Below are 144,179 nucleotides of genomic sequence, written 5' to 3' on the forward strand. Positions count from 1 at the left end.
CGAAATCTCTGAGGCGCTTGTAGAGCAGACGCTCATACAGCTTGCCTAGAGACATGAGGAGGCTAATCGGGCGGTAGCTCGTCGGATGATTTTTTGGTTTACCGGGTTTATGTATGCCGATAACGTCCGCTTCTTTCCACACCGCGGGAAAGATACAGTTCGCCATAGCGGCATTGAAAATAGATGCCAACATCACGATGAGTTGGATGGGTAGAAGTTTAATAACGCGGTTAGATATACCGTCGGAACCGGGAGCCTTGCGAGGACGTAGGTCTTTGATCAAGTCTTTAACTTCCATCGGGGTGACGGGTGGTAACGCATCCGAGGGTGGCAAGGAGGCTCTGCGTTCTACCTCACTGTCTACTAATTCTACATGAACAGGGTCCACGGATTGAGTGCTGGGCGTGCACTGGGTTTGCAATGTATCGGCCAGCAGCTCTGCTTTTTCGTCATCATCAAAGGCCGCGAGTCGGCCTGAGGGGCCTACGAGAGGGGGCATAGTTACTACCGTATCCGATTTGAGAGTACGAGCTAAGCGGTAGTAAGACCTTTGGGAGGGCGCGAGTCCTTCTAAGAAATCAGACCATCTGGCATCTCGGACTTCGGCGATGCGAGACTTTACGTCGCGTTGTAGGGCACGCATTCGAGTACGATTATCCGCGGTAGGATACCTGTCGTAGGCCCGTATCGAGGCGTTCTTAGCTCTAAGGAGTTCCCTAATATCGTCGGACAATTTGAAGCGGTGAAGGAAGTCCTCCGCTACAACTTGTTTCGATGACCTATCTAATGTCGAGGTGATGTGTGATGTTAAGATGTCTATGGCTTCAGCGGTATCCTGAGGAGACGGGGTAGAGTCCGGGTTAAACGGGAGCGATGGTGGATCAGATTCAGCCAGGCTGATGCCCAGCGTGTGCCAATCCACCACAGTCCTCGTGACGGGAACGGAATCGGGAGCGCGACCGAGCTTCATAACGACGGGACGGTGGTCTGAATCTAACTCTGAAACTACTTCGATCGAGTGTAAGCGCAGAGTTACGTTTTTTAATAACGCTATGTCGAGTATATCCGGGCGATGCGCGATATTTAGCGGGTAGTGAGTCGGGGTTAACGGAGCGACGATATCGAAGGCGAGATCATCGACTAACGCGTCAAGCCGCCTGCCATTCGGGGTTGTGGTGTGTGAGTTCCACCTGATGTGTTTACAATTTAGGTCGCCCGCCAGAATGACAGAGCTCCCCATACCGAGCAGCGCCTCGATATCACTGCTTAGAACGATCTTATCCGGTGGAAGATAAACGGACGCGATAACGATCGGCGCGTGTCCCGTCAGTGAGATTCGGCACACTGATGCTTCGATATTAGCGAGCGCGGGAGGATCGAGCGGGACGCAATGCAGGGCTCTTCTATAGTAAATGACGGTACCACCACCACGGGCAGAGAGCCTGTCGTTCCTGACCATGTTGTAGTTCGCGATTTTAGGGTCACGACGCGCGGGCTTAAGTAGGGTCTCCTGCACTAAAAAGATATCAATTTGATGGTCACGCAAAAAGTCAGAAACCTGATCACGTTGATTTGCGAGACCGTAAGCGTTAAAAAATCCTATCGTTACGGATAGGGGCTTAATTCTACTTATATACGCCATTGATTACCGGCGGAGTGAGGGGAGCACGTACGTATTTAATGACGCGTATACGTCGGCGTATTCTTGCACAACGGCGATAAAGTGTTGTGCAGTGGAGGCAGCGCGAATGGCGTCGCCCAAAGCGTTAACGCGCTCAAAGTTGATCGACTGAAAGAAGTCGATCGCTAAAGCGAGATTGTCGGACGCGGTCGGAGGACAAGTCGCGGGAGAGGGACGAGTTGCGGGGGCGGGACGAATCGCGGAGGAGGGAGTTGTAACCGTGTTCGTGTACGGCAGCGGTTTCGCCCAAGCCGAGACACTGGGCACCGGCGCCGGAACGAACGCTGGCTTAGCCTGCGACACAGAGGGTGCCGAGGCTTTGATGTCTGGGCCGGAAGCTCGGAGGCGGTTTTGGCGGGCGACGCGGCGATTTATTTTCGGGGCTCGGGGGCATCCGCGGTAATTTGCAGGGTGACCCTGTGTACGACACAGGACGCAGCTAGGCGGTTCCGTCGCGGTTTTTTGATCGCGAGTGCAGAGGGCCGTGGCGTGATCTCCTAAACACTTGACGCATCGGGGGCGCGCGTGACAGTTACGGGAAGAATGCCCGTATAATTGGCAGTTATGGCACTGGCTAGGTGTGCCTTTCTTGTGTGGGGTTTCGACGGCGATTCCGGAAAGGCTACAGACCGTTCGGATGTTGAATATTTGCTTACCCTCGGGGGTAGGCTGGAGGGCGACGAGAACCATGTTATATGGCTCCCTTCCGCGACCTGTGTGCATGCGGTGTACGGAGTTAACCGGTAGGCCTTGTTCGAGAAGGTCGGCCTTGACTAGCTCGGCATCCAACTCTTTAGGGATGCCACGTATGACGGCACGGAGTTCGCGCTCCTCCTGGAGCGTATACGTGTGGAAACTTATACGCTCCTTACGGAGGTAAGAAGAGAGGGCCCTATGGTCGTCGGGTGTTCGAACCTTAATTTGAATGCCGTTCGCGAGGTTACGGGCATTCGTGAAATTGATATTTTTGGCCTTAAGGGCCAGGGAAACTCGATCCCAAGCTGCCTTCTCTCGGAGGATTACCGGGGGAGGGGTCGGGGTTTTATTTTGTGCTACCGGACGCGGCGACGGAGTGGCACGGGATGGAGGCGCAACGGGAGTCTGAGGGCGGGGGCGCGACGCGTTCGCGGCTTTGCTAATTTTAGCGGCCGCGGGAGCTCGAGACTCCGCGGCACGCTTCTTACCCTTTTGTACCAGGGTGAATCCATCCGTCGATGAGACGGGAGCGAGGTCGACCTCCATCTCCGAGTCAGAGTCGGAGGACGAGGAGGCGGGCGCAGGTGACCTACGAGCAGGTGTTTTGGAGGGCACGACGGAGGCTGCGGATGATCGCGCTGCTGGAACGGTGGCCACGGCGGACGACGCAGCAGTTTTACTCGCCAGTATAGGCGACGCGGGAACTGCAGGCACGACGGAGGCTGCGTTGCTCGATGCAGAAGCTTTGCACGCAGGTACAGGCGACGCAGGAGCAGCGAGCTCGGCGGAGTCCACGAGAGGGCTCGCGGTGTGATCGGCCTTGAAGGCCAGAAACTCTGAGGCGAGCTGTGGGTGGCGAAGTCGGAGGAATTCCGCGAATACAGCGTCCATGATCGCTGAGTGCCCAGGTGGGGCGGCCCCGGGTCTTGAAAACACTCGCCTTGCGGCGAGGCCCCAACTTCTCGGACCTGAGCGGTTCTATTGAACACAGGTGGCGATGCGGCACGATTACTACAGGACAAAGAAAAAACACAACAAAACGGAAATAACAAAAAGAAACAGAACAATTAAACACTTCCAGGAAAACAGTTTGTCGGCAGATGTACCACGAACACAGAAACAACAAAAGGAAACAAAACAAATAAAAACTTCCAGAAAGAGCACTTAGTCGGCAGATGTACCACAAACACAGGCCGCGCGAACAATGGCCGGGCTAACAAAAGCCAGGCGAACAAAGACCGGGCGATCGAGTGGTCGATGAGCACGTCCGCACGTGACGGGTGCCTCTATCGGAATGGTGTGTTCATTTCAAGGCACGTTCCGCCTTTTTATACTAGCCGGCGCAGCTGGCTTATGAGTCACTTCTGTTGCAGCTGTTGTTTACGAGTGGAACGACACGGCCGGCGCACCTGGCTTGTGTGAGTCACTCCTATTGCACGTGCTATATAACATAAATATCGTTAACGCCGTCACGGCCATACTGACGTGCGCTCGTCCTCGTGCGCGCATTCTTATGGTATGTCTGTGAACAACAAACGTGTTCGTTCATCCTGACATTAACGGATGCAACTTAAAACGTGGTCTATGATATTAACAATCTAGTACGGTTCGGTTCGCATAATTCTTCAGAAAATCCTATACTGGCTATAAATAACCTTCAGACTGCTTACATACCTGGGCCAGTTCATTTAAAACTCTTCAGGTATGTAAGTATGTCCCTTTTAACTTAGACCGGAATTGTTATCCCTTCAGTTTTTCGAACTGGACCGGATAATGCTAGACCGAATCGCAATCCCTGTAGCTAATTGTTGTGGCTAATCTGGATGAAAATCCCTATAGCCAAGCCATTGGACCGGACAGACCCTTCAATGACTTCACACTTTCTTTTTTTTTTTTTTTTTTTTTTTTTTTTTTTTGCTAGTCCGGATTAACATCTCTCTAGCCACATACAATTCTCTTTTTTTCTTTTTTTTTTTTTTTAATCTGCGTGTACGGTAGCGTTTGTTAAAACATTTCTTAAACCAGAACATTTATACGGAATTTCTTCAGAAATAGTGCGAGACCGACCATCGTTTTCTACATTTCCAACACCTGCACCTGAGGTGCCTGAGCTTACAGACATTGTATCACTACCCACAGACTATGTTTGCTGTATCGCTATTTGCGGACAAAAATGTCGCTTCTATTGTCAGTGATAGAGTCGTCATCATTAAGATCAGTTTCATGAACAAGATTAATTAACCCATCTGTGTACGCCGTCACGTCATCGTCACTATAATTTTCAGAAATTTCTAGAAGGCCTGACGGGCCTCGAGGTATTTCACGTAAGTTTTCATGGGGAAATTTGTACACTCTATTAGAACTATTTACATGTCTCAATTTTTACCTATCGTTTTCCAAAACTGCAGTAATGTTGAAGGGACCTTTACATTTTCGGTCAATTTACGAAAACAAAATCCCCAGCGGAAAAGAGGTTGACTTTAGCTTTGCCTCGACTAAACCAAGCTTCTGTTTGTGCCCTTTTTTTTATGTTTTCGCCGGTCTTCGACCGTGCTAAATCAAGATCTAATCTAGAGGGATTATCACTCTGTTGAAACTTTAAGATATTTCAAGTGAACTACCCTGAACGGCAAACGTCTATTCTATTGGAGTAAACTCGACAACGTGCACTATTAAGGGCGAATTGAATATCCCCTAAGTGCTCTTACCATCATGATTGGTCTAAGTTACTTTCAGATCAAAGAGTGACTTGTTCATGAAACCGCTTACCATTGAATAAATTACTATGACTTTGTTTTATAAGACTACATTCTGACCCTGAATGGAACATAAAGGGGAAGCCAAAACCACTTATCTGTAACACACTGAAGCTCTGGAACACACGTTGACGTCTCTGGTTGCACCTGCCACAGCACCTGGAGCAGTGTCGTTTTTCTTCTTGTAGCGCATGGAACACCCAGAAGCTACATGACTCGCATCACCGCACATGTAACAGCTGACTTGCAGGCGAGAGCCGGGTGCCCACTGATGAGGAGGTTGTTCAGGTTTTGCTGGAATATCGAAAAAAAGTTTGAGAGCAGTATCTGTCGCAACACCCTTCGGCACGATGCCCAGGTTTTCCGCAGAAATGGCAGCTTCCACGGAAAAAAACTTCGAGAGCGTTTTAGTTCTTTATCAGGATCTTCGTTTTTTCTTTTTTCTTTTGAGGGTAAAGCCACGTAATGTGTGAAATCAGAGTTCAATTCCCGACGGATTCTTTCATCACACTGCGACAGTATTGATATAACAAATCCGGTGGCTATTTGTTCTGGCACATTAGCGTCGGGAATCTTCTTTATAAGTTGCCATAGCCGGATACCGGCTTCAGCTGGTCCCTTTTTGCTTTCCATTTCAAATTTAATAACCAGGTCGAAGTGGTCTTGCATCATTAGATAATTTTGTCAGCATCTCTTTAATAGTAGGCCAGGATATCTTACCAGGCTGTATTTTTGCGAGGCAAGTAGCAGCTCGAGCCTTAAGCGAATGTGTGAGAGTCAAAATTAAATCGACACCATCCAATACTTCAACTACTTTAAACGGCCCTTTAAACTTCGTATCTAATTTCGTTTGATTATGCTCTTCGTATTAATGTGTGGACGACCTCATAGCCCACCTTGTGTTAAGTGGTTACTGGAACCTATAGACATCCACAGCGTAAACGCACCACACACCTTGAGATAGAAGTTCTAAGGTCTCAGTATAGTTACAACCGCTGCCCCACCCTTCAAACCGAAATACACCACTGCTTCACGACAGAAATAGGCAGGGTGATGGTACCCGTGCGGTCGATGGCACTATACGGAGCACCCGTCTGGTGCCACGTCCTTACCCACGAGAACGTCGCCGCGCTGCGACGCCGGCAGCGCGCGATCGCAGTCAGAGTTATGGCCACGACCGCGGAAGTTTCACCTCCGGCTGCCTGTGCAGACTCACAAGACATTTTACCACCATGCAAACTTCTTATCGCAACAAATCTTACCAGCCACCACGCAAACTACAATTTTACGGGTTCCACCTCTCTTACACGATGTTACTCCCACACTGAGGAAGCCAACCGCGAACACATGTCAAGCACGCACAAGCACGCACTTCACCGGAAAAACCTGCATCCGCCAGCGGAACCCGAACACCGCCGCATCGCCAGACACGAACGCACCGGACGTCTTATCTTACAGGTCACGACGACTTCAGATGTGTCAATTTTTCTTCCCCACGGAAACTTGCTTGCTTTCTTGTTTGCTTGCTTGCTGGAGCCCGAAGTCATCGAACGTGTAGTGTTATTGGTATTGAATCGAGTAGATTCTAAAATTTCAGCGACAATTCACAGTCTCATGTCCTGGTTTACTGTACTAGTGCCATGTAACTCTAGCAGTAGTCATTGGCTTAAAAACGATTCGTGTCGGAACTACCCACTCGTCATGACAGATCCATTATTGCGATCGAAGTTTCACTTGAGATTTGCACTTGCCTTAATTTCTTGCAATAGCTTGTTACGTGTTGTATTTCCGTTAGTAAATGCCATGTGATGAAGTCGACAGTCAAACTGGGCAACATGAGCCAGAACGTAAGATGTGACGATTTCTTCGTGGCTCAGATCTTCCATCGAGGTAACAGAGACGTTATTACACGACTTACGTATGCTGCATTCACGCTCTTGTGGCGTACCAATACTAGTATTCTGATCTGCATCATGTTTTTTTTTGCTGTACTTCGAACATGTTCAAACACGTCACGCCAGTGAGAGTAGAGTCCTGATCTCACTTCTGATGTAAGCTTGAGGGTAGATATTATCTTGTTGAACACCAAGTAAAACGATGTCACTTTTTGGTTCCTGATTTAATCAACAATATGTTATCTTAACAATTCACTTTAACACTTGTCCAACTTTAACCAGTACGTACAACAGTCACTGAATCACACAACGTAACAAGGATATAGTAAGTGCACCAGGCAAACGCAGTCCAACGAATGTTCATTTCATTTTTCTCCTACCTAAGCTGAGAGCCTTGAGAGGCTATGTCAGCGTAACCCTAACTTTTGTAGGTGAGCTCACGGGGCTCAAACCTGACGATGTTGCTAACACGAACCCTAGCAAGAGTCGTGCTTCGCAGAATCTACCACCGGATCGGAAACGCGACCCACTGAGAAGATCCGGCGAGAAACTCAGTGGGCTGTGTCTGAGAGTTAATTTACTCGTCGAGCCCTTCGTCGCAAGCGACGGGTTCGACGAGAACGGTGACCGGTGCTTGAATTACCTAAAAGCACCGTTAGTGGATCGGGTGGATCCGAGATGACGTGTTTTGGGCGACGTCGACTGCTTTCCATTCTGTCCGCAGGATCGGGAATGTAGTTACCGGCGGCCACGATGAGAGGGTTCTCGTGTCGTGCCGCTTTATCGAAGTGGCGCATGGACGCCGACTGCAGATACTTACTGATGGACTCTAAGTCCAGGTCGTCATGGAGGTCGACATTCCTGACGAACCACGGGGCTCCGACGGCTATCCTGCAAAAACGGGATTGAATGATTTGAAAGGATTTTAAGTGTATGCGAGCCGCGTGAGCGAACACTACACTTGCATAGGTCATGACGGGGCGTATGCAAGTTTTGTAGAGTGTCACCTTATTTCTAAGGGACATTTTACTTCGCCTACATATCATCGGGTAGAGTTCATTTCAAGGCACGTTCCGCCTTTTTATACTAGCCGGCGCAGCTGGCTTATGAGTCACTTCTGTTGCAGCTGTTGTTTACGAGTGGAACGACACGGCCGGCGCACCTGGCTTGTGTGAGTCACTCCTATTGCACGTGCTATATAACATAAATATCGTTAACGCCGTCATATATATATATATAGATTTTATAGAAAATTAAAGGAAATCTAAACTAAATAATGTAGTCAGAATTAAGTTAGATTTCTTTTAACTCTCGTGTGGCCCTGATTCAAGGGGCAGTCACACGAAAATATTCTAAAGGATGCAAATGAGGTAACCCTACGTAAAGCTAATTTGTTTTAGATTCCATAAAGAGCTTAATTGGAAAACAATAGAAGACGTAGGATTTTATATGCGGAGTTCCGTTGCCACAAACTAGCTTAAAAAATTGAAAGCTGAAATGGCACTTGGTCATAAAATAAGAATATAACCAACTCGAGTTTCTCGCCAAACCTTCTCAGTAGGTCGTGTTTCCGACCCGGTGGTAGATTCAGCGAAGTATTGCTCTTGCTAGGACCAGTGATAGCAATTCTCTCAGGTTGAGCCCGTGAGTTCACCTACCGGTCCGTGAGTACTTGGAATAGCCTCTTAACGATTAATTCAGGAAAGAAAAGAATTACACATTCCTATTGATTTAAGTAGGTACTCAGGGTGGAATGGCATAAACCATAAAAAAATAAAAGAGAAATAACAGAATGCTACCATTTATAAATATAGCTTTACTAGCTACCATGCTATTTATGTTGCCAATAGTCATTATGACAAAAGCGTTTGATTGCTCGGAAACACACGTCAGTGGAATCTATTTAGTAAATATCAAACTCGTTCTGACCTAAAGGACACCACGGCTGGTGAATCCTGCAGGCAGGTACCAATTTTTCTAATTAAATATTATGCATATTTCACAAATGTTCACGATTGACTTCCACGATGAAGGTTTAACATCGTGTATAGAAAATCAAAGGCACACAAATATTTGTTACGTAATTAATTATTACTGGTGGTAGGGCGTCTAGTGAGTCCACACCACCCTGCCAATTTCAGACAACTTTTTTTTATTAGTTTGATGGATGGTCGAGCTCACAGCCCACCTGGTGTTAAGTGGTTACTGGAGCCCATAAACATCTACAACGTAAATGCGCCACCCACCTTGAGATATAAGTTCTAAGGTCTCAAGTATAGTTGCAACGGCTGCCCCATCCTTCAATCCGAAACGCATTACTGATTCACGGCAGAAATAGGCAGGGTGGTGGTACTTACCCGTGCGGACTCACAAGAGGTCCTAGCACCAGTAAAAATAATTTGATTAATGTTTCCGATCGTGTTTGTAATTCTGAAGTTAATTCATCAAGCTGTTCTATTGAATGAGTTTCAGCTGACAGTTTGGGTTAATTTATAATTAAAACTGCCTTTATCGTTTAGTTTCACATTTATTATTTTTTATTTTCTAGATATTTAGGTTTTTAAACGGTTTTATTTAGCTCGACCCGTACGGAATTTATTTGTTTATTTATTTGGGTCAAAATTAGAAATTGAAATTTAAGCACCTTCCCGTTGTCAGATTGATCTGAAATTTGGTACACACATTTAATTTAGATGACAATACAATATAATAAAATCAATAACATTATAAATCTAAGATGGCCGCCGATACAAAATGGCGGATTACATATTTTTCCTTAACCCCCTCAATATGGGTATCAAATAAAAGGGCTACACTAGTAAAACACGATGATTATGTCAAAATGTAAAATTCAAGATGGACGCCGTTCCAATATGGCGGACTAGGTACATATTTTTCCACAACCACCACAATATGGGTATCAAATAATAGGACTACACTAGCAGAATACTGTCATTATGTCAAAATTTCAAACTCAAGATCGACGCTGTTACAAAATGGCGTATTAGGTGGGGGCATGATTAGTCGTGTCGAGAACAGTTGCGTCCAAGATTGTGTGACATAAGAGGGGCAGATAAAAAAATAGGTAATTAGATACCTCGTTAGTAAGCGGTAGCTATACCACCCAAGTTAAGGTAATAGGTTAAAACGTGCCGAGGACTGTATGGCATTGGGGTGGGTAAAAATGTAATGTCGTCAGCACTTCCCCCTCAAGATTGGGCGCATCTTGTTGTATATTAAGCCTTGCCCCTTTACTGGACCTCTGGGGGGGGGTCAACCGTCAAAATGCCCCTTAATCGTGGGAACAACATGGTAACAATAAATAAAAAAGCAAACAAAAATAAAAACGAAACTGCTACACAACGAAAAAGTAGGCTCGAAAAGGCAAAAGAAAAGTATAGAACGAAACGTGCAAAGGAAAGTGAAAATGAAACCCATAGTCGACTACAGAAACGAAGAGAACGGTTAGCAACAGAAACACCTGAACAACATGATACCAGGTTAATAGCACAACGTGAGAGACAAAGGCAGCTGGTAGAGTCAGAAACACCTGAGCGTCATGAGTGCAGGCTAGCATCACAACGTGACAGACGTAGAGAGCTAATAGCGTCAGAAACACTTGAGCGTCATGAGTCCAGGCTAGCATCACAACGTGACAGACAAAGAGAGTTGTTAGCATCAGAAACACTTGAGCAACATGCGCCAGGTTAACAGGACGGCGTGAGAGACGAAAGGAGTTAGAAGCTTCAGAAACACCTGAGCAATGCCACGACAGGTTAAATAACCAACGTGAGCGTGCACAGCAACGCAGATCTGAAAATCATGTACAAGCGTTTGAAAATGCTATTAACACATCGTGTATACACGTTTGTGACATTTGCACGAAGCATTGTTAACCTAACCAAATTCATACTGTACGTTACAACACAGCTGCATTAGGATATCTACCTGCAGAACTGTCTTCAAAAACAACATTACTTTTATGTTCGCGCTGCCAAACACATGTAACCAGTAATAAAACAATAGCACCATCAAAGGCGTACTGGAATAATCTGGATCCAGGTTCAATACCAGATGAGATTCAAGCGCTGACGCAAGCAGAGCAGCGATTGCTGTGTAGAATCATCCCGCTTGTTAAAATTGTAAAATTTACTGGGCTATACCGGCAGTACGGCTTCCGCGGACAAGCAGTGTTGTTTGCCCAAGATATCTTTGAGGTCAGTGAAAGATTACCTAATATGCTTCCAAGATCTTCCAGCCAGGTGGGTATTGTTGTAGTTACAGAACGTTTGGAGAATTTGAACATCACAAGAAAATTCACAATATCTCGCGAAAAAGTCTACAGCGATTTAAGATGGTTAACTAGAAATAAACCGCTTTATAGAGATGTACGCATTGACGAAAATGTCTAGATTAGTGAACAAGACTTAATACGACTTAGTGTGCCAGATATACCTGAAAACGGTGAACCTGAAAGAATTGAAATTCTAAATGTATTCATTAGTATTAATGACGTTGCTAGAATTATTCGGGCTTCATGGCATCAAGGTAACCACAGCGTTTTCACTTCGGGATTTGCCGGCGTGCAATGTAACGGCATGCATGTTATTTACCCTAAAGCCATACAGTTTCCAGCAAAATTCAATTATGGTACGGCTGAAAGAAGGATGTTGCCTTAGTTTTGTCATGGGCATCCACCGTCCATAAAATGCAGGGCAGCACCGTCGACCATGCAGTAGTATATTTGGGCTCAAAATTGTTTGAGGAAGGACAAACATACGTGGCTCTAAGTCGAGTCAAGTCTCTGGAAGGGCTATGTATTGAGGAATTAGATTGTACTAAATTATCAGGCAAGAAACCATGTAATAATGACGCACTTCTTCTTTTTCTCCACCTTATCCCACTAGGTGGGGTCGGCACAGCTAATTTTTCTCTTCCATTCTCTTCTATCAGCCGTCATCTCAACACTCACTCCTCTCTCTCTCATATCGTCATTCACACACTCCATCCATGTCTTCTTCGGTCGACCTCTTCCCCCTCTACCTTGCACTACCATTTCCATGCATCTCCTAGTCACATGCATCTTCTCTCTACGCATCACATGTCCATACCACGCTAACCGTCCGCTCCTTAATTTGTTGTTTACCGGGGCCACTTTCACATTTCCTCTGATATACTCATTCTTTATCTTATGCATTCTTGTCACTCCACACATCCATCTCAACATTCGCATCTCTGCCGCATGCACTCCTCTTTCATGCTTAACTTTCGTCGCTCAACACTCAGATCCATACAGCACGACAGGTCTAATGATCGTTCGCCTTCTACGATCGCATGCTGTTGCAGAGACCTGTCGCCATTTCATCCAACCAGCGTTTATTCGATTTGTGACGTCCCGGTCTATGTTGCCGTCGTTCTGGAGTATAGATCCGAGGTACTTGAAGTCGGAGCAGACTGGCAGGGATACACCATCTAAGGCGATTGGCGTGAAGTCTGAACAATATTCGGTAGACAATTTCACTAAATACTAAAAACAAGAAAATAAAAATCGGTAAAAAAACTTTTAAGTTAAACGGTTTTATTTGATGTGCACTGAAAACTACAAAATAAATAAATAGTTACTTACCTATCAACCTACGTAGGTGATCTCGGTCATTAATATCTCTGATGGTAGTGGTTGTCATAACATGAACCATGTCAGCGGCCGAAACGCAGTTCATGAAAGAACACTAACACCAGGGTTTGCTTGGTAGGTAAACTAGGCAGCCCACACTATAACACGTAGGTATTTTGACCTTCTAGTTCAGAAATATTTTAGTACTAGGCAGAATAGCTTTTAGGCATATTAGACTAAAATAAAAACGTGGGGCCCCTCTGAAATCATACCTATGGCAGAGCATATCTTATACTTTGGTAGATCATGAGCTCGGCGTTCGCTGGTGAAGCCGCCACGGCTGGTTATTGATGGTCAAAACCTCCAGTTACGATTATAGTAAGTCGATTCAGCGGACACTGGACTCCGGAGCTATGAGGTTTCGGATGCGACCGGGATAAACCGCTAGGATGATGATGATGACGATTATAATAAGTCGATGCAATCCACACTTAGTATAGTAGAAAGTAATACAGAAATAATAATGGGCCCCACGTTTTTAGTTTAGTCTAATATGCCTAAAAGCTATTCTGCCTAGTACTAAAATATTTCTGAACTAGAAGGTCAAAATACCTACTTGTTATAGTGTGGGCTGCTTAGTTTACCTACCAAGCAAACCCTGGTGTTAGTGTTCTTTCATGAACTGCGTTTCGGCCGCTGACATGGTTCATGTTATGACAACCACTACCATCAGAGATATTAATGACCGAGATCACCTATGTAGGTTGATAGGTAAGTAACTATTTATTTATTTTGTAGTTTTCAGTGCACATCAAATAAAACCGTTTTACTTAAAAGTTTTTTTACCGATTTTTATTTTCTCTAGATTTTTTGATTAATAAGACGGTCATTACGCACAATATCCAAACGTCAACGAGTAATATTATTCTTACCACCTAGAAAACCGTAAAGTATTTTAATCTGCAAATAAAAGCGAGATTAAAACGTAAAGATCAATCAAATCTACAACTCGTGAAATTGAAGAAAATACTCAATTTAAGTTATATTCACATTATCTGAGTGTATTACCTCCACTAATTCCCACTTGAAAAACTATATAGTGTTACCATACAAAAACTCCACTGTAGTGTCACTAGTGTCATGAAATTTAAATTTGTTGCAAGCTAAAAAATAGCCGGTTGAAGTTTGAGGAGGCGGCGTACATTATTGGATTCAGTTACGGATGAAAGTATCACAAAGCGGCTTACTGGGTCGCAAGCCTCGTGTGTAAACTTTGCCTCTCAAAAGAATAAATATTATGGCGTGGTGAACAAACTTTTTCATTGAAACTTTTCAACGCAGGTTAATACCAGTCTTGCTACTCAAAAGCAAATGAAGCTGTATCTGTTAAATTTTAGGAACAATTTTGTTATATATGGAACTAGTTATATGCCTATTACAATTTGGAGCTCAGGGGTCTTGCATTACGTGCTAGTGTAAAAGGATTGCTTTGGAAGAGTGTGAAGGAAGGAGGGTATTATCAGAAAGACTGGATGGCCCGACCCTGGGTAGCTTTATCAAGTTGCATGTTCTAATATGCTGCTTGATGAGGCTGCCAGGGACGCAGTTGATAGGTTTATTTAAATACTAACATAGTTCTTAAGTTATTTGTAATACTAACACAATATGAAACTATAATGTCTTGAAATAAAAGATTTTTATTTTATTTTGTTTTTATTTTATTATTATTTACTGTTTGAATGATCGAAATAATTCTACTTTCTTCCCAATTCTATTATTTTTAAAGAGATACGTTTTTCCCCTTCGGTACTAAATAGATTCAAGTGTCGATGTGTCCATTCTTTTTAATAAAATATAATGCTGAAGATCACGTTCATGTTTGCACGTATAAAATTATGACCACGCGCTCCTCTCTAAATAATCCTTAATTTAAATGTATCTTAATCTTGAAATTACGAAACAAACTTCTCAAACTTCGGTTTCTAACAAATGCCACGAACAAGCAGAAAGTTTCTAACTCAGCAGATGTGGATGAGACGCGATTAATCACTTTGTTAAGTATTGTGAATACAAACGCTGAATCCAGACAAAAGCTTCCGTAACAAACGATGAGATTAAGCTCACAGTGTGAAATAAAAATAAATAAATATCGATACAAATTAATGAATATAGAGGTAAAGATCTCATACAATATTTCTAGTAGTTAAAGCTATTTGAGGTGCATTAATCGAAGAATCAAGATTGGGTCGATTTTTTTTAGAAAATTATAACCATACATAATTTAATAATATTAAGTAATATTTTCTATTTTTTATCTGATCAATCAGAAACTATACGGACGCTACACGTCTACAGTTCATTTACGCAGTGACGGTGACTGCATTACATCAGGTGGGCCACATGTTACTCTGCTTACGGTGCCAACAAAAAAAAGTCAACGCAGGAACAAACGACGAATAAATAATTAAAAAAAAAAAAACCGAAAATCAAAAAAGGGGTCCAAATTCACTGAGCCAGTGGGGACGGACCATGGAGTTATAAGTATAGTAACTCTATGGGACGGACTAAATATATTAATTAAGTGTATAATCTATGGACGGACTTTTTGGCGGGAACGCGAGGAGTGAAGTTGTGTGATTTGTTTTATTTTGTCTATTTAGTGTTTTTTCAGGTTTAAATGTGTAATAACGGTGGTTTATTAACTGTTTAATATCTGTAAAAGTGCACAAATGTGGGAAATGAAACAAAGCCGCTGGACGTCACTTCTCGGGATCCTCCAAAAAGTCCAATGAAAAAGTCTCAGTAGATGACCACCATTTTACTGAGATTATATTTCATCCCATATCATCTCATCTCATTTCATTTGATTTCATCCCAGTTGATTAATGTCTCAAATCAATCATCTTCATTTCATTTCATAATTTTTCATAAAAATAAGAAAATAAATTAAAATAAGACATGACTTAAAGGTCTTAGTTACCAGGTCAGAAAATCCCTTAAAAAAAATTACTGCAGTGCAGTAGATGTTCTCGAATATATTAGGTGTATAATCTATGGTAGATGTGATGAATAGTGATAATGGGACTTTTTGGCGGGAACGCGAGGAGTGAAGTTGTGTGATTTGTTTTATTTTGTCTATTTAGTGTTTCTTCAGGTTTAAATGTGTAATAATGGTGGTTTATTAACTGTTTAATATCTGTGAAAGTGCACAAATGTGGGAAAATGAAACAAAGCTGCTGGACGTAACTTCTCGGGTTCCTCCAAAAAGTCCACTGATAAAATCTCAGTAAATGACCACCATTTTACTGCGATTATATTTCATCCCATATCATCTCATTTCATTAAATTTCATCCCAGTTGATTAATGTCTCAAATTAATCATCTTCATTTCATTTCACTCCATAGTATCATTTTTCATAAAATTAAGAAAATAAAGTAAAATAAGACATGACTTAAAGATGTTAGTTACCTGGTCATAAAATCTCTTAAAAAAAAAAAAAGTGATAAATGTGATAATGGCTTTGGATAATAGAAATTGAAATTATTTGACAAACTGAGTTGGATTTATAGTTACACAATTGTATTGATAATACGATGACTCTATAACTAAACAGGACAGGAAAAGTAGTATGTTAAAAAAACCGTATCCGCTAAATTATGTTATGGTCATGGGTAAATATTCTACATTTCAATTATTTTAATGCTCTCAAATTTAATACAAATACAAAATTTTTCAATCAATATAGGGTGCCAATTCACACGGACAGCTCGGCCTAAGTTATGTTAATGAACAAGTCGAGAAGCCGACTAAAATAAACATTGACTTTCATGGCAATAAAGTTAAGCAAATAGCATGTGGAGGTGGACATACATTGCTTTTAGACACGGAAGGTAAACTTTACTCTTGCGGGTGGAACAATAACCTACAAACTGCAACAGAAAAAGAATTAAACAGCTTTGAAAGAACATGGAGATTGAGTGGTATAGTCTTTACAAATATTGCCTGTGGATGGGACTTCAGTTGTGGTGTCACAGATGATCATTTTTTATTTGTCTGGGGTTCCAACTACTATGGACAACTAGGGCTGCCTCGAAATGAATTTCCTGATAGCATAAAGCCAATAAGACTGCAAGTAAATGCTTGTGAAGTGTCTATGGGTTTGAGGCATACGGCAATTGTTAATTCTAAGGGTGAGGTCTGGATAACTGGCTGTGGGAAGCACGGACAACTTGGCCTTGGCAGTGATAAGCTATCTTCTGATAGGTTTGTGAAAGTAGTTATAACAGGAAAAATAACTCATGTTGCATGTGGTCAAAGACACACAGTATCATGGAGCTCTGATGAAAAGGCTTTGTATGTATGGGGTGACAATAAACATGGTCAGTTACTTTTACACAAAGATAAATATCCCAAAATTTTCTCACCTCAAAAAATTGATATTGATGTTAGACAAAATGTTAAGAAACTGTTAAGTGGTTGGTCAAATATATTATTATGGTTGGAAGATGGTACACTCCTTGCTTGGGGACGAAACAATTATGGACAATTGGCAACTGACCAAACAGTGGTTGCAGGGCAGAGAATAAACATCAAATTACCAGGTATGTTATGAATAAATATTGACTTACATTATGAACATAAATGTCACAATACATTGAAATACTTTTTTCAATACAATACACAGAATTTTTGTTTACAGAAGGAAGACACATAAAAGATGTAGCAATAGGATCAGAACATGCTCTGTGTTTAGCAACAGATAATACCATTTGGGCTTGGGGTTGGAATGAACATGCAAACACAGGGATTAATGCCACTCAACTGCATATAAGCAAACCAACTTTAGTGCCTTTTAATATAGAATCTAATTTTACTATAACTCAGCTATATTGTGGTAGTGCTCACAATTTCATTGTAACTGAAGAAGATTCATAAAAAAAACACATATGAAGAATTCTGAACACAAATTAGAAAGTTCAATGTTTAAATAATAAGAAAGTGTGATATTTCCTTATAATTTTTCAAAATTTCTATGAATAAACATGCAATATTTTATATTTTTTTATTAGAATACACATATATTAATATTTAAAATATTGACTATAAAAAAATAATATAACATTACGTTGTCTTCTAGAAAAGTTGGAGGGTTCACTGCTGAGACAAATTAAGTCTGTAAACCAAGCCACTTAATTAATTATGAAATATATCAGTTTCTTAAAATCATTTTAGTAGAAACTTTTTAATATTGCTGTTAGTGTTTTCACTTAAGAACAAACATGTCCTTAAATTCAAACTGAATCACATAAAGGACACACTAATGTGTGTAACAATAATAAACCAGTAAACAATATTCATTTTTAAATTAGTATAATTTACATATTAAAGATTATAACATAGGATTATATAAAATTTCAAGACATTCATTATCAATCAAAAAATAATCAAGTTCAATCACTTGATCACTGACACAAGAAGACTATCAATTAACATTTTATTAATGACACTAATAATTTAGACATATTTGTAGACATTTTGTAATTATCTGGACAATGGCTACATTTTTCTGCAATTCTAAATAGTCATGCAAAGAATAGCTAAGCAGCCCTTAAAGTAGTACCTTAATATTTAAATAATGTCCTGACGCTAAATAACAGTCAATCTTCAATTTATCAATTTAACTATCAAATCAAAACAAAACTAATAAAAATAATTACAATTGAAATTCCAATTCCAAAATTTGATTAATACTTGTGGAAAAAAACTATCATCAATTTATTATCAGGATATTACGTTGCACGGTTCATCCATAATAAAAAAATGTTTTCGGTTCATTCTTAACATATATTTTGCTACCTCTTCCTTTCCCCTTTCTGTGTTTTACGCTTTTCTTTCTTTTCTTCTTTCAACTGTTTTTGTTTTTCCCTGAAAGATGTCATAAGCTATTACAATTTTGTGATTAGAAAACAAAGTTTACCCATCAAAAATACTTTTATGGTTTTATTATTTATAATGTGTCAAAAACTTTACACGATCATGAATGATTTCCGTCCATGAAATTGAACTGTAAAAGTGCTTTTAATTATGTATGACTCGTGAAAACTAAAATTATACTATATTTTACTTAGACTAATAATGGAAATATTGCAGTGATATGATTAGTAGTTATTAAAACTAACCTATCTTCTTTGTCCTTTTCTTTCTTCTTCTGAGCATCTAAACGTGCTTGTTCCCTCCGCTCCCTCGCAGCAGCAGCCACATCTAATGCATTTGTGTTTTTGACTAGATCTGGACTCTCATTTTGTTCTTCCTGCGCCTGATCCTCCTAATGATCAAATGTGCGTTATATAAATTAGAACAGACAAAACTTTTATAAGATAATGCGCATAATAATACACAACAGTATATACCATGCTAGTTCATTTTATATTCAAACTACCTCATTGTCAGAGAGTTGACTGTACTGAGACAAGATCGCTTCTCGTATTTTCTTTTCCTCGTCTGTGTATTCTCGTCGAGTTGTAGTGGCCAGTGTCTGGGATTCGAGAAGTTTGGCAAGTTTGCTATCGACATCTGTTGTAGGTTGTGCAGCCTCTTTTTTCGGTTGACATTCCTCCCACTTCTCAAGTATTTCTTGTACGTGTATCGAGATGTCTTTTTTCTGAGAAATTTAACGGTAACAAATTTTAGTAAGGATTCTAGCGAAGAACGGGTGTTTTCCATCGAGTTTTTACTCACAACTATCTCAGACAGAATATCTTCTAGAGCGTCTCTCTTTTCATCGACGGTGTCTTCGCCTTCCAAAATACCAGATATATAAGACCCGAACACGCTTTCATCTGTTTTTAGTGATCTCAATTTATCAATTAACCACAAATCAAACTTGCTCGCCGCCATCGTCTTAGTATCAAATGTCAATGGTCAATATCTGTCAAATACTTCTTTTTTGTTGATTCGTCCATTACATAAGCAAAAGAAACATAATTCAAAAATTTTTTTTGAAGAAAGCCATCTCTTGCAAGAAAAGTGAAATGGAACCAAATTAAACGTAAATAATATATTTCGGTCCGGTGGTTGATTCAACGAAGCAGTGCTCTTGCGAGGGCAGATGTTGGCAGTCTCCAAGTCTGAGCCACGTGAGCTCGTTCGGTGAAACCAGCATAATCCCTCGAGGTAATTAGTAATAGGCGGGCATAAAAAAATTAAGTATCAATTTACCTAAAATATAAAGCTCTATGTAAATACTTTTAAAGTCATTAAAGGAGAAACCCCATTTTGGGCCTAAGCGTTACACGAATGGGATATGTACCAAAAAATTCGTCTATTTTGCTTGATTAACCTATTGAAATCTTAGCTTCATTGACAATGGCCAAGTGTAGAAAATAAGTTATATTCAATTTTTTGTTTTAAACAATCTTTGTAAACATCTACAATACTTATTTCAATATACGTAACTAGCTCCACAAACGCGCGGATTAGAATTAGAGCATCCATAAAATATGATCGATTTAGTGGAAATCGGGTGTAAAAAATAATTAATACTCTTTTGCTTTAGGATAAATGACTGTTTTTATAGGTATTTTAATCAATGTAAATAGAGTATGGCCATCGAATCGTGACACAACTACTTACAATGGCGGCAATTCAAAATATCTACAACTGACAACATCAAATATAGCATGAAAGGGTAGTTTTGCATTTTTATATTAATGTGACTATGCCATAGAAAAACACAAATGTATCAAATCGTGTTATGTTATCTTTAATGTTGCCAACTGAAGATATTTTGAATTGCCGCTATTTAGTTGTGCCATGATTCGCTGGCCAGACTATAAACTTAATCTCATTGAATAACGTAACGTAAAGCACCAAAATCTACTAACAAAAATAATTAAAAGAAATAAATAACTGTGCCATTTAGTTATGACACGAAATCATGTCGGCAACTGCGGCAATTCAAAATATTTTCAACTGGCAATCTTAAATATAACATGAAAAGGTCGATTTGGTACTTTGAGTTTTTCTATGGTGTAGTTATATTAATAATTTTACTGGTGGTAGGATCTCTTGTGAGTCCGCGCCTCCCACCCGCCTATTTTTGCCGTAAAGCAGTAATGCGTTTCAGTTTGAAGGGCGGGGCAGCCGTTGTAACTATACTGAGACCTTAGAACTTATATCTCAAGGTAGGTGGCGCATTAACGTCGTAGATGTCTATGAGCTCCAGTAACCACTTAACATCAGGTGGGCTTTGAGCTCGTCGAAGGGTATCTAAGCAATAAAAAATTAAAATAAAAAAGGCATGAAATAAAATGAAATGAAATGTGATGAGATAATATGGGAGCACGTAATGATTTATATTTTATATAAAAAAGTTATCATATAAATATAGTTTTTCATATAAAAAAGTTTTCATTAAAATTAAAATAAGACTGACCTAAAGGTCTTAGTTACCAGGTCATAAAATCCCTTAAAAAAATCATTTCGTGCGCAGCGCGTTTCGCAATACGTTGTTTTTAATTTTTGGCTTTCGTTCGTTTTCGTAAACAACCTAACGCGCGATTTCTCGTAACAGGTTCCATTTTTATTTTAAAGCAACCTATTGCTGCAACAGGTTTCGTAAAAAATTACTTATCTTTAGTAGGAAATAGCCTCAAAAATATCGTTTTTATTAAAATATCTCGAACAATAAACATAACCTAAAATGTAAACATTGTCTGATTTTACCAATTTGGCCATTGCTGGGAGACCTGAAAATTGGGCTCATGAAACCTTCTTAGGTATTGTAACTTATGCCCAAATTCTAGCACTGTAACGCCAGGCCCAAGTTTGTATGGATTTCGGGTTTGTCCTTTTTATTTATTGCTTTGATGGGTGGACGAGCTCACAGCCCACCTGGTGAAAAGTGCTTACTGGAGCCCATAGACATTTACAACGTAAATGCGCCACCCATCTTGAGATAAAAGTTCTAAAGTCTCAGTATAGTTACAACTCCTGCCCCATCCTTCAAGCCGAAACGCATTACTGCTTCACGGCAGAAATAGGCCGGGTGGTGGTACCTACCCGTGCAAAATCACAAGAGGTCCTATCACCAGTAAATGTCTGTGCTTCTTGAGTCTGGTGTGGGCCAGTTGCTTAAAAGTCTTCCTTTACCTTGGCTTCCTCATAAATGACCGCAAAGGACAAACCCGAAATCCATACAAACTTGGGCCTGGCGTTACAGTGCTAGAATTTGGGCATAAGTTACAATACCTAAGAAGGTTTCATGAGCCCAATTTTCAGGTCTCCCAGCAATGGCCAAATTGGTAAAATCAGACAATGTTTACATTTTAGGTTATGTTTATTGTTCGAGATATTTTAATAAAAACGATATTTTTGAGGCTATTTCCTACTAAAGATAAGTAATTTTTTACGAAACCTGTTGCAGCAATAGGTTGCTTTAAAATAAAAATGGAACCTGTTACGAGAAATCGCGCGTTAGGTTGTTTACGAAAACGAACGAAAGCCAAAAATTAAAAACAACGTATTGCGAAACGCGCTGCGCACGAAATGATTTTTTTAAGGGATTTTATGACCTGGTAACTAAGACCTTTAGGTCAGTCTTATTTTAATTTTAATGAAAACTTTTTTATATGAAAAACTATATTTATATGATAACTTTTTTATATAAAATATAAATCATTACGTGCTCCCATATTATCTCATCACATTTCATTTCATTTTATTTCATGCCTTTTTTATTTTAATTTTTTATTGCTTAGATACCCTTCGACGAGCTCAAAGCCCACCTGATGTTAAGTGGTTACTGGAGCTCATAGACATCTACGACGTTAATGCGCCACCCACCTTGAGATATAAGTTCTAAGGTCTCAGTATAGTTACAACGGCTGCCCCGCCCTTCAAACTGAAACGCATTACTGCTTTACGGCAAAAATAGGCGGGTGGGAGGCGCGGACTCACAAGAGATCCTACCACCAGTAAAATTATTAATATAACTACACCATAGAAAAACTCAAAGTACCAAATCGACCTTTTCATGTTATATTTAAGATTGCCAGTTGAAAATATTTTGAATTGCCGCAGTTGCCGACATGATTTCGTGTCATAACTAAATGGCACAGTTATTTATTTCTTTTAATTATTTTTGTTAGTAGATTTTGGTGCTTTACGTTACGTTATTCAATGAGATTAAGTTTATAGTCTGGCCAGCGAATCATGGCACAACTAAATAGCGGCAATCCAAAATATCTTCAGTTGGCAACATTAAAGATAACATAACACGATTTGATACATTTGTGTTTTTCTATGGCATAGTCACATTAATATAAAAATGCAAAACTACCCTTTCATGCTATATTTGATGTTGTCAGTTGTAGATATTTTGAATTGCCGCCATTGTAAGTAGTTGTGTCACGATTCGATGGCCATACTCTATTTACATTGATTAAAATACCTATAAAAACAGTCATTTATCCTAAAGCAAAAGAGTATTAATTATTTTTTACACCCGATTTCCACTAAATCGATCATATTTTATGGATGCTCTAATTCTAATCCGCGCGTTTGTGGAGCTAGTTACGTATATTGAAATAAGTATTGTAGATGTTTACAAAGATTGTTTAAAACAAAAAATTGAATATAACTTATTTTCTACACTTGGCCATTGTCAATGAAGCTAAGATTTCAATAGGTTAATCAAGCAAAATAGACGAATTTTTTGGTACATATCCCATTCGTGTAACGCTTAGGCCCAAAATGGGGTTTCTCCTTTTATTTCGTATTCAGTTCTTCGGTATAGTTCAAAATATTGAATATTTTGCGTTATGGTTTATGTCAGACTAAATAGACAAGACGATCATGTTCATGTGGATTAAGCGCTACTATATGTACAACATTATTAAAGATAAAACCTGGCCAGAATATGCGGAGTATCGACCTCAAGCACTTAATTATAAACACTTACAGTTGGTTCGTGAGTGCCTTGGTCACTCTCCAGGTTTATGGTTAATAAAGACCTCTGGACTAATAGTGACCAAATCGCCATCGCGCAAGACATTACTCATCGGAAATGGGACTGGGACACACTCTACGGCGCAGCGGAGTTTGAGTGGAAACCGCGTGACAGGAGAAGACCTGGTCACCCTGTCCACACTTGGCGACACACCGTAGAGAGCGAGAGAACTTTTTTTATAGCTTAGATGGATGGACGAGCTCATAGCCCACCTGTGTTAAGTGGTTACTGGAGCCCATAGACATCTACAACGTAAATGCACCATCCACCTTGAGATATAAGTTCTAAGGTATACAGTTCTCAAGTACAGTTACAACGGCTGCCTCATCCTTCAAACCGAAACGCATTACTGCTTCACGGCAGATACAGGCAGGGTGGTGGTAACTACCCGCGCGGACTCAAAAGAGGTCCTATCACCAGTAAAAAGCCGGCTGCTGGCATGACCATGACCACTTGGAGTGATGTCAAGGAGCAAGCACAAGACAGGGTTAAGTGGAGACAACTTGTGAAGGTCCTATTCAGCGGGGCACCCTAGGACTACAACATCTGCACAACTAAATACTATTTTCTTGACAAGTTAACGTCTTAATTTTACAAAATACGAGAATTACATATCCACTGGAGGCGATACACTTTGACGAAGTTTGTTAGTTAATTATTACTATTACACCGGTCACTCACATGCGCACGAATACGCAAACCCGCAAGTGTAGGACGACATTTGCGAATGATTATGCAAAGTTTTCGCTGCATTCGTGGTTTTCCAAGCTGTGTCGGTTTTTTAACAGACATCAAAGCGCGCGAACCTCGAACCTTCGCGTAGTCTCCCACACATTCGCTTGCCCAGATGCGCCGACGATTGCGAAGGTAACGGACGTATCGCCATTTTCATAGTTCGTGACGTCTACTGTGTAGCGTATCTTCATCAAAAGAAATCCCATAAAAACAGCATGGCTGTTAATGATGTCTGGGAAAGAATTCAAAACTCTTTTTCTTTTCAATGTTCTATTGACGAATTAAAAAGGAGGAGAAATTCGTGAGACATTCGTAAACAAGTGTAGGAGGAAGCGCAAACGGGTTCGCAAATTGAGTATGCGAACCCATTTGCACAGCCGCTAGGTTTGCGAATGAATGTTTGACGGCCCTTCACATGCGCGCAAACATTCGTACAATGTACGAATATTAGCGCGCATGTCAGTGGCCGGCATTAAGGCTTACTCTTTATTAATTTGATGTTTATACGCTTATTTCCACTGAAGTAGGAAACCTATTATTTCATGTACATTCTCTGTGCTGTCAATGCTGTCATGTAAATCATAAAATCATTCATATATAATCTGTGAACGAAAGCCGAGTTTGAAGTTTGTTTCCAATTCATTGTACCTATTACTTCTTACTGCTTAAATTATTAACAGTTTTTAACCATGTCTGCCCGATATGATAGAGCCATCACAGTATTTTCTCCTGATGGACATTTATTACAAGTAGAATATGCTCAGGAAGCTGTCAGAAAGGGGTCAACAGCAGTAAGTACAATTAATTTGGTTATGTTTATTGACGATGAGTAAGGGATTTTCAAATTCTGAATCTATCTCGATTCTCAGGTTGGAGTTAGAGGAGTCGATGTGGTAGTCTTAGGTGTTGAGAAAAAATCGGTTGCTAAATTGCAAGAAGAACGAACTGTGAGGAAAATATGTCTTTTGGATGATCACGTCGTAATGGCATTTGCCGGATTGACAGCAGACGCTCGTATATTAATAAACCGTGCACAAATCGAATGTCAATCACACAAGTTAACAGTCGAGGATCCAGTAACATTGGAGTATATTACAAGATACATAGCAGGTCTCAAACAGAAATATACTCAGAGCAATGGTCGTCGACCATTTGGTATTTCGTGTTTGATAGGAGGATTCGACTATGATGGTTCACCACACTTGTTCCAAACTGAACCTTCTGGTATATATTATGAATGGAAAGCTAATGCAACTGGTAGATCTGCAAAGACAGTACGAGAGTTTCTAGAGAAAAATTACACTGCTGATGAAGTTGCTACAGAGAATGGAGCTGTCAAGGTAATTTTCTTTAGAAAGTAAAAAATACAATTGAATATTAACTTAAATTTGAAATTGAACATATCATCATCACACAACTATTTTTGAATATATTTAAAGTTTTTGTCTAAAAAAGGATGCTCAGTCTAATTCATCACTGCCATTAAGCTTCATGTGAAAGAAATGCAATGAGACTTAAACAATAAAATATTAAAATATGAATACTTATTAATCTAAATTACTAATTTAGATGCTGTTACTTTATTTTCTGTTTCATACATAACACCCACAATTAAATAATTATATTATTAATGTGATCCTCTAATTTTTAAATTACAGTTGGCTATCAGAGCACTCTTGGAAGTAGTACAGTCTGGCCAAAAGAACCTAGAAATTGCTGTAATGAGAAGAGGTCAACCAATGCAGATGCTTGACTTAGACACTATAAACTCCTATGTATCTGTCATTGAAAAAGAGAAAGAAGAGGAAGCAGAGAAGAAAAAACAGAAGAAGTAATTTAAAAATTGTAACTTTTTTATTAAAATAAATGGCATAAGGAATTCTTAATATTTGAATTTTCCTTAAGAATTCAATAAGTCTATTGTTTTTGAAATCTGACAATAAATATCTTTTAGTTCTGAACTGCATTCTTGACTGGAGCCTTTGTTAACTATAAAATCATTTAGCATCTGGTCCCATTCTCCATTGTAATGACTCTGTTGATTACTCTGAAAATGAAAAAATATTTTTTATGATTATTGATTACATAATAAGCATGTTACAGTCATAAAGGTTGATTTATTTTTATAATTTAAAATGTGTGTCCATTCCTCATATAATACATCATCATAATGCATACATTTGTGATATGAAGGGGTAAATCAGTTTTACTTGAAATCTTGTAACTATATGACAGAAATAACTAACAGCTATTATCTATTGTTCTCACAGCAGAAACATCACATTATCAATTCAGCCTACAAATTACAGGTGTTTTACCATTAGTACTTTTCTGGTTCAGTAATATATTGGATATTGACTGCTGTAGTGAGATTTTCCTTCTAATTTCTTTCTAATACTGTGGAGCCTTGCTAGATACTGGTTTGAAGTTCTAACAGAATACTAACAGTAACTAGTGTGACTGATATGCAATTTTCATATGATTCAGTAAGAAAAGCTGTTCATACGTACCTCATTAATGATAATATCATCATTTTGATCATTGCTAACTGAGGGCAGAACACAATTTAGTGAATTTTGTTCACTATCCATTCTATTCAAGCTTTTAACAGTAATTTCTTTCTTATTGTTTTCAAAATAAAACTCTGGAGATATTTTTGCCCTAGACCTTTCTTGAAGTGGTTCTGGATCAAGTTCTGGCATGCTCAAGAACTGACCACAGAAATTATCATTTGCATTCTGAGAAGAGTCTTCATTGAAATTCATAAAACTTTCATTTGATGACGTACTTCTGAAATTTTAGTTCTAAACTATTAATAATATAATGCAATTAGTGTTGTACAAATAATTAAAAACAATCATACTTTTGTTCCTTCTATTCTGAAGTATTATAATCATTGTATTAATAATAATAATAAAATATTGCATTAAACATACCTTATATTTGCAAAGTCGTGTGACATATTCTCTTGTATTTGCTTTTGCATATGTTCTGAAGAAAGGAAATAGGTAAGGATAAATGTGGAAAACAGTCAGGAGTAAGATAAGGGAAATAGATATGAAACCTGTTTTAGGAAGGATTTCTGACTCCTCTTTTGGAGTAGGGATATCAGGCCATTCTATTTCAACAGACTCTTCTTCTTCACAGAGATCTTCTGGAGAATCTAAAAAGTAACCCAATATTCAATTCTTCCTAAACTGAAATGTTTTAAAGTAACTGCTGCCGATTGAAACTCACCATCACAATCAAACTTGAAACTACATGATGGATATGATGGATTGTGCAAAATTATATCTTCTGCAGCCTTATTCAGAGCCAAACGTAAGGCACGACGTGCTTTCTGTAGAGGAGTCAAACTACTGTATTGTAAAATATGATCCATGCATCCATTAGTTTCCTATTGTAACAAATAAACTTTAAAACTGATGCATTTGGAATCATCTTAGTTAATTATAGATTATCATTAACACCTTAGCTTTAAAAGTCTTTTTCATAGTTAATGCTTTTCTAGATATTTTATGCAGCAACTCTGGTCTACCAAATTGGAAGAAGTCATGGATGTATTCATGCATGTAGGGATTGCTCGAGTTACACAAAGGATCCTGGAGATGAGATGTGACCTTACGAAATCCGTACAGATTTAGTTGTCTCACAAAACTGGAAATATTTGTAGTTTTAAAAACGGAATTGTCACATTGCAGATAATTGTGTAGGATACGGTAATTTAGCAAGATAGTTTTTCCTGTACCACCCCAGAGAACTGCGTCAGTACTTAGATTAAGTAAATACCAAAGCTTTTGTGGAAAACGCATTTGGTAAACTGCATTTTTGTCGTCTTGCATTTTTTATCTTTACTCAAAAATGGCGCGCTTTCATTATAATTTTTTTATCGCGGCGTTGGCAGCAAAGTCAAGCCAAAAAGGGTACAGTTGACATTGTGGTATATTTCTGTTTTATTTAATTTAATTGGTAGTATAGAAATATTACCGTAATTTAAAATAAATATTAAATAAAATTAAATGGAATATTAAGTAAACCAATAGTAATTGAAATTATCACCAATTGCTTTTTTTAGGAGGGAAAGATTAATGGTGTCCCAGAGGCCACCAATTGTAGATGTCGTTTATAAACGTTGAATCGTCATAGTATTAAAATACTTAGTGACTAGCTACTTCTTTTTTTAAAAATGTTTGTCAGTGGTGTGAGGAAGTAATTAATCCATGCTTTGTGAATTGTTGGAATTTTGACTGGAACACGAGGTCACAAAGTGTGAACTGATTTGGTTCGTTTCTTTAGGTTTACACGTATAACAATGCTGGTTTGTTGCCCGTTTAGTATCTATCAAAAAGCACAAATATGGGAAAATGAAACAAAATCGCGGCTTCTCCAGTGGTTCCAAAATGTGCATTGAGCTCTTAGTGAACTCTACAACTTTGTTGAGAGGTTGTTTAATTTCATATCGCTAAACATCTACTGCACTATTTTATCACTTCTCATTTAATTCGACTTCAATTCAAACCATTCCTTTCCATTTAACTTTTCATACAACAGCTATGGCTTCGATTATTATTATAAAATATTTCGTTTTAAAGGCTTTATTCCCTTTGCCTGTCTAATGTATGAATCAAACAAGAAACTATCTATTGCTGCTATATTTACACATTTATTTCTAACAAGGACTTTTGGCGGGAACGCGAAGTTGTGCGATTTGTTTTATTTTGTCTATTTAGTCTTCAGGTTTAAATGTGTAATAACGGTGGTTTACTAACTGCTTAGAATCTGTGAAAGTGCACAAATGTGGGAAAATGAAATAAAGCCGTTGGACGTAACTTTTCGGGATCCTCCAAAAAGTCCACTGAAAAAATCTCAGTAAACGACCACCTATTTACTGAGATTATATTTCATCCCATATCATCTCATCTTATTTCATTTAATTTCATCCCAGTTGATTAATGTCTGAAATTCTTCATTTCATTTCACTCCATATTATCATTTTTCATAAAAATTGTTGGAGTTTGTATATAAATGTAATGGCAGGCAACACTCGACACATGATTACAGATTTCGAATATTAGAATTATTTTAAATGTTTAAAAAACAGATGATTGTTTTCTCCTAAGAAAAAGTCAATACTTCTACTCCCATACAAAGGAAAAGAACATTCAACTAGCGTCATCTTTAGGAACCGGCGAGGTCATTTTTGAAACGTTTTGGCCTTAATGAACTAATAAACTCACTAGATGGCAGATACGAGTTCTGACTCAATAAAAATGTTAGCGTACTTTGAAGCAGTGCTTCCACTTTTAGGGAATTCTCCCTTTTTTAGGGAAAAATAGCTGATATTTTGGATGATAAAGACAATTTTAAAAATACCAGGATTTAGGATATTTCGGGGTAAAAAGCAAAGCCTATACTAGTAACTGTTGTGAATTTTAAAATAAACGATAATTAAAGTAAAACAATGAACATTTTATTTTATGGAGAGAATGACATTAAGTCGAGTTGACAAGTAAAAGAATAAAACAGAGTTGTGTATAAAAACTATAAAGAAGGTTTGATTCAACAGTAACCCTCTAGTAAAGTAAATCATAGATTAAGCCACTGCTTTTTTCTTAGGGATTCCCCAGAATCCCAATAAGTATAATCCGCCAAATTTTTATTTACCTATTTTCGTTGATGTCACCAGAACTTACTTGTATTGTAATATACAGGTACTTCATGTACCATGAAAGATTATCATGGTAATTTCATTTACGAAAACCTTGTAATTGTCATTTCGCTTTTGCTAGCAGTTCCTTCTTCAAAGACTGAGGTAGAAAGATTATTCAGTGTTCTCAAATGTAAAAACTGACAAAAGAAACAGGCTTTCTAACGAAACCCTGAACGACTTGCTTCATAGAAAGTTGGGAATGCCAGCAAACAATTGCTTAATTTTAGAACCGAACAGTGTTAGGTTGCGTGCAGCAAAAGAATATAAAAGCAATGCGTCGACTTCCTTGAAAATTCTAATCCTATAGATCTATGATCTTCTGGGGGCGTTTAGATTATATATACCTACATTAAATAATATGCTGTGGTTTATTTTCTGTATTTTATTTATGCTTTCTATATAAAGGATTTATGAAAGTTGTTTAGGAAATTTTAGGGATAAATTCAAAAGGAACTAGGGTAAAATGTGGTAAAAAAAACGTAAGTGGAAACACTGCTTTGAAGTTTTCAAAACTCCACGGCCAATAAAACAACCTCAAAAAAAAAAAAGTTTTCAAAATGTCGTACATAACGCTTTAATTTTTTAAATCGTTTTTTTTTTGTTTTGTTTTGAGTTATTTTACGTTGTAGTATTAATTTAGAGCAACTTTTAGCTTTGTGAGAATATTAGACGATTAGACATTGAGAAACTCTGTTTTGAATTCTCTTTAGACATAACTTGGCTCCAATACTTTTTTCTTCGTTAGCGTTTCGTAAGCCAGTGTAACTATTTTCATTTCAGAAAGTTTATTATTAAAAATCAGCATGCCTCAAGATCGAAAATGAAATGCTATTTCGGATGCCTTGATAACGGTGAGTTTACACTATTTTTCCGGTATATTATTTGCTAACAGAATTATTATTCATAATATAATTAAATGAATTAGCACCAACTAATGGTCCTTCCTATTTCTGCTGCCTAGCTATCATATATGTTAAGTTTTGATCAAAACAGTCGGTATTAAGTCTCGTACTATCACACACACACCTCAGATAATAAAATTGTCCCGAGTGGGTGGCAGTATTTATGTTTTGCAACTCAGCGTATTATATGCTTATTGTCAAGTGGGCCCGAACTAGTTTTTTGGAATGATCAATCAGTCATGATTTCCTGTTTAAATAAAATACAGCACAATTGATCTCACATCCAAAGTTAGATGATGGCATTCACGTTTTGTTTCCTGGTGTTTGATAACCAAGTTACACCAAGTGGCCTGTGACCACTATCATCCTTCTACCCAATATAAAATAATGTTTTTATTTTTGTAGACAAAGGTTTGATAATGACAAAATTTTATGGAAAAATTATAAGGAGCACTAAAATGTCTGAAACATGAAAAGATTGATGCACTATATTTGAACCAGAACGTGTTATGTAATATATTAATTTGTAAGTATGATTACATTAACACAAAATTTTTCCTGGTCGTATTTTTTCAATATTTGTTACATACTTAAGATACTTTGTTTCTCCGTTTCAGAAGAGAAACTGATTCAGCAAGGAACGTGAACTCACAAGGGATCTTAATTTTTTTTAAATATGTTTATAATTTATAAATTAATAATTGAAATAGTTCATAAGAACTAAATTGATGCCAATTTTGTTTTAAAATAGGTTGTTTAGTTCTTATAGTTATAGTATTATGTTTGAATAGCTGTAATTAGTAAGTTAGTAATATATGAAAATACTGATATAAATTTTTGTAAATAACCTTTTGTAAATTCTACAGGAAGATGATTTTAATTAATGATCAAAAGTCAATGGTCTTCAAAAGCATTATTTGCAATTATTTAGATTAACTGTGGAATATATTTGCTAAGTTGTGTTTTCTGTATGAGCAGATATAAATGAAAATGCCCAAACATGATTATGTTTCTTACATTTTCATTATGTGAAATCAATATGCTTGTGACTTGAGTATATTAATAATTTATTAAAATTTAATTTATAGACAGCAACCCCTATGGCACTGCTGAAGTTTATAAGCACTGGTGACCACTTATCATGAGCCGGGTTGCATGCTGGTCTGCTGTTGAGTGCAATAAAAATTTTCGAAACCCTTTCTATTATTTAGATGTAATATTAATGTACATTTAATTTGGATTAAAAGATAAATTTACATTTTATGTTTGCATGTGTATGTTTATAATTCATTTGCATGTAATGAACATCAGTTTCTTTTGTAACAAAATGCAAACTAATGGTTTGTAATGAATGTAATTAACTTTAAGATGATTTTCTTTCAATCTGCTGTTTGTTTCATCTAGTATTACCAAAGCTAAAGCATCAGAAACGTCAGAATAGAAATAATTTAGATAGGGAATAAAAGTATAACTATTGTAATCATGTCTAAGATTACTATAAGCGTCATTAAGTACAAACTATCAATATTTAAGAGTACTTTAAATCATCTTTACATTTTTTAAACATTTTTTGTTTTTTTTTTGTTTTTCAAATCATGTAACAAAACGTTTGTGCAGAACAAAATGTCACATGTTATGAACATGATTGTGGGTTAATCGTTTCTTAAATTTCTAAATGTTTATAAGAATGCTAAGAATAATTTAGTATTCACTTTAGTGTGTGTATTATCTCTACAATGCTAGTTTAAATGACAATTATTGTATGACGAAGCATAGGTAGTGTTTATAGATGTAATATTTTCATACAAGGTCATGATCTGTCACGATCAACTTTAAGCAAGAACTGCTATCGTTAAGAAACAAATTTATTAAATTTAATTCAAATTGTCTACTATGTTTGTAATGGAAAGCTGACATGTTTATATTTCGCACAAATGACTTAATTGACATTGAATGATTTGATTATCTAGACTTAATTAACTTTTAGATAACTTTCGATTTAATGTTAATAAGTACGCTAGTAGGATTAATCTAGAGGAGTTATTGTTATTCGAAATTTTATACAATTGTACGTTCATACAATCTTTTAACAGAAAATTGTTTGTAATATAGGGAAATTAAATAGCTTACAGAGAATTACAGCTTTTTATTTTAAAAAACTGTTTTCTCTCTGTATGAAAAGATCTTATCGATTAGAATGCTGAACACAATCAAACATTCCTTAATAACTCATAAGTACTACCGGGAATTTCAGCGATTCTAAACGATAAGATTTTTTCATAGAGTTATTAAAAATATTAAAATTACTAAAAAAGCCACCTGGTGGGGGGTAGGGAGACTAATAATCGACCGTAGCGACGCCTGCTGGACCGGGCTTTAACTAAAGCAAAAATAAAAATGAGAGTTGCGCATCTATCTCTAATATATTAAGTGTTCTCTAATATATTAAGTGTATAATCTATGCTTCTCATCTAGACACGGCAAGAGAAACATGTAATAGTTTTATAAAAAATATAAAGATAATAATTTTAAAATGGTGTAACAGTGTTCAAACTATCTGCAATATAATTATAATGAAGCAGTGTGTTTTTAAATAACCCCTCATCACCTACAGAACCCAATCCCCTCAAATGTAACCATCCAACAAAAATATCCCATATCATATCATATCATCTCATTTCAATTCATTTCATTTCATACCATGCCATGTTTTATATTAATCAGCTTCATTTTATTTCATAACCTCATATTTCATAAAAATATATATATATATAAAAAATTTAGGCTGTATGTGATACCTTTGTATGACACCTTTGCCTTTCCATTTGGAAAAATAAAACTACTACTACTACAACAATTTTATTAAAACAACAAACAAAACAAAGAAACCAATGAATTTCAGAGTGAATTCACAAGCCACCTGAGAGAATATTTTAAACTTGAAAAGCCAGGACCTAAAACGTTGATAAATATATAATCCTGCCGATACATTACAAAACAAACCTTTGTTTTGATTTATATTTATCATAATTACTCAAACGTAGTATTACTGTCGCCATATTTACATAGTTTAAAAGATACTACTGTAAATAACCAAAAGAAACTCGAGAGTGAACAATGGATAAATCGAGGTAAGCTATTCTACAAAGACCATTAGTGGTTTTGAAGAACACACTTAATATTATTTTTACCCCCTTTTCAGATTTTCAATGCTTCTTTTGGAGCCCGGAGAAATATACTTCGAAGACTATTCATGCATTATAACTCAACAGAATTCACTGAAGAGTGACTATTTCAGAGAAGGTCGCTTAAAGTTGTGTTCAAAGTCTCTTTTATTTGAACCAAGAGATTGGACATATCCCCTCATTAAACTACAATTTAGAGATTGTGTTGAACTTTGTCTTGTTGATTCAACTGAACGGAATAATGTTATTGTAGTAAAGATGAAGCAATATGCTGAAATGTTAGAAGAAAATATTCTAGCACCATATAAATTTTTCTATGAAAAAAAAGATTTTTATATATTTTTCGATTTTGCATCAGCAGAGGAATGCTTAGGACAAATGCAGCAGTTGCTCAGAGCATCAACACTGCATGCTCCGGAACACAACAGTATGGTGGCTACAATATTACATTCAAGGTATATGAGGATGAAGTTTGATCCGGTTATGATGGATGATTTCACTGAAGAAATAGTTTGTGAACTACAAGCTGAAAAAATATCTCCATTAGTGAGACATCAAGGAAAATTAGCATTGACGCCCACAACTATTTATTTTCAGCCATTCAGTAATATCGAGAGTGTGAGTCATAAAGACTAATTTGTCAAATGTATTTACTTTTAAAAATAAATGAAAAATTTATCTGTTGCTTAGTGACACTAATAACTGAACCACAATCTTGCTGTATAAAATTTCATAGTGTCATATTTTATTTAATATGACACATTGATTTGAATGTATTCAAAATTTTCTATTTCAGATCCCCATACTGAAAATAAAATTTAAAAACCTTATGAGAATATACAAGAGACGTTTTTTACTAAGGCAAGTTGTATGTATCCATTTTGTGTGTTATTTATTAATGACTAGCTTTTTACTTGCAATTGTATGAAAAATGAAATTTGATATTTCAAACTATTTGAAAATATGCTTGTGATTTTTATTATCTACAAATTGTTATTAGACCTAATATAAAACAACTACATAGTATTTTTAAACGATCACGGGGTGGCTCTTAAATGATGGATGACACTTTAAAGCTATGCTTGTAGATTATGTGTTTGCTTTTTGCACAACATTAAACTGCATTTAAAACATTTTATTGGTTTCTAGTATTGGTATTTTAAAATTTTCACTGTATAGAAGAGTTCAATTGCTTTATGCTAATTTGTCACAATATATCCAAAAGAACTGTTTTTAAAATTTTTCAGGGGCTTGAAATATACAGTACAGAAGAAAGTTCAGTTCCTCACATATACCTCACTTTCGAAAATGAATATGAGCGGAATAGGATATACCAGATACTTGAGGAATCACCTCATGTCAGCTTGGAGAAAGTGCATGTTGAAGAGATGACATTGCAGTGGCAAAATGGAGTTGTGTCTAACTATGATTATTTGACTTATCTGAATTGGTAAGATGCGCCATAATCATTATACATTTTATGTTTTTAATCAACACTAGTGAAAAAGAACCGGAAGTAGTAAAACATGTAAGATATTAATTTTTTTTTTTATTTTTATTTTATTAAAAACACTGTTTCGATAAAGTGGAATGACATGAGAACCCTCTCATCGTGGCCGCCGGTAACTACATTGCCGATCCTGCGGACCAAATAGTAAACAGTTGACGTCGCCCAAAACACGCACCCCACACGATACCCCAATCACCGGTCATCGTTCTCGTCGAACCCATCGCTTTCGACAAAGGGCTCGGCTGGTAAATTAACCCACAGACACAGCCCACTGAGTTTCTCGCCGGATCTTCTCAGTGGGTCGCGTTTCCGATCCGGGTTCGTGTTAGCAACATCGCCAGGCTTGAGCCCCGTGATCTTACCTACTAGGCCGATGACGCAAACATAGTCTCTCTAGACCATAAGTTTAAGTAGCAAGTAAGCAAAAAAAAATTATTAAAATCATTAATAAATTGCTAAATAACATGCTACTGTAAATACTTGAGAAAATGCTTCATTGTACACATACATAAAGTTGTGCTTAAACTCAAATATATGGCTTTAAATGTTAATGATAAAATTACTTATAAATTGTTGACAGTATGGCTGATAGAAGTAAAAATGATTTAACACAGTACCCTGTGTTTCCGTGGATCATAGCTGACTACACATCAGAAACAATAGATTTTACTAAGCCTGAAACATTTCGGGATTTATCAAAACCAATGGGTGCACTAAATCCTGATCGTTTGGAGAAACTGAAAGAAAGATTTCATGAGATGACAGACCCAAAATTTTTATATGGTTCACATTATTCAGCCCCTGGACTTGTTTTGTTTTATTTGGTAAGTTCTGAACGCATTGTAGTGTAAGCAATGAATTTCAGAGGAAATTCTATAGATCTGCTGACTGTTTCAATGTATAGCATTAATTGTAAATAGTCTAGAAGACATCATAATATGATAAATTGTTACCAAACTTAGGGAGGGTTTGATTATTATCTATTTAATACCTCATTACTGTTTTAGGTTCGTAAGTACCCGCAGTACATGTTATGTCTCCAAAACGGCCGTTTCGATCATCCCGACAGAATGTTTAATTCAATGAAAGATGTGTTCAACAACTGTTTGAAAAATATGTCTGATTTTAAGGTAAATATGTAAAATATGTACGACCACCACGTGTAGCATAATGCTTGATACTCCTCATTACACACTTCACGATACACCTCATTTCTAAGGATGTAATTTATATAAGGTATAAACGGTATAAGGTATATAATAATATATCTCTAATATTTTGTTATTGTTGATCGAATATAACAAAAATAATCTGATGACAAATTTTCCATTGAAATATTTAAGATGATTGTTAACAGGAATTAGTTCCAGAATTTTATGATGTCGAAGCGAAAGGGGATTTTCTGGTAAACAAATTCGAAATAGACTTTGGTTCCCGACATGATGGTACCAAAGTGAATGACGTGGCGCTACCGCCATGGGCGAAATCTCCCGAAGACTTCGTATGTAAGCTGAGAGACGCTTTAGAGTCTAATTATGTGTCCAAACACATACATTTATGGATCGATTTGATTTTTGGTTATAAACAAAGAGGCGAAGAAGCTATTAAGGCTGAGAACGGTTTGTATTTCTAAAGTTTATTATAACGTTGCACTTAAGCTTTAGTCCTTAGTCTTAGTATTTCTAACGAAAACTGTGACGTGTTCATATTAAAATAAACATTAAAGTCGTAAAAATATTTCATATAAAATTGCATAAGCTAAACGAAATAATAAAATTGAATATAACTTCACAGATTATTAATCAATTTGAAATAAATCTGCAATTTGTTAAATATTAATACATTTCGTGTTCGTGCTTAGATACTTTGTTGCTTTCCACGCTGCGTGCTTATGGTTTAGGCTATAAAGCATTCCAAAAGTGAATGAATGTAGGGTATTTAAATATAGGTTACACAGTAGTAAAAGTAAATATATTACTATTATGACTGATTCAGTGGTTCAATAGTTCGCCTTACTCACTGGTGGGCCGAGGGTTGTGGGCTAGATTCCACATCTATCGTTGCCGCGGCTGGTTAGTCCCAGAGTCCTAATTGCGCAGGAGCCAGTCATCGTCGACGCCTTAGACGCCTATCCTAGTCCTTACGGATCCATCAGATCCAATAAACCTTTGCATTAGACGCCTTCAACTCTAACACCAGGAGCAGGCTTAGGGACCCCGGTAACCGCACTCGCCGAACTCGGCAAAGAGTTCGACGTGCAAGCTAATCCGTTCATCAGACTGCTGAGTTTCTCGCCGGATCTTCTCAGCGGGTCCCGATTCCGATGTGGTAGTAGATTCATTCGCGAAGCAGTTGCTCTTGAGGTCTCCTTCGGAGGCGCTCGGGCAGCTGCTTGCAAATCCCACCCCTCCTGGCTGAGTCTTTGTTCGCCCACCTGTCGTGGTGAAACTGGAAAGGCTTTCAGGCCACCAGTAATCCTCTAATCAATAGTGTGGTCTTAGTTACGGGTTAGAGGATCGTATGTGACTAGTCATCTCCGGTTATTGTTAATACTAATTTGATAATTTTCCTCACGCAGTATTCCACCATGTATGCTACGAAGGTTCGGTCGATTTGGAATGCATTTACGATATGAACGACAGACACGCTCTGGAAGTGCAGATTATGGAGTTTGGTCAAGTTCCGAAACAACTGTTCACGAAGCCGCACGTCCGAAGAATCTCGCCTCAGATCGCCAAGCCGATGTGCTGCGAAATGAACCGGAGCTATCGAATCGAGTGCATTGACGTTATAAGGTTGCACAAAGAGTCGGTCACGTGTGTTGTTCGTCAATCGGAAAGGATTATTTCTGTTGGAAGGGACGGGACTTTGAAGGTTTATGATGCAGAGAAGAAGAAGCAGATTAGAAGCGTGGCTCTGTCGCCCACGCCGTTGAGTTGTTGCGTGATGGTTGATAATAACGTTGTTGCCGTTGGAGCGTGGGACAATGAAATGTAAGGTTTCAATATGTAATATTGAAAAATTAGAAAAAGTTAATACAGGTATATAAATATTGGTATAACTGCTATACTAAGTTTATATGGTATTGCAAAAGTTTATACAAAATAAATAAAAAATCCTGGTTCCGTTATTAATCCTGAAATAAATAAACAAGGGCTCCGATTATGTCAGAGGAGAATTCGCGGGGCGGGACAAAAGCGGCCGGAAAAAAAATATGTAATATTGCCCAGCTCGGTGAACGAGCATACTTCCCTTCTGTGGCTGCGTGGTTATAGCAACTCATAGACACTACAACGTGAATGCCAGAACTCACTTTGAGACATGACGAAGTTTTAATTGAAATGTATAATGGCTATTTTCCTTTTAATCAGAACGCATGAGACCTTTACAGTAGAACTAAGTAGGGTTTGGCTAATTGTAATCTTTTCATTCGTTTAAGCGTCATCAATAACAATACGATGTCATATTATTATATAGCTAATTTTTGCATATTAATATGTCTATGTATCTCCTATGATTTTTTTCTCTTAAATAGACTTAATATCTCTTTAAAATAGGCCTTAACTCATAAGAGGTTGAAAGTTGGAAAATTAGTCATGAAAATGTTTATTTAATTTTTTCAGATACCTATATGATGTGGAGTACGGTCGAGTTGTGGAAAGCTTTCGAGCTCACGATGATTCTGTCAGCTGCCTGACGTGGCTGCATAAAGGTATGAAGTAATATATAGAATTTAATAAGGCTGACCGTACCAACAAAAAATCAAAACCGAAATCTAAATGTAAAATATGTTGCTAAAAGAGTTAGTTATACATGAGTCATCTATTATCAAAGGTGGCAATCTGTGCATTTGGATAAAAAAATGTTATTGATATGTCAATACAGATTGACTTGAATATAATCGTCTCCTTCAAAGAATACGGTTCAAAACCTGCATTAAATAAAGGTTAATACTTAACCTGTTATTTATCCAAGATGTCGTTCAGAAGAGTTTTGTGAATGCCAATGGAATACAAAGTCAATAATTCGTTTTTCTGATTTACCAATAATTGTCCAAAAGTCACATTGCCGGCTTTGATAATAGTCGACTCACATACGACACAATAGCGTGTTTGTTTTACTTATTGCCCATCGCGGAGGTCGATCATGTGTACGACAAATGAAATAATTTGCGTAGTTACTGGTGGTAGGACCTCTTGTGAGTCCGCACGGGTAGGGCACCACCACCCCGCCTATTCTTGCCATGAAGCAGTAATGCGTTTCGGTTTGAAGGGTGGGGCAGCCGTTGTAACAATACTGAGACCTTAGAACTTATATCTCAAGGTGGGTGGCGCATTTACGTTGTAGATGTCTATGGGCTCCAGTAACCAATTAACACCAGGTAGGCTGTGAGCTCGTACACCCATCTAAGCAATAAAAAAAAAGCTGCAACGAAAATATTATTTGTCAAAATTAAAATGTATTGGTTAAACTATTGACGGTTGATTATTTTAATCGGTAGGACATCGTAAGACGCGTCTAATCTATCTATCCACTACAATGCTACATAAAGATCACGACCATGTCATTTTAACATTTCCATTGTCAAGACGGAAAATGAATATTAATTCATTTTGGTTTGTTAAAATCAAATATTACACATAATATACTTACTATCCGTCTTGAATTTAATGGCAAATAATCAATAAACAAAGTGATACTTTTGAAATCGTATTTTTATAAAAGAAGTTTTATCGTAACTAAAAAAAAAACTGTTCATAAATTTAATTGCGTATATTGACTCCTATTGGGCAGATGTTAGGAAACTTAGATAAATCTGCACTAGATTAAACACCTGGCTTAGGCTACATTGTTGATCTGTTTGTCAATTAAGGTAATGTCTTTTACTGGTGGTAGGACCTCATGTGAGTCCACCGCCCTGCCTAATTCTGCCGTGAATGCGTTTCGGCTTGAAGGGTGGGGCAGCCGTTGTAACTAATATATACTGAGACCTTAAAACTTATATCTCAAGGTGGGTGGCGCATTTACGTTGTAAGTGTCTATGGGCTCCAGTAACCACTTAACACCAAGTGGGCTGTGAGCTCGTCCACCCATCTAAGCAATAAAAAAAAAGGTTAATCACAAGTTACCTGTTAATCACAAGTATTTAATGATTTCAGAACGTCTTCTAATATCCGGCGGCTGCGACGGCGTTGTCCGTGTGTGGGGTAACATTGGAAAGACCGGACAAGCACTCCGAGGTCTCAAAATGGAATTCGATCACGACGGAAAGATAACCTGTTTGACTCACAGGTAACTTATGAACATATGCAAAATGTTACCATTGCTATATTAGGATTGAAGATGTTTTACAGAAGATCTTAAAATAATAAGCTTTATATATATATATATAAGCACCGAATAACAGCATTTGGATCGCCTGTCTATTGAGCATAAAGTAGTCGGCGGAAGATCTGCTCGTGGCTATTCCACATTTACGTCCTCACTGTCTCATCAGTTCTTTGGAAAGTGATAATGCATCGAAAAAAACGTATAAAAGTGATAATGTTTTTCTCTATTAACGCGAGTAAAGTCGCGTGTATAACCTACCTTACTACGTTATACTAAGTACTAAATTATACTACACTTTGCTAGCTTTTTTACTACATTATACTAAGTCACTTTTTTTTTATCTGGGGAATCCATTTTCGCATACCTGGTCGAGGGGGCTCACAGACCGGGTTATGTCGGACTCCGGCGCCTCTGGAGAAGATACTAAATCACCTACCATTATTGAAATTTATAATATAATGCCAAATGTTTTTAGCATATTTCTGAATGATAATGAGATTAGTTTTTAAACTTTTTTAAATAGAAAAACGCCGATGACAGTGTGTAGTTAATCTGGGTTAAGTGATGTATGTACATAGATATTTATATATTGTGATGTATAATGTGGAAATGGCGTTATTGGATCCATATCCCATACGTATATGTAGTATGGGATTTAGCCCAATCAAATTTGGTCGGGTTTGGTTTGCAAGCGAGCGATAAACACAAAATCTATTATAATTCACGACATATAACCTAAGTTAAATAAACCGGAAAACCTCTCAATCGTCTCTATTTTTTAATTACCAAATAATGGTAGGATACTTTCATTTTTATTTCAGACGACGTCGACACGAAGTTGATATAATAACGGGCACTTCTGACGGTGAACTTTTCATATGGAGTTTGAATAATAAAGGTCTGATTGCCAAGTTCTCTGCTCACCCTTCCGAGATCACCTGCGTTTGCTTCGTACTATCCGCAGATAGGATTGTCACGGCCAATACGGAGCGAGACATAACTGTTACCGATCTCAGCGTTCTGCATTCGGTTTGTATATAGTAATTTAATCCAATTATTTTTAATTGCCTACGCGCAATAAATATATGTGGTTTTTTTTTAATAGAATTATAAATAGTGTAAGAAAAAATGATATAATTGTAAAAAAAAGCGTGGGGTGTTTTACAGGATATTATCAAAATAACCCTTCTACTCATATCTGTTTATAAAATATAACTACTGATACCATGCACCCCACGCTTTTTTTTACAATAAAATCATTTTTCTTACACTATTTTAAATTCAAATTTATTAATATTTATTTTCTATTTTTTAGTTGGATTTTCTATAAAAGCGTATTTTGTTAGTTTTTTTAAACTATTATTTTTCATTTTTTAGTTGAATTTAAATTTTTTCAATTTTTTTTAAATATTGAATTGTCATCGGTTCTTAATAAGTATACCAAATTTCGAGTTAATCCGACGTTTTGAAGAGGGTCAAAATCATGTTCAAATATTACGTTACATACTAACATACATACGTCTGAGGCTAATAAAAGCGTATTAATTATGATTGGCGTAATTACTGGTGATAGGATGTCTTGTGAGTTCGCACGGGTAGGTACCACCACCCCGCCTATTTCTGCTGTGAAGCAGTAATGCGTTTCGGTTCGAAGGGTGGGGCAGCCGTTGTACTGAACTGAGACCTTAGAACTCATGTCGCAAGGTGGGTGACGGCATTTACGTTGTGTATGTCTATGGGCCCCGGTAACCACTTAACACCAAGTGCGCTGCGAGCCCATCCACCCATCTAAGCAATAAAAATAAATAAAAAACATTAATGTTGTTATGAACCAGCTATTGCAATTTTGTTTCGCTCTGCGTGATGTGCAGAGTAACGAAATTTTCACGTATAACAGTGTTTTATTTCCAACCAGGTCTACCAGAAGAAGTTACCGGATATCGGCAGGTCGCTGTACTGGGACGGTAATAGTTTATTGTGGATTGGCGGAGGGTCCGGCGTGCTTCGACAATGGAACATGCTCACCGTCGCACAGAACGCGGAGCTGAATGCACACGACGGTACGTATTCATTATATTGGCGTAGTGAACATGGGGGTAGACATTACCACGGGCGTAGTCCATGTGGCGTATTTTTTTTTTTATTACCTTTGTAGGCAGACGAGCACACTGTCCACCTGATGGTGAGTGGTTACTGGTTAGGGGCAGAGCCAAGCCGCTGCCTACCGCTTAAGCCTCGTTTGAAGAAGGACATGTCATAGCGCTCGGGAAACACCGTGGAGGGGAGCTCATTCCATAGCCGGATGGTACGTGGCAAAAAAGATCTCTGAAAACGCACTGTGGATGACCGCAGTGGCTCCAGGTAGTATGGATGAACTCCACTCCGGTGGCGGGCGGTGCGATGGAAAAACGAGATGACGGTATCATCTCGAACAATTCCTCAGAGCACTCCCGTATCGTATTCGTTACTAGTGGCGTAGTGTACGGATTAATTTGATTTATTTTAAATTAACTAGTACTATTTTTGGATGATGAGTGGTATAAGCGACTTATATACCAATTTCATGTAAAATCTTCTGCAATAAGTCTGAATGTCAATTATTTGTTACAGGATCAATAAACGATATTTATTTCGATGAGGCCTCGAACACATTGTTAACAGCCAGTGAAGATAGAACAGTTAAAGTGTGGAAGTTAACACAAGCGTCTTGACGATCAATTTGTTTTTTTTTTTGTTCAGTATTATTATTTTTTCAATCTGATCTTATTTTAATTAAGACTAAATATGTGATATTTTGATGTATTTATTAGGTATATTTAGAGATACGAATTAAATAAATAGTGAATAAGTTTTTTGTGTCTTTTTTATGATGTTTCTGTCAGTGGTAATTTTTGTTGTTTAAGTCTATCGGCACGATTATCTATAACGAATGTGGATTTAAAAAACATCTGGTTTGCAACGCGATCCCTAATCAGTTGCTGATTCCGAATTCATAGATATCTGCCTCAGTTATCACTCAGTTAAAGCTAGATTTGGTAATTTCCAAGGTGTTTCTTGAGTACCTACTTTGACATTTTATTCAATTGTGATATAAAAAAACTACGTGTGGCACTCGGAGACTGCCGCGGTAAAGCTGTTGCATAGCATTTTTTATCAACTTATGCAATTATAAATCGACAATAATAATTTAATATTAAAACAACAATAAAATAAGATCCGGCGAGAAACTCAGTGGGTAACTTTCAATGAATAGTTTAAAAATTAGTGAATCGCGGTTGGTGGAGGGGGCAGTCTCTGAAAGCGGAGTTTATGAATAGTTCGTGGCCGTGATAGACAGAATGGCATTAGCTGCATTGGGTCCGTGAAACTAATACGTCTGTATTTTGTTATCAACCGTCAGCTCGACTTATCTCTTGGAAATAGGAAACTGATGTGTTTTGAGCATTGATCTTACTAAACGTTAAGAGTGCACTGGAATTTGTGTATTGTGAATAATCTATATTTGTAACAGTGGAAATAGAATTGGTGATACACAAGCAATGTCTCACTATTCATAGTCAACTGCCGGAACGTCGGCCTTCGACAAACTTGGGAAGCGTTTTCCACTTCATTTGCTGTTAACTGTATATATAGGTACCTGATTAGAAATCGAATGCAGTATTCTTTGTAAATTAGGCGATAGGAAACGTTATGTATAAGCGTAGATAAAACTGGCCCGCCAATTACCGTCTGAAATTTTAACCCTATGTTTCAAAGCGAGCGCCCTAATTTAGTTCCTGTGGTGGTGGCGACACTGTCTTATTGTTTTTGACTTTAAAAATTTCATATAATGATAATTTATACCCAATTTATAGATGTATTATACTAATTTAAATGGAAGTAATAATTGTGTAGTTTAAAGTTAAATAAAATTATTAAGGCGAAAATGAAGTCGTGCCCTATCTGGTTAGAGGAGATCATAGATGTAAATGCTGCTACCCTCTATGAAATATGAGGTCAATGGCTCGATTTTGAATTCGAATCATAGTTCATTCACGAAGCAGCTGCTCTTGAGTTGTTAGGTCTCCTTCGAAGGCGTTTCGGCAGTTGTTAGCAAATCGCACCCCTCCTGGCTGAGACTTTGCTCGCCCACCTGTCCTGGTGAAATTGGAACGGCCCCCGGGCCACCAGTAACCCTTCAATCCAAACAAAAAAGATTTTGAATCAAATCGTATTATCACTGTCACCCTTCATATTATAGATCTTGAATTTTACGATTTTGATAAATCTTTAACGTCGTGGCAATGTATAAACAGATAATGTAACGCTGACTGCGATTTCAAGGCCAATGTGATGTAATTACAATTTCAACACAAGGAATTTTTGATTTCAAAATGTTTCTTTCATTTATTTAGAAATAGTAGATAACGTCAAGGATGGAATTTTTCGACCTTGTGCTTTGTTTACCTCTAACCTTTCATATTTATAGTATACAAGTAGTAAGACCAGATCCAAGTGAAACTTATTTTTATAATAACCATCCATCTAAAAACCTTAACTTATACACTTGTCGTTTTATTTAGATGTGGACCGCATTGTTTTTACACAGTGACGTAAAATTTTTTGCTCAATCGATAAGGTGAAGAAATGTACAGACGAGAATGTAACTTTTACTTTAAGTAATAAGTACTTATTTGAATCTGCCTGGTAATCGTGGTCTCATACATGTTGGCACATGGCAATGGCATACATGGCAATTTTACACGCGGGAGGAAATGTCCTACTTTTCTCCCACGGTGCACATACTATTTTTTCTCCTACCAGGCCGAAAGTTCGTGGAGCACCGAGCCGGGATCCAGGGGCGAAGCCCCGGTGGGGTTCTGGGGCGAAGCCCTGGCGGGGGTAGTAGTGGGAGGAGCCCCCCATTCTCATAAAAAAACAGTTTAACTGTTTTTTAATATTTAAATAAACTACTAAACTAAACTAATTGAATAGGAACTGTCTGATGAACTCATCTTTGTTTAATACTTCACTATTTTATTGCCTTTTGTTTATTTCACTTTTACACTAAACACAATATTGCAAATTACCCGAGCACAACAATAGCGGAGAATTTTAGGTGCGTGAGAGCAGACGGAGACACTAACGCGCATGCGCACTTGTCAGTACCCAGGGAGGAAAAGTTACACTTTCTCCCCTGTACAGCGGGAGGAAAAGTTAGACTTCCTTCCCTGTACAGCGGGAGGAAAACTGAACTTTCGGCGTAGGTAGAAGAAAAAACTAAATAACGTGAGGGTCTACTTTAACGTTAAAAATATATCTAAATAGAAATTTAGTTTAAAAAGTACTAAACATAAAGTGTGCCACTATGCTTTCAGTTTATTTGAAAGCCAAAATAGAGAATAAACTGAGTACATATACAAACTAAACTATAGTATGCGGAAAACATTATTTTATTACTAAACTAGGCAACGTCACTTTTCGTTTTAGTGATCTCATCAATACGAAGCTAATTCCGCTTGGGCCTGTCCTCCGCGCTCTTTCGACATCGTCATTTGATTTTAAGTGTACATTACAGGTAATTGAATAGAATCGATTAAAATAAAAATGTTAAACGAAGATTGTGATTTTCCTAGTAGGTATTATCGATGTGTTAGATTTAAGGCACGGTAATCATCTATATCTATACTAATATAATATTATAAAGAGGAAAGATTTGTTTGTTTGTTTGTTTCGAATAGGCTCCGAAACTACTGGACCGATTTGAAAAATTCTTTTTCCATTAGAAGCCGACATTGTCCCTGATGAACATAGGCTACTTTTTAAAATTTTTTTTTTATTATATTTTTTTGGTTTCATATGTGTTTTAATGTTTCCGAAGCGAAGCGAGGGCGGGTCGCTAGTTTATTTATAATTAAATTAACATTTTTTTAATTCCTAAGACATAATTTATATTTCAGGCTACAGCACCCTTCAAACTAAATGTTATAAAAATAAATGAGAGTTATTGTCTCTTAAGTGTATAAAAATTATGGGTGTGGTTTGTAGACATTTTGCACATGTGATGTAATTATTTTAAAATTACTCGTATTTTAATAAAATGTTAATAATAAGAGGACGTTTATTTAATTGAAAAAAAGTATTTTATGAGTAGAGAATGATTAGACTCAGAATACAATAATTCTTGTGTACATTGCTTTGGTTTTTTTTTTTTTTTTTTTTTTTTTTTTTATTGCGTAGATGGGTGGACGAGCTCACAGCCCACCTGATGTTAAGTGGTTACTGGAGCCCATAGACATCTACAACGTAGACGCGCCACCCACCTTGAGATACAAGTTCTAAAATCTCAGTATAGTTACAACGGCTACCCCACCCTTCAAACCGAAACGCATTACTGCTTCACGGCAGAAATAAGCAGGGCGGTGGTACCTATCCGCGCGGACTCACAAGAGGTCCTACCACCAGTAATTACGCAAATTATAATTTTGCGGGTTTGATTTTTATTACACGATGTTATTCCTTCACCGTGGAAGTCAATCGTGAACATTTGTTGAGTACATATTTCATTAGAAAAATTGGTACCCGCCTGCGGGATTCGAACACCGGTGCATCGCTTCAACACGAATGCACCGGACGTCTTATCCTTTAGGCCACGACGACTTCATAATCGTCATATCACGTCATATCACGACTTGGTATTGATAACAGGAAATAAATGCATTTAATCAAACGTTAGTTATCGGAACTACATTTAAAATACTTCCGTACTTATGAAGCTTGTTGAATTGACAATATGGTTTATGATGTGCGATGAAAGTGAAGTCTAAAAATAAATAAAACGGAGTACTTATCCTCAAAAACCATTTCATGACTCAATTTTGGTCAAATGTACACGGCTCTAGCTATTGCTATTACTTTCGTAAAATCCATCTACTACTACGAGTAGTATCCTCACTTCGTTACTTAACTTCTCGCTACCTATTAACAGTATCTTTTTTTTTTTTTTTTTTCCACAGGAGAAAATCGCCGGATCCCCACCCGCGCGGCAGGTGGGGTATGTGCGAGTTGAACCTCACTAAAAACTCCTGCCGCTCACAACCGGCGCCCTACCTCGGACCGGACCGGAGCCCAGTCGGGGTTATTGAAACGGCGGGACAGGGTTGACGCAGAGCACATTACATTCATCCCACCGTCCCACGGACGCCGGACCGGCGGCCGCCAGCGACACGACCACCGGTTCCCTCGTTCAGCGGGCCAAGAGCCCGTTTTGATGGCGCCGCGTTACACCTTCCCCCAGAGCGGTCGAGGGAACGCGGTCTACCATCACCACCTATTAATAGTATCTTAGTAATAGTTAGTCTATTAGTAATTATTAATAGACATTAACATGTCTGTCAGTTAATTGGTTTTGCAGACTTATTTCTTCCAGGTCAACTCGCCTTTATTCTATCGACTTTTCTATTTTCTATTCGATGTACAAATTAATATATCTGTAAAAAGCAAGCCGAGTGTTTTTTTGCTTGATCCTCCCATTGGTATACATCTATTTCGAGTCGGTGGTAATATTATGACGACTTCAAAGCGCTTGTGAAGACTTGCTCTAAATAGTAAATATTATTTTATTTATTTATAATATTTTCTGATTTGTAAGGTAAGACAACAGTTGTACCAAGCATTTGACTTAACTCACAACGTTGTTGCAGTATTCATGACGGGGCTTCTACAGGCTCATCTTAATGTGAGATAGTTCGCAGTTTAGAGTAAGAAAGGTACAGTTCCTTGTTGATTTGGCTCGTCGTACTGTTGCTATTTTTTATTGCTGTGCAGGTGGTAAGACCTATATTGCATTTTTTATTAAGTTGTTACCGAAGCAAGAAGATAATAGGTAAATGTCGCTACCCTCCATTGAAGCATGAGGACATTGAAGAATAAGCTATACGTTTCAATTATATTTTTTCCCCTAAATATTCGCTGGTAGCCTAAGGGGCTATTCCATCTATGCCTGGAAGGGTAGGTGAGCTCACGGGCTCAATCTGAAAGAATTCGATAACACTAGCCTTAGCAAGAGCAGTGCTTCGCAGACTCTACCATCGGATCTGAGAAGATCCGGCGACAAACTCAGTGAGCTCTCTCAATTTTATAACATAGTCTCTATTGTATTTTCTTCAGTTTTCGAGAGTAATACGAAAACGACTTTTACGGTTTAATCCCGCGTTTTTATTCCACGACTCTGAGTCGAAGTCGTCTGTGGCCACGAAAACTAAAGTTTTCGAAACGTCTGAAATAATATCTGGACTATAAAAAACGAGATTAAAAGTAGTTTTAATTAATATAGGTACCAGCTGTTCAATCCTTCAAACAGGAAGAAATTAATGGTGCGGGCTCAAAATACATATCAGTAAAAAAAATACTTAATTGTTTTTTTCGTTTGTTAATTACGTCAACGAAAGCTCGATATATCAGCAGATCCTTTTATACATGTAATTATTTTCGATGTTAAGCTAAATGGAATAGTTATCAAAAGGTATACTCATCGTCATATCTTTGACACGAAATCTATAAATGAAAACCGTAAATATGTATTCATAAATGCCAAATTAATTGCCTTCAGCATTACAAATGTATGAGCACCCAAGTGAAAATGAAAATAAAAAGAAATACGCATTTCATGTACGACATGGCTCAGACGCGCTATTGTTGTAGTCCCCGGGGGGCGGGCGGGCGACGACTGCGTGTGGGGCTTGTTAAACCTACCTATTTTCCACGTCGACACGGGTATTAAAGTATTATTTTTTCAAGAACATTTTTTTTATAAGTGATTGTGCCATATTAGAAAAAGTACCCCTTCTGTATCGTTCCCTCCCATATTGCAGAAAATCGTAATGCAGTTTGTTGACTCTACCTATCGATTTCAGTCATTAGCAAAACGGAGAGCTGCATAAGAAGTATCACAAATTATAGAACAGTTTACCTATAGCTGCTTATTATTTAAAAACTTTTATACTTATTTAATTTTGTTGAGAGTACCTACAAATTCTGAATCTAATCAAATTAATTGACTATGAGTTTTATTCAAACTCATTTTATTTTATTCGAAAAGTAAAATAAAATATAAATAAAAGCCAGCCCAAGTATTAGCAGTATTTTCTTCGGTTACAATACTTGAGTCGCAAAGCATTGTGTTCAAAAATAAGTATGCAAATTTATATTTTTGTAGTCACTGGGTGGCTTTTACTGTTTGCCGAGATTGCGGCACGGATTGGAATAATTTTAGTCTTCCATTCTCTTAAGTTTCAAGTGTGCGAAATAGCTACACCAATAGAATTGTTTGAAGAGTACTACCATTACAGCTTCTGGCGACGGTTGTGCATTTGTTGTTTGTATTGTTTATCGAAGTATTGGTATTTCTCACAATAGGTATATACATAAATATAAAAAGGAAATGCCGGTTGAGTTTGCTTCGACGGTTTCACTCAGGACTGAGACTCTTCTTGGAATCGGTGTTTAATTTTACTTTCAATAAGAATGTTCATTGATATCCAAAATTCAACGTCGTTGGTTGACGCCCTCAAAGTTTACATGATTTAAAGTGTTTACCTTATCAGCTTGAGCACCAGGTCACTTGGTAGATACCTTAAGACAAGAGGTAGTTTGTAATTACGTGTTATAAACGTAATTAGTTTTTTTTGGAAACATTCGTAAGTTCCATTTAAGCTAAATGGTAAGCTGTTACTATATGAAAATTCCACCTTAGGTCTAAAGCTCAGCAACAGAATTCCTTGTGCATTTTGAGGAGCGGTTAGTAACTTTACACTAAGCTAACCCTGAACTTGTCTATCTGTCAATCAGTATTATTCCTTTTAATCAGTAATTTTTGTTTTCACTATTTGAATGCAAAAGATAATACATTTAAGGGTTTTGAATAGGGTGTAAGAGAATCGTTAACAAAGTCGAAAATGGAACCGTATTTACGTCTAAAGCTATTTTTATGGTTTTATTTTATTATGTCATTATATTATTATTATTGACATGTCACGGTTTGCCGTTCGCGTAAAAAGCTGAGATAAAATCGTAAAAGTAGTCTGCGACTCGCGAAATCCGTAGAAAATACAATATCATATTCTGCCTAGGCCCAAATTTTAATAGAAAAAAATTAGTACTTTGTGATTTTAAAGTTCCTACTTTGACAATTTAACTAAAGCAAAGGCTTTTTGGGCCCCAGTGTGACATGAAACAGTTGAACACACGTGTCAACTGAATTTCATTGTGGGTGATAATATCACGATTTGTACACGTACAGTGTATACACCCAAAAAAAAAACTAATTAAAAAATCGCCCACGAATCAAAACTAAGACATGTTCACTCCCCAAAATTCTCAGGAAAAAACTAATTTATGCTTCTTTGAATCCAGTGGAAAGAAAATCTGTCTCCCAAATTTATACATTATTACATACCTACATAAATTATTTTTAATACAACTAGTCCCGGAAATTTATATTCAGAGGTGCCTAATGAATCTGCTCGGATATAAATAAATGCAGTGAATCTCCCCGATTACAGACCTATAAATACTTCAAAATAAGTGTTGCATGGAATAAATAAAGACAAACAACAAGAGGGAAAACAAGATTGACCTCGAAAACACTATCTTCAACTTACTCTTTATCTTTATCCACGACCCTGAAGGTGGACTAAGAAATCAATTTCCTATTATTAAAACTTTTCAAATGTCTCAAAGCGGGTGGAGTTCACAGAACTCTAAAAACAACTCTGGAACAATTTGCTATCACCCCTTTTGCTTTTGTTTTCATATTGCAGCACATCGCCCAGTTTTCAGTCGGTGCCGTTTCATTACTATATTATATAGTATGTATATATATAATAATATTATGTAGTATTCGGCGCCTTACTGTACTTACTCTTGTCTTGCATGTAAATGTCTGGCCTTCAGAACGGAGACTAATATCCTAGTTAGAATTTGTGTATTGTGGAAAGTGAACTTAATCAAAATTAGAGTTGATTTAAAGGCATTGATGTCTTTATGTGTATGGATTCCGATATACACTAGATGGTGTGGGCGTGAGTACGCTTGTTCATCTATATTCTATACCATTAAAAAATTTCTGCTACATTTGTTGTTCAGTTAAACATTGGCAGGATAATTATTTTTGTTAAAACTTATAAAATCTCCAATGATATGTTTTAAATATCGTAATAACGAAATTGAAGTCAACACATTTTGCCTTTTTTGACGTGCTATTTGGACATAAGTAGATTGTGGAAAAAATACAATAAGGTTTGGTGTTTATAAACAAAAATAAAAAAAAATACTAGGTATAGTTATCAATTATTAATATAGTCAAAATTTCAATAACACGATAAATCAGTAAGACGAATAAGACAACAAGTATTTTATCTACACAGTAACAGATTCTACCATTGTTTTTTTTATAAGTTCTCCAAAATTATCGGCAGTCTCGGTAGTATTGCTTTCAGCGGGGGGCTCCGGAGCCTGAGATCTGGTGTCTGAAGCATCCTGAGTGGTTTGGTCAGATTGATCCAGGTTAAGTAACGTATTCTGGCTGAACCAGTTCTGATCGTTATCTACAGTTTGCAACTTATTATTAGATTGATATGGCATTGTTGTTAAAGTAGTATAATGAGAATCGGTTTTACTTTCGGCGCTTACATTTTCCGTACCAGTTTTGTACATTTCGTAGTTATTCTGGCCCATTCCGTGATATGCGGCTTGATTATAATCGTGCATGTTGTGGTTTTGTTTGTGCAAATAATCCGGTACATACATGTGCCCGTAATGGCTGAACATCGTCATTTGTGAATTATGCGCGAACTCCTCAAAACTAGAAGCTGAAAAACTTTGTAATCCTTTGAAGTGGTGTGTTTCGGCTGTGTGTTGATCATATGCGTAATTCATATCACAAGGAAACCTGTGTATGTTTGAAGTCGTATCGAATCCCATAGGATTCGTAGCGGAGTAAGGTGGGCCCTTTCCTTGTATTATGTTCGACGTGTATGCATCCGCGTGATGATGCTGATGATGAGGATTACTACTTTCATAGCTAATTATGCCATTTTCATGAATGCTTCCAGGATTGCAGTTATGATTGCTGTAATTAAAAGATAAACCATCTTGCATATTTCTTTGTGTGTTATTGCAGTGAACATTATTGTAGTTCCCAGAATTCACACACGACTCGACTTCTATTCTTGGTGTCAGATTAACATCACGTAGTAAGCCATCTTCTTGTCTTAGACAACGTTCCCTTTCGTAAAGATGATTTGTTAAGCACCCGTTTGTGCTTGCATTATGTATATCTGTTGTATGTTGCCATTGCTTTTTGGCGGCTTCTTTATTCTCTTCATTTTTCTTTTCCAGACCTATTCTCATGAGAGTCTGAATGAAGTGTGTCCTCACTCTTACTGGATTAAATTCGATACGTCCTGTAGTATTGCCACAACCGTCTCTAGTACATCCACAAGGAAAATTCAACCTGTCTACTTGACACTTTATGCCGGCTAAGCTACAGGAACAATTCTCAGGATTACATGATCCTTTACAAGCACAACCACAAAATTCTCTTGACGTCCTGATGTCTCTACATTCGTCCTTTTCGTAACCCTCTATTTTCCTGACACCTGCTGCACGTAAAAGGGCTCGTCTTTGTCTTGTTGGAACAGGTTGTAGGAAATAGTAATTATCTAAATCTAATTCTGACTCAGATATATCACTTGCTTCCTCTTCTGTGTCACTGTCTTCACTTGAAGAAAGCAAGTCACCCTTCAAGGAATTTCGCTCACTTTTCAACTGTTGCAAAATCTGTCTATGCAGTCTTCTTTGTTCTAAAGCGTGTTCCGCCAATGTAAACTTTTGGATATGAGAATGTTCCCATTCCATTCCTAACGTGGAACCACCCTGTGATGGCACACAAGAAAATCCTTGAGCTCTCGGAAAATAAAATACTGTAACATTGTCGAATCTAATGCCTTCTTTTCTTTTTTTAGTTTGAGGTTCATCAGAATTCTCATTGTTGTGTTTTCTTTTGAGGCTGCTTCTGAGAGGTGAACATGGCTGAGATAATTTGGCAGTAGTATTATTTAATTCTTCGTCATTATTATCGATAGAGCCAGTTTCTTTTTTGTTATCTGCGTTGTTATCTTCTTTTGAGCAAGGAAGTGAAAGATCAAAGCAAGGTAGATTAGCATCTACGATTGCTTCGGATCCAAACCCTGAGTCACTACCTTCTGATCTATCTTGAATCTCTTCTTCTCTTTCATTGGGAGCGGTGTCTGGAGGTAGACTGCCAAGTGCTGAATCTTCACTATCTGCAGATGCACTATCCGTTTTTATATCATCAATGTCACTTAACGTATCATTGTCATCTATTTTTACCGCATAGTCTATTTTACTGTCACTGCTCTCATAAAAATGAGAGTTACCGTTTGCATTATTTTGTTCATCGTTAGAACTAAGGTCCTCACTATGAGTATCACTGTCACAGCTTTTTTCGTCTCTAAGCACCGGAAATGTTTCTGTTTTTGAACTCGTTTGTCTAAAGTTTTTTTCAAATAGTTTCGATTCATCTTGACTAGCAGATCCTATATCCTCTAGAACGGGCTCGGAAATCTTGATGTCCATTTCTGGAATACAAAAATGATTGTTATAAAAAAAATCTATAGTTAGCAATGTCTTCTTTCGGATTATTCTCTATGAGTGGAAGTTCTTTAAGTTTGTAAGAAAAAATAAGCGGTGTGTCGTTGTGAATGATACCATGCACGGCACTTGCGTTTGATCGGACAGAGTTACATTATAATCAAACAAAATAATAATTCAAAACCGGTACCTATTTCAAAAGGCTGTGGCCTCGACTGACTTCACTGCTGATATTCGTAGGTCTGCGGTCGAATTTTCCAATCCATCGTAATCACAGATCAACACGCTTACTATCACCTTTCCGTTGAATTCATCAGCACTTTAATAATAAAGAAACTGGACATAATTTATTTCAATTTGGTCACTGTGAACGAAAATGCCACGCAAAATACACTTCAACAAACAACAGCATTAAGGTTCATTGTTAATCACTTCTTTTACCCAGTCGTTGTGTTTTAACCCTATTTGTTTTTTAACTTATTTGACAGCATCGTTCTTGATATAAGTTTACTTTAGATAATAATAAACGTAAAGTCACTAAATCACTTTTTCTAAATAATTGTAATAAATAATAAAATAGTTAAACAGAACGAAGATAAAATACTCTCGTAGAGGCCACTTTTACTACAATGCAACGATCACTCAGTTCTCACCTCGCGTAATCGCGTTGGACGACTCGAGCGACGCAGGCAAGTTTTTAACCGACGATATAGTAAAACCATATTTTGAGCTTGAACGATGCGCGCATAGAGACCTTCTTAACTTGGCAGCGTTATGGCATGCGTTGTTCGACGTGACGTTGCCCCTCCCCGTACACCGTTCCCCGGCCTTGCGACCCTCCGCACCGCGATTGCCCGCGGAGCTCGCGCAGGCGCGTATCGTTTATTGTATAGGCAGTGATACCATTCTTTGTATTCAAAGTCCCGTACTTTTCCTTTTTTCTTTCTAGCTTGTATTTTTTTGTGGGCGTTCTTGTTTTACTACCTAAAGCACCGTTCTCTGTATGATCTAATTATATGAGACGAATAAGAAAACCTATTAAGTCGCATTTATTAGTTTCAGAATTTTTTGTCCTAAATTAAAATTAATAAACCAAGCTACATAACATATAAGTTTTGTTTCATATTAAATCGTTTTAATAATTTACATGCCTTTTAATTTTTTATTTATAAAATTTTACGTTAATTTACATTAGCATTAAATTGAATTAATAATATGAAATGATAATTTAGAGACGCGTCAGCCTTAGAGCTTCTAATCTGAATACATATTCTCAAAACAAGAGCTCACTTCACTACGGTTCTAATTGAATATGAAAGTTTGTGATTTTTAATTATAGATCCGCTACGACCATCATAGAAATATAAAGTATACTTTATCAGTTATTGCAAAATAAAGCCGAAACTTCTATGGTATTCCTGTTGTCAAATCTGTGAACACCTTCGAATACTTAACACCAGCGGACCTACAACTAAAATTGTCACATAAAGTGTCCGTGTCACTCTGCGGACATCTATTTATTTCTTCCGCGAAGCATTTATGCTTTCATGTATGACGAAGAGATGTAATTCCAAGTAATTATGGACGTTGTGATTTATACGCGTCTGGTAATTACTTAACGCCAGCCGAGATTAAGACTCTTTTAATTAATCTAATATTTTACAATTCATTTTTCAAACCTATACGAGTATGAAGGCGCAACGTCACTATTTAGTTAACTAAAAATAGTTAAAGTTAACTGTTTCCTTAATGTTGCGTATGTCAACAACTGTTTAAGATTGTGTTCAAGAGAATTCATGACTAAGCTACCACCACTTTCTACTATAAATATGAGTGACTATTGTCGCACAAAACAGGTGCTTTTAGGTACCTCAAGTACCAGTCATCGTTCTTGTCGAACCCGTCGCTTGCGACGAAGGGCTCGGCGAGTCAATTAACCCACAGACACAGCCCATTGAGTTTCTCGTCGGATCTTCTCAGTGGGTCGCGTTTCCAATCTAGTGGTAAATTCTGCGAAGCACTGCTCTTGGTGTGGTTAGTGTTAGCAATGTCGTCAGGTCTGAGCCCCGTGAGTTCACCTAATTGTTAGGTTATGCTGACATAACCTATCAAGGCTATCAGCTTAGGCAGGAAAAAAAAATGCACATTCCGACTCGAGCAGCCGATCGGAGTGGAGCTCTCTGTTGTTATCGCTGTACACTTGAAATGTAATAAATGGAATTCATGAAAAAGTGAGTCTTAGTCACTGTTGTTATAGAAGACAAGGAGAATGATGAAGAGAATGGTGTCAGCAACGCTGGTGTCATCATTTTAAAAACACCATAGAACCAGCCTCTCCGTCATAGTATATAAGTCAGCCACGAGCAACACTGGTATATTTCAAATGAAAAAGCTTTACTCACATTTTTATAAATGTTATGTAAAAACTGCATTCGATGTTTCTAATTAAGACAGCAACCCAGGTTCACAACCTTTTGCTCTTGGGCCAACTCGACAGGTCTCGACCGATATAACAGTATAGGTACTAAAATGTATACCATGCATACCTACATACTGGAGTTTCTTCAGTTACATTGATTCAAATTCGTATCATACAAACATGTCTGTACACATGTGATTTATGTCCCCTTAAAAATAAATTTTAAAACAGGTAGCAGTAGTAATTTTTTTCCGTGAACAGAAAAGTATTAAATTTTTGGAAATAGCCCGAAGTTTTGTAAGCGTCATTACCTTACGTTTTTGTTTACACAAATACCTTCCCGATCGATGTGCGTAAGGTAATCAGCTAAATCTATTTTAGTGTAGCATCTACTAGTACTAAGCTGCAAATATTCCGAACAATACACGTAGGTGGTTGTGACGTCCGAGATCGTCACTACATTAGAGTTGTACAACAAGCGTTCTTCAAATAAATTGGCACTTTACGGCTGCCGACATGGCAGGGCGAGGTGTCGGCTATACGAACCAAGAGGCATGTATACGATAATCAATAGATATTTTCAGGAGGTTTTCGTAAAGAGCGAAAGCGACGCTACCATAGCGCGTTCTCACTCTCCCCTGTAATTTCGTAGGATAAAGAAAAAATGTAGATATTATTAGTTTTTCTTATTTCATGACTAAATGTTAAAGAGATTGTTGACGGCGCACTAGTTCGTTTTAAATAATAGTGTCGTTGAACTATGGCAATGTGTTTCATTCATTCAAGAACACATTGTCCTCAAATAAGTTTGCTTTCGTCCAAAACATTTTAGATAAAGCTAGAACATCAAAACTAAGTCAAAGAAAGTTTTAAAAATAAACTCACCTATTATTGATATCGTGATATGATATCTTATATCATATGTGAATTATAGAACTAACATTGATTTCTTTGTTACCATTTCTGCATTACAAAATCACTGCCCACTTGATGTTAGTTGGTACGTGAAATTGAATTTCGCTGCTCTTAAGTTTGAGGTTGAAGGTCTTAACCAAATAGTGTGTTAAAACAGTTTTTACTTTTAGAATATTGATTCTAAGGGTATGGATTCTAAAGTTGTGAATATCGATCCACAACTATATTGCAGCAGGAATTGTAAAAAGATTTCTCAAGTTCTCATGAGGGTTAAAAATAATTTTCAATAGCAGCTCATTAAAGCTTATTAACATAGATGGTAGTCGATTGACGTCTAATAATGCCTTTTGCTTAAGCTCAGTTGAAGATCCGGACTAGACTCTCCACCATTTGCATGCGAAGGATACTTGAATACTTTGGCCACATCGCAAGGAAAGACAGTGACAACTTGGAGAAATTGGTGGTCACTGGAAAGGTCGAGGGCAAGCGACCAAGAGGCAGGAACCCGACCCGTTGGACGGACCAGATTCGTGCAGCCCTGGATACCACAGTGCACGATGCTCTGCACTCAGCTGCAGATAGGAACAGATAGGAAAAACAAACTGTTTCAAGGCCATGACCACGACCCTCAGTAATGAGGAAACCGACGCAAGGAGGAGGAGGAGGCTTAAGAAGAGTAAAGAATCAAATGTACTGTTTGTAATCTAATAATGTATATATCAATTTACGTAAATAAATTAGCTACAGCTCCCAGATACAAAATAGTAAAGTCATTGTTTAAGATTGAGAGGGAATATTTTGTCTCTTCTTTCCTATCGGTATTGGTAACGATAGTCTTGAACATTGGCATATTTTTTTTATGTACACACTATAATACACTAGTAATGGTATATTTCTGAATAGATTTATTACTATTTGCGGTTAAATAGTTTATGAGACAGAACAAAAATCAAAATTATTTCACTCCACAACTAGGTAGGTAGTAGTTTTCCTACCACGAACAGTAGAATTCCGTATTTTTGTCAACAGACTTGATATCGTCGTATACTTAGTTCGGCAATTTTCTCAATATAAAATTATATACACATTTTAAAGGCTCGTTGTTAAAACTATATATTTTATTATATTCCGAACTGCCGGCGCGAACCGGTTAGATAACAATGGGTCGAGCCGAGTGTTTTTGTTCCCGAAGTCTGTATGCATGTAACGTGTTTTTATCTGGTTTCTAACGGTGTACTTCGAGGCGCGCCTCCACCCGGTCCTTATGTAGCTAGTACTAGGACATGCTGCCGTACCTAGTACGTACTTACGTATCGGGTGGTTCGACCGCCGCGCAATGCCGTGCCTATATACTTTAGAAGTCGTGTTTGACAGTCACATAGTAACCTCAATCAAATCAAACAACGTACATAGTTGTGTTCGGTCATTATATAATGGAAGCTATCAGAAACGCGATAACTTCGATAAATTATGGAGTCTGGGATAAGTTATTAGGTGTAGTATAGAGGGTAACGCTGCGGGGAGACGTGGGTGGCAGACAGGGGGTAGATTAAATTTCGTACCACACAGCTAGCTGCTTCTAGCTCGCTTGTATTCATCACTGTAGGGTTACAATTGCTTCCCTGTGAATTTTACTTCACAACGTTGCCTTGACGTGCTTTATATGTATCGCGTCTATTTAGCACAAAGAGAGATATTCATTGAGACATATCGTGCTTAGGTATTTTTTTACGCGCTTCTCTTTTCCTTGATAGTACTGTTTGCTTTTACAGCAGTAGAAATCAATACCTTTACTTAGATAATTATAGTGTTTCACCGAAAATGGTAAAAGGCTGGTTTCTATAACTCGACAGCAAAAATTCTGCGTCTTGGTGGAAACCTCCTTCTTGCCACCCCCACTCCTCCAAGAATTCGATCAGCTCTCTAATAGTGCCGACGATATCGGTATACCAAAGTCTTTTGCTCGGACTCTTATCAGTTCAATATTAGTTATTTTGTTTCCTTTTGATCTCTTCGCAGATTGACGCATTGCCGCCGAGTTGTAGAAACCCGGAATTGAGTACTTTTAAATACAGTAAAATATTTTATTTCATAGAAATTGTATATTATACTGGGTATCCAATGTTATTAAGCTCTTGCTACCGCCGCAATACCGTTGCGTAACCCCGTCCGCGCGTAGCCGAAATAGCCCCCATAGGCTACCACTGAATGAATAGGTTTGAAAAAGACGCATATTGAAATATTTTTAAAATCGTACGGAATGCACCGGCATTTATGATTACTATTAATTGTGATGTTTGGCACTCGGGGACTGTCGCGGTAAAGCTATTGCAAAGCATTCTTTATCAACTTATGCAGTTACAATTAGACAATAATAATGTGTAAGCTTGAGGGTAGACATTATCTTGTTGAACACCAAGTAAAACGATGTCACTTTTTGGTTCCTGATTTAATCAACAATATGTTATCTTAACAATTCACTTTAACACTTGTCCAACTTTAACCAGTACGTACAACAGTCACTGAATCACACAACGTAACAAGGATATAGTAAGTGCACCTGGCAAGCGCAGTCCAACGAATGTTCATTTCAAGGCACGTTCCGCCTTTTTATACTAGCCGGCGCAGCTGGCTTATGAGTCACTTCTGTTGCAGCTGTTGTTTACGAGTGGAACGACACGGCCGGCGCGCCTGGCTTGTGTGAGTCACTCCTATTGCACGTGCTATATAACATAAATATCGTTAACGCCGTCACGGCCATACTGACGTGCGCTCGTCCTCGTGCGCGCATTCTTATGGTATGTCTGTGAACAACAAACGTGTTCGTTCATCCTGACATTAACGGATGCAACTTAAAACGTGGTCTATGATATTAACAATCTAGTACGGTTCGGTTCGCATAATTCTTCAGAAAATCCTATACTGGCTATAAATAACCTTCAGACTGCTTACATACCTGGGCCAGTTCATTTAAAACTCTTCAGGTATGTAAGTATGTCCCTTTTAACTTAGACCGGAATTGTTATCCCTTCAGTTTTTCGAACTGGACCGGATAATGCTAGACCGAATCGCAATCCCTGTAGCTAATTGTTGTGGCTAATCTGGATGAAAATCCCTATAGCCAAGCCATTGGACCGGACAGACCCTTCAATGACTTCACACTTTCTTTTTTTTTTCCTCTTTTTTTTTTGCTAGTCCGGATTAACATCTCTCTAGCCACATACAATTCTCTTTTTTTTTCTTTTTTTTTTTTTTAATCTGCGTGTACGGTAGCGTTTGTTAAAACATTTCTTAAACCAGAACATTTATACGGAATTTCTTCAGAAATAGTGCGAGACCGACCATCGTTTTCTACATTTCCAACACCTGCACCTGAGGTGCCTGAGCTTACAGACATTGTATCACTACCCACAGACTATGTTTGCTGTATCGCTATTTGCGGACAAAAATGTCGCTTCTATTGTCAGTGATAGAGTCGTCATCATTAAGATCAGTTTCATGAACAAGATTAATTAACCCATCTGTGTACGCCGTCACGTCATCGTCACTATAATTTTCAGAAATTTCTAGTAGGCCTGACGGGCCTCGAGGTATTTCACGTAAGTTTTCATGGGGAAATTTGTACACTCTATTAGAACTATTTACATGTCTCAATTTATACCTATCGTTTTCCAAAACTGCAGTAATGTTGAAGGGACCTTTACATTTTCGGTCAACTTACGAAAACAAAATCCCCAGCGGAAAAGAGTTTGACTTTAGCTTTGCCTCGACTAAACCAAGCTTCTGTTTGTGCCCTTTTTTTATGTTTTCGCCGGTCTTCGACCGTGCTAAATCAAGATCTAATCTAGAGGGATTATCACTCTGTTGAAACTTTAGATATTTCAAGTGAACTACCCTGAACGGCAAACGTCTATTCTATTGGAGTAAACCCTGTTACTCGACAACGTGCACTATTAAGGGCGAGTTGAATATCCCCTAAGTACTCTTGCCATCATGATTGGTCTAAGTTACTTTCAGATCAAAGAGTGACTTGTTCATGAAACCGCTTACCATTGAATAAATTACTATGACTTTGTTTTATAAGACTACATTCTGACCCTGAATGGAACATAAAGGGGAAGCCAAAACCACTTATCTGTAACACACTGAAGCTCTGGAACACACGTTGACGTCTCTGGTTGGACCTGCCACAGCACCTGGAGCAGTGTCGTTTTTCTTCTTGTAGCGCATGGAACACCCAGAAGCTACATGGCTCGCATCACCGCACACGTAACAGCCGACTTGCAGGTGAGAGCCGGGCGCCCACGGATGAGGAGGTTGTTCAGGTTTTGCAGGCTGTATTTTTGTGAGGCAAGTAGTAGCTCGAGCCTTAAGCGAATGTGTGAGAGTCAAAATTAAATCGACACCATCCAATACTTCAACTACTTTAAACGGCCCTTTAAACTTCGTATCTAATTTCGTTTGATTATGCTCTTCGTATTAATGTGTGGACGAGCTCACAGCCCACCTTGTGTTAAGTGGTTACTGGAACCCATAGACATCCACAGCGTAAACGCACCACACACCTTGAGATAGAAGTTCTAAGGTCTCAGTATAGTTACAACCGCTGCCCCACCCTTCAAACCGAAATACAGCACTGCTTCACGGCAGAAATAGGCAGGGTGATGGTAGCCGTGCGGTCGATGGCACTATACGGAGCACCCGTCTGGTGCCACGTCCTTACCCACGAGAACGTCGCCGCGCTGCGACGCCGGCAGCGCGCGATCGCAGTTATTCAATGATACCTCACAGTCTCCTACGAGGCGGCGCGCCCTAGCGCAAGTGCAGCCGGAGCGCGGGGGCTCCAATATCGGCAGTCCGTGCTGGAGGCGTGGTCTCGTCGTTTGGCGGACCCGTCAGCCGGCCTCCGTACCGTCGAGGCGATCTGCCCGGTTCTCGCGGACTGGGTGGGCCGCGACCGCGGAAGTCTCACCTTCGGCTACCTGTGCAGACTCACAAGACATTTTACCACCATGCAAACTTCTTACCGCAACAAACCTTACCAGCCACCACGCAAACTACAATTTTACGGGTTCCACCTCTCTTACACGATGTTACTCCCACACTGAGGAAGCCAACCGCGAACACTTGTCAAGCACGCACAAGCACGCACTTCACCGGAAAAACCTGCATCCGCCAGCGGAACCCGAACACCGCCGCATCGCCAGACACGAACGCACCGGACGTCTTATCTTACAGGTCACGACGACTTCAGATGTGTCAATTTTTCTTCCCCACGGAAACTTGCTTGCTTTCTTGTTTGCTTGCTTGCTGGAGCCCGAAGTCATCGAACGTGTAGTGTTATTGGTATTGAATCGAGTAGATTCTAAAATTTCAGCGACAATTCACAGTCTCATGTCCTGGTTTACTGTACTAGTGCCATGTAACTCTAGCAGTAGTCATTGGCTTAAAAACGATTCGTGTCGGAACTACCCACTCGTCATGACAGATCCATTATTGCGATCGAAGTTTCACTTGAGATTTGCACTTGCCTTAATTTCTTGCAATAGCTTGTTACGTGTTGTATTTCCGTTAGTAAACGCCATGTGATGACGTCGACAGTCAAACTGGGCAACATGAGCCAGAACGTAAGATGTGACGATTTCTTCGTGGCTCAGATCTTCCATCGAGGTAACAGAGACGTTATTACACGACTTACGTATGCTGCATTCACGCTCTTGTGGCGTACCACTACTAGTATTCTGATCTGCATCATGTTTTTTTTGCTGTACTTCGAACATGTTCAAACACGTCACGCCAGTGAGAGTAGAGTCCTGATCCCACTTCTGATGTAAGCTTGAGGGTAGACATTATCTTGTTGAACACCAAGTAAAACGATGTCACTTTTTGGTTCCTGATTTAATCAACAATATGTTATCTTAACAATTCACTTTAACACTTGTCCAACTTTAACCAGTACGTACAACAGTCACTGAATCACACAACGTAACAAGGATATAGTAAGTGCACCTGGCAAGCGCAGTCCAACGAATGTTCATTTAATTTTTTTTTTTTTTTTTTTCCTATCTAAGCTGATAGCCCTAGCGGCTATGTCAGCGTAACCCTAACTTTAGTAGGTGAGCTCACGGGGCTCAAACCTGACGATGTTGCTAACACGAACCCTAGCAAGAGTCGTGCTTCGCAGAATCTACCACCGGATCGGAAACGCGACCCACTGAGAAGATCCGGCGAGAAACTCAGTGGGCTGTGTCTGAGAGTTAATTTACTCGTCGAGCCCTTCGTCGCAAGCGACGGGTTCGACGAGAACGGTGACCGGTGCTTGAAGTACCTAAAAGCACCGTTAGTGGATCGGGAGGATCCGAGATGACGTGTTTTGGGCGACGTCGACTGCTTTCCATTCTGTCCGCAGGATCGGGAATGTAGTTACCGGCGGCCACGATGAGAGGGTTCTCGTGTCGTGCCGCTTTATCGAAGTGGCGCATGGACGCCGACTGCAGATACTTACTGATGGACTCTAAGTCCAGGTCGTCATGGAGGTCGACATTCCTGACGAACCACGGGGCTCCGACGGCTATCCTGCAAAAACGGGATTGAATGATTTGAAAGGATTTTAAGTGTATGCGGGCCGCGTGAGCGAACACTACACTTGCATAGGTCATGACGGGGCGTATGCAAGTTTTGTAGAGTGTCACCTTATTTCTAAGGGACATTTTACTTCGCCTACATATCATCGGGTAGAATTCATTTCAAGGCACGTTCCGCCTTTTTATACTAGCCGGCGCAGCTGGCTTATGAGTCACTTCTGTTGCAGCTGTTGCTTACGAGTGGAACGACACGGCCGGCGCGCCTGGCTTGTGTGAGTCACTCCTATTGCACGTGCTATATAACATAAATATCGTTAACGCCGTCAAATGTATTAAAACAATAATAAAAATAAGACCACGCTATATTTATAAACATTAACAAAAGCAAAACATTAACTGTCCCCTTCACACTCATAAGCTAGACCGCGTGGGGGAGAGATGGGCAGACTTTTCATTATGCTCATGCAGTGCGACGTCACGCCGCGCGCTTATTCACAAACACTACACCAACGCAACGTGTGAATGTGTTGAACGCGAGCTACATAGTAGGCGTAGTGGGGGTGTCAGGTTATTTTCGTTACGGAATTTCTTGATTCAGTCGCCGCGCTCAAGGCCCGCGGTAGAAGCTATACAATAGCTTAAAAACATAAGGCGAGACTGTGGTCTGATATCACAAGTTGAGAAGCGACATTCACGATGGCTTTGTCGATTCCTTTTATTAGTTTTCGGTTTAATCTATATTGTTATTCAACAAATTTGTCTTCTTTAACGAAAGCATTATGCTGTCCAGTCGTAATTTCTTAAATACATGCACTAGGCTTTGAGATTTATTCAACCATATAAAGCAGTGCATCTCAAAGTTTTTCGTTCCCGTACCCCTTAATACAACATTGTTTCCTTACTACCTATAGGTATTGTATTCTCTTTTACCCCCATATCTCAAAAAACATTTCGAATACCTAGGTGATATGCATATTTTTCCCTGAGATCATCAGATAGCCTGAAACTGAAAACTCCGACTCATTCATCATCATTCTTTGATAAGTCATTCACCATCCAGGCGGTTCGATTGTGGAATGTACTTTTTTTTATTTTTTTTATTGCTTAGGTGGGTGGACGAGCTCACAGCCCACCTGGTGTTAAGTGGTTACTGGAGCCCATATACATATACAATGTAAATGTGCCACCCGCCTTGAGATATAAGTTCTAAGGTCTCAGTATAGTTACAACGGCTACCCCACCCTTCAAACCGAAATGCATTACTGCTTCACGGCAGAAATAGGCGGGGTGGTGGTACCTACTCGTGCGGACTCACAAGAGGTCCTACCACCAGTGATAACCACCACCTACCACCAGTGTTCTGCCGGATGCAGTGAGAAGTGCTCCAACTTTAAACTGCTTTAAAAGAATGGTGAAGGAATATTACTTATCTGCTTAGTGTTATTTAATTTTGTTTGTATCATTATCATTTAACATTTCCATGCTGTTCTTGAACCTGTCTTTTTTTTCGAAAGCAATTTCAATTCATACTACCGTTACTATTTGAATCGCCCACTGAGTTTCTCGCCGGATCTTCTCAGTGGGTCGCGTTTCCGATCCGGTGGTAGATTCTGCGAAGCACTGCTCTTGCTAGGGTCAGTGTTAGCAACTCTCCGGTTGAGCCCCTCGAACAACGGGACCTGTCCCTCTTGTGGCTGCGCGTAGATCACGGGGGCCGTAGCCGAATCTACGCGTGCCTGTACAGGTCCCACAGCAGTGATGCAGGTTCAGCTCTGTTTGAGCATGTGCAAGAGGGGACTAACCGCGTGCTTGAGCAGTACCCATCTGCGGAGGTGGTGGTTCTTGGAGACTTTAACGCTCACCACCAAGAGTGGTTGGGGTCCAGAACCACTGACCTCCCGGGTCGGACTGCCTACGATTTCACCTTGGCCTACGGCTTCTCCCAGCTGGTGACACAGCCCACTCGTGTCCCAGATATCGAGGGGCACGAGCCCTCTTTGTTGGACCTTCTGCTGACCACAGATCCGGCCGGATACAGTGTGGTGGTCGACGCTCCGCTTGGATCGTCTGATCACTGCCTTATTCGTGCTGCCGTACCACTCTCTCGTCCTGATCGTCGAACGACGACCAGGTATCGAAGAGTTTGGCGGTATATGTCAGCAGATTGGGATGGATTGCGTGAATTTTACGCATCCTACCCATGGGGGCGGTTCTGCTTTTCCTCTGCTGATCCTGACGTCTGTGCGGACCGTCTTAAAGACGTGGTGCTCCAGGGGATGGAATTGTTTATTCCCTCCTCTGAAGTGCCCGTTGGGGGTCGCAGCAGACCCTGGTATAACAATGCCAGCAGGGATGCTGCACACCTCAAGCGGTCCGCATACGTGGCATGGGATAATGCCAGGAGACGTCGGGATCCTAACATCTCAGGGGAAAGGCGGAAATATAACGCCGCTTTCTAGGTCCTACAAGAAGGTAATTGCCAAGGCGAAGTCGGAGGACGTCGCTAGAGTTGGTGAGCGATTGAAGAGCTATCCCTCCGGGAGCCGTGCTTTTTGGTCGCTCGCCAAAGCTGCAGAAGGAAACTTCTGCAGGTCTAGTCTCCCACCACTGCGCAAGTCCGATGACAATCTGGCCCACAGCGCGAAAGAGAAGGCTGACCTTCTGGTCAAACTCTTCGCCTCGAACTCGACTGTGGACGACGGGGGTGCCACACCACCGAACATCCCCCGGTGTGTGGCTCCCTGCCGGATATCTGCTTCACACAGTGTGCAGTCAGGCGGGAGCTCCGACTCCTGGACGTCCATAAGTCAAGTGGGCCAGACGGCATCTCCGCAGTGGTTTTGAAAACATGCGCCCCTGAGCTGACACCTGCGCTAACGCGTTTGTATCGCCTCTCTTATTGCACTAACAGGGTTCCGTCTTCATGGAAGACCGCCCACGTCCACCCTATCCCCAAGAAGGGTGACCGGTCGGACCCATCGAGCTACAGGCCTATCGCGATAACTTCCTTGCTTTCCAAGGTGATGGAGCGAATTATAAATACACAACTCCTGAAGTATCTTGAAGATCGCCAGCTGATCAGTGACCGACAGTACGGTTTCCGTCACGGTCGCTCAGCTGGCGATCTTCTTGTATACCTTACTCACAGGTGGGCTGAAGCCTTGGAGAGCAAGGGCGAGGCTCTTGCTGTGAGCCTTGATATCGCGAAGGCCTTCGACAGGGTCTGGCATAGGGCACTTCTATCGAAGTTACCATCTTACGGAATCCCCGAGGGTCTCTGCAAGTGGATCGCTAGCTTTTTGGATGGGCGGAGCATCACGGTCGTTGTCGACGGTGACTGTTCTGATACCATGACCATTAACGCTGGCGTTCCACAGGGTTCGGTGCTCTCCCCCACGCTTTTCATCCTGTATATCAATGACATGCTGTCTATTGATGGCATGCATTGCTATGCAGATGATAGCACGGGGGATGCGCGATATATCGGCCATCAGAGTCGATCAAAACTTGTGTCTGAAGTGGAGAACTCTCTGGGGCGAGTCTCCGAATGGGGTGAATTGAACTTGGTTCAATTCAACCCGATAAAGACACAAGTTTGCGCGTTCACTGCGAAGAAGGACCCCTTTGTCATGGCGCCGCAATTCCAAGGAGTATCCCTGCAACCTTCCGAGAGTATCGGGATACTTGGGGTCGACATTTCGAGCGATGTCCAGTTTCGGAGTCATTTGGAAGGCAAAGCCAAGTTGGCGTCCAAAATGCTGGGAGTCCTCAACAGAGCGAAGCGGTACTTCACGCCTGGACAAAGACTTTTGCTTTATAAAGCACAAGTCCGGCCTCGCATGGAGTACTGTTCCCATCCCTGGGCCGGGGCTCCCAAATATCAGCTTCTTCCATTTGACTCCATACAGAGGAGGGCCGTTCGGATTGTCAATAATCCCATTCTCTCGGATCGTTTGGAGCCTCTGGGTCTGCGGAGGGACTTCGGTTCCCTCTGTATTTTGTACCGTATGTTCCATGGGGAGTGCTCTGAGGAATTGTTCGAGATGATACCATCATCTCGTTTTTACCATCGCACCGCCCGCCACCGGAGTAGAGTTCATCCATACTACCTGGAGCCATTGCGGTCATCCACAGTGCGTTTCCAGAGATCTTTTTTGCCACGTACCATCCGGCTATGGAATGAGCTCCCCTCCACGGTGTTTCCCGAGCGCTATGACATGTCCTTCTTCAAACGAGGCTTATGGAGAGTATTAAGCGGTAGGCAGCGGCTTGGCTCTGCCCCTGGCATTGCTGAAGTCCATGGGCGACAGTAACCACTCACCATCAGGTGGGCCCGTCTGCATACAAAGGCAATAAAAAAAAAAAAAAGCCCCGCGAGCTCACCTACAAACGTTAGGGCGAAGCTGAAATAGCCTCTCAAGGCTATCAGCATAGGTAGGAAAAAAAAAAATTTGAATTGAAAAGTGTAAGAATTAGTTTACAAAATTTTTTACTTACTTATATCCAGATTAAAGTATGATTTCAGGTTTTAGTGTTTTTCTGCGTTACGTTGTTTCACGTAACTATGTATGTGACCTGATTAGAGTTCACATCGTTATGGGTCATGTGAGTTTAGGTTGTTATTAATGCTGATAATTCTATTTTGTGGTTTCGTATTAATACTTTTTTTGTAGAATACAACTAGACGGTTACATCAGTCGAAAAAAAATTTAAAAATGTTCGAATTCAGATTTCTACATTTTAAGGCATTTATTAGTGATTGAAATTCGACTATAATAACCCAAATCTTAAGATTTAATTTATTTATTTTCTTTCTATTTTGTTCTATTAATGACGTTTTGACGAAAATTAAAACAGATATTTGCTACGTATTAATTTTCAAATTATGTATTTGTACCCAAAAGTGATTTTAAAAATAGTTCGTTGACAAAATCTGCTCTAGATCTTAGTAATAATTCATACTAATGTAGTTGTGTAGGCTTGAGTATAGACTTTAAATGAGTACGTAACTCACACATGTAGAAACATTATTACCAAGGTTAAGCGTATAAATTTATCTAGATTATTCTATATTTGGATCGGTTTATAAGCTGTGGAAGTTTTTCATCGCTGCTTCGATCTCGTTCTTATTTCAACTTAAGATAATGTGATGCATACGTTATTGGTATTTAAATGACAGGATACCATGTTCTTAAAACGGCGTGATGACTCAGTAGTAAAGCCCCGGGAACTACTAAGCTTTATGATGAGCTATAACAAGCAAACGTCAGATCTGTAGATCGAATTAAATAAGTATGATAAATTTAGAAAAGAAAGAAATATTTAGAACATTTTAGAAACCATCTCGGCAAAACATTAGGACTCCTTGCCAGACTGAAGAAATACTTCACACCTGATAGAGATTTACGTTTGAAAGCATTTATCTGGTCTAGGGTGGTGTACTACCTACCTACTTACTACCTATACTCGGAGACCCCAAAATACTAGATTCTTCCATCTTACTCGCTCCAAAAGCTTTAATAGTCTTGATCTCATTAGTTTGAAGCCTCTAGTTTTTCGTAGTGATCTCTATATAGTGGCATTTAAGTTGTGGATGTCTAGGAGCTTCGGTAACCACTTAACATCAAGTAGACCGTGAGCTCATCCACGGTCCAAAAAAAGTCCTATAGCGTTGAAGCCAAATAAAAAGTCTTATAGCTTAGTCAACATCCCAAAACAATTTTGTCACCAGCCTTGACACATCATGGTATATCTCAACTGCATTATATAGCGGGTATCTGATTCATCAAACAGAAACATATGACCGTTTCGCAGCAGAAATACTCAGACCGATGGTATGCCTTAGTAGCAAGACATTCCAATACAATGGCACATATGAGTATCGAGCTAACAGGTTTATTTGTGCACGACTGTACAAAAGTTTTTCATAGCGTCATCTCGTACTCATTCAGATAATCTGATGATGCCGCGGGTGTTTTCCTACATCGCTGGTAATAGTTACAATGTAGTTTGGCTAGAGGGCGCTTTCATACAAATCTGAAAAAACCTTCTCATTATTATTTCACTTAAAAAAAGTGATATATATAAACTTTAATCTTTATTATAAATATCCAAATACTGAATTTTAATCTACCTATCTGGTTTTATCCGCACAGCGCTTCTTTTTGTTTTATTGATTTTTTTAATAAGTTCTAACTTCTAACGTTAAATTATTTGCATTGTTCAAAAGGAATTGTTTGTTGCACTGAAACACTTTCCCTTTTGAGAAAAAAAAGTACTTCGTCGTACAATAGAGATGTAATTAGTACCTCGTTTGTGTTTTGTGATAAGTAAGTAGTAGCATGCATTACTTACTCATTGCGATAGACTCAACTGTATAAGCTCCCACTTCTCTAAAGTGAGATTTTCAATTTATTTCTATAGGCTCTGGTAGCCGAGCTGGCCGTGAACTAATCTGCCTATTTAATACAAAATGAAGAGTAAATGTGTACGTAATTATTGGTTCTTTCAATACATAGCGGTAGGCAGCGGCTTGGCTCTGCTCCTGGCGTTGCTGAAGTCCATGGGCGACGGTAACCACTCACCATAAGGTGGGCCGTATGCTCGTCTGCCTACAGGGGCAATAAAAAAAAAACATATTCTGTTGGCAAAAGTGTCTCATGTTGGTGGATCTTTTTTGATGCAGAAACGGATACAATTACTATATCTGTGTTGTGTCTAATAATTACTATATATGATCTGTGGTCGTTAATATGACACGGCGATTTTTTAATTGGTTTCTCTGTTAAGGAAAAATAATAATTTAATGAGTTTAATATCGCGTTTTTTATTATTATTATTATTACTTCCGACGCTTCAAATACTTTACTGTTTTCGTAGTCACATACGACTAGGCATCGATCGGATAGTACTTCTAATTTTAATTACGATTTACGAAAAACAAAGAAAAGACTAAAACAAAACATGTTTCATTATTTAGTTGGAACACTTTTCAAATCATACATTTTTCGTTACCTACTTTTGAAAAGGGTGATAGATTTCTGAGGTCAGTGCCCTCTAAAAAATTCAGAAATAAAATACTACTTGATTATCTAATATCATTTTCACCACAGTCATAATTTAATTCAGGACATTATTACAATTATTTAATACTAGTAGTAATCACGTTTAATTAGAGCATTCATGTTGCCGAGAACTTATCGATTAAAATTACTATAACATTTATGTTATTATTTGACTTTCGGACATAATCTGTGTCAAAGTAAAAATATACATAAAATATATCAATGTCTCCGATTAAATGTTTAAATCTGATATACATTTAGAAACATATACGTGATCAAAGGCATTGGTGAAAAACGTCTTACAAACTTTATACAATACAATACTACATTTATCAAATAAACATTTTATATTTCATATTTCTTCCATTGTCTGCAATTTATTACTATACATAATTTTATATAAAAAAAGGTACATCAAACAAACAAAGTATTGATTCATTAAGTAATCTAAAGGATAAAAAATTGATTAATCTTTGATCGATTATATAAGATCTCCGGGAATCTTCGTCAACTTTTATACTTTTATTACTTAATGACCGAAAACTATATATACTTGTCAGATTGATCAGCTACTTATATAGTTTATTTGAAAAAAACAAATGGCAATTAGCAAAAATATTGCGTAAGTTGCATTGTGAAAAATGACATAATATACAAACTGGATTTTAAATTTACAAAAAAAGAATATTAAAAGTTCTAATCTTAACTTACTCTAAGCCCCCTCGATTCCAGGACATAATCTAACATTTACAAATGTTATGTCTAGATATTTTGAGGATAAACTACACGTCATTTGGCACATTGATTCACAGCTTTCTGTGCATTCTCACAGATAGATTATTCTAGTCATTAAGATTAATGTTGGCTAATTACTATAACTTCTAGAGACCTAAATATTATTTTTAAGCATTGTAGATTATCTAATTTGTCTTAGCTGTAGAAGTGATTCAAAAATATTATGATGCATCGATGCTAAAAAAAGCCAAGAAAATTGGACAACAGATGTCATCCATTGACACTCCATTGGTATTATAGCTATAATAGTATTAGGTTGGGGAAAAAGTTACTTCGCATTTTTTAAGAAAATTCACTACATTTTTTAATATAGTTTATTTACATTTAACTAAAGTATGTAGGTACCATTTTGTTCGATATCTTTTTGCCATCTTGTAGGTGGGTACATGATCCCACTGCTATAGAAATATTAGGGCTTCTGATCAAAATACCGTGACAGTTGGTTTTGACAGTCCTCTCGTGCTGTTAACCTGACACTGCTTAAAGAATTCTGAAGAGATCGATGCAGGTAGAAATCTGAAAGTGCAAGGTCAGGACTATACGGCGGATGCATTAACACCTCCCAGCCAAGCTTTCTTAATTTTTGCTGAGTGGCTAAAGATGTGTGAGGTCTAGCGTTATCATGATGAAAAACCACATCTCTTCTGTTGATTAATTCCAGCCGCTTTCTCTCAACTTCTTGCTATATCTCATAAGTTGTTCGCAGTAGAGTTCAGAATCGATGGTCCTGCCTGGTGGTAACAGCTCATAATGAATAATGCCCTTCCAATCCCACCACACACACACACCATCACCTTGTTGCGCGTTAACCAGGGCTTCGCCACAGTCTGTGAAGTTTGACCGGCTTTTGACCACGACCTTTTTCGAACGTTCTTGTCGTACGTGATCCACTTTTTATCACCAGTTATGAGCTTCTTCAAAAATTGTTTGGTTTCATTACGTCGTAATAAAAAAAATCACAAATGAGTACACGGTTCATTAGGTTTCTTTCAGTGAGCTCGTGAGGTACCCAAATATCGAGCTTTTTTGTGTACCCTTTTTTTTTTCAAATGCGTCAAAACTGTTTTGTGGTCAATTCCCAGTTCTTCAGCTACGCCGTAACTACTGACATGCCGATCTTGCTCCACTTTTTCAAAAATGGCATCCATTTTATCCGTAATAGGGCGACCAGAGCGACGTGCATCTTTGACATCAAAATTTTCGGATTGAAAACGCTTAAACCAAATTTGTGCTACTCTCACTGCTTTTTTCCGAGGCTTGCGTTGCATTTTTACCTTTTTTGTAGTAAAATTTTTAAATGTATCGAATTTCTTCATTAGATTCGCTCATCTTGTCAGTACGAAAAATAAATAAAAATCACACATTTTCCTAATTTGAATTTGGAATTATCTTCTTAAAAATTTAAACTTTTAATGATACCTAAACCAGCCAGATACAAATAGTACCTATAGGTAGCCAAAGAGATCTTATTACAAGTTCATACATACTATAATGCGAAAAGACTTTTTCCCCAACTTATTATAATGGTTGATACATGCTATATCGCATTTTTCACGACTTGCTTCAAATAATTTGGATGGGAAATTTAGTACTTTTTTATTATTATATCTATTTTCATCAATATGAGGAGTATGCTCAGCAGTTTGGTTCCGGATAAAAATATTGACATAATGTAAAATATGTTCAATTTTGTTTTTGTCCATGGTCTTATAATTTAAATGTCTATATTTATTGGCATATCGTGTTTAGGTTAGAAGTATTTTTTTATTTATTATTTTTAATTTAATGCTCACTCTTAAGAAAAATAAACATATTAATGAGTTATAGTGTTCAGCATACCAAGTGCCGCGTTCGTTCGTCGTACTTATCTTCTGTGATGTTTATTAAATACATATTAAAAACTGAAAATGAGAGATGGGAACTCGGCCTGCATTGTGAAGCTTCGCAAATAGCCAATTTTTCCCAATTTTTTCAATTCTAAAAACTTATCCTATAAATTTTACTTCCGCTATTTAAATACTGATCAGTGATTATTAACGTATAATTTATATAATTTTAGTAGATCATGCAGTCACTAAATCTAGACTTACTCTGCTAATAAAAAATATTCAGATAAAACATGAAATCGTCGGAATATGATTTGTGCCAAAGTTTGTATTAACTTAACGTATGAAATTTATAATATTATGTTATAAAATTTAAAACAATCTTAGAATGGTACATTTTTAAACAAATCTACTTTTTAAATAATACATATTATTGGAGCCAGGTAGGAGGTATTGAGTAAACGTTTTCATTGGACGATTTTAACGACCGCAAAGGGTCTTTATTTTTAAACAACTATATTTATACTAAATACTATAATTAAATTTAAATGAGCATACTACAGACACGTGTATTTGAGATATCTGTTTATAGAATATTATACACCGAATAACTACAATTAATAATAAGCACATTAAATATTCTAACTTAAGTATTATAATCGTTTTAAAGAATAATATTTTTTATTATTTAAAACCTACATTGCGAAAATTGCATACATTTTTTTTTCATTTATGTATTTCCTTATATAAAACAACGAGTCAAGCTAATTTTATATTTTTCACTGTTATTACATTGTCTTCATCTTAGGTTCTTTTCGCTAGCTCCTTATTTTATATTACATTTATTTTTTATTTTTCGCGTCACAGTTATTATACAATGACTAGATTCGTGACGGCTTACGGTTCAAGTTTTACGAGTGAATCTCAAGAGGGTGGTTCTGGGGGCGGTGGAGGGCCCGGGACTGGAGGCTGAAGGAGCTTGGCTGCCGCTGGAAAACCGGCTAGATCGAAACCCGGTGGGGGCACAATACCCGCCGCCGTTGCCGTACCTTGCAAGTACGCTACAAGTCTGGAATCAAACGAATTTCACGAGATAAATACAAAACACGTGATTACTGGTGGTAGGACCTCTTGTGAGTCCGCTCGGGTAGGTACCACCACCCTGATCTATTTCTGCCGTGAAGCAGTAATGCGTTTCGGTTTGAAGGGTGGGGCAGCCGTTGTAACTATACTGAGACCTTGGAACTTATATATCAAGGTGAGTGGCGCATTTACGTTGTACATGTCTATGGGCTCCAGTAACCACTTAACATCAGGTGGGCTGTGAGCTCGTCCACCCATCTAAGCAAAAAAAATAATTAAATTCAATTTCAAAGTGCGTTAAAATCTCCTAAACTGACAATTTTCAAAGAAACAACCACGAAATGTTTCTGTAATGTTTTGTAATGTTAGTAAGTAATGTAATGTTGTAATGCTCTAATTTAGCAACATTTGTAAATGCAGATTCCAACTATGTCAATGCTGACGTAATTTCGACGTATACCTAACATATTACTACAAATCTACTTTGGACGTTGAATCACGTGAGATTGTAATTGTAAACTATTGCAAGTAATGACACAAACGCGACTTTGTATACACAGCTGAGCTTTTCGGTAAAGCAAGATCAATCGTGACGCTACCGAGAAGGGCAGTTAATTTAGTCATGGCTTTGTAAGTCTATGACGGCATTTGTATCCATTAAACAGCTATATTTGATAGTTAGCTTTCGGTCTGCGTTGATTAGACTTTACTAGACGATGACCCGAACTTTACTCGTTTTTTTTTATAACGCCATTTTGTTGTGTCTTTATAGCGGTTAGTTGCCCTCAATTAGATGTCGAGAAGAGTTGATTATTGAAAACACGAATAAAACAAGATTTTCTGAAAATAAATCGTAGCTAGATCGATTTATCGCCCCCGAAATCCCCTGTATACTAAATTTTATGAAAATCGTTGGAGCCGTTTCCGAGATTCAGATTATATACATGTGTATTTAATAAACAAGAATTGCTCGTTTAAAGTTGGATGAGTTGATAGTTTGGATTTCTTTACAAACAAAAATAACTAGCAGTACTTCAAACTGTGGTAATTAGTTTGACTTGGAGTTTTACGATAAAACAATTGCAGATACTTTCTATTAAAGTCAGGGTATATCTTATTTAAGCACACTTTTGTACCATACATTATAAATCGGTTTCTTTTGCGAATATAAGCAATTTGACGGATCTTAAAAAATGTTAGGTGCCATTGTTCAAATCATGCTAACAAACAGCAGGCAGACCTGTGTGGGTGTGTGTGTGTACCCGTTTATTCTTTATATCCACAGTGTGCTCCTTAATTCTAACAAAAAATATGTTAAATTGAAAGCATCGCACATATATGCGATTAAACCGCAAATAAAGTTTTAATTGTGTCTATAACTCACGAAAACCGGAAATTAAATTTTTGTTTTGATCGCTCCAATTTGATTTCGAGGTGAACCGATACTAACTTGTGTAAAAACCGTAGATTTTTTTTCAATTGACAATTAAAGACAAAAGATCCATAATTCCGAAAATAACTTTGGAATTCGGCGATGCTTGAGACTCGTTTCTTACCTCCAGTGCTCCTTGACTATGCCCCTGGCATAGGCATCGATAGTTATTTATTTGCCTTCGCTGAAAATAAAAAGGAAAACTTATAAACTAACCTTCGTAGTTCTTCTAACGCGCTAGCCTGCATCATAATATAATTCTTGGCCAATAAAAGCGTTGCTATCTTTGACAGCTTTCGTACGGACGGCGAATGAGCGTATGGTATCACACCTCGGAGTTCGTCCAAGGCGTCATTCTGAAACATCCAAGGCATTATATAATCGCGTATTCCATTGAACACATCTATCTCTCCGATTCTCGATATAGTAGATTACAGGAATAGATTATGTTTATTCAATAATGACATTGATAATTTAGGGATATGTACGTTCAGTTTCAATAACGTTAAACGTTCAAGAACAATTAATCCATTCGCGAAGCAATTGCTCTTGAGTTGTTAGGTCTGCTTCGGAGGCGCTCGGGCACTTGTTAGCAATTCCCACCCCTCCTGGCTGAGCCTTTGCTCGCCCACCTGTCCTGGTGAAACTGGAAAGGCCTCCGGGACCACCAGTAATCTTTCTATCATAAAAAAATTTACTTTAATGGTATTAAATTTAAACTCATCAGTAAAAACGTTTTAAAAACTTACTAAATCGTGCATACGTCTTCGTTCACGGGCGTTTATGTTCAGGCGCACAGTTTTACCTTGTCGCATCTTATGTTTCGATTTACTTTCGTTGACTGGCCTGAAATAAAAGATTTAAAAATCATCTATATATATAAAAATGAATTGCTGTTCGTTATTCTCGCTAAAACTCGCTAAAAACGGCTGGACCGATTTGGCTAATTTTGGTCTTGAATTATTCGTGGAAGTCCAGAGAAGGATTAAAAGGTGAATAAATATGAAAATGCTCGGAATTATATAAAAACAAATAATTTTGTTTTTCCTTTGATGTATCCCCCGTCGGACGGATTCCTTTTGTTTGTTTTAAGTTTATTTTACACAAAAGTTAGGTCTTTTATTTATCGATTGAGGCACTACGAAGTCTGCCGGGTCAGCTTTTTTTTTTTTATTTTTTTTTTATTGCCCTTGTAGGCAGACGAGCATACGGCCCACCTGATGGTGAGTGGTTACCGTCGCCCATGGACTTCAGCAATGCCAGGGGCAGAGCCAAGCCGCTGCCTACAAAGTCATAATGCTAGTCATCAATAATAATTATTTTCATTTTAAATGGCGGTACAACCGTACGATACGGCGCGCTCCAGTTTGAAGGTTAGATGGAATTATACTCCATTGATATTTCCACACCTCAAGGCGAATGGAGTCCGTTCGCGTTGTGATTTGCCATGAGCACGTCCACGTATCAAAGGAAATAAAAAAATATAAAAATCTATTAAAATTAACAGGAAACTTTTATAATGCGGTTAGTTCCAGACTTGAAAACGGCTGTTTTCTTTAATTTTCGTAACAGTCAGAGCACAACTTTAGTGAAAGAAATTTGTGGAAGAAAATAAACAGATCGGTTTATTGAGATTTGGACAGAATGCCGTCTGTCACGTTAGCTAGTATGATTGTTATAAGAAATGCCACCATTTAATTGATGTAAAATATATTCAAGTCAGAAAATTCTCATCGTTGCAGATGGGCTTATCTTAGGATAATGCCTTTGATGTTTCAGACTATTTCTTCCAATATATAGTGAATGCATCGTAAATTTTAAATTTTTTATTTTATTTACCCCTTTCTTTAAAGCATATGTTTATTATTAAATTCATGTATAATTGCACTAGAGCTATATTCTACCTTTTGTATTTGGGATTTTTTTTGAACTTTTTGTTCTAAGAATTTTTAATCGTTAACCATCGGTAAAGGCCGGTTTTGCCATAGGGTGGAACAAGTGGCAAATGACGAAGAGAACAATAGCAGAAATTTATAACGAAGGAAGGGTGACGTTGAATACAATTTAATGCGATCATAGTAGATATTAGAGCGGCAAAAATTAAATTATGATACATAGCGGTCACATTTTTTATGGTTTAGACATGTGGACCAGCTCACGGCTCACTTTGTGTTAAGTGGTTACCGGACTCCATAGACATCAACTACGTCAATGCTGCCACCCACCTTGAGACATGAGTTCTAAGTCTCAGTTAAAAGTACCGAAACGCATTACTGCTTCACGGCAGATATAGGCTGGATAATGGTAAATTCCTGTGCGGGCACACAAAACTAAGTAGTCTTAGTACGAACCAACAGTATAAATAACAAAATAACGTGAATTATGATTTACATAACACCAATTCATTGGACAGAATCCATAGGTCTGCCTACAAGGGCAATAAAAAAAACACATTCCACTGTGCAAAATGAGCACATTTGACCTAAATAATACATACAAATTTGTACAATGAAACTTTAGAATTGATAATTATTAATACAAAACTAAATGTTTCACTTTGTTTTTGATACGGTGACATCGATTTAACTAATTTGCTGATTTTATGAAATCCTTTATTTGGAATACTTGGTATTAGACACAACAAAAACGTTTAAAAGAACTGATTGTCAGAAACAGTACTATAAATTAAAGTTAAGATGAAAAATAAAGCAGAGTATGTCATTTCGCAACTCTTCGTAACTCTATGGGACTCTAGTTACAAAAATCACGATCACTTCTTAGTGAAAGGGAGGGACATGCTTCGTTCTATTGTGCACAGATGGTGCATTAGGACTGCATGTTTTTGTTAGTCGTCATATATCAACATGTTGGATAGCTCTTCATTGATCGTTAGCTGAAATTTTATGCCGCTATAGTATTATGTAATTATAACAAAGAGGCAAGAGAGAAAAGCCGATTTTAAGATAAGAAGTCGTGATTGAAGAAAATCCGGAAATGAATTAGATCCGTGAGGACAGATCACCTATTCCGCTGGACGGAATTAATGGGCACTTGGAATCTTATACTTCAGACCACGATGACTTAAGCTACGTTAACATATTACTACTTGTATTGGGCTCGCGTAGATTAGTACCATAGTTCCTCGTACTTCCACAGATTAATCATGTGTTTTGTTTGGGCTGCAAAGTCGTCTGCCTACTATCCCCAGTAAAAAAAACCAGACCGGCAAAGGTGAGTGACCGGGCGATAGATATATGACAAAAAAATTCGCGTTACTGACTTAAAACTCAAAAAATTGAAGACATTTTGGGCCAATCATAAATCGGCGATTTGTTGAATGAATTGTGATGTTTTTTTTATATCGTATTTGTCAATATTTAACACATTAAACTCATGAATGACGGTGTATATAACCTAATAAGGTTTTTCTATTGAAAAATTCAATATGACGATGATGCGTGAGGCTCATTGTGAATGGAGGTTGATTCTCTTAATTAGTATTAACTAACGAAATGAAAACGATATATCTCGGCCTATACGATTCACAGACATTGTTGACCATTATTATTGCAATGTTGTATTAAGTCCCAAGTTTATTTGCAATAGATTTATTAGTAAATTTTTGCATTCTGTTATCATCATTCCAATACTAATTGATAAGTTATTTGGAAAAATGACAATGTATTTGTGAAGAAAACTTTGGGCGGACGATGTTTTTATTTTGTTTAGATTTCGCGCATGCGCGACTGAAATGGATGGAAAAACTATAATGAAATTCATGTAGTGTGGAAACTTTATGAATAAATTTTAATTCTATTCTATGATACTGTTGATTTTTACTTATTTTGTTTTTGTTTAAGTTTAATGCAATTTAACGAGCGTAGACTGTAAATACCTTTGTCCATAGCTGGTTCCTGGTTCTGGCTGGTTCTCGTCCGTAGGATAACAATGTTGTGGGGGCGGAGGCTGTCCTCCTTGCATGTAAAAGCCACCGAGGCCCACGGCTCCAAGCGGCGTCCTTCGACCAGGCACCGACTGCGGCGGCGAATGCGACTCGCCCAAAGGTACACCATCCCAATTCCTCCGCCCCTCCATTTTGTAAACAATTAATAAATTATCATTTCACATTGACCGTAACATTAAAAAAAATATAAAACGTTTGAATTAGGAACCGCGTTGAATGACAGTTTGTCGTGCAGTGGCGAGAAGTGGTCCACAGATCGATCGGGCCACGCAGCTGGGGTGCGCACCCCTCTCATCTCTCCGCTGAGCATTGTTCGGGGATGCGAATATGATTTATACCGGCGGCGCGTGTACGAATGTCGACTCCGAGCCGTGTCTCCCATTACACATACATACCGTCCGATAATTATTCGGTTAATGTTTCTTTTAATTTTAGAAGGAAATGTGTCAAACACTAGCTAGCACACAGCATGTAACTTTTGTTCTATTTATTTTGTGAACTAAAATACAAGTTGTGTCCATTTATAATTAGTGTGCTGATTCATCTTATAATAAATGGGTAGCCTTAAATGGAGCAGGGTTCGTTGACTCGTGATCGTGATCCTGAATCAGTTCGGCACTGTCTGACTAATGTAAAGATGTATTTAAACTGACATGTGTCTTCGTTATATCAAATAACGTATGTGACAAATTGTAATTTTTATTTTCTTTCTAAGATTTAATTTTTTAATTATGAACGAAATGAATAACGTATCAGTCTATAGAGATTATGATTCCAGAAAGTATTGAGCAGTAATATTCAACAAGAATAAACCATTATGTATATACATTAAATAAGTGTGTAACGACTAGTGGTAGGTAGCAGCTTGGCTATGAATTGAGCGTTGCTGATGTCCATAAACAACGCGGTAGCTACTTATGAGCAAGTGGGCAGTAAACCATTGATTGAAACAAAAAATAAAAGTTTCTTCAGCCAGATGCCGGACTTACTAACGAATTTCAAGCTGTGCAGATAGATACGTGCATTTCTAGCATAAAAGATAAAAAGAAAAGGAAAACATAACGTATCAGCTTTGATATGAGGCCCTGTGATTACGCGGCTTGGAGCCTACGTGGCTATTGTTAAGCATTATCATTTGGTATTAGAATTCACAAGACAATTTTCTAACCTGTCCCCGTGTGATGGATCTTTTCATTAAAATACAAATTGAAACATTTACTATAAGCGCGTCTTATGTTCATATCAAAATAATTTATTTTACGCGTCAGCTACCGGGATAGCGGTGCGCAAGATAAAAACCTCGTTCATCATTCTATATAGGATTTATGTTTCAATTATATTGTGAAGGCAACGTGTTGTGATATAACGGGGCTTCCTTGTTAACTTATCAATGTTTTTGTGTGTTCGTATTACTCGCATACATATAATAGAATCACCGAATTATCTGTCAAGTGCTTTTGTTTAGGTCAAATGGTTTGCAGAACAAATGTAGTATTGTTATAGTAAATGTTTCACTACCTACTATCGTAAATGGCCAAATGAAATAATGGCTGACCTTATATTAAACAGATATCGTACCCGATATATTCGATACCGAGGATTCTGCTGCCCATTTTGAGATTGCGACTGTTTTTGCAATCGCTGAATGGACAAGCTCACGGTTCACTTGATGTTAAGTTGCTACCGGTGCACATAGAAATCGCTGCATGAATATCGCCAAAGTATCGATTTTTTTGGTATGAAGACTGTCCCACCCCTCTTCAAATTGGAACGCATAGCTGGCATGAGGCAGGATTACGGTGCCCACTATTGGGACCTAGCTCTACGTCCAATCGTAGTCCAAATAACTATAATAATAACAACTACTCTAACACAAAATTGGAACCTACATTTGCTTTGTGGCAGAAATGAGCATAGGGGTTGTACGAACCAGTATTTAATGTCGAAAGTACACGGCCGGAGATTTAAGTAGGAGTATAAGTTCGGACGGATCATATGGAAATAGTACAGAATCTCTTTTTAATACCCCTTTTAGGTAGACGAACATAAGGCCAACCGATATCGCCCATGGGCATTTACAATGTGTAAGTAAGTGACCGCGGTCGCATACTCATCTATTCAATAATAGAAAAAATAGTGAAGTATGCAAGTATACAATTGTCTAATTGGTTTCAAAGTCTAAACTCTAAAGTAGAATATTTATTATAGACAGTTGGTTGAGCCCAAGGCCCACCAAGTGTTTTGTGGTTTTCGGAATCGTTCTTGGGACGCGAGGTCGATGTCTCAATTGTATTGCTTAGCGATTATCCCACCGCTCAAACTCGCACGCTACGGCTATGGTGGAATCTCAAACAGACCTACTCTTCCAAAAAGTTTGTCTATCGGGAATTACCACAATCATAACATTTATATTCCGAGAACTAAAAATCTCCCCTCCATGTATCAATCTGTAATTCTTATCGATCTGTCGAATAAAAAAGTGTATTAAAAACAAGTTATGGATTGAAATGAAATTTAACTAATTTATTTTCTTTTAATATTCTTCTAATATTGGCTATTTTCACATCAGACTGTTTCTTATCTCCAGTATATGTGTGTGAAACTGATTCAATAACGACACAACAGCAACGTGAATGCTGTAGACTCCCTTGAGATATGAGGTCATGCTCCCATTAGTATTGTAGCAGCGGTAGACCTACTCTTCAAGCTACAATGCATAACTGTTTCGCGTCAGAAATCCACCAGGAGGTGGGATCTGCCGCACGGGTGGGTAATATAAGTTTCATATTGAACCTCTATATCAGAATTATTATTTTTAACAATTATGCATTAATACGTAATAGATTCTTCGAATATAAACTTTTTTCTTATATAAGTGCTTCAAGAATCTATTATCTATACTTATAATATTATAAAGAGGAAAAATTTGTTTGTTTGTTTGTTTCGAATAGGCTCCGAAACTACTGGACCGATTTGAAAAATTCTTTTTCCATTAGAAGCCGACATTGTCCCTGATGAACATAGGCTACTTTTTTTAAATTTTTTTTATTTTTATTTTTTGGTTTCATGTGTGTTTTAATGTTTCCGAAGCGAAGCGAGGGCGGGTCGCTAGTTATCTATATATTAATACGCGAAGGAAAAACTTTGTATCCCTTTTTACGAAAATTGCGCGGGCGGAGGAGTATGAAATTTCCCACACTTATAGAGAATATAGAGGAGTGCTGAATGTTAAAAAATTTTTAAATTATGCCTGAACAATACATTAAATCAATAAAAAAAATATTACACACACTACCATGTATTTGACACACACACGCATGCATACTATTTATTTATTGTCAAATTTTTGTTCTTGACGTCTGTGGACATGTTGAGAATAGATTAAATATTGTTTGTCTTTATTAATATTTTTCTATATTGTAGTCTTGGCGAAATTTGCGATTATAGAAGTATAATAGTCTTTGAAAATAGAATCATAACAGTGTACAAACTTACAATTTCAATTAATTAAAGTCGAATTTCGACTACTGCGGGACCACTAGTTAACAGGTAATTTATGACAATTAAAAGAAAGGTTTTGGAAAATCATAACAATAGGGGTATTGAAGAAAGGAAGGTATTAAAAAAATCATATAGGTATTGGTAACATTTAATAATAAATTTTAAAGCTAAATAATAAATATTTACATTCTTATTCCGATCAGTTCCGACTTCGTTATAGTCACATCTCCACGCTTTCATATTTACAGCTTTTCAATTCTTATAAACATACAAGGTACTTTGTTTTATATGGCAATTCAAATATTATCAAATTAAATATTTTTCTTTCATTTGTAAATTTTGATATTTTAGATAGAAAATAGAAATTTATATTGAATATTTTCTTTAAAATCTCATATTTTAAAATATACAGGGGCCTAACTAAATATTTTAATTAATCTGCACACATCAAATGTCTTTTCACAGCCCTTATCCTATGACTAGAAAATGACTAATAAAATTTGTTTACATTTTTTCTCTATAAACATTGTAGGATTAGAATACAATTACATTATGCATAGTTGAATTAACATTTATCAATAAACTCACAAGTGACAAAATGAATACTCAATTAAAAAAAAATCGAAGATTTAAAATTTATCGGTGAAAGTACTAAACTGAAATATTACAAAAAACATCATATTTATTCAGTAAACACTTAGAATAATAATAATACTGTGTAAAAGTAGAAAAGTACGTATTTAGGCCATCAGATAGATAGTTGCTAGTCATATAGTCTAGCACGATTTGAAAAATCTCATGCAAAAACTACAACATCATAGTGAAAAAATCGAAGTTTGTATATCTAAAATATTTGGCATCAAAATAAATTAAACTTGTAGTTTTAATTTTTTTATATTATTGTAATTGGTTATCTGCATGCGTAATTTTTACATGCGTTATTTTCCAGTAAAATTTGATTATTAAACATTGATTTTTCTTAACAAATTTATACTTTTAAATGATCACATTTTTTGCATTACTACTAATATCTACTATTATAATTAACACATCAATTTAAATAGGAATACCAGCTTATCTAGTTGAGTATCAAATTGAGTAGAGATTTTTGTTACATTAAAAAACTACTAATCCTTGGTACAGTCACACAATTCGCAAACTAAATCAGTAAAAGTGTATACATATAAAAATACAAAAATCGAAAATTGATGAAATTAAGTGACAGTTGTATTCACAAGAGGAAGTTTTAAAATTTATTTTTGAATTAGAAATCTTTATTGTACCAAAAAGTATATATCTGCAGTGATAAAAGTGACGATAAACCGTTCCTCATTACTTTAAAATACTGTGTAATACTGAGGTCTCTGCAAAAGTACATTCACACACTTAATAACTAATTCCGAATAACATAATCACTAAAACTCTTGCTTAGAACATTACCGAGCGATAAGTAGACATTTCCGAAATGACTAGCAGATATTTTTCCACATTTAAAAAGGTCAGCTTTAATATATGAAGCCGCCATGCAGTAAATTCATTTTCAAGTGCCACACTAACTTAACTTCACTGGTACAGTCTGCAAGCACTCATGTAAGACACACGGTTGTTCCAGGCATCAACGCACTTGTCACTAGAGTCAGGTTTACATGGTCGCCGATAGCGGTGGCGTTGTGAATCTGGTAGGTACGGGCAGGCAAGCTAACCACACAACGCCAGGCAGACATCAGCGCACGGGATGCGTCGGTCAGGGCGCGGCGGCCGCTAAGGGGGCGCGCGACGTCGCCGGCACCCGCGGGCACGCTACAACTGACCCGCTACGGTTCGTGGGACTGTTATTTGTTGCTCCACCTATAACAATCATAATCGTAATGAATTAAAAACATAGTTTATCCAAATTTGAGGTGACGATGGAATCTTAAACCATTTTGAAAAATTATGAAAAGACGTTGTATTCAAAGTTCCGTTTTTCATGATTGATTAGATTTTTCAGTTCCATTTCCGTTACATCACAAGGTGTTTTTTCGGCCCATATGATATTGATCCCATATGATGTTAATAATAGATTCTGAAATTCAAAAACGCGAGTGTGCGTGTCTATCTCAAGACTTGAGGTCGAAGTCTTAATTGCAATCTAATAAGGTCAATCGATTCATTTAGCAAAGAAGTGATATGTGTGCGAATATACTTTAAAATTATAAACAATAAATTATTAAGACTTATATTAGTGGTAGTACCTAGTAGAATACAAGCTTAGTATGCTTTTCGAATTTATCTTTTATTAGAAACACTATTTAAATTTGATTGTTTTATTAAACACTCATGCTACCATTAAATTATTATTACTTTTGTTTGATGTTGCGAGGAATTTGTTCTTTTAATCTCAAAAAACGTTACAAATCTAACTGACTTTAGTGTTTATCATATCATCATTTTGAAATGTTTTCATTTATCGTATAAAAGACAGGCATCGGAACAATGTCGGCGTTATAATGTTTCCCACATTTTTGTGGTACCGCGTCGATGCCAAGTGCCCAATTTTAACGTCTATTGTTTGAAATTTATTTTTAGCGGAGTTTGATGCAATCTCGACTAACTAAATCTTTACGTAACATTAGTCATTTACACAACAATTACCGCTAATGAAATCTTCAAAACATTATTTTGTGAAATGTTTTTTTGTAAATTATTTTGTTTCTTTATACGAATTTGATAGTAAGATGCTTGTATGACGTTTGTTTCATTCAATGAGTAACAAATTAAAATTTGAATTAAATTTTATGCTTACCTATTAACGAGCCAAGCATTTTGGTAACAGAGAATTTTCGCGTGCGTTGCGGTGTGCGAACTTCGGCCAATAGTCGGTCAACGCAGCGGTAGAGATCACCAGAATTATCAGCGACACTTGCCTCACTAAAAGACGCACCGTGCGCTGCGCTTATACTCTGACCTTCTTTTGTTGATACCTGTAACAATTCACAACTTAAATTAAGCCGGTAAAATTATTTTTAATACCGATCGTAAATCTTACGAAATTACGCTATGTAGACATTTCATAGATTAACACACATTTATTGTTTTATAATTAATATTCAAAGTAAGCACCCGAAAACGGTGGAAATCACGAACGTAATTACGTAACGAACGTCGAATAAGGTCAATGAATATTTATCGCTATTTCGGTGTAATTCATTGGAGCTTATAGAAAATTCTAATGTGGACAAAGGATTTGGGAGTTTATGGTAAAATGATTTTATACTACGTTTCTTCAAGGTTAATAAATGTACCTACTTCAAGATGTTATAGGCAGTCGAGTCTCTGCTCACCAACCATCACATTAATGCCACCCCTATCTTGGAGAAACACGAGATTGAAGGCTCAGTTGCGTTGAAAATAAATTGCCTGTTCAATAAATCCATACTAATATTATAAATGTGAAAGTGTGCTTTTTTGTTCTTTTTTCGAAACCGAGCAAATAATAAATAAACATAGTTTTTTAAAAGGAATAATTTTAAGTTAGAATAGTGACATATGCTACCTATTTGTTTTGTTATTCCGGACCTTTCGAGTACTTTATACTATTACTTTTTTCTAATTCTCTAGAATGACCTTCCGAAGCTAAGGAAGGATGATTTATAACTTATAAACAGTACACTTATATAACTTATATATAGTAACATATACAGTATTCCTAGATCAGTATCCAAAGTATTCCAGTATCACAGTTATCAAACTATTATGTGAATAAAGAAACTCAAAGCTTTGTAGTTCATAATATTGTAGGTATAAATATAGTTATACTGTAATATTACAAAGATTCAATATGGACACAGTCTGAGTAGGTTTTGTCTCGGTGGACACGCGTTGAAACTTTAACATTATCGGAACAGTATCAAAGAGCTTCTCCTAACTGTGTGAATTTATGTGTGTTCTTGTACTGAAACTGTGCGACTAAGTTATGACCACTAATAGTTATGGGTGTACTTAGTTTTGACAACGTTCAGTATTATTTTACGATATCATACTAGGCTAAAACGTGAAGCAGAAATAAAGAATATAATTTTTAATGTTTAAAAGCCCATTAACGTTTATAGAGATAGTATAATATATTGAATATTAATGTCAATGTCCACTGTTGCAATACAAGTACTATAACTGAGCCCGGTGTGGGAATGAGATAGAGAATCCCCTCTGAAGAAGTGGTGGAGACCACTAAACTTTGACCAAATTTAGATTGATGTAAGGACTAATACGATAATTATCTCGTCCTATAGTGAATCAACAATTTTTATTTACTGAAAATTAAAGTGTTGCATAATGCACACAAAATGAAACATTTTCTTGTTCGTGGCCTAAAAACTTATTGATGACACATTATTTGGACAAGTGAATACAAATGAAAGACATATCGGATAGCAATTTATAAACGAACGCTAGACAATTTATGATCAGTAATTATGTTTTCAAAACATTCATGTAAAATAACGTTACTGTTGTCTCTCGAGAGTCTGCTTCAGGAGACACATTAATTGAGTTATTAAGTTATATATATATAAGGCGAGTGTATTTCAGTAATCAAACTTCTAATTACGATTAATTGGGATATTTTAGAAGCGAATACGCTCGTGGTTCACCGGTATAAATATTCGTAATCAAGTCAACGACAGTAAAACTTATTTTCGAGTAGATTATACAAAGCGCTTTAATGGCTATTTAAATATTAACGTGAAAAATAGAGTACCGTTGTTTTATTGAGTCCACTGGGATTAGTTACGTAAGACGTTAACTTGAAAATATTTAAATCAGAATCAAGAAATAAATTTGGATTTACCTGTCTCAAATGGTCTAGGTCAGTTTTGTTCCCGAGTAGTGCTAAGGGCATGCTCGGTGATGTGACGGTTGTTCCATGTGCGGGGCTGCCGTTGCTAGGAGTGCGTTTTAAAACATTCAAAACTTCTGTGGCGTATTCAAAGCTGCTCCTATCTGTCACAGCGTATACAAGAAGGCAGGCGTCTGCCCATTGTATCTGGAACAAGGAGGATTAGTTTAATTTTAAAGTCTTAACATTAAAGAGTTAATGAGAACATTTTGAAGTTCCGAATACTCGATGACACTGACAAATTTTACTCGGGAAGATAGGTATTTCGTAAAACTGATGTATATACACTTTTTGTTTTTTTTTTTCCTACCAATGCTGATAGCCTTACGAGGCTATTTCAGCTTTTCCTTAACGTACCTTCTGCTTGTGGTACCTAAAAGCACCGTTAATGGATCGGGTGGATCCGTAATGACGTGAAATGTACACGACAAATACTCTGAACCACGAAATACAATTACGGAGAAAATTTGCTCAACGACATTTGAATGGTGCTTATATTGGCATATTTTTGTAATAAACGATACACAGGATGCTAAACATGAAAAGACTAGACGGAGAAGAATTCACGCGATTAATTACAGAGTCGGAGCCAACATTCCTGCATAAAATTAGCCGGGGGAGCGATTCACGGGCGCTCCCACGCCGAGACACGGTCGACACACACTCCGGAACGATTCACCATTCACAACGGCGAAACATCGTATGGGTAAAGGCATACCGTAAATCACGACAATTTTATCACGACGTCATCAACATTTATTCAATTTTTGTACTAAAAAAATCGCAGTATTTCTCGATAACAATGGTACATTTGAGAAAGAGAAAGAGAAATGAGCTCAAGCATAAATAAAACTGGGTGTGTGCTTGCAAGTAAGTTGAAATGTAAAGATCTTCTTATACTACTACGTCCGCGTGTAGGAGCTTGAAATGATTCAGGTTCCCGGTAATTGAGATTTTAGAATTAGTACGTTAAATATATGAGCTTTTGGAGTTTATTTGGTTACCGAACCTCATGTGAGTGAAATAGGAAGTCGTTCGTGAACACGTGTTTTCTTTGTATTTTATTGGTATCTCTTTTATTTGCCTCAAGGGTTTTGTCTCGATACAAGTATGCGTTGCCTTATCTTAGGCCAAAGATGTTTAATATTTAATTAATTTTTAGTCACGGGCTAAAATTATTTGACCAATCCATTTAAATGTCAATTGGCTAGTTTATCATAATAGTTTATATCGCGGAGTTGTGATTGCAATTGTAAACAATATTTTGAAAGCATCGCTATGATTTAAATTTAAAAAGAAAATAGATTTTCCCATTGTGAACAACTCCGAGAGTTAAATTACGCTGTTGATTTTTTTTATTGTGCTGTTTTGTGTTTAAGACGATTACCAAATGTAAGCCACAACTATAGATCGTATCGCCAATGTAATTTAGCACTGTAAACATCATGACTCACGGGCAGCTCAGGTCACTGGAACGATTCTGAAGTCGTTTCATTCCTGTAGTATAATATTCGCGGCGATTAACCTAGTTGCTAGGACGTGAAACGATTTGGAACTTCGAAAGTCGCATGTTTGCTTCCAGAAGTTACTGCTTGATAATCCTTTTGTGGATTTCTAGAATGTTCCGAGCTAATCCATGTCGACGCCATTTAAGAAATCCACTCTAACTTTGTGGATCGGTGTTTGAATTTCGAAGGTTTTACCAGCATCAGTAGCGTTTAGCAGGATTTTATTTGTATCATGATATTATAGCTTTCAAGCATAATATATATAGATATATAATATACAAAACAACTCTGTACCTAGTTTAATTCTGTTTATCTATTGATTTTCTTATTTTTTTGTTAGTAACTATTGGCCAGATTTAATATTATCAATGGAAATAAGTTTTTTCCTACTTGTGCCAGTAATTAACAAAACAAAAGAGAAAAAGTAATATTTAAATGAACAAAAATTTTAAGATGTTATGTTATAGATGAACACTGGATCAAATAATTACGAACTTTGGCAAGTGCGAGTATTTGTAGTCAATTTTAGTATCATTTTAACGTTGCGAAGGCTTTAAAAATACGATAAAAATCCTTACACTTATGGTTTCTGGAGCCTTCTTAATCTAATTGGCATTTTGTGAATGCTGTTATTTAAAGAAAGGGAAGGTTAAGTAACAGTACCGTTTTGTCGGTGCTGTATCAATATCGCCGATATTCTTGAATTACCGAATTTCGAGCTAGCATTTTTTTATGATTCTCAATAAATTTCTGACAATAAAATGAAGTCTGTTCAATCTTACCCGTATTGATGTAATGATATTATATATTTATACAGAAACATTCTAAATTCGAACCCGTTATTCGTTTTAGAAACAGGTATATGGTTAAGAATTTTAAAACGGCCAGTGTTTACGAAACTTCATCGAACCCACTTTTTAATTTCGCAAACATGTTGAAAGAGTATTTATGTAAAATTTAGATGTTTACCTGTTCAGTGGGGAATTTGTCTGAATTTGATCCAGAGACGTCGATCACTTCTAATTCGACAGGGGTTCCATTTATTGGCACTGTCTGCCTGTACAGGAGATCTAGAACAAATAATATATTTATTATAGATACATGAAATATATGCAAGTGAAGAGATTGCTTAGAGTATTTATTTTTATTATGAATTGCTTCAATAAAACTACTTTTACCAAATTTCGTCGCGTGCTATGATTTTCGGTTTTATTTTTATAGTCGCTAACCAGTTAGTTACTTTTACCATGAAATTTTTAAGCATTTCAAACGTTAAATGAAAAAAACATTAAATGCAAGATCGAATCGTAAAAGTAATTGTTATTATGTCTATGGCTTGCCTAATATTCATTATCTACTAAATAAATAAAAAATATTTACCATAAACTGGAAAGTCGTTTAAAAGCTCACCTGTATTTGAATGGTATTCGCCTATGTATCTTCTAGTCAGGTATCTAACAATGAGAGCTGTAACAAAGAGAAAGCTCGGTAAAAAACTGAATTTGAGTATCAATGAAATCGACCAGACTGAGATTTTCTACGGGAAATTAAATGATTCATTCACGTAAACACATTAAGAACAAAGCGTGAGAAAAAAGTTTAAGTTTCCGCGTAGAATGATTGATGGACTGAGGTTGTTTGATTATAAATAAAACAAACAATTGCATCACTTTCCAATAATAGAGACGGAATAATAGCTCATCTAGTTTCTGTGATTTTATTTTACAATTACAATCGGACCAGTCTGACGTTGGTTTTAATAAAGTACTTTGCTTTGAGGATTCACAAAGGAATTTTGTAAATGATTCAGTGAAATATTTATTTTTGTAACTTCAATATCCATTTAAATTCTTCTCCCACCGCATGATTTCCATCATCTCTGTTAAGCTTCTGATTGTAAAGTCCAGGTAGAAATCATTGGGAAGGTTTATTAAGAAAATAAAGTAGGGTTTGAGAGAAAATGGGAAATTATTCGCATTGCTAGGGATATAAGCGTATCTGTTTCGTTGCCGGATGTATATTTTTTGTTAGATAACTATTTTACATATTAAGTACTTTTTTAAAACCAGGCCAATAATTTATATTGTCTACGTATATTCATTGAATGGTGAACCTTTTGCAAGGGTTTCGCAGCTAGTTTAGAATTAAGCTTGAATTTTATTGTTGTATTTTTGTGTTATTATGATATATGAAATCATGATGGACACTTTTAGGCTTTTAGGTCACGAGGTAAGATTAACATACAAAGCTGGGATCTCGTGTTTTCGTTAATTTATTCATATGCTCGTCCTAAATATGTTAGTCTTCATTCCATTCCATTTTTCCTCTAAAAGTTTTACAGATATGTTTTGTGTACACAGAAAAATATTCTAGTCCATAACATTTAATTGTTTGTTATTGGCTTTACTTGTTAGGTTTTCGGATTTCAGATGTAAACATTTTTGCGAGTCGTTTAGCAGATTCAGTTGAAAGTTTGTGCATTTTAGGTTTTTTTTTGACGTACTACCAGAAATTAATGCAATACTCCCACAAATGTTCTTTTATATTTATTATCAGTATTCTATTTGGAATTTTGCAAAAAAAAAACCAGTTTATTTATTTATAGGCAAACCATCTCCCTTCTCCGTTCATATTCTCACCTGATTTTCCTACTCTGGAACTCCCGATGACGGCAATCCGGACTCGCGGTACATTAGCCCGTTCGTCCCTCATGTTTTTCTTATATAATCTGCAACAACGATACGTAATATTTTTATTTATTTATTAATGAACGTGTTATATGTAGTAAGTGGTGCACTTACGATACACGTTTAGTATAGACTATGGCCGTTTTCCAATTACAGCACAAGAGCGCATTATGCGGCATAATGCTCAAACTAAGCTTCACCATAATTCGGCATTGTGCGTCACTGAGTCGCATTATGCTCTGTAATTGGAAAACTACCATTAAGTAATAGTTAATTACAGAGCATAATGCGACTCAGTGACGCACAATGCCGAATTATGCTGAAGCTTAGTTGAGCATTATGCCGCATAATGCGCTCTTGTGATGTAATTGGAAACGGCCTTTAAAACCACTGTAAATGTCAAATAGTGTGAATAGGCTTCGCACGGTAAGCACTTGTGGACACCACTTTACGGATACGCGGCAATTTTGAAAACACAATGTGTGTAAAAATAGATAAAAACAAACTGAAATTTGCCTACACTATTACATTTTTAGTTACAACTTTTACCATTTTTTCGTCCGTAATTGTGTGAGCCAACATAAACATAGGCAGAGAACATTATCCACAAATGACGTCAAAAGTTCATGTAATCATGTTTTCAATCACTGAAGTAATCTTGTATCCGTTCAGTATTCAGTTTCATTCATTAGTGACGGTTCGCTACAAATGACGCATAGTATTCCTGGCTAATGATCTAGTGAATACGTCACTTCACATTTCCATGATAAAATGTTTGGCTGAATTCCTACTTAGTAATAAAATCGTTTATATATTAAGCAATTTAATGTCTACAATTTCTTATTGTTTAAAATTTCTGTCTAAGTAAATTTTTCTAGTCGTTCGTTGAGATTAAGAGGCAAAGAGCAAGCTAAAATGAGGTTTATGTTAGTAAATTCATAATCAAAAAATCGAAGTTAAAGGCCGTTTTGTGTTTAATGAATTTCAACATTAAAACCAGCAGAAATACGATAACCCAAAACGCCTACCTCAACGCATCTCGCGGCGCTTAATTTAGCCCATGAATGAAATAAACAAACCAAGAATTAGTTCCGGGTTTGATTCAAAATGTCTGCGGTTTGCTCTCGCTAATGTTCACAGAATCTAAGCTTACTTTACGGTGCGGTTTGTGCTTGAAAATAACCTTTTAATGTGACAGGTATATAAGCAGAGACACACGCAATATTTATAGCTCGGAGTTGTCCACCTACGTCAACGACTACCCACAGGCTGGTTGAATAACCCTAAGAAACAACATTAAACAACCAGGATTTTCTATTACTCATTATTTTCTTTTGGCTAATGTTTTGACAAATAAGTAAGATGCCCCAAAACATTCAGTAACAACAAATGATCGATTATGGAATCGAATAATAATATCGATTTGTTTCAGTAAAATATATAGTTCTATCAAGCAGATATATCTTTATGATTCGTTAAGATCGTTACCAATGATTTTGTTATGAGTATTTCAATAGTGTTTTGGCGAATTTCATAAATGTCATCCGAAATACCTACTGTTAGCTTACTACGAAGTTGGCAGTGCCACTTCCGAGCACCAGATGTAGCCGCGAAGAGTTTGTCTTTCATTATTTTTATTTGGCGCCAAATGATAACATTATTCAGTCGACAGTTTTGTACGACGCTGCCAAAAGAAATTTCTAATTTAAATTCGTTTTCCGTGTGACGTTCACGATTCAAGCTTTATTAAATGTTACTTAAATAAATATTTTATTGTTCAGGACGTGACGTCATCTAAATTTCAGAAGTTGTCGCCGGTGAATCTTTTAAATGTATCATGAAAATCCGACTGTCTTTCACGCGTTTGTACACGTGATGCCTGAAGTAAGTAATTCAATTCGATCCCTCACTCATTTTCGATAAGCCAACCTGACCTTCACGGGTTAGTAACGGGAAGCTGTACAGATTATTGTTATTATGTTCTGGCCAGATGATACAATGTTTACGGGACGTTTGTAAACGACAGTCGATGACGCAGCTTCAATAACGCCTACATAGCTAAAGTTTACGCTAATGTCAGTACAATTCTATTTATTGCCATAATCTCATTACATAATAAAATAAAAACAGAGAATTTTCGAGTTATTAAGTAACAAGATAAGAAGACTCGGGCAGTAGACAAGTGGGTGTTTTTAGAAAGTACACCAGTCAAACCCGTGGGCGGAATTCCCTTTGCCCCAAAACAGACTAAATCTGGAAATCTACCGATGGTTATCTTAATTAATACCGTGGCATAAATGAATGACATTGTTATCACGAGTACACGTTACGTCTACCGAGGTGTAATCTGTAATCTATATCCCGCACATCGGGCAAAATAAACGAAGTGAATGATTTATATTTGACCTTTATCGCGTTATTGTAACGTGACGCATTCAATAACGAGACGAAGGTTTCACGCTCCTGGGGGATTTACAGACGGATCCTTGTCGTATTGTCAAGTCACGGATACAGCCATCATACGTCCGAAAGCTAGTCGCCAAGGTCACATATTACCAATAATTTAGATGTTAATCTAATATATAAAATTCTCGTGTCACAATGTTCGTTACCATACTTCTCCGAAACCGCTTGACCGATTCTCATGAAATTTTTTATGCATATTCAGTAAGCCTGAGAATCGGCTACTATCTATTTTTCATACCCTTAAGTGATAAGGGTTGTCCACCCCTAAGATTATTTTTTTATTTATTTGTTTTTTTTTTTTGTTATAATGAGACATTATGTGGTTGAATGAGGTATTGTTATTTTTATATTCCTTCATCGTTCACAGCGCTTCATGCCTCTTTCACTCATCTACCATATCCTTACACACTGACAATAAGTAATTTTTTTTTTCTACACTAGAAACTCCCTAGAAATCTTATATATGGCAAAACAACGTTTGCCGGGTCAGCTAGTAATGTATAAAAGCCCGAATAAACTTTCGTTTGGTAAGTTTCTTAATCATTGTGTTTTAATTCGAAACCTTATCAGCTGTTTTTAACAAGAACCGCTTGGTTTTCTTGTCTAGTTTATGTATTGTGTTGATAATCGCGGAATCGCTACGATATCACTGTTGCTGAGTGTATGAAGTGACTCCATATTGAAACCCTGGCACGTTACTTAGCACACACGCTAACGTAGTACTGTACCAGAAAATTTCTTTGAAGTTCAGAAGATAACAAACAAGTAGACATCTTTCCATTTGTTAAAGTTAATTTAAACGGATTTGAGGTTTAATGTAACAGTTCCTAAAATGGTTTATAGTGATTACACGAGCCTTACTCAATAGAAACGATTTTGTTAAGGCAACAATAAATTCGACCTAACCTATTTTCCGAATCTTAAACCGCACTCGTCGGCGTTTCATTATTTATTTTCCCCCAATTTTCTGAGCACTAGTTAAGAGCTACCGAATCAATGGAAATAAATCAAAGTCTTCATTAAATTTTACGTTTAACCGTCAACGTTGTTAGGCTCATTTAATTATTCGAACACTTCCATGCCTCTTATGAAGTTTCGGAATTGTAACAAAATTATTCTGATCTAGTTTCCGATTTGGTAGTCAAATGTTTGTGGGAGCTTATTACATATTGTTACTATTTGCGTCCCTAATAAATGGGTTTACGCTAAATAAATAAGGAAATAAGAACTGTTTTCACTGTTCGAGAAAAATTAGAACACGTCTTAGTTTGATGACTCATTATTTTGACCTCTTTTAAAATTTACGTTCAAAATAGAGTAATTCAGTAAGCTTTATTGTTTAACTAGTATGAGGAAATTTGTAATAAAATCTAAAGCAGTTTATTTTTACTGTTATGTTCACTGTATAATATTATCCGAATAGAAGAAGTTATGTATTCGAAAGTCATAATTCAAAAAGAATACGTTCACACTTAGCAACTACAGGACACAATAAATGCAGGATAGAGCATTTTTTAATAATTCACTTAGGAAGTCACTAATTCCTTTTCTCCTTGAATTGTTTCAAGTTTTACCTGTGCAGGTCAACGACCGTAGGGTTCAACGTTCGGGAGTTCAACATTTAATGTCTTAATGTGTCCTTTCTGTGTGTGTTGAGATAATTGGCATCGAAGCCTTTATTGTGGTCTAGCTTTTTATAGCACACATGTGTGTTAAACTATTCGAATATTTAAACTCCTCCATTTTCTCTGTATGTTAGATATAAAATTATGTACTTACGTTTCATTAAGCGCCCAGCTATGTTTTTAGTCTTTTTATGAGTGAGATACACATACGAGACTAGAAACTCAGAGTTCTCAAAAGTTTTTAAGAAAGAATATTCAGATACATTTAACAGTTGATAGATAAGCAATTGGGAATGAGAATTTAAACGGCTTATGTTTGTTGTACCAAAAGCATAGAAATAGTTCACCAAAAAGCACATAAACCGCTTATTATTTAAAAAAAAAAAAGTCAAAGAATTGTCATTCAGTACATTTTAACTTCATGAGTATTGTCATAAGACAATGCACTGAATTAATTGAAACACGGTGCTTTATTCAATGTACCTCGTGGAAGATCTCACAGGTGACCCGGCTTGACCTACGCAGAGCCCTGACCTGGTCACCTGGATTGCCTGGGAGCTAGGAATTGAAGTTATCGATTTAGTATCAACAGATTGGACGGCAAATCACATTTATTTATTTATTACAGCTATGGTTCTCATAATAGTTTGATAACTGGGATACTGGTTTTTTTTTATTGCTTAGATGGGTGGACGAGCTCACAGCCCACGTGATATTAAGTGGTTACTGGAGCCCATAGACATCTACAACGTAAATGCGCCACCCACCTTGAGATATCCGTTCTAAGGTCTCAGTGTAGTTACAACGGCTGCCCTGCCCTTCAAACCGAAACGCATTTACTGCTTCACGGCAGGAATAGGCAGGGTGGTGGTACCTACACGTGCGGACTCAAAAGAGGTCCTACCACTAGTAAATGTTAATTGAAATATAGAACAAAACGCTGTACTGTGCGTTTTATCTAAAACTTACGAGATCAAAAGACTTGACGAGCTTGCAATCTATGAACTTTGAAACGTCCACGTCAAATAAAGCTGTTAGTGATTTTTGTATAATGATAAAAACTAGAGGTCCCGCAGTAGTCGAAATTCGACTATAATTAATTGGAATTGTAAGTTTGTACACTATTATGATTGTATTTTATACTTCTATAATCACAAATTTCGCCAAGACTACACTATAAAAAATATTAACAAAGGCAAACAATATTTAATCTATTCTCAATTTGACAATAGACGTCAAGAACAAAAGTTTGACAGTAAATAGTATGCATGCGTGTGTGCGTCAAATACAAGGTATGTAGTGTGTGTAATGTTTTCTTTATTGATTTAACGTACCTTTTATGCAATATTTAAAAAAAAAATTAGCATTATGCACTTCTTCTCTGTATTCTCTATAAGTGTGGAAAATTTCATACTCCTCCGTCCGCGCAATTTTCGTAAAAAGGGATACAAAGTTTTTACTTCACGTATTAATATATAGATAAAAGGTTATAGAAGAAAAAAAATCTAACCCAAATATTTGTATCCCGATTAATAGCACAGTACAATGATTGCGCAACAATATCCGAGTTAAACGTGTACTTGACCTGATATTCCACGCCTGGAAACACCTACATAGTTTCTGAAGAATTACACTTACGAAACCTTTGTCGTTTTTGTACGGCGAAGGTTCAATGTTACGGTCTCGACTCTACGGTATGACATGTTTATTTATTTAACCCTTATATTTACGGTTACCAAACGTCAAACGTTAAAGCTTGCGTTAAATCCCTGTAGTTCGTCAGATAGCATAAACAACAGATACTGTCCGTGGCAAACTTGACCTAGTTATAACATTAACAGTATGTTTAACCCAGTTATGGGTTGCACAATTTGGCCGCTATGTGCACGGCTAAATTGTCGTGTGAAACTGGGCTAATGAGGGTCTCGAGTGCAACGTTTTGATACTTTTTATTGCGTAGACGAAAGATGAGCTCGCGATCTACTTGGTGTAGTTATCGTAGATGAGTCTCAATTGTATCTTAATGTCATATACCGTCAGTCGTGAACGTCGGCAATACCAGGGGCACAGCCAAGCTACTAAAATGTTTTTGTATACTTATATAGTAATAAATTCGTGCTAACCGATGGCAAAATTTAAAACACAACTTGTTTTCCTTACCTTGAAAATTTTATCGATAGTTACATAAACGACCCTCAAATTATTAATATCGATAAATCAATGTATCGTTTCATTCGTAAAAATCGATAATTATATATTCATTATTTAAAATTACGTGGTGACCTTTTTATTGGGCAGGATGTATTTGAACATGATAAACAGCAATGTGATATTTATTTTGAGACTAATTTACGGGGTGGAAATTCAAAGCATCACAGCTGGTTCTTTGCGGAGCGGGTACTGTATGAATCTCGGCGGTTATCTATAGCGTAAAGCTTATCCGTTTCTAACAGGTAATATTGGTTAATTCCACACACGAGCGCTTCGGCGCCGATTGAATCGCATAAACAAGACGAAAACTTTCCGATCGATGAGCCTTGAAACGCTTGAACTGTAAATCTTGGGGCATCGACGTACGAACGGACGGTGCAACTCCACTGGATTCTCAAAATACGTACAATAGTGGACTTAATAAATCCACACCAAAACAATAAGATTCGGGACAGGACTGTTTTGAATAAACGCTTTATGTTCAAAGAGACTTTTTAAGTAATGCTATGTTTGTCGTTTAGAACGAAATATCGTATTTTTTAGGTGCAACTCCACTGGATTCTCAAAATACATAATATAATAGTGGACTTAATAAATCCACACCAAAATAATAAGATTCGGGACAGGACTGGAGTGAATAAACGTTTTATGTTCAAAGAGACTTTTTAAGTAATACTATGTTTGTCGTTTGGAACGAAATATCGTATTTTAGGTGCAACTCCACTGGATTCTCAAAATACGAATAATAGTGGACTTAATAATTCCACACCAAAATAATAAGATTCGGGACAGGACTGGAGTGAATAAACGTTTTATGTTCAAAGAGACTTTTTAAGTAATACTATGTTTGTCGTTTGGAACGAAATATCGTATTTTAGGTGCAACTCCACTGGATTCTCAAAACACGAATAATAGTGGACTTAATAATTCCACACCAAAATAATAAGATTCGGGACAGGACTGGAGTGAATAAACGTTTTATGTTCAAAGAGACTTTTTAAGTAATACTATGTTTGTCGTTTGGAACGAAATATCGTATTTTAGGTGCAACTCCACTGGATTCTCAAAATACGAATAATAGTGGACTTAATAATTCCACACCAAAATAATAAGATTCGGGACAGGACTGGAGTGAATAAACGTTTTATGTTCAAACAGACTTTTTAAGTAATGCTATGTTTGTCGTTTAGAACGAAATATCGTATTTTTTAGGTGCAACTCCACTGGATTCTCAAAATACAAATAATAGTGGACTTAATAAATCCACACCAAAATAATAAGATTCGGGACAGGACTGGAGTGAATAAACGTTTTATGTTCAAAGAGACTTTTTAAGTAATGCTATGTTTGTCGTTTGGAACGAAATATCGTGTTTCTAAATATACAGCTATTTTTTTTTACGTTTCAAATCAATATACTAAAAATAAAATACTTTAGTGACGATCATTAGGCCACATTATGGCAATAATATTTTCAAGCAAACGGAGACGGACACAAGTGCGACGGAAGTTTATTTATATGGTGACCGACTTTTTAAGCTCGACATGTCTCTTGAAAACACTCAAAGAATTTATATGCCTATCTAATTTTATGGCTTTTCTTTATTTTCCATTTAGTATTGCAGTAAAATGTTCATTCACGTGGACTGTTCTAAATCTAAATCGGTGCTAAATCAGTGACGGAAAAATTACGTAAATTTTACAGTTTTATTATATAATATTGCATTAGAAGAAGAATAGTTAATTCAACGCAAATAGAAATTCTGCGTGATGTCTCAACATAGGACCTAATCAAAGTTACAGTATCTATATATTCAGGTAATCGATTGACAGCAAATGGACCGTGAGCTATTTTGCGAAAGTTCCACCAGCGAGTGAGTAACTGCGAATTGCGACCAATACTGTAGAGATTTTTGCATCTAATTTGTTATTTGAATGTAGAAACACTGAGTAAAATTTATTAGGTTCGTTCGCACTCGGCGCGGTTGCGAACCACAAGGATAAGCGGTCTGGAAAATTACTCTGTACATTTTATCTGTCCGAGTATTAGTGTGTCACAGATAATGGGTACGAACAGAACAGGTCGATGTCCGACGACATTTTACAATTCAAATTCACACGTTTTCTGTAAAATACCATTTCTACATCTAAATAGCCTAAAGTTGAAATTTCCTTTTATAATGTAACTATACTGAGACCTTAGAACTCATATCTCAAGGTGGGTGGCGCATTTACGTTGTAGATGTCTATGGGCTCCAGTAACCACTTAATACCAGGTGGGCTGTGAGCTCGTCCATCCATCAAAGCAATAAAAAAAAAAAAATTGTGGGTCATTAAAATACACACATGACAAGAAAAAGTAGGTACATCTAGACATGAAGATAGAATCGAGATCGGGATTTGTGTTTTAGTTATCCGGGTTATTAGCCGCAGCAACAACGGGTCGTTAAAAACACGTCTTGGTTGTGCGCCTGGTATTGCCGATGTGTACGATGATGACAAAAAAAATAAACAATTTATTACAATCACGTGTATTTTGATACGGTTACAGGGGTAAATGTTTTGGCAAGTACTACGCGTATATTCCACGCGCCGCACGAAATATTCTGAAGTTTTACAGCCACGCATCCGGCGACTCGTCCGTAATGCCAATGCTAAAAGGTGTACGATAGCGATTGAATTTGAACTATTCTCAAGTACTCTCTACACTAGTAGATCTGTCTTTTTTTAAATTTAGTTTAGTTCATCTATATATTAATACGTGAAGCAAAAACTTTGTATCCCTTTTTACGAAAATTGCGCGGACGGAGGAGTATGAAATTTTCCACACTTATAGAGAATATAGAGAAGAAGTGCAGAATGCTAATATTTTTTTTAAATAATGCATAAAAGATACATTAAGTCAATAAAGAAAACATTACACACACTACCGTGTATTTGACACACACGCACACACGCATGCATACTATTTATTTACTGTCAGCCTTTTGTTCTGGACGCCTGTGGTCAAATTGAGTTTAAAATAAATATTGTTTGTCTTTATTAATATTTTTCTATGGTGTAGTCTTCACGAAATTTGTAAAAGTATAATAATCTTTGAAAATAGAATCATAATAGTGTACAAACTTACAATTTCAATTAATTATAGTCGAATTTCGACTACTGCGGGATCACTAGTATATTCAATTCGACAAAATACATTTAATACAAGTTTTTTTATACTCCAGAAAAGGGGTTTTAATAATATTATATCTGTATAGTTCATGCGATCTCAGCTAAAAAAACACAAGCAGTATACGTCCATTAGCAGATCTAGGTGTGTTTCCTATTGTACATAAGGCGGTGTTATATTACTTCCTTATGATAAATAGTCAAGACAATGGACGAACAATGATCATCTGTATGGTTTACGTCCTCGATCTTGTATTCTTTGTTCAATTACCGAACAAAAGATTTGATGGAAAGGAAAAAGTAAACAATAACTTTACGGCAGAATTATGCAGGAGTGTGGAGTCCTACGGCTGCGGCAAAAGTTCGAATGGTTTCGAAAATCGTACGACCAACAAAATCTGCATATTTTAGAAACTTTTAAGTTTTTTATTTTTTTATTGCTTAGACAGGTGGACGAGCTCACAGCCAACCTGATGTTAAGTGGTTACTGAAGCCCACAGACATCTACAACATAAATTCGCCAACCACCTTGAGATATAAGTTCTAAGGTCTCAGTATAGTTGCGACGGCTGCCCCACCCTTCAAACTGAAACGCATTACTGCTTCACGGCAGAAATAGGCGGGGTGGTGGTACCTACCCGTGCGGACTCATATAAGATCCTGTCACCAGTAAAAATCTGCCGCTGCAGGCAGACGAGCTTACACCTGGACAACCTGATGATGAGATGTTAGCATCGCTCATAGAAGTCAGCGCTGCCAAGGGCCGCTGCCTATTGCTGAATAAACTTTGCGAATATCATTTGGAGTCAGGAAATAGCACGGAGGAAAGTTCATTCGAAAACCGAATAGTACGTGGCAAAAATCTCTAGATGTCACTGTGGATCAACGAAGTGGTTTTAGCTATGGACGAACCGCTGCGATGTCGGGCGGTTCGGTGGTAAAAACAACAGGACGGGTATGGGATATTGAAAACAAAATACTACCTCTTTCGAAGCAGCTTTAATCTTAGTTCTAAGACACAAGTTTGGTGTTATTAAATTTATTAGCTTTAGACATATGTTTTTGCTGCACCAGTCTCAAGTTTTTCATTCGGAGCATCGTAAAAAAACCCTTCTTAAACGAAGAATATATAGTCTCTAAATATAACATATTTTTAGAAAGTCTTGTGAACATTGTAATCATAATTTGAATTGTTGAATGTTGTTATTTATCGCGACAATATTGTGTTTTGATTTCAACTGCTGTTTTATAAGCAACTAGCTTAACCCGACCGCTTTGCTGGAAATTTATAATTAACATTATTATTTCTCACCCCCACAAAGATTTTCATAATTAACGCCCCCGCAACTGGTGTAGGGAGTCCAACATATAAACCTATCCAATAAGTACATGTATTTTCTAAATGGATACCAAGTTTCAATTCAATCAGATGCATGGTTCAGTAGTTATAACGGAACATCCGTAAAAACCACTGTAGATTTATATATTAGTATAGATGGAATATATTTAATCTTATCTTGCCAAAGTCTGATCTTGCAAGACAAACACTCGCAGGCCTGTACAAATTGTAATAAGATAATTTAGTTTTCCCGTTACCTAACATTATCATTTATCAACAACATAATTGCTTCAATTACGTTTCGATTGCGTAACAATTTTCTATTACAATTATTGTCACGAAGTGAGAAAGAAATTTAATCAACGACGAATCAAGGTTCCTTTCTTTGAACTAAGATGACTTATATTTGAAAATTTTTTCATAACTCGAGAATTTTATATGTGAATGATTATATTTATATTCTTAGATTATTCTTAGAACAAATTGAGAAAGATATGATTGACAATTTTTTTTATAAATTATTTGACAAACCAAAAATATATCTAGTCTTAAAAATTCTCCATGCGTTTCTAAAAAAATAATGGTTAAATATAAGGAAAACCTCGTGAAAAAATATTTGTGTGAAAGTATGAAGCGCGCAAAAAGTAAAAGCTTTGACGAGCTTCCTGTTAATGTCAATTTATGTCGAAAAATTTGTTATGTATCAAGTTTTAATTGGGAATTCTAGTTATTTTCCGAAAGGTGATTTTAATTGTGTTATTTATGAACAAAACAACCCAAAACCATAATCTCATAATTTGGTTACCAGTAGAAGCATATTGTTTGCATAAGGTTTGTAATTACAAACCGCTCGTTAATATGTTTGAAGTAAAGCCCAATATGGAAAACCATTTTTTTGTTCCCATTCGTGCAAAATTTTCAGAGAAATTTTAAAGGTCAAAGTAAATTGTGATGGAAACGCATTACTGCTTCACGGCAGAAATAGGCGGGGCGGTGGTACCTACCCGTGCGGACTCACAAGAGGTCCTACCACCAGTTTTTATTACTTTAGATTTTGGATCGTTATCCTGAGCATTTCTTGAAGCTAGATAGCGGTATGAGATATCGATAGATCATGATTGTGTATGATAGTATGCCGAGATCGTCGTCTGCTCGTCGCCGTTAGTAATTATTATACAATTTTTTTTTTCGTTGCCCTTGTAGGCAGACGAGCATACAGCCCACACTTTATTAAAAAAAAAAAAAAACATGCCCGCTGAGTTTCTTGCCAATTCTTCTCAGGACGGAGGCTAGTTCTTGTGAATTGGCGGTAGTTCTTTTGACGTTCAACAAGTATGTACTTTCATTTATGTTGAATAAAAAAAAATTTTTTTGATTTGATTTGATTTGGTGGTGAGTGGTTACCGTCGCCCATGGACTTCAGCAATGCCAGGGGCAGAGCCAAGCCGCTGCCTACACTTACTGAACCTCGCCAAAGGCAGAGAATCTTAAATTGATAAAACGTCCAGAGCTAGTCCACAAGATGTCCACCATGAGGGACATTATTGTTTAGAAAGCTGTTCCGGTGTACAGATTGATAGGGAAAAACTTCAACCGAAACGATAAGGTCCCGCTGGATTATAATAATACAGAAAGCATTCATTTTGAACACGACGAGTATGTAGAGATAGTTTTACAGTTCGGAGCTCAACCACTGTCGTATTCTGATTTTTAAATTGTAACCTTAATTTTTTCATAGTATAATGAATGATATTGATTATCTTTTGTTGCGTAGCCAAATGAAAGAACTCACGACCCACATGGTGTAAACGGGCTACTTAATAGTTCCGCCTTGAGGTCTGAAGTCGACGAAGTTTTAATAGTATTGCATTACGGCTGCCCCAACCTGCAAACCGCAACGCATAATCGGCAGAAACAGGCAGAAAATGAGGCACCAACCCGTGCGTACTTATTATAAAAATGCCCTAACCAATATTTAGAGTAAAGATTATTAATAATAACATTAAAACAAATCTAAATATGAACAGCTTAAGATTTATACAAATCCTTTTTCGTTATTGCATTCTTATGTAAATATTTATAAGAAACTTAAAGTACACAAGGAGAACTCGTCTACTTCTGTTAATATACAACAGCGTGCTGTTTTAGTGAGTTTTCTTTCAAAAACAAACGTTTTTGCAATAAAATTCGTTTTCGTAATCATTGTAATGGTAAAAAATCATAAAACCCTGCAAAAGATGTTTACGCAAAGATGAAATAATTCATTACCGGAAAACAAATGAAAATTCAGCAGCTTGTAAATAAACCTAGCCGTATTTCGACGTTGTTTTGTATAATATTTAATGCTAAATCAAGACTCACGATATCTGTTTTTAAGGGTAATGTATTTTTTTTGTAAGATTTTTTAAATGTATACCTCAGGTAAATATTGTCAACGATCATAATGCGTAGTTGTAAGAACACGAATACAACTTCAAACCGTCGCTTCAGAGCTGATAAAATGAACCCGTACGATGGGCGGAACGTTGCATCGATTCACTGAAATTGCATCGCAAATGGACTCACCTGACTAGAAAACGCGAAGATAACTGACAGTTACAGGTCTACGAAAGCGCTGCTTCAGACGATTCGTATAACAGTCTTAACACACAACACGTTTCTAACACTGTATCAGTTCTTATCAATTTGTATTTTAGGATAAATAGCAATGTTTGTTTGGTGAGGAAACCGAGCTCCAACGTGGTTCACGTCCGAGCGTCTGCGAGTGACTGGGCGGCGCGCACCCGTCCATACCTATATATATATGAGTACGTGGCCGCCCGCCCTCCGCGCGTTTTTCATACATGCAAAAATATCGAGGAATTCAGCACCTAATTCTTGCTGTCGCTGCCTTTACAGACACAATGAGAGCGTTGATCTTTGATCCTGCATCGAAGATTGACCAAATTCTTTCAATCGTTCTGTCGTGGTCAAAATAAGCATCAGGCTTTAATAGTACCTTTTATGGAGTAAATGAGCTGAATAATGAAAAAATTATAATAATAAACTCATATAAAAATAATATAACATACTATAACCCTATGGTAAGAATGGTCAGGCAGTATAATGATTTGACTAAATGTCACGGTGACCTTGATATTTTTGAACCTGGACTCAGGGGTTTTGTCAGATGTGTGAAGGATATCCTATTTAACAATGGCTAGTTATCAAAATTAATAGTTACAATTGTTTTCAATAGCCAAAACTATGTACATGAATATGAATTTGGTGAGTGCACATAGATTGTAGTGATTGCAATCCAGATTAGATCTAGGTACTACTTGTACGATTTAGCTAATATGTACTGTAATGATTGCAATTTGTTTTGTGCATAAAAAAAATGTGATTGTTATTTTAAATATTAAAAAGTAGCAGATAATTCACAATGATACATAAGTTTTATTATTGCTAGTTTCAAGGCTGTATCAGATAGATGCAGACCGTTATAAGATAAATCAATCTTCGAATCAAACAGAAACTGTTTAATGCGCATTAAAATTACAAGTATTTTTATCGACCAGATCATAACTATCGTATTAGTGCCATCATTGAAAGTCACGATGTTTCTCAGAGATCATTAAAGATAACAAACAGGACTAGCTTACAAGAAACAGCCAACGAAGCATGAAATACAGCTGTTGTAATGTTTCCGATCGATTTGTGGATTTACATTATCTTAACAAAATCTAAACAAAAAGAATTGAGATCAAGGATGCAACAAATGCCCACCGAATACTGAACAACGATCTCTTTACGCTTTTTATTGTTATTGGCAGTATTGCATCTCATGATGTGTTGACGATAAAAACGATTCGAGTCAACGATTTCATATCTGTTATGTTGATTGGAAAACAGTTATTCTTAATAAAATCTAATTTATTTAACCTTCGAGTCATTCTTGGAGTTTTAAATAAACGTAACTTCATCGTAGGGCTATCCGTTGTATGTTTTATGCAATCGTTTATATATCAGTGGCCTTCGTTGTCTAAAAGAAAACCTTCATGCTCACAATTTGAAATATGGCTTGCTCTTCTTTAGTAACTTATAGATATTAAGTGTATAATCTATGACTTACAGCAATAGAGACAACGACACGTTAGTCACACAGGCAATGCTTTGTCCTTAGATTTGAATTATTGAAATATGAAACCTTTTTTTTTTTTTTTTATGACAATATGAAAAATATGAAACCTGGCTAGCAATTTTTATAGTGACGATCTATCTGATGTAATTAGGTTACCGGGAGGCATAGGCATACTACTACCAGTAAATTGGAGTTGAAATAATAGTTTTGTTATGGGCATGCATTAGATGTAAATTGGACTAGTAGTTTAGTTTTGAAATAGTTTACGTTATTTATGTAATTCTTGAAAAACCAATTCAGCTAAATTTTAGGTCATGTTGACATTTCTAAATTCTGTCAAAGGTGTTCTGTACGTTTCACTTTATTTGTACGTTGCGTACGTAAAAATAGGTTAATATCCAAGTAGTTTTATTAATAACCTTTATAATATAAAATGTAATATGGAAATAGATTATACGACCAATTAATACTCTTCCAACAGCACAAACCACTTAGCTGTACGACGATTAAACGTGCTGAATTATAAATCATATGTATCATGGATTTTAACGTAGGTTTTATTAATGCTGACATTAATAACTTAATGTGGAAATATTGAAAAGTACATTTTTATTGTCATTTTAGGCAGACGAGCATACGGCCAGTTTTTTTTTTCTACCTAAGCTGAGAGCCTTGAGAGGCTATTTCAGCGTAACCTTAACTAGTAGGTGAGCTCACGGGGCTCAAACCTGACGACGTTGCTAGCACGAACCCTAGCAAGAGCCGTGCTTCGCAGAATCTACTAGCGGATCGGAAACGCGACCCACTGAGAAGATCCGGCGATAAACTCAGTGGGCTGTGTCTGAGGGTTAATTTACTCGTCGAGCCCTTCGTTGCAAACGGCGGGTTCGACGAGAACGATGACCGGTACGGCCAGCAATGTCAGATGCACAGCCAAGGGGCTCTCGGATCTATCTGCCTACATACTATGTAAAGAATGGATTGTTCATATCCGGATTCGGATCGACATACGATCCTCTTTCCACATTTCTGTCACAGAATTACACAGGATGTTTGATAACGTAAATATACAGCGCTCTTCATAATTAAGACGGAGATTGGTTTCCTTTTAAATTGAACGCGGTGAAAATCGAATTATTTTGTTTTATAAGAAGTGTTGTAATGGATTATGGGAACGGTTGTTTTTGCGTCTTAGCTATTAAATACTTTTTAATTAAAAATGCTTTTTTCATTTGTCTCGACGAGTAGGCGTCGCTGCCCATCTGGTAGGAAGTTGTTACCGCATTTCAGAGACTAGAATATGATTGCCAGCTATTCCAAACTTCGAGGTGGACGCTCACACGTAGTGGTTCGCAGTAGCAATAGGTAGTATTGTAGTCCAAATGATTTTCGTGTGGACATCTATAGGGCTTAATGTTCCAACACAGGAAGTCCACTGTACTTTTTGCTGCGGCTAAAAATGCATTTTGGACCGAAGGCCGCGATGACTGTTAACAAAAATACTGAGATTCCGACTTATTTCAGTCTTCGATGCAGTGCCGTGAGCTCCGAAATAGGAGCGGAAAATGATATCTTATTTCAGCTCATCACGAAATTTTCAGCACACGAAATCAATCATAAAAAACTTTAAGATGATATATGTTACTAAAAATGAAATCAACTAATAATAGAGTAAACAAAACCAGCTCCATAACTTCTAATGCTTATAAATCATTCAAGTGATGTGTGTTTACACTACAGCATATTGCATTAATTTGGGAAATTCTTAGTGGTTTGGGTGGCGTAATCTAATTTATGAAACACAATGAAAAATCGTAAATATAATGCTGTTAAATGTATGATTTTGACATCTACAACGTAAATGCGCCATCCACCTTGAGATATAAGTTCAATGAATATAAGCATGTGAATCCCATGGTCATTGACGGCATATATCGAACGAATAATAATTGAACTGGAGTCCTTTTTTGTTATGACCTAGTCATACATATAATGTACATTTACAGATCGCAGCTAAATTACGAATGCATTGTATTAAGCTAAACTTGACTTTGCATGGCTTGGCCGTTATTAGTAGATTAATTTACTAAGCTACATTTATTTCATTGTGAAGTAAATAATGGGAACTTAGTAGTCATTCGTAAGATCATTCTTAAAGTTTTCATTGTCTAGACGAGTGAACGAGCTCCACCTGGCATTAAGTGGTTACCAGAGCCCATAGACACCAATAAAGAAAATCCCGTCACCCACCAAGGTGGGACACAGCGAGACAGTCTTGATTCACAAGACATCTTACCGCTATATAATTAACGTAATACATATTAAGACTAAATTAGCTCTAGTACATTGAAGTATGTTAATCCAGCAAAGAGCAAAAGAATACAACCGTAGGTTTTTCACTATTTGGTTTAGTTAACATAAAGAAAATTGACTGAATGTTATATGAATGACATGGACCAACATTTTTTTCTAGATGTGAAATATTTAATAGTATGTTAAGACCGTCGTACAGCATCTTAGTATGGCGCACAATTCTGTGGACTTTAGATGAATTTATAAATGGATTAAATTCCAATGTTTTTGCTAAAATTATTTCACACATTCATTGTGTGAAGGATTGAAGGATCCAGCTGAAGCTATTAATTATATAATGTGTACACTACGGCATTAGCTTCTGCAACAGCAGCGATAACACGTTTATCAATTTTATTTATCATTTTTTTCTTTTAATTATGTTAATTATTTTAATTGCATTTTCATAATGACTATAGATCGTACAGAATAACACACGAACCAAGACTATATTCGCACATTTCAAATATTTTCATTTCAAAGAATATTTGAAATGTAATTTTTAATATTAAGACGGATTTCATGAATTATATATACGTTGTCACTTCGCATTTCAGTGTTGCTCGTCAGACGAAAAAGCAAAGAGTTTTCGTTCCTCAGACTTCTTTTAGATCATAAACTTTTTGGAACATTTTTGATGAATATCATAACTAAAACCATCACGTGTAAACGGTGAAAGATTGATGCGTCAAAATTCCGTATTTGCTCCAAAACAAATAGATCAGAATAGATAATCGTACTCAATTTTTTCTTAAAATACACTTCGTAATTATTAATAGAATCTAACTCTAGAACCTGACATGTAGTTTCTTTTAATTTTTATTTTGCTTTAGTGCACTGATATCTTTAGAACATTTACATCTTATTATACTGATACTAAGATCATAGGATTCTTGGCTTCGACACTTCAAGTCATATTCTGCATCGCAATCATTGGGAAGGTAACTCCAAGTTACTCCAGGCCTGCCCGCTTCCAAAAATCAGTACTTCGTTCATTCCTCATTCCTTTTTCAAATGAGTTTTAGATGAGACTCCTTAGTGGGTTGGCTTTGCCCTTGGCATTGTCGTCGTACATGAACGACGGTGCTAACTCACATCACCTCAGGTCGGCCGCGTGATCATCTAAACACAGTGGCAATAAGAAATAAAAGAGCATATTATGTATTATTATTTATTCTTCTGACTGTTTTCTGCTCACATTTTAATTGTCTCGGCACAGCAGGGCGTAGACTTGACAGATTGGATTATAATGTTCTTTGTATTTAAAGAAAATTCTCATTACCCATGGTTTACAAATTTACATATTTTAAATCTAACAATTAATACAAAAAGTAAAAAACCTTCCTCAAACTCCAAATGGTAAAAAAGTATAAAAATGGAAAACAGTTCGAAATTAATCCGTATATCGGTAGCGTCCAGTGAAGGCAATTGGCGGGCGCTCCCAGCCTATACCAGATTTCGCGGAAGCGGGGGTCGTTTTATTTTTAAATGTGTTGCATTGCGGGCTATGCAAAAAATTCTTCTTCTGAGCCGGTCTCTTCATTGCTGAAGGTCGTGCCTATTTGAAATATGGACCACTCGATGCACAATGCTTCCCCACGTCTTCTGGACTGCAAAAAATTAGAAATGTAATTATTTAATATCTTTGGACTAGCATGGTTATGTACTCAAAATAAGACAGGTGCTTCAAAGCGACCTTGGATATTCTCGGACAGAGTTTCCTCTAGTGTCTCAGCAAAAAAACGGCAAATGGTTACATTCTGTGTGGTCCTGTTTTTGTATGGTTCGAGCTCTTTTAGAAATGAAAAGAAGACCAACTAATTTCTTTTCTGCTATTTACCAGACTGGGCTTTAAGTCCCATGTTTGTGATAAATAATAAATATTCATAAGACACCTACGGTGCTTTTCGTATTAATTTACATAATTCACTTTTATTTAACCTAAAATATAAATCAAGTCTGAATTTGAGACTTCCGTTTTATAAACTTATAAGTAAACTTATAAGACAACTATACTTATATAATCAAACATATTGTTATGTATTCAATAAATTATGTTTAAAATTTTTAAATCTTCACGCATTGTTTAGTCATTCTTATCAATGAAAATATAAATAAAATGTATTGAAACCGTGACGTGTGTGGCGTGCAGTCAACAGATTACTACATTAATATAGTGTATAATGGCAAACGTCAATGGCTACAATATAACGTCACTAGTGGCGGATCGTGTGGTAGAAGTAGTTTTTGTTAATGTTAAATACGTGGTATTATGTGGGTGTGCACGGTCTTTTAACACGTTACAATGTTAGTAATTACCAGTACTACTTATAAACACAATGTTCGGGAACGTTTACAATGCATCATGTTCTACTAATAATCGATGGGCGCTTATGTAATTATTAGCTCTCCACCAGCGTGAATTCCATTTAACACTGCGTGAGCAGAGACCGGTGCCCGACAGTGGTATGAAAGTTAGGTTATATTCTTTCTTAGGATACAAAATATTTTCATACTGAATTTCGTCAAAATCGGTTCAATAGTTTACGCGTAAAAACTTAATAAACAGGCAGAATTACTTTCGTAATAATAGTTTTAATTTCTTTTTAATCAGATGTAATAGATTAAATAAAAAATTTAAAAAATCTTAAAACGATGATATACCTACTGTTTCGTTAGATCAGATTTTAATGAGACAAAACCTATATCCAGCGCCAAATTAATCTATGTCTAATAGTGGAATTACATGAAAATCCGTTTAGTAGTAACATTCAGAACATGTCCGTGAACAAAAAAAAAACGGACAGACCGGAAGATTAAATTCAAATATTCATCAATTATAATATTTATTTTTTACTGATTTCCGTTCGTATAAGTAACATGATAAACTGAAAAATGAAGGTTTTGGATATGCTGACGTTGATAATGCAATTTATACAATTTTATATTAGAAGAACTATAAGGCGGTTTATTCTTGGTTTGTTATTGTGTCCAAAACTTCGAAACTCCTTTACTACAAATTCTATTAGTCATAGTTTTAGTTTTTAGAGCTTCAATACAAAGAAAAGCTGGCGTCGAACGTGTTTCTGTTTACCGACGGATCTAGTGAGTAATATAGTACAGTTGTGAATTTTGAGATATTAAAACAAAAGGAATTTTTAGAATGAAAAAAATTTTTTTTTTTTATTCCTTAGATGGGTGGACGAGCTCACAGCCCACCTGGTGTTAAGTGGTTACTGGAGCCCATATAGACATCCACAACGGCTGCCCCACCCTTCAAACCGAAACGCATTACTGCTTCACGGCAGAAATAGGCGGGGTGGTGGTACCTACCCGTGCGGACTCACAATTGAAATTGTTTATTCTATATTTCGCATTACTCTGTATATAACACTATGTTCTCCCTATTGTAGAATTTGAAAGTGTTCACAGCTTAATATTACTATTAGCGGTAATGTCTTTCATTTTCTTTTTACTTAGATGGGTGAACGAGCTTATGGCCCAACTAGTGTTAAGTAGTTCCTTCGTTTAGTTGCTTAGTTCCGTAGTTTCTTCCTTCTTCTTTTGTCAAGTCAATAAAATAATGATTTATTCAATATGGAGCTGTTTATAAGTATTTAGTGATCTGACGAACACTTTCCTTAATATATTTATTATACATATATTTTCCAATTATTTCACCATGCCAACGTGCACGACGACCAGGTTCATGTTACCATCCTGTTTGTCTATAAAGACATGATGATGATTTAATTATTTCTGATCAAATACACTTGGTTTGATAATAATTCATTGAATTCATTGAAGCTATTAAGTATTCTTTCAACCTCAAAACTAAATAGCATATCATAACATTAATTTAAAAAATAAATATTCAATCAGGCATTTTCTTTGATGTAGACACAATTCGTAGTATCTCTACGATCTGTAGAGGCTCTTCGTAGAACATTCGTAGCAGTATTTGTAGAGCCTTTTATATGCAGTAAAGTTTGATAATTATAGTCGTAATGATTAGAAGATGCTCATAAATTATAAATGCTACGATTGTTTTTCTTACAAAGTAAAATATTAAATCTAATCGTAACACATTTCAAGAAATTTAAGTTGGCGAAAGTAAAAAAAACAATGACTTAGAAGGGCATGATCAACTATTCATTTGGTATGCTATTTCTACGTACTAAACGTTAAGTACTTATCTAATAAGTAAGTAAAGTTTATTTACTAGGTAAGTAAAGAAATATAAATCGTAATTCGTTTTCTTTATTTTTATTAATGTTGCCTTTATTTCGAGTGCCTACTTCTTTAGTCTATGACTAACTGGAACATTAATTATTGCCGAATTGCATAGGTTGAGATAAAAATGAAATAACTTTTTATTCGATATCATTTAGAACAAAATAGGGACGCGGCAGTGGCAGATCTATGTATATAGATTGTATTTGTGACGTAAAGGATGAAATGCTTAGCATACTTGCTTAGAGTGATCCAACTACGCAATGCTTAGTAGTCGTTATCATTAATCACAGAGAAATACATACATCTAAGAAAATAACTAGATAGCATGGAAGAAAGAAATACTCTAATAAAAATAGTGTAATAATAATAATAAACAGAAATAGTCTAATAAAACTCAAATCTGCAAATTACCTATTGTACGCCGCGAAGTTAATTCATAGATAAAGCGGCATGCTTGTATGTATGTACATAAGTATGTAGCAAAATATTCACAACACATTGCTCATAAATATTGTATTAATATTATTAAGAATACAAATTTTTAAAACTCAAAGTCATATTTTGATTGTACATCCTGATTAAATTTTAACCAGTAACAAGGAATATCGTGCACCGTCTCTACATTTTTCGTTACTAAACATTCTAGATATCCGTTATAACAATATTAACTAAGAATTCATAATTTTATGTGCAAAGTTGGTGTCTTAGGGTCCAAAGATTACAGCGGTTCGAACAAGAATGAAATAATAATAATAAATATAAATATTTACTAACAATCACGCCACGTTAACTGGTCCCGTGCTAAGTTCGTAAAGAACTTGTGTTACAGGTACCAGATAACGGAAATAAATCTAAGATTTTTATTATACACATACATATATTTAATATACATCCATAACCCTGGAAAAGACATTTATATTTATCATACAAATATCTTCAATCGGCGGGATTCGAACCCGCGACCCCCTTGTGTAGTTTCCATGTCACTTACCACTACACCAGACGGCCGTTAACTGTTGACTCTCCAGACTCAGTATTTATAGCAAAAGCTCAAACTCAAACAAACAAGCTATTCAACTAACTCACATTTATAATAAATCTAAGAAAGCAATCGGTGACTATTGGTATTTTTGATGAAATTTAGAAATTTGTCTACAAAAATATCAATCACACTGACATACTTTGCGTTGAAATTTTTATAACATTTTCATAGCGTGTTGTAGTATGAAAATTTAACGAAAGAACTAGGTCAATTTTAATGTTATGTTCTATGATTATAAATAAACGAAATATATTTATCAGTCATAACTCAGATCAGGAAGCAGACTAATAAAACAAGGCGCCTAGTTTCGTCAAAATTTTTTTGATTTTCCACTTCAATAACAACGCAATATTAAAATGAAACTGCGCTCGTTGTTACAACCAACCTGGATATAGAATATAGGACACTTGTAATGTAGTTGTTACCTTTAGCACGCGCAATCTCCAAGTAAGACGACACGGTTCTAATAATGAACGGCGAAGATTGCGTATCGAATCCCTAAGGCAAACGCCATTACTGTATTTAGGATACTACCCTAATAAGACTCTTAGAGACCTTATTTCGTTGGTTTTTAAGGCGTAATTTATATTTCGTTACGAACTCTATACTTCTATATTAATATTATAAAGAGGAAAGATTTTTGTTTGTTTGTTTGTATTGAATAGGCTCCGAAACTATTGAACCGATTTGAAAAATTCTTTCACTGTTTGGAAGCTACACTATTCCCGAGTGACATAATATTTTTTTTAAAAAATTAGAGATCTTTACTAAAACTCCAATAATGTGACCCAAGGTGTAAATAAATTACCTAAAATATTCTTTACATCGCGTGCCCTGCGAAAACTATTGATGATAGAATAAAATAATGTACTACGACTTTGTAGAACACATTATTAATTACCAAAAGTGTCGCGACAGCATATGTCTAACTATTATAATTATGCCGCAATAAGTGTTATTTTTTTTTTTTTAATAAAACAACGTCAAATGTCGTTGAAGTTTTTGTTAAAGACCCGAGCGGAGCGGGCCTCTAGTAGACTATAAAAATCAAGGCAAACGTCACCGCACTGTATCCAAGACTGTATTTTTTTTTATTCAAGAAAAAGGATCAGGTCTTTTCGCCTCATTGCTTTTGTTTATTACTTGAATGACACGAAACGTCCATGCATATAATGAAGTCGGAGTCTGAGACAGCGTTTTGTATAAATGCTAAAACTGTTCAATAGCCATCAAGTTTCAACATGTCTTAGGTCCAGTAATTACGTTAAATATGGGCAGATTTGATCTAGTACCAATACAAAGGTACGACTACGAGAAACACGTAGATAAGGGACGCTAAAAACATTAATTCAACAAAACCATATTAGTAGGTGTTGTTGGCGCAATATATTTTAGATGAACTCGGCTTATCGTTTTACGACCAAAAACTATCACTCAAGGCTTTAAAATAGGTCCCATAAAAGAAAGATATAAAATATATAAAAGATGGATAAACCTAATTTAGTATTGATCACGTCATCATAGATCGGTCATAATATTTCACTCTTTATATTCACGTGGTTTATAAGCTTCTACTGAGATTTAACCCAAGGCACGTTTCACAGCTTCTGTATTCCACTGAGCTTTCACGAACTCGATAGTTGCACTTCGACCGCTGCAAAAAAAAAAAAAACTTTGAAGGTCATATAATCTTGGCCACGTATAAGTTTCTTGTGTTCAAATAATTAAAGCTAATTTGTATTATAGCAATATTGCTTTGATAGTATTCTGTGTTTGAAATTACGATTAATAGCGTTTAAATTATTATTTTTAAATTTCTTATAGGCAGTTGTTGTTTGATTAAAGCTTTTATCTAGAGATAAAATATTTATGTATGAAATTTATAACATAGCACCTATTACACCAAGTTTAATTTAAGTTTGATAAATATTACGCATATGATTGTACAATCAGAGTGTACAATCTCTGTAACTAAAAAAATAAAATAAAAAATCTTTGTTCAAATTTAAATTTATTTAGTCAAGTGACCTTTGTGATAGATTGACTATTATAAACGCTAAAGGTGTGTTGATTAAACCATACTACTTAAAATTTATGTCGTATTTCTAAGACGCATTGAAGTATCTTTAGCATAATAAAGAAGAAGCAAGGCTTAGTGGTGGGCCGCGAACTCATCCAACTTTCTAAGAAATAAATAAAAAGATACGAACGTTCTCATCAATTCCTATTTGATTTTATAGGCCATCAGTTTTTGGTTGTCACTGAGAATACTTAGATAGTCGTATAATCGATAGATCTGTAAAATTTGAATGGAAATGTATATTTTTGCCGTGATGCGGTCATGCATTCCAGTTCGGCGTTCGGTAACCACTTAATACCAGGTGATCCGTAAGGTCAACTACCCATCGACGCAAGACAAAAATTTAAAAGTGTCTGATAATATCGAGTGGTCGAGGATAATGGTAAGTAATCGAGTTTATTTTGGGTTGCCACTTACCGTTCTAATACTCGCATATCGCGTTGAATTAACCAACCCGATCAACGGCCAATAACACTTTGGCACACATGTTTCACTATCAAGGATCTCTTTATTATACGGTTCAAGCCATTTGAGAACGTAATGACGTTCCCTTTTATTTTCAGAGTAACTTATGCCTTGTTTCGAGCAAAACAGTCTTGAAATTTAGGGATATTTCGATATTTCTTGAATACGTCTTAATTTAACAAATGGAATGCTTTTAAGAAGAAAGTAAGAAGAAAAATATATGTATCTACGGTGATTTTTGCAATGAAACATAGAGAATCTTCAAACTTTAAAGGATAAATGAATAATATTCGATGCAAACGAGACTCACAAAGCAATGCAAAGAGATGAAAATTATGTCATCCTCTGTAGTTATGCTATAAAGCTCAGGTACCTCAATGACCAGCAATGCTCTCATGAAAATTGAATCATCATCTTCTAGACACAATCAAGAATCCAATCCAATAACAAATTTGCTTTTTAATATTTTAAATGGCTTCAAAAAAAGAAGGTTCATGTTTCGGTTGCATTTTTTTTCCATCAAATTAAATTTTAGCGTTCCTGACGGTTAGAAAAAAAAATATTGCTTACTTGCGTGGACGGGCTCGTGGCCCACCTGTTGTTCAGTGGTTACCAGAGCACATAGACATCTACCAGCTAAATGCCATCACCCACCTTGAGATGCAAGTTCTAAGACCTCAGTTTAAATCAACCTTCCATGTCTGCTCGAGAGATTCGCGTCAATTTTTCCAGTTACTTTCGACCTTCCGGTCACTTTAAATCAATTGTATTTTTGGTAATATCGATTATATGTACTTGAAACTAAAATAAAACACTGGCTCATTAAAATAGTTTGTTATTTAGAGAAGACCCCACTCAATCAATTCATAGTTTGTTGTTCTGTTTGAAAAGTCTTTATATATCTGTAAGTACCAAAGTGCAGTAATAAATAATTCTGATTTATTCAAACAGAAGACTTTAATCGTATTTCTCGTGTTCTACGGAAATGAGTAAGACAAAAACATTTTGTTCGTTGTAATGAATGAGTTTGTATTAACCTTTATTTGTCAAAGAGCGTTCGCAGTAATAATTACCGTAACGAGTTTAGTTAAAGAAGTTACGAGTGTTTTTTTAAGTCACATTATTGTCCCAATTTAGTGCTTATTTATATATAGAATGTAATTAATGTATGTAATCGACGAATACAAAGTCTTTGTTCAGAATTTGTGCAGGAAACGGAAATTATTTAGCACGGCGTCATGAATTTTATGTCGATTTCAAAATTTAAACGATTATTATTTGCTTTGTAATCAACGTGGAATTCTCGTAAACATTTCAAGTTCGGAAACTTCTGTTTCTTAGAATTTTAGTTGCAAGCACGTTTTGAGCTCAACTAAATGACTTATATCGAACATAGGGCTTCTTCATTATTTATTTACATAATAATATTACAAAACTAATGATAAATCTAAAATTAGAAATGTTGAAACAATAGATACAAAAAAAAAATTACATGTCAAAAATGGGTTCGACACCGGATCTGTCCTGTTATCCGCTTACCTGTGAAAACTGAATCGTTTCGTAGCTCGCCAATTTATCTGACACAAAAATAGGATTGAAAACGTCCCGGAGATATGAGATACCTCTAAGTTTTTTGTAATACGATCAATTCGTTGGTGATAAATGAATTTTCAATTCCTTTCATCATTTATGTCGTACCAAAATCCTTTAACCCCTAGACACGGCCCACTCGCCGGATCTTCTCAGTGGGTCGCGTTTCCGATCCGGGGGTAGATTCTGCGAAGCACTGCTCTTGCTAGGGCCAGTGTTAGCAACACTCCGGTTTGAGCCCTGTGAGCTCACCTACACGTTAGGGCGAAGCTGAAATAGCCTCCCAAGGCTATCAGCACAGTTAGGAAAAAAAAACCGAAATCCAAAACGTTGCACTTTTTGTTAGATATGTGTAGAGCTCAATTGTTCGTGGATTTACGTAATCGAATCTATTTATCGGTATAATCTTAATAATAATATTCATTCAATAACATTATAATGTCTCTTTAACATTTTTTTGTTATGTGTTGTCATGTGTTATTATTTCATTAAAGTGCGTCACAGCTATGACCGAATTACTACATTGACTAGAAGAATAAATAGGAAAGATTAGTAATTAATAAATCAAATGATCGCGTTAGAATAAGGCCCATATTGTTTTCTAGGTCATTACGCGTTTTCATAAGCACTGGTGTATAGTATTCAATCAATATGACAACAAACTATTGGCTTTAAAACCATTGGCTAAATAATAGAATACACACATACACATTTAAATGGAATAAAATATCAAAAATCATCCGGTCAAAAAGTTTTTTAGTACATGTTTGTGCCTACAGTGTTAATGCCTATGAATAAAGTAAGTTGTAGATTTAAAATATAAATTTTATTTGCAAATTTTAATATAATGTATTGGAAAATTTAGATCAAAAACAAACCTTAAATTATTCGCAGGTATCGAATGTAAATGTTATTATTATTTTTATATCTCATTTCCAATTTATTTTAATGATTTTATTAAGTTTTTTTATTCCTACCTAATCTCTAGTAGCCTAATGGACCATTCCAGCTACGCTCGGACGGGACTTAAGTGAACTCTAATGACAAATTTAGAATTTACCGTCACATGTTTCTTAGTAGTATGCAAAACCGTTTCAAGGCCATGACAACATTTATTTCCGTTTTATGACGACGTGGTCAACGCAACGAAATCTCACTCGCATACTCTATAAAGACTATTCTTATAAAATAACTAGATTCATGTTATGGGCACGTGAGCGAATTTGGGTTTAATCCAAATTGGTCATTTTATACAAGCGAATACTATTCAATCTTTGTTGTTTATGGCACGATCAATTTATACTATCGATTTAATACTAGGGTAAATATTAAATTTGTTTTGATGATTATTATATTTAATGAAACTAAATAAAATAAATTTAAATCGATTCCAAAGCATTATTATCACGAGCCCTGTTTTTTTTCTCGTCTTTTGTAAAATATCTGGTCTCGCAACAAACTGTTCGATATTAAACAGACATATTTATATGTTCTTCTTTCAGCGCAACAAACAACGGGAATAAAACAAATTAACCAGCTAATATTAGCCGGTTTATTGAATCACAACTCCGGTTTTAAAAATAAAACGGATTATTCGTCGCCCACCATTTCCAACTCGCTTCTGAATCATGCGGGCATGTGTCGCAGTGAAAAATGACTTTCCAGGTATTCCACGGCTTGTTTCAATGCCATGAACTTCAACACTGTCATACTCATTACCGACAATGAACTCGGATCTTATATCTCTGACTAATAGCGACATAAACAGTAGTTGCATGTGTCACGGATAGCCGACTAATGGTTGTACAGCGAACGCGGATACATAATTTTGAGAGCACATTCGCATAATAAAACATAACGATAAAAAAAAAACAAGCATTAAATAAATAATAGTTTAAAACAACTAACACAATGCGCTTTTATAGAATATCCAACTAAACAATAGAAAATAAATTTTAATCAATTTGAATTAAGAATAGTTTAAGAAAAAATGATTTTATTGCGAAGAAAGCGTGGAGTGCTTTTCAGGATACTATCAAAATAACCCTGAAACTCATATCTGTTCATAAAATATTTACAACTACTGATACCATGCACCCCACGCCTTTTATTACAATAAAATCATTTTTTCTTACACTATTTTTAATTCAAATTTATTATAATAAAATTTATGTTCTATTTTTTAGTTGGATTTTCTATAAAACCGTACTTTGTTAGTTTTTTTTAAACTATTATTTATTTTTCATTTTTTAGATGAATTTGAATTTTTTCAATTTTTTTTTAATTTTTTTTTTAATATTGAATTGTTATCTGCCCTTAATAAGTATACTAAATTTCAAGTTAATTCTAAGTTTTGAAGGGAGCTCAAAATCATGTTCAAAAATTCCGTTACAATCATACATACGTCTGAAGCTAATAAAAGCGTATTAAAAAGAGTGCGTTAATTTAATTTTATAGCTCACTTAATATGGAGGTGGCGCTGTGCTGTGCATTGATATATTCGTCGTTGAGAGCACAGTGGCGTCCGTGATTCGTTCAGACAGCGGTGCCGGATTCTTCCTTGACAAGTTAATCTCCTCACCCTAATTTGTTGGGCGCCGGAGAGGCACCGCTGCATGTCAAGAGCGCGCGGTCAAGCACCTGTGTTCCCGCGCTTCATCCCGGTGCTACAAACGTTGCGAGTTCCACCCTAGTTCCGTTAGATTACATTTATGTCGGTCGCGTTAGAATCACGTCAAGTCAGAGTTATGTGGATATCCTACTTAGAGATGTCATGTAGATTTCGGTAAGTACATCAAGGTTAGTAGACTGAAGAATCTAATTTCCGGCTTACGGATTATTTATGTCACAATTTTTGGTAAACAGAGCAGAATGCTTTTGAAGATGAAATGAAATACAAATGTTTATTTAGGTTGATATATCTGAAAGAAAGGGTTTGAAATAAAAATAAGATAAAGATTTGTAAAAATATGGACGTAATAACGACCTTAACTTTTAACTTTATTTTTATGTGGCTTCCTTACATCTTTATAAAGCTTTTTATGCGAAATACAAAGCTATATACTCGTACATATATAAAAACATATATTATTACGATATATATCATTTATATTAAGTTTAGAAAAAATAATCTATTTATTCACAGATAGATAAATTCGACATTTTATACAAAAGCAAGAATTTCGTCTCTGAACTCAGGACTGATGTTTTTGTATTTGACCGTTCACTCATTTAGTGGACACGTTTAACTTCAGTATATTAATAACGAGAATGTAGTTTTTTTTTGGTAGGCAAGCCACCCGGCTCAGCCTTTTTTTATTAATTGCTTAGATGGGTGGACGAGCTCACAGTCCACCTGGTGTTGGTGTTAAGTGGTTACTGGAGCTCATATACATCTACAACGTAAATGCGCCACCCACCTTGAGATATAAGTTCTAAGGTCTCAAGTATAGTTACAACGGCTGCCCCACCCTTCAAACCGAAACGCATTACGGCATTAAGTGTGGTGGTACCTACCCGCTCGGACTCACAAGAGATCCTACCACCAGTAATTACGCAAATTATAATTTTGCGGGTTTGATTTTTATTACACGATGTTATTCCTTCACCGTGGAAGTCAATCGTGGACATTTGTTGAGTACGTATTTCATTAGTAAAATTGATACCCGCCTGCGGGATTGGAACACCGGTGCATCGCTCAACACGAATGCACCGGACGTCTTATCCTTTAGGCCACGACGACTTGATTGTCTTTAGTTTGCGCGACACGTGGACATATTTAAAATGACTTTTACGATTTAATCTTAATATTATTAATTTATCTTTATTATTTCCGTTGCTTCGAGAATATATAAGATTCATTGTTATTTTACTTTCGATGAATATTCTTTTTACAAATATGCGACGTAATAATGAAAATTACTTTTACCGTTAAATCGAGCATTTTTTTATTGTCATTATATTATTTCCCATGCTTCTTTACAGTTTTTGTGGTCACGGTAAACTGAGATGTTATCGGTCGATATTTGAATATTGTACTAACTATAACCGCCTATTCTTGTTTAAAAAAAGGGTGCGTGTACATATGTACGCGCGTAAGAAGTTATATTTTATTTTTATTAAATTTATTTCTTTTTTTTTTAAATATTAAATAATTAATTATAAACATTTAACATTAATAATTTAATAATATTTAGTATGAATTATATTAAATAATATTATTGTCATTTTTATTACTAAAAAATGAAGGCTAATAACACCTTTTTTACGAGTGTACATGCGCGAAAGTTCACCTGCGGCTATATTCAGACTCGCCAAGTTACGTCGGTCGTATTGTAATGAGCGATTTAGTTGTCAACTTCATTCTGTTAATTTTGTGTCACGGTGCGCGCGTATTGTAAAATTTCACTCTCATCAATTTTTAATAACGTGCCTAAAGAAGTATAACTTCAATATAATTTTAAGCTTTAACGTTTGCAATGCTAATAAGACATAATGATACATAATGACGATAAAAAATTCTGGATGAAACCGTGAAAGTACTTTTAAATATTTCTACGACTCGCGGAATCCGCACAAAATACTAAATATTCGACGGTTACCACAATATTCAAATGTCTTCGCAAATACTGGTTTGTGACCACGAAAAGTGTCAATATTCGTAATTCATATAAATTAGAGGACGAACTCACCTAGTCCACGTGGTATTTAATGATTACTGTAGCATATAGACATTGCTATATTATTGCCACCAATAACCTTGAGATATGATATTGGAGTCACAATTGTATCTAAATACAGAATACGTGCAGACACATAAAAAAAAAAAAGACGGCGAAGCATAATTTTTTACTCCGTTCCAAATATACAAATATTAAGTTAAGTTATAATTTCAAAAATATATTTAAAAATACAAAATTAGAATTAATTCTAGATTGGGTTCTTTGTAATTGTCGTCCTCGCTTGACCCTATACAGACAACAGAACGAATGTAGGAAAAATAAACACGTGTAATGTCATTAACCGCGCCAAGATCCGTTTCAAGTCTCGCTAATAATCAAACAACGAGCTTACATAGCCCTGCTATTAAGGCGCTCGTGGAATTTTACGAAACGCCTTTTCGCTTGTCTGGTATCTTTCCAGGTAGCATGGAAAAGTCAATTAACGTGAGCTACTTTTCACTATGAGAGGGCATTGACTACTTTTTAGAATTGAGCTGTAAATTTTTGTTTTAGTTTCTTTCATACTGTCTCAAATAAGATGGGCGGATGAGTTCATGTGGTGGGAATTTAACACTGAGGTTTTTTTTTTATTGCTTAGATGGGTGGACGAGCTCACAGCCCACCTGGTGTTAAGTGGTTACTGGAGCCCATCGACATCTACAACGTAAATGCGCCACCCATCTTGAGATATAAGTTCTAAGGTCTCAAGTATAGCTACAACGGCTGCCCCACCCTTCAAACCGAAACGCATTACTGCTTCACGGCAGAAATAGGTAGGCAGGGTGGTGGTACCTACCCGCGCGGACTCACAAGGGCAATAAAAAAAATAAAAAAAAGGTCCTACCACCAGTAAAAATCAGGTTATCGAAGCCTATCGAGTGAAAGCCGCTGTCTAATATAAGATTGTTCGAATTACTCACACCAGAAGCCGGCAGAACGACATACGAATCAATCAAGAGCTAGGGAGTTCCATAAGAAAGTAAGTAAGGTCATTACAACTGAAGATGGATGATGTGCTAGTAGTGGATAGAGAAGGCGAGAATATTCTTATTTACCGATTATCAACTGGTGTGAATATTCTCATAAAAAACATCTGACCTTTTTTTATTTAACACCACCTCTTAACCTATCCCTAGGTGATAGCTACCTTGTTGCAAGTACTTCGGCTAGCCTACAAAATGAAGAACTTATTATAAAAATATAAATTATATAATTTAAAACTTAATTGTAATTTTTGAAAGAATTACATGGCCATAGCTATTTTCGGTACAAAATAGTTATTTCTGTAGGTTTGAAACTTATTTCCAATTTGTCTTCGGAAAGCGAATGCGTGCTTTGTCTGACATATTTGCACTAAAGCGAACATACAACGCATCAAGTTGTCATCGAGCCCTTTCATTACGCCATTTCCACTAAATTTCCTGCTAATGCTGGAATTTGTGGAATGTTAAATTATACTCAACTTAAATATCTCTGATTAATGGCCGTATAGAGTTTTGCTTCCTGAATCCAAACCCAAAATAATCTTCGAACATTAATTATTGAATCTTGGAAACTTATCTGTCGTCTTATAACTGTAAATAACAGTAAAATTTGGATATATTGCCATATTTGTGTGATTTCTACTTATTTAAAAGTAACAAAGCTATAAATATTGAAGAGTTTGATACACAGAAGTATGATAAAATTTCGAATATATCCTACATCTTTCATCATATGTAGTTTACACTTCGAATCATTTGTCGCAAATAAAATCTTACTTCGAGTGATTTATTTATCTATATGTATAATTCATTTTGAGGTTAAGCAGCCTGACTGTAGAGGCCAAGTGTCTTATTAAAAGACATCTCAAGGGTCACAAAAATGCTTATTTATATTTCAGTGGGTGAATCAAATTTATTTGTGACGGTCAATCATTACAAACGTTTGTTCTGTGTCTGGTGAACTAATTTAATCCCAACAACATATTTATTATATGGTTTAATTCTGCAGATACATGAATTTATTCAAAACAACGTCCAAACCATGATCAGAGTACCTACTACCATTTTCTTATTACTTCTAATTTGAACATTATTGTTATTAATATTATTGTTTTGGAAGATGCTTTTCACATTATGATGGAGTGTGCGCGGAATGATGATTTGAGACAACAATTCTTTGCAAAACATACAGATTTTCGACAAGTTGGAGGTGTAAATTGCGTATTAGCCTTTCCGGAATCCGAAATGGCTAAGTCACTTTATAAAATAGTGTTGGTGGGCCTTCAGAGACGATAACAGTTTTCTTTATTTTTTTATATAATTTTTTGTTACTATCTTTTGTTGCACAATGGAGTGAAATATTCACTAGGTGAATAATCTCCTTAAATAAAGATAAAAAAAATAAAAAAAATATTGTTATTTTTTAAGGTTTTTAGTTTTAGGTTCATTGTTAGAGTTGATTGCTGTAATAGATTGTATATTTCCAATTAATTTACTATTTTGTTTATTGTTATAGTCTGTGGACAAGTTGAGAATAGATTAATATTGTTTTTCTTTAATATTATTTGTCTATGGTGTAGCCTTAGTGAAATCTGTGATTATACTCGTAGAAGTAAAGTTTTTGATAATAGAAAAATTTTAACATTATCTTGGTACATTTTTGGTGATGACCATGTGATCCAACTAACGCTACAGTTATCGCTAGATGAGGGATAAGAAAATTTGACAGATGCCTGAATTGCACGATGTAAGAGTACATTTTCAAGGCGAGCGTGAATTTAACGCATGAAGATATTCGCTTTGTTGATACATCCAAACAAATAAATTTGTCTAAAATCTTTAAGAAGTCGGTAGTTCTTTAGCAACGTACGTGCATCCACCACTGTCGACGATACGGGCATCATGCTCATTAAGCCTAATGAGGCTTATGATAACTTCATATACTAGAAAGTATAAAGGCGGACTTAATGCCATAGGTATTCTCTAACAGTCTACCTTAGGGGAGTGCAGAGATAAACCTTAAATAGCCTCAAATAAATACTAACCTTAAATATATACTCTGCTTGTTCTTTTCTTTTGTGATGTTGCTTCTTATTGTTTTTAGAATCAATAAAAATATGTACACAAACAAATACAGAATAAATCCCTAAAATTCAAATTCTAGTTTCAGCTATCTATCGTTAGGATTATTATACATTTTATAATTATCATAAGTCAATCAACAAAGTTTTATGAAAAGCTAGTGGAAAAAAACCTTTGCGTCAAGTGTTAAGTGAAAAAACCCTTTATTACTGTATCCCCGTCTTATAAATTCCTTTATTTGATCCACTATAATTTGAGATTGCTTTTACTATGTGATAAAAGACGTGAGTAAAAAGAACACTTCAAACTGGATGTATGTTTACATATATGTATAGTGTTGTATGGAATTTCACAGAGTGTTAACCGGTGACCCCTGAATGATTGTAATGCGAATGAACCCTTTATTATTTATCATTTTAACTCCACGTGATCATTTAGTTCTATGAACTCTAGTTTGTCAATTGTTTATGGATCAGTTGAATGCGATCATGTGCGTCGTTGATACGTTACTGATATCCAAAATGGGTTTAAACGATACTGATTCAATATATGCAGTCAAAGATAAAATGCAAATATTTTCAAGCTTAAATTAAGAGCGTTATTTACGAGGATCGTAAGTGTAGTTATTGTTTTAATGTACACAAAAGGTAATAGCCTAAAGCGGATTACAAGATAAATAAAGTGTATCGACATTTGGCTATCTGATATTACCAAGCTATTTCAACTCTATGCGTCCTTTCTTTCGTCCTTCTTGTAAGATATTAAGTTATGGAGACTAGTCCGCATAAAAAGTTGTATACATATTGATGTAAGCATGGAAAATGGGAGTATTTATTATAGGTTACCTAAGAATACATAGCAGATTTGGGTGTATACTATAGTGCTGAAGAGACTAATGAAAACTAAATTGCTTTCTCGTAAGCGTTATCAAAATTATGCCAGTTAAATCTAAGAAGATACTTGTTCGGATCTCATAAATAATACTTAAAATTATATCTGACGTTCGGGAAAATTTATGGTTCGAGGTTTTCACAATGTAACCAAACGTACTGAATTATGATAAAGTTATTCACTCGATTTATTATATGTGTAATGAAAATATTTGATCACGATGAGTCAATTATTGTAATAAATACAATTTGTAAGATAAAAGCGTTTTGTTATGAATAAAAAAAAAAGCGTGTTTTTGTTACTAATTTTTATGTAATTTGTAAAGAATCTAGACTACATTAAGGAAAGTTAACATAAATATGTACATAAATATTTATGTAGACAACATTCCAGACCCAATTTTTCAAGACAACTATCATTTGTTTTAGACGCGTGAAACTATAAACAAGACGGTCGTAAAGCAAGCCAGCGTGTATCAGTGAGTAGCGTTCACTGGATGGAGCGGCGCGCACCACAACAATGAGTCATACGGTAGCACAACGTGGTCGAAATTCAGGTCAGTCGCGGCCTCGGGGAAGGACGCCCCGGCCTGCGAGGCTGGTACGCACACAATGCTATTTGTAAACACCCACTACAATCTTCATTGCGTTATGAGATCATGCTGACCGAAGCTAAGCTTTGAGAGAACTAGCTTCACGCCACACTTGGTGACAACTAATGCAGTTTGCTTCTAAAACACTTGGAAACAACTCGCGTCAACCTGGAAGCGGCTTAAAACTTCAAACGTCTGACGTTGATGTAGATTTATCTATTCGTATCTTTGGTCCAGGAATGCCCTCGTGTGTGGGATACAACTGAAATAATTACAAAAAGTGGGTCCTTCATATGGACGAACACTTTAATTAAAGGTTAATAGCACGAAATAAATCAAGATCTGATCAAGATAGATCTTGATATTATTTCTGTGGTTAATAGATTCTTGAGCTGTTATTGAAACAAAGCTTTCCTGGGTTGGCTTGTGTATTTTACTGCTAAAGAAGATTTTTTTTTAGCTTAAATGGGTGGACGACCTCACGGCCCACCTGATGTTAAGTCATTACTGGAGCCCATAGACATCTACAAGAGACATGAGTTGTAAGGTCTCACTTACGTAATAATCGGGGACAAGCACACGCAGGGCCCAAACTAGGGGAGTCCCTGTAATATGGGAGCCAGAGACTTTTTCTATTGCCTTTGTAGACAGACAAGCATACGGCCCACCCGATGGTTAGTGCTTACCGTTACTCATGGACGTCAGCAATGGCAGGGGCAGAGCCAAGCCGCAACCTACCATTGAGTACTCTCCGCAAGCCTCGTTTGAAGAAGGACATGTTATAGCGCTCGGGAAACATGACTGACATTAATAGCTGACATGACTAACTGACTGAGATGGCTGACATTCATAGCATAAGGTATTATGTGTTTATAATATTAAATGCAAATAACAACCTGTATAATGGTAGAGCTTCTACCCGTATTAATTCGGGGCAGAAACATAAAATCATGATACATAATGTGCAGGGCGTACAACAAATTGTATTCCAATTCCAAGGTTGGCTATGTTGACTGTTCCTGTGCGGCCTGAATTTTTATTGCATAGTTGGGTGGACGAGCTCACGGCCCATCTGGTGTTAAGTGGTTACCGGAGCCATAAACATCTACCACGTAAATGCCCCTACCCGCCTTGAGGTATGAGTTCTAAGGTCTCAGTATAGTTACAACAGAAGCCCCACCATTCAAACTGAAACGTATTACTGCTTTACGGCAGAAATAGGCAGGGCGGTGGTACCTACCTACCCGTGGGGACTTACAAGAGGTCCTACCTTCACTAAAGCCGACTTCCGACTTCCTCGACCTTTAACAGGTCGTCGATCCAACTTTTGGGCGGCCTACCCACGCTGCATCATGCGGCACGTGCTCGAGAAATGTTGGCTCTACCGCCGATCTATTCTACGAGCAATTTGCGCTTCGCATTGCAACTTTAACATCGCAATCGTACGGGCTGAGTTGATTATTTTCTCCGAATGTAGCCCTCTCTGTTGCTTATTGGGTGACTTTGTGCCTTCTTATGGTCCACTGTGAACGTAATTGCCTCAGAGCCGTATGTTATGACCGGCCATACACTGGTCGAAAATTTTCGTCTCAAGATACTGGTGTATTTAGGACGAGAATATTCTTTGGCAGGTATGCGAACGCCGTCACAGTTGGATTCGTTGATTGACCTTTTGCTCGAAGATGTACCTAGTTGGAAATATGCCCTAAGTAAACGCACTCTTGTCAATGCTCATATTAAGGCTAACTGGAATAGAACCTCTACTAAGGCCATTATGAATTATGCTAAGGTCCTCCACAGTCTCAAGGTAACTGCAATATAGTCGGCAAATCGAAGGTGAGTGGTGTAATTGTTGTTGATATTGATGCCTCACTTTTTCTAGTCCAAAAACCTTGAAAGCAACCACCAATGCAGCGGTAAACGGATTCGGAGGAATAACATCTCCTCGTGTGACGTCACGGTCCAGAAGGATGAATTCCGAAGCCCCGTCTTGTAATTTATATGATGCTAATAGCCTCCAACTAAAATAGTAGTGACATAAGGACGGGCGGACGAAACTATGGAGAACAATAAAATGGAATTGGTATATAAAAATGAGCATAAAACGAATACACAATAACATCTGGTACAATGCTACAAAATACATTAATAGACTGCAATGTCAACCGTTGGCGAGTGGCTCCAGCAGCTGTCGTATCCGCGGCTAATTGTCGGAAAAACAACACCGACATACGGGTTTCAGCACCTCAACGGGCGACCTTTACCCGCCATTAGGTGTAATAAACCTCCGCTTTGTAAAGTCAATGACATCCATTTCCCGTTGAGATCTGTTGCCGGTTCTGATATTTGATACTTGAAGGTCACCGCAAGTGTGTTTTCGCTTTTGAAACGTCTTCACGTACGTTTTATCGTCTAATTAACAAAATACAGAACGTTCACGTTTTAAAATGTTTATACTTTTAAGACAAATATTTACATTAAAACGTTTGCTTAATAAGCACAGAAATCGTATATGTGATGATGATTGTATTTGAAAGGGAATCGGAAATGCTTTTAATACAATATTGTTGTATTGAGAATGTTTATTGCTTTTTTTTATTTAAAACTCTAAAAAACGTGAGAACAAGAGTGATCTAATTTGATATTTCCTTCTTATTTTATTTGCAGTACTAATAAATAACGTTTATATAATCTAATTACGTATCATTTCCTCAATAAGGAAGCTCTTAACAACTTCATCATGTCTCCATATTCTATTGAATCAATCGATCGAAGTGCATTAATGTTCAAGAACGATATGGCCTTGTTCGTCTATTACTGTGTAACCTTGGTCACGGAGATCCGCTTTGCAATTTATGTCATATTCAATATAAATTAAAAGCAACATTAGTCTATTAATTTTACGTAACATATTAATTGAGTTTCAATCAACATATTCAATAAAGATTTTTTTTATTGTAGACAATAAACTTAGTTTATACGACATTACTGTCTATAGGGCGTATTGTAAGCTCACACGGGCAAGTACTACCATCCTGCCCATTTCTGCCGCGAAGTAGAAGAAAAGGGACAAGTGGAGATAGAGCAGTTAATAAGATACAATTGAGACTTCTATCTATGGACTCATATATCTATTTAACACCAGGATGGGCATGATCTCGTTTATTAATCTATGCAAATTAAAAAAGAGAACAAAGGGCTCGGTAGCTAGAGGCATGGATTGGCTGAATTGCTGGTATCCAAGAGCGACCGTAACCGACTTATCATCATGTCATCATCAGCCTATATCAGTCCACTATCGACTTGGTATGACCAAGTTTTTTACGGTTTTGAAAGCTCGTAACATAAAGTACCTCGTGTGTGAGAACATTTTCAATACTCGACATAAACTTCTTCTTGTTGCCCTAATTTCACATTATGTGGGGCCAGGACATTATATCCTTTTATCATGCTGCATAGAATGCATGCTGCATTTGACTTGATTTTTACGACTGGCCTAACCAACCCCAGACCCAACCCTCCTTGGAAAAGTTGTCGTTGGCATAACCATAACCAACATCCATTTTACACCAGAAGTACCTCAAGATTGTCTGCCTATAGTTTTGTTATCAATAAAACAATAAAAGAAGAAGTATTAGCGTCCTTTGTTGGGAAAAAATGTAAACAGATAAATTTCATACAAAATGTTGTTTCATACAACAATATTTTACCAATTTATGATTTGCATTATAATATATATATATACAAACACGGGCCTTTCAGAAACGGTTGTCATCATCCAACAGTGTGTTGATAAATTTATTTACAAATATTTCACTGAGCCCGTAAACTTGATTGTAAATTAATTTTCACTGCGTTTTGCACTGTCAACTTTATTAATTTGGATTAATGAATAAATTATTTTTCCTCTTTTTGTGGACGGTCTTTAAATATAATTTCAATGACAAAATTATATGCATAATCAGAGAAGCATAAACAATGAGTTTGCCTTGATAGATGTCAATTCGAAAAAAAATATTAATTTCGTACATATTAACGTAATATAACTGTGAAACAATGAGTACATATATTTTATTTTTATTTTTTATTGTTTAAACAGGTGAACAACGGGTTATAAGTGTTTATCGGAACCCGTAAACATAAATATATCAATAATCCACCCATGTTGAGGCACGGGTTTTAATGGATGAGTCGTCGACGATCGCCTTGACGACCCGTCGGTCAGGTCTTCGGGGTGGCATCGCGAGAATTGCTTATTCTGCCCGGGATATGACCGTGGGCGGAGATCGAACGCCGGGTGAGAGAGCCGGACCGTTTGGTGGGTAAAAATCATCCTTGGGCCTGCGATCCGCTTCCAACATCTGGGGACCGTCAAGATCAATATACCCCCCCTACGCCACGCCCCTGGGCGCAGAAACCTCATGTACGAGGTGCGGCCCAGTACCCGAAAAAAAAACCGATTCCAAGTCTCAATTCTATAGTACAACGGCTGCCCCGCTCTTCAAGCCGAAAGGCATTACTGCTTCGTGGCAAAAATAGGCAGGGTGGTAGAACCTAACCGTGCAGTTCATAAAACCCTATTAGTAATCTTTACTGTTTTTTTATTTTATAATCTACCCCAGGGGTTCCCAAACTCATTTTGTCTACTGCCCACTTTGAGAATAAATTATTATTTAGCACCTCCCTTTTTTTAACCTACTTAAAACCACTATAGCGAGAACTCATACGGTGTCTAAGAGTCCTCCTAGAGGAAATCACAAATCGCCTTCCAAGCCTCTACACAACGCCGCTATTTTTTTCTGGGTGTCTTACTGCCCCCCTTTAGGCCTGTTGCGCCCACAAGGGGGCGTTACCACCCACTTTGAGAGAAGCTGCTCTATCCCATATCAATCATTCCTATCATCCCGAATCACCCATCCTCAGCATTTTTTGCGTAACTATTTCTGCACAATCTAAAATTCTCTTATTGATTTATCATTCCATCAAGAAACCATCGTATGCTCCAGCTTCAAGAGTAGAGTAGCCGTAATTTAGATGCCGGAATTCTAATAAGCTAATAAGCTATTCATTATTATTATCATCTACAAGATACCAAAAGTTCTGCTATAAATATTCAGAGCGAGTGTATTCCTGCGGTCTGGGTCCTTCGTCGCGTCGTCTCGTCTTGTCACCTTATTGATGAGCGTCCCACACTACGTTAGCTGTGGGACGCAACAATTTGGGACAGAGCTATCTTAACTCCGAGTAACACTAATAACTCTAATATGTCCATCAACCTCCTCTATCGTGTTAGTTCTTTTTTTTTTCGCTCCACATTTGCTTATGATACAAATTACTTTGCTAATTTAGTTTGTCGGTTCATTTTTCGTCTTCTCTGTTTTCCCGATAATTGCGTACCTTTTTAAAAGTTCGTAATTTAATTTCCGGCCGACGTTCGCCGGTCGATGACTCTATAGACAAATTCACAAATATTTTTCCAATTATTGACTCAAGACTGTTTGTTCCATCTAAATAAGTTTAAATTTTACAATACTACTAGCTGACCCGGCAAACATTGTTTTGCCATATATAAGATTTCTAGGGAATTTCTAGTGTAGAAAAAAAAACTAACTTATTGTAAGTGTGTAAGGATGTGGTAAATGAGTGAAAGAGGTATGTAGTGCTGTGAACGATGAGGGAATATATAATAAAAATAACAAAACCTCATTCAACCACATAATACCTCATTATAACAAAAAAAAAGTCCAAATAAAAAAAATTATGTTAGGGGTGGACAACCCTAATCACTTAGGGGTATCAACAATAGATAGTAGCCGATTCTCAGGCTTACTGAATATGCATAAAAAATTTCATGAGTATCGGTCAAGCTGTTTCGGAGGAGTATGGGAACGAACATTGTGACACGAGAATTTTATATATTAGATATTCATTACAAATAACATTTTGAATTTCGATCAATAAATACTCAATTTATTTTATATTCTCAATCAAAAGATTTACAAAGCAATAATCTGTAAATAACGGACTTCATAAACACCGATTAAATCGAACTATATTTGAAACATTGTAGCGTATGATGTAAGATAGTAAGGGCTTCGTAATAATACATCCAGAGATTATAAAAATAAATCAGTCTTCGAATGCGCTTCTAAGGCATTTCGTGTACCTATTTCAAGATAATAATAATTGAATTATAACGATATGTTTCGGCTATTTTCAGTTGTTTAATGTACTTTTACAATGTAATCATTTCAATAAACAAATGTTTCAAAATTCATTGAGATTTATAACAAATACACACAGTATTTGGTTAATAGCTGTTGATAAAATAAGAGTAGTTTGCCCGGATTTGTTACTTTTCATCTAAATTTGAAATTATTTCTCACAGAAATTATTTACTTGTATATTTTTTATTCCTGGAAATTTTATTGTGGCTGCCGTACTTAATATGCAAAATACTGAAATTAAATCTTGTACGTTAGCGGACATAAGGATGGCGTAATCGTTTTTTTTTTTTTATTGCTTAGGTTGGTGGACGAGCTCACAGCCCACCTGGTGTTAAGTGGTTACTGGAGCCCATAGACATCTACAAAGTAAATGCGCCACCCACCTTGAGATATAAGTTCTAAGGTCTTAGTATAGTATAGTACAGTAGAGTATAGTCTCAACTTGTTGATCGAAGCAGTATAGTTACAACGGCTGCCTTTCCTTCAAACTGAAACGCATTACTGCTTCACGGCAGAAATAGGCAGGGCGATGGTACCTACCTGTACGGACCCACAACTGGTCCTACCACCAGTAATTACGCAAATTAAAATTTTTGCGGGTTTGATTTTTATTATACAATGTTATTCCTTCACCGTGGAAGTCAATCGTGAGTATTCGTTAAGTACCTACGTGTTTCATTAGAAAAATTGGTAGCCGCCTCCGGGTTTCGAACACCGTTGCATCGCTAGATACGAATGCACCCGACGTCTTATCCTTTAGGCCACGACGACTTCACAAGAATAATGATACCTTTTTCTTATTGATAATGAACTTCAAATGTGATCCAAATAGACTATAATCAGTTACACCGAGTTAACTAATTCACCGAAGCCTAAACCTAAAATTTGTAGAATAACTTCTACTTAGTGAAAAATGTATAGTTGTTTGCAAGTTATTATCTATATTATATATGTATTACTGAAAGTTGAATCTTTTTACAGTTGTTATTAACGAATCAGGGAATTCCTAGTCGAATGTTGAATAGCTGAAGTCAATGAAAAACCAATGGAATGGAATAATGTAATGATCTAGTGAAGCGTCATCGGTGGTGGCTGCACAGACTTTGTTTAATAGATCAGTCGATAAAGCGTCGTTCGAAATTTGAATTCTTTAACATGGCATCCGGCGCGCGAGTGCACTGGCACTGCGCCAACTATGCGTACGCAGCTAACACGCTATGGTATCTACCGGGAAACCGCTATTGAACACGTTCGAATTCAACGTGTCGCTAGTGCAATGGAAACACAAAAATTGATCTTTTATGACAGATCAAAGTTCTTTTATGAAAGATCAATTTTATCGAATAAGAACGAATTATTTATGAATAATTCGAATTTCACAACTCGTGTTATTCTTACCGGTGTCGCTAGTGCAATGGCAACACAAAAATTGATATTTTATGAAAGATCAATTTTATCGAATAAGAACGAATTATTTATGAATAATTCGAATTTCACAACTCGTGTTATTCTTCCCGGTAATTACAGATCTTCTGCTTCCGTTTATTCAATGAAAGTTCACTGGCCATTGATATCGGTTTTTGCCGAAACTGTTTTGTTTTATTAAATAATTCTTGTTATAGAATTTACGTAGAACAAAAACAATGTTTTCTCGGTTTGGTTTCTCAAAAGTCTTTTTTAAATTTGTAAAAAATAAAATAAAAATCTGTTTCGTGTATCAAAAAAGTCAGTTCCATATTTAGTCGCTGTCTTGTTGTAGTGTGCGTATCGTCGGCGCCAACCGCGAGATTTATAATACATATCGCTATCCGCATGTGATAAATTAATACACTTTTACAAAATGATCTTCGTATTTTTTTCATTAAATGACAGATTGATGCGATAACAGGAAAGCCAAACATCGTTTCTTATTGTAAATAATAATGTTTTTATTTATTATGAATGTATTTTTCATTAAAATACAATATAATTCAAAACATTTTGTTGCACTTACGTACGCCAAAATAACAATAATTTAAAGAAAAAATTGACTTATAACTTAGTTCAATGGACTAAGTTATCCCTGAAAGCGATTTCTTCCAGTCGACTTTTGGAATGATTTTGGAAATAAGAAAGGTAGGCGTAATCTTAGGACTTGACAAAAATACTTACATAATTACAATTGTACTAATATTGTAATTGTAAATAAATATATATATACTGATAAATTTAAACATATCCAATAAAATACGACATGTATTTTATTGGATATGTTTCAATGTTGTTTGTTTAAAACAAAAATCATTACCTACATAGTATAAAACAAAGTCGCTTTCTCTGTCCCTATATCCCTATGTATGCTTAAATCTTTAAAACTACGCAACGGATTTTGATGCGATTTTTTTAATGGATAGAGTGATTGAAGAGGAAGGTTTCTATGTATAATAAAATCGATTAAATAGTGGAGAAATCAATAATAAATTACGGTTTCCGAAGCGAAGCGAGGGCGGGTCGCTATTATTGTCTAAATAAAATACTTACAGTTACTATCTGCATTATATTATTATAACCTTCATTAATATGGAAATTTTTATTCAAGATGAACAAAAACTAAGAACTTACATAGGAATACTTGATACAGTCTGTTTTATTAAGTAAATGGGTATAGACGTAAGATCTAATGCTTTTTTTACTTTATTTTTAAACTCCCCTACAGAACCGGCTCGTATTTTACTGAAGTATTTTTGTTTGTTTAGTAAAAATAGTTATTGGAACTTTTGGAAAATATAATAGCAGACTAAAAACTGCATCCAAAATTGTTTAGTGGTGACATCCATCCAAACTCTCTCATGCGTTTCGGTTTGAAGGGTTGGACAGACTTCGACTATTTTGTTTCAAAGTGGAATGCCTGTGTTAGCCACCTAACACCAGGAGGGCCGTGAGCTCATTCATTCAAGATATCAGCACAAGTTACGATAAAATTATTGTTCCTTATATAATAATTAATCAATTCCAACATAAGCTCCCAATATTTTTCATAAAACATGACGTATGCATTTAAGTAGATGATTTAGACGTATCTTCACAATTATTTTTGGTACAAGCTTTGATCACACAGTATGACCCTAATTCCCCAGATATTAATGCAGAGCTGTTACACGTATGCAGTCTGCATGAAAAATAATACGTCACGAGTATTCCTTAAGATTAAGATTTCGTAAAAATCAAAACAAAACAAATCGATAAATTGTGAAATCGAAAAAATTCGAAACCAAACATTATAAAAACATATTTTTCCCGGAAATCTTATGAACATAATGTTTTCTCGTTAACGTGACCCTGAAGCTCGAAGTTTAATTGCCATTTCTTTTTTATATAAAAACATTGTGAAGCTGTTATGTCAATTTGACCTTCGCAATACTAGCTACATTTATGTTTTCAATTCGTTTATTTTTAGTTCATGAATGTATTAAGTTATTTATTGTTATTTATCTTGATAGGTAGACGGCCCTTTTGTTTTTGAGTAGCCCACATTGAGACATGAGGTCGAAATTTCGATTTATAACTGCGTTTCCGATTTATAACTGGTACATAATATGATACTTGCGCATCGAAAAGAGGATGATGATAATAGTTTTTCTGCTTTAATTAATGTTACTCATACGATATTATTAGTCGTAGTCCTAGTCGTGGACGTCGTTCAAAAATACATTAAGTACAAATTCATCGTGACCTAAAGAATATGAGGCCCGGTGGATTCGTATGGGACGATGCGACAGTGCCAGAATTCGAATCCTGCACCTGCAGGCAGTTACCAATTTTTGTAATGAAATGCGTACTTAACATACATAATATGTTCATGAAATACTTTCACGATGTAGTTATAGCATCGTTTAATAAAAACTAAACCTTAAAAAATTATGTTATAATTTACTTAATTACTGGTAGTAGAGTGACATGTGAGCAGGCACTGTTAGGTACCACCACCCTGCCTATTTCTGCCGTGAAGGAAATAAGCGTTCCAGTTTGATGGGTGGATATATAAAAACTGAGACATACAACTCATGTTTCAAGGTGGGTGGCGGCATTTATATTACATTTACTACTGGTGGTAGGTATATTTACTGGTGGTAGGACCTCTTGTGAGTCCGCGCGGGTGGGTACCACCACCCTGCCTATTTCTGCCGTGAAGCAGTAATGCGTTTCGGTTTGAAGAGTGGGGCAGCCGTCGTTACTATACTTGATTACCGCCCGATTAGCCTCCTCATGTCTTACCGCCCGATTAGCCTCCTCATGTCTCTGGGCAAACTGTATGAGCGTCTGCTCTACAAACGCCTCAGAGACTTCGTCTCATCAAAGGGCATTCTCATCGATGAACAATTCGGATTCCATGCAAATCACTCATGCGTACAACAGGTGCACCGCCTCACGGAGCACATTCTTGTAGGACTTAACCGACCAAAACCGATCTATACGGGAGCCCTCTTCTTCGACGTCGCAAAAGCGTTCGACAAAGTCTGGCACAACGGTTTGATTTTCAAACTTTTCAACTTGGGCGTACCGGACAGTCTCGTGCTCATCATACGAGACTTCTTGTCGAACCGCTCTTTTCGATATCGAGTAGAGGGAACCCGCTCCTCCCCGCGACCGCTCACGGCTGGAGTCCCGCAAGGCTCCGTTCTCTCTCCGCTCCTATTTAGTTTATTTATTAACGATATTCCCCGGTCGCCGCCGACCCAGCTAGCCTTATTCGCTGACGACACAACCGTTTACTACTCAAGTAGAAACAAGTCCCTAATCGCGAGTAAGCTCCAGAGTGCAGCGTTAACCCTAGGACAGTGGTTCCGAAAATTGCGCATAGACATCAACCCAGCGAAAAGCACAGCAGTGTTATTTCAAAGGGGAAACTCACCGCTTATTTCCTCCCGCATTAGGAGGAGAAATATCACACCCCCGATCACCCTCTTCGGCCAACCTATACCCTGGGCTAGGAAGGTCAAGTACCTGGGAGTCACCCTGGATGCATCCATGACATTCCGCCCGCATATAAAAACAGTCCGCGATCGTGCCGCATTTATTCTCGGCAGACTCTATCCCATGATCTGTAAGCGGAGTAAAATGTCCCTTCGAAACAAGGTGACACTTTACAAAACTTGCATAAGGCCCGTCATGACTTACGCGAGTGTGGTGTTTGCTCACGCGGCCCGCGCACACATAGACACCCTCCAATCCCTACAATCCCGATTTTGCAGGTTAGCCGTCGGGGCTCCGTGGTTCGTGAGGAACGTCGACCTACACGACGACCTGGGCCTCGAATCGATCCGCAAACACATGAAGTCAGTGTCGGAACGTTACTTCGATAAGGCTATGCGTCATGATAATCGCCTTATCGTTGCCGCCGCTGACTACTCCCCGAATCCTGATCACGCAGGAGCAAGTCACCGTCGTCGCCCTAGACACGTCCTTACGGATCCATCAGATCCAATAACTCTTGCATTAGATACCTTCAGCTCTAACACTAGGAGCAGGCTGAGGAACCCCGGTAACCGTACTCGTCGAACTCGACAAAGAGGTCGACGTGCAGCCTAACCCATGCATCAGCCCGCTGAGTTTCTCGCCGGATCTTCTCAGTGGGTCACGATTCCGATCCGGTAGTAGATTCATTCGCGAAGCAACTGCTCTTGAGTTGTTGGGTCTCCTTCGGAGGCGCTCTGGCAGTTGTTAGCAAATCCCACCCCTCCTGGCTGAGCCTTTGCTCGCCCACCTGTCCTGGTGAAGCTGGAAAGGCCTCCGGGCCACCAGTAATCTCTCAAACATAAAAAAAAAAAAAAAAAACTATACTTGAGACCTTAGAACTTGTATCTCAAGGTGGGTGGCGCATTTACGTTGTGGATGTCTATGGGCTCCAGTAACCACTTAACATCAGGTGGGCTGTGAGCTCGTCCACCCATCTAAGCAAAAAAAAAAAAAAAAAACATACGCAACAATATAACACAATATCGAGCTTTGCATACTTAACTCTTAAAGTCTTTTTTTTTTTTTTTGATTGTATAACTTAAGTAATTACTTTAGAGAAGCCTAGAAAAAGTTAATTGAATTCTGTGACGTGAATCAGTAGCAGAAAACTAAAAGGATAAATATTTTGATCTTTCAGAAAATAGTATAAAGATAGCTAGCGGAATTCTTTTAAAATGTCAAAAATTAAACAAAGTGTACAAACGGAAGCCTTGGTAAGAACATCGTCGCTTAGTATTCATGACGTGTCATTGGAACCAATTGATTTTACATGTTTTTTTTGTTGAATTTTCCGTAGTACGTAATTGTTTAGGCTACGCAGAATTAGAATGTCCGAGAATTTATAAATACAATTATTAATGAAGGATGTTTGTATGGATTAAACTAAAATGAACGTTCATGATTACAACTACACATGCGTGACAGGGAAAGCCCTAGAATAAATTCTTATCATTATTTTAGAGTAATCAAACGAATACGTAACGCAATTTTTTTTTTTATTGCCCTTGTAGGTAGACGAGCATACGGCCCACCTGATGGTGAGTGGTTACCGTCGCCCATGGACTTCAGCAATGCCAGGGGCAGAGCCAAGCCGCTGCCTACCGCAAAACTAGTTACATTTTAAATTCAATGAAATGTTGCATATGAATGTGTTTCTAAAACTGTACACCACTATTTTAGGTATTGTTCTTAAAATAATGTTTAACATTGTATGTGATGTGAAGTAATCTAAATTTATAATATTATTTTGATGTATTGAGGCGGTTAATTTTGTATGTTATTAGATTCCTTACATTATACAATGAAAACATGTATGGTAATTTTAGGCGGCCTTGCTGTATAAATACACTTAAATTGGAATAATGTAATAAAACACCAATCGTTTTGTTTTTAAATAAACTTTTAAGCGTAGACATTAATCATAGCCTTACTTTGATATCCATTCTAACATAATTGTTTTAGATTTTTTTATTCGAATCACTTCTTTTCTAGACACTTCAGGTATGATTGTACTAACTTGTTAGTTAAGTAAATGATTTTGCTTCTATGGTCACTTCGAATAAATAAATCGCCACATAATATTTTAATTGCGGAGATTTAAAAAAGCGGCTAAGGGATCCAGTTCAAAATAGGTTCAATACGAAAGCATTTCTTGAGTATTATTACAGCTTACTTCGGTTATCAACTAGCATTTAAACGTAGTAAGGCGTATTGTTTACCTGTAATTTCATCACCCTGCTCATATCTCCGGCTAACCATCATGCATTCCGGTTTGAAGGGTGGAAAAACCATTATCCAATACATTTGAGACTTCGATACCATGTCTCAAGGTAGTTGCCAGCATTTATATATTATTAGCCCCGGTAATCATTTAATATCGAGTGGATCGATCGATAAAGTAGTATTAAAATTATTGTTTCGGTTTTCGAGAATTCGCTTGGCTTTGAGTCCCCGCATAATTATTGTAGGCTAATTAATAATCACGATCATATTAATTCATTGTTCATTCTCAATTGCACGGAATAATATAGTTAGAATTATACAGCCAGCAGCCTTAATGAATAATTATTTAAAGTTCATAACGTGGGCGCGGTTGATATTTTACTTATCTATATATTAATACTTGAAGCAAAAAATTTGTATCCCTTTTTACGAAAATTGCGCGGACGGAGGGGTATGAAATTTTCCACACTTATAGAGAATATAGAGGAAAAGTGCACAATGCTAATATTTTTTTTAAATAATGCATAAAATATACATTAAATCAATAAAGAAAACATTACACACACTACCATGTATTTGACGCAGACACGCATGCATACTATTTATTTATTGTCAAACTTTTGTTCTTGACGTCTGTGGTCAAATTGAGAATAGATTAAATACTGTTTGTCTTCTTAATATTTTTCTATAGTGTAGTTTTGGCGAAATTTGTGATTTATGAAATAGTCTTTGAAAATAGAATCATAATAGTGTACAAGCTTACAATTTTAATTAATTATAGTCGAATTTCGACTACTGCGGGACCACTAGTATGTTACAAATCTATGTTGCTACTCTTAGAACTGGGACGTGGGATATTTTATATTTTTTACTGTTTTTATTTCTAAGATGGGTGAACAAGCTCTAGGCTCACCTGTTCTTAAGTTATTACCTAAGCCTGTTGACGATACATGTCTTGAAAGTTAAAATTCAAGTCTTAATTTAAAAACAGTCTTTCCTACCGCACGACTGCTTGGCTGTGAAAACAGCTCTCTCACATATTGTATAAAATCTGTGAAACCGAGTTTCTACCTACACTATTCTATCTATATATTCCTGTGTTGGATACTTGGGTTTCTTGAATAAAACTTCCAAATCGATCTTGAGCTTGTATTTTCTTTATACAGGTTTATTCTTAATTTTTATGTTGCGAAGAAGTTAGCTTGGCACGGCGATTTTTATAAAATGTAAATGGTGTAGGTAAACACAAATAAAAATTTCAATAATGCTCCTTAAAATTTCGTAAGCGTTAACATCCTGTCTTATATTTAAGATAAGAAACGGAACTTCCGTTATCATTGAGATTAAATAGTTGAAGTCTTCTTATTTTAAACCAAATTATTTGATTTGTACTATAATGGTCTTAGCGTAAGGAGCTTTGTAGTTTTTCAGTTAA

General features: G+C 36.7%; 8 protein-coding genes and 2 long non-coding RNA genes across 11 annotated transcripts; 4 read left to right on the forward strand and 6 right to left on the reverse strand.

Annotated features, from left to right (window-relative positions):
* The first annotated feature begins 15,724 nt into the window (after nt 1-15,724).
* LOC114241216 (secretion-regulating guanine nucleotide exchange factor) lies at nt 15,725-17,698 on the forward strand. Of its 2 annotated transcripts, none has more exons than XM_089727100.1 (3): nt 15,725-16,314; nt 16,389-17,244; nt 17,328-17,698. In XM_089727100.1, the coding sequence occupies exons 1-3, from the start codon at nt 16,300-16,302 to the stop codon at nt 17,576-17,578; spliced, it is 1,122 nt and encodes a 373-aa protein (XP_089583226.1). In that variant the 5' UTR covers nt 15,725-16,299; the 3' UTR covers nt 17,579-17,698. The 2 variants fall into 2 exon arrangements, with proteins under 2 accessions (XP_089583226.1, XP_028027802.2); XM_028172001.2 differs by having other exon boundaries at nt 17,343-17,698.
* Nucleotides 17,699-17,996: 298 nt separating this feature from the next.
* Nucleotides 17,997-19,569, reverse strand: LOC114241217 (coiled-coil domain-containing protein 43). The gene is made up of 4 exons (XM_028172002.2): nt 19,382-19,569; nt 19,083-19,304; nt 18,823-18,968; nt 17,997-18,568 (listed from the first exon to the last, which is right to left on the reverse strand). The coding sequence occupies exons 1-4, from the start codon at nt 19,538-19,540 to the stop codon at nt 18,496-18,498; spliced, it is 600 nt and encodes a 199-aa protein (XP_028027803.2). The 5' UTR covers nt 19,541-19,569; the 3' UTR covers nt 17,997-18,495.
* A 5,244-nt stretch (nt 19,570-24,813) lies between these two features.
* On the forward strand, nt 24,814-26,272 carry Prosalpha4 (proteasome alpha4 subunit). The gene is made up of 3 exons (XM_028171964.2): nt 24,814-25,177; nt 25,256-25,726; nt 26,045-26,272. The coding sequence occupies exons 1-3, from the start codon at nt 25,076-25,078 to the stop codon at nt 26,219-26,221; spliced, it is 750 nt and encodes a 249-aa protein (XP_028027765.1). The 5' UTR covers nt 24,814-25,075; the 3' UTR covers nt 26,222-26,272.
* LOC114241248 (uncharacterized) lies at nt 26,219-28,932 on the reverse strand. The gene is made up of 6 exons (XM_089727101.1): nt 27,857-28,932; nt 27,624-27,783; nt 27,451-27,549; nt 27,323-27,377; nt 26,897-27,176; nt 26,219-26,433 (listed from the first exon to the last, which is right to left on the reverse strand). The coding sequence occupies exons 1-6, from the start codon at nt 28,226-28,228 to the stop codon at nt 26,287-26,289; spliced, it is 1,113 nt and encodes a 370-aa protein (XP_089583227.1). The 5' UTR covers nt 28,229-28,932; the 3' UTR covers nt 26,219-26,286.
* Nucleotides 28,933-30,581: 1,649 nt separating this feature from the next.
* Nucleotides 30,582-33,134, forward strand: LOC149503157 (uncharacterized). The gene is made up of 3 exons (XR_016323009.1): nt 30,582-30,947; nt 31,404-31,524; nt 31,616-33,134. It is a non-coding gene; the product is annotated as an uncharacterized LOC149503157 (long non-coding RNA).
* A 681-nt stretch (nt 33,135-33,815) lies between these two features.
* Nucleotides 33,816-43,876, forward strand: LOC114241242 (protein FAN). Its single transcript, XM_089727103.1, has 13 exons — nt 33,816-34,129; nt 34,201-34,801; nt 34,980-35,051; nt 35,431-35,633; nt 36,274-36,517; nt 36,701-36,823; nt 37,051-37,312; nt 38,272-38,686; nt 39,317-39,405; nt 40,853-40,985; nt 41,846-42,053; nt 42,940-43,084; nt 43,635-43,876. Exons 1-13 carry the CDS (start codon nt 34,116-34,118, stop codon nt 43,733-43,735), a joined length of 2,610 nt encoding a protein of 869 aa, XP_089583229.1. The 5' UTR covers nt 33,816-34,115; the 3' UTR covers nt 43,736-43,876.
* An 8,460-nt stretch (nt 43,877-52,336) lies between these two features.
* On the reverse strand, nt 52,337-55,362 carry Axud1 (AXIN1 up-regulated 1). Its single transcript, XM_028171993.2, has 2 exons — nt 54,868-55,362; nt 52,337-54,664 (listed from the first exon to the last, which is right to left on the reverse strand). The coding sequence occupies exon 2, from the start codon at nt 54,660-54,662 to the stop codon at nt 52,422-52,424; it is 2,241 nt and encodes a 746-aa protein (XP_028027794.2). The 5' UTR covers nt 54,663-54,664; nt 54,868-55,362; the 3' UTR covers nt 52,337-52,421.
* A 5,083-nt stretch (nt 55,363-60,445) lies between these two features.
* LOC149503158 (uncharacterized) lies at nt 60,446-64,924 on the reverse strand. Its single transcript, XR_016323010.1, has 2 exons — nt 62,796-64,924; nt 60,446-62,379 (listed from the first exon to the last, which is right to left on the reverse strand). It is a non-coding gene; the product is annotated as an uncharacterized LOC149503158 (long non-coding RNA).
* Nucleotides 64,925-71,545: 6,621 nt separating this feature from the next.
* On the reverse strand, nt 71,546-81,047 carry LOC114241251 (oligodendrocyte transcription factor 1). Its single transcript, XM_028172050.2, has 4 exons — nt 80,691-81,047; nt 77,545-77,641; nt 77,012-77,151; nt 71,546-75,349 (listed from the first exon to the last, which is right to left on the reverse strand). The coding sequence occupies exons 1-4, from the start codon at nt 80,888-80,890 to the stop codon at nt 75,205-75,207; spliced, it is 582 nt and encodes a 193-aa protein (XP_028027851.2). The 5' UTR covers nt 80,891-81,047; the 3' UTR covers nt 71,546-75,204.
* A 3,345-nt stretch (nt 81,048-84,392) lies between these two features.
* LOC114241192 (ras-related and estrogen-regulated growth inhibitor-like protein A) lies at nt 84,393-106,919 on the reverse strand. The gene is made up of 7 exons (XM_028171972.2): nt 106,708-106,919; nt 93,284-93,372; nt 92,055-92,111; nt 91,614-91,714; nt 89,089-89,283; nt 87,046-87,223; nt 84,393-86,108 (listed from the first exon to the last, which is right to left on the reverse strand). Exons 2-7 carry the CDS (start codon nt 93,354-93,356, stop codon nt 86,005-86,007), a joined length of 708 nt encoding a protein of 235 aa, XP_028027773.1. The 5' UTR covers nt 93,357-93,372; nt 106,708-106,919; the 3' UTR covers nt 84,393-86,004.
* Nucleotides 106,920-144,179: the final 37,260 nt, after the last annotated feature.

This window comes from Bombyx mandarina, chromosome 04 (assembly GCF_030267445.1).
Source record: "Bombyx mandarina strain Sakado chromosome 04, ASM3026744v2".
NCBI lineage: Eukaryota > Metazoa > Arthropoda > Insecta > Lepidoptera > Bombycidae > Bombyx > Bombyx mandarina.

Excerpts from the sequence above, each read along its gene's own strand:
- LOC114241251 (XM_028172050.2), bottom strand. The coding sequence starts at position 80,890 with ATGGAGGGGCGGAGGAATTGGGATGGTGTACCTTTGGGCGAGTCGCAT. Across the intron at positions 77,642-80,690 it reads GGAACCAGCTATGGACAAAG|GCCAGTCAACGAAAGTAAAT; the intron begins GTATTTACAGTC and ends CTTTTATTTCAG. Across the intron at positions 75,350-77,011 it reads GCGTTAGAAGAACTACGAAG|ACTTGTAGCGTACTTGCAAG; the intron begins GTTAGTTTATAA and ends GTTTGATTCCAG.
- LOC114241242 (XM_089727103.1), top strand. Across the intron at positions 35,634-36,273 it reads TATTTGACTTATCTGAATTG|TATGGCTGATAGAAGTAAAA; the intron begins GTAAGATGCGCC and ends AATTGTTGACAG. Across the intron at positions 38,687-39,316 it reads GGAGCGTGGGACAATGAAAT|ATACCTATATGATGTGGAGT; the intron begins GTAAGGTTTCAA and ends TAATTTTTTCAG.
- LOC114241248 (XM_089727101.1), bottom strand. The coding sequence starts at position 28,228 with ATGCAAGACGACAAAAATGCAGTTTACCAAATGCGTTTTCCACAAAAG. Across the intron at positions 27,177-27,322 it reads CACGACTTTGCAAATATAAG|AAGTACGTCATCAAATGAAA; the intron begins GTATGTTTAATG and ends CTAAAATTTCAG. Across the intron at positions 26,434-26,896 it reads ATGATATTATCATTAATGAG|AGTAATCAACAGAGTCATTA; the intron begins GTACGTATGAAC and ends TTTCATTTTCAG.
- Axud1 (XM_028171993.2), bottom strand. The coding sequence starts at position 54,662 with ATGGACATCAAGATTTCCGAGCCCGTTCTAGAGGATATAGGATCTGCT.
- LOC114241216 (XM_089727100.1), top strand. Across the intron at positions 17,245-17,327 it reads AATAAACATCAAATTACCAG|AATTTTTGTTTACAGAAGGA; the intron begins GTATGTTATGAA and ends TACAATACACAG.
- LOC114241217 (XM_028172002.2), bottom strand. The coding sequence starts at position 19,540 with ATGGCGGCGAGCAAGTTTGATTTGTGGTTAATTGATAAATTGAGATCA. Across the intron at positions 18,969-19,082 it reads GTCAACTCTCTGACAATGAG|GAGGATCAGGCGCAGGAAGA; the intron begins GTAGTTTGAATA and ends TTTGATCATTAG. Across the intron at positions 18,569-18,822 it reads GAAAAGGACAAAGAAGATAG|GGAAAAACAAAAACAGTTGA; the intron begins GTTAGTTTTAAT and ends GACATCTTTCAG.
- LOC114241192 (XM_028171972.2), bottom strand. The coding sequence starts at position 93,356 with ATGAGGGACGAACGGGCTAATGTACCGCGAGTCCGGATTGCCGTCATC. Across the intron at positions 91,715-92,054 it reads CGAATACCATTCAAATACAG|ATCTCCTGTACAGGCAGACA; the intron begins GTGAGCTTTTAA and ends TATTTGTTCTAG. Across the intron at positions 86,109-87,045 it reads AATGCTTGGCTCGTTAATAG|GTGGAGCAACAAATAACAGT; the intron begins GTAAGCATAAAA and ends TGATTGTTATAG.
- Prosalpha4 (XM_028171964.2), top strand. The coding sequence starts at position 25,076 with ATGTCTGCCCGATATGATAGAGCCATCACAGTATTTTCTCCTGATGGA. Across the intron at positions 25,178-25,255 it reads TCAGAAAGGGGTCAACAGCA|GTTGGAGTTAGAGGAGTCGA; the intron begins GTAAGTACAATT and ends CTCGATTCTCAG. Across the intron at positions 25,727-26,044 it reads CAGAGAATGGAGCTGTCAAG|TTGGCTATCAGAGCACTCTT; the intron begins GTAATTTTCTTT and ends TTTAAATTACAG.